Below are 144179 nucleotides of genomic sequence, written 5' to 3'. Positions count from 1 at the left end.
ATCAGCGTGACCCAGATGTGAGACATGGAGTCAAAGGAGATCATTTTGGAGCTTTAAGATTTGACGGCCCTGCTGGATTTTGTATTTGCACAAGGCCTGTAGCCCCTTTGTTTTGGCCATTTCTCCCATTTGGAGCAGTTGTATTTACCCAATGTCTGTACACCCATTGTATCTAGGAAGTAACTAACTTGCTTTTCATTTTACAGGCTCAGAGGCAGAAGGGACATACCCTGTCTCAGATAAGACTTTGGGTTGTGGACTTTTGAGTTAATGCCAAAATGAGTTAAGACTTTGGGAGACATGATTGGTTTTGAAATGTGAGGGCATGAGATTTGGGAGTGGCCAGGGGCAGAATGCTATGGTTTGGCTCTGTGTCCCCACTCTAATCTCATCTTGAGTTGTATCCCATAATTCCCATGTGTTGTAGGAGGGACACAGTGGGAGATAATTGAACCATGGGGGCAGTTTCTGCCGTACTCTTCTAGTGGTAGTAAATATTTCTCACGAGAGCTGATTGTTTTATAAGGGGTTTCTGCTTTCGGTCTCTCTCATTCTCTCTCTTGCCACCACCATCTAAGAAGTGGCTTTCGTCTTCTGCCATGATTGTGAGGCCTCCCTAGCCACTTGGAACTGTAAGTCCATTAAACCTGTTTCTTTTGTAACCCAGTCTCAGGTATGACTTTAGCAGCAGCGTGAAAATGGACCAATACACACACAAATTCAAATGTAGTTAGAAATAAAGAAAAACATTTTATAGTAATTAAAAGGACAATTTTTAACACAATGTAACAGTTTTTAAGTATATATAACTAAACACAAAACACTAGAATAAATAAAACACACTGAATACAATTGAATAAATAGAAAATAATTGGAGATTAAAATATTATTTTATTAATAGACTGAACAACTATGAAGATCAGCAAGGAAGTAAGAGACTTGAACAAATTATAAACCATCTATACCTAACAGACATCCGTAGGATACTCAATCTAACGGTAATAAGATAGAAGTTTTTTCTCAAATGCACATGAAACCCTATTAAATATAAAACAAAAAACTTTAACAAATTTAAAATAATTGAATGAAATAGCTTATTCAACAACAATGGAGCAAAATTATAAACAAAGAAGACAATTTGGAAATTCACAAATATGTGAAAATTAAAACACTACTAAATAACCAATAAGCCAACAAAAAACAAAAATTAGAGTAAATATCAAGATGAATAAAAATGAAGGTACAATAACCCCAAACTTTGGGGCTGCCATGAAAGCAGTGATAAGATATAAATTTATAGATGAAAAGGATTACATTATAAAAGAAGAAATATCTTAATCTAACTTTTATGTTAAGACACTGGGGGAAAATCACAGTAAACCAGAATTAAACAGAAAAGATAAATAATAAGAAATAGAGTGAGAATTAATCAAATGGAAAAGAGAAAAGCAATAGGAAGAATTAATTAAACCAAAAGTTGTTTATTTGAAAGATCCACAGCATTGACAAACTTTTAGCTAGACTGACCAATGTAAGAAGAGGGGATTACAAATCAGGAATGAAGTAACATTACCACGAACTTTACAGAAATAAAAAGGATTATAAGGTAATATTTTTAACAAATGTATGTTGAAAAATTGGATATCGTAGGTGAAACTGACAATTCCTAGAAAAGAACTGAAGCTGCCTTAGAAATACGAAATCTAAACAGTCCTATAACAAGTAAAGAGATTGAGGTAGTAACTACCACACACAAAAAAAGCACAGACTCAAAAGAATTTACTGGGAAAATTTACCAAACTTCTCAAAAAGTTTTTTTATAATTTTTTTTCACAGACTCTTCCAGAAAACAGAAAAAAGAAAAATTCTCATCTCATTTTATGGGTCTAGTATTATCCTAATACAATAGCCAGAAAAAAATGTAAGAAAAGAAAACCATAAATATCTTACTAGTGTAGACACATAAATCATTAACAAAATGCTAGAAAACTGAACTCAGCAATATATAAAAAGATTATGTCCCATAACGAGGTGGGTTTTATCCTCGGACTTCAAATTTGGTTTGACATCCAAAAATCAATTAATGTAGTACACCATACTTATAAAACCAAAAAGTCACTTGAATATCTCAATAGATAAAGAAAAATCGCTATACAAAATTCAACTACTACTCTTCCTGATAAATATACTCAACAAGCTAGGAATAAAACAGAGCTTCCTCAGCCTGCTAAAGAATATCTGTTAAAAATACATGGCTACATTTATGCCTAATGTTGGGTGTAAGATCAGCAACAAGTCAGGGATGTTGGCTTTCATAATTTCTACTGAAAATTGTAGTGGTGGTAGGCAACCACAGGGGGAAAAAAAAGACTTTTATATAGGAAAGGAGAAAGTAAAATTGTATCTATTCACAGATGACAAGTGCCAGACAGGATGTGGAAAAATGGAAATCTCCATACATCGCTAATCAGAATCTAAAATTGTGCATCTACTTTGGAAAACAGTTTGCGGTTCCTCAAAAAGTGAAATTTATAGATACCATAGGACATAACATTTCTGTTCCCATGTACATACCCAAAATAAATGAAAACATGCTCACACAGAAAATGTTTGATGAATGTTCATAGCAGCATTATTTATTAAAGTAAAAGAAGTAAAAACCACACAAATGTTAATGAACTGATGAAAGGATAGAAATATGGTATATCTATAGAATAGAATATTATTTGACAATTAAAATGAATAAATTTTTGACACATAGTACAACACAGTTAAACCTTGAGAACAGTATGCTAATTGAAAGAAACAAGTCAGAGAGATGAAATATTGCATGACTTCATTTATATGAAATGTTCAAAACAGGCAAATTTATGGAGATAGAAATACATTAGTGATTGTCTAGGATTAGGGGTGGGAAAGAATGGGAAGTGATTGCCAATGGCGTGGAATTCTTTTTTGGGGTAATGAAAATATTCTAAAATTGATCATGGTGATGTGTGCACAATTTTGAATGAATTTTACACATTAGATGTGTGAATTATAGGGCACATGAATTGTGTCTCCATAAAATGTGTTATTTAAAATTCTATGGAGTACAGACAGTGAAAATACATTCACTGGCATGCCTGTGTCTGGAACAAAGCAAAATGTACTAACAAGCAGAATAATAAATTGTAAGGAAATTGGAGGAGTTTATATCAAATTTTAAGGGACAAAGTAGTGTAAACACTCTAGTGTAATTGTACTCATGTGTACAATTGTATAATTTCTATTAAACCAATTGTATAATTGTGTAATTTGTACTTACAAATCATTTGTAAGTACATCAATTATACATCAAAATAAATCAATCACATAATTTGTACTTAACTAAATTGAGCAGGTGTGTAAAAAGCCACTAACATTCTCTTTATTCAGTATGCCTTATTATATTTATTTATTTCAGTAGCCAAAGATTTTGGGGTATTTATAATTTCATTTGTGGCTTCAGTTCCACAGTCAATTTACTCAATAAGTTCTTCATTTTCTTAACTATTAATCTACTTCCTCGAGAATTTTCAGTTTTACCTCTTGCAGTTTAAGAAATCATAGAAATGTAAGTGGTTTGATTGTAATCAATACAATTTTGTTTTGTCTTATGTAACCACAGGATTACACATGAATTTTATATGTGAGAATTTTTTTATACCAAAGGTAAGATACTCAAGGTCAGTTAGCTTACCTTTTTCCTCCCTGTTTTCTTAATACATGGTTCGCAGACATATTCAATGAAATTTTGAGGAATGAGCAAATAAATGGCTCCATAAACAAAAATTATAATTACAACACATGAAGGTAAACTTGGGTATGACTTTCACACATCATAAGTGGCTGTCAAAGAACGAAAAAAGTACATATGTATTGGAGAAACTACAAAAGACTGACTTAAAATAAAAACAAAATGTGGCCTGGTCTTTAAAGAATTAGTTTTACTTAGTCTAGAAAGGCAATTATTATTTTATGAAGAAATCAAACTCTGTGTCACAGAATATAGGATTAATGAAGAGTTGTTCCTCTTCTCCTTGGCCATATCTGGCCCATTCTCCTTCCAAATTCCTGTTCCTTTTGTGTGCTAGACCGGAAGATCAGAGACCATTTAGGGGAGATTAGAAAGGCAAACTCACAGAAGCAGAGTAGAGGAGTGGTTGCCAGGGGATAGGGGGGTGGGAGAAATGGGGAGATGTTAGTCACAGGGTACAAATTTTTAATTATTAGCTGAATAAATTATAGGAATCTAATATACAACATGGTGACTGTGGTTAATAATACTTTATTTACTGGAAATTTGCTATGATAGTAGATCTTAAGTGTCTTCACACACACACAATTGTAACGATGTGTGATTATTAATGTCTGAATATAATGTAATCATTACACAATGTATTCATGTACAGAATCATCACATTGCACATTTTGAATATATTCAATTTTTATATGCCAATTATGCCTCAGTGAAGCTGGATGAATGAAAAAAAAAATGAAAAAAGTGTCTAGTTTGAAATTTTGAAATCACAGCTCTTTCATTGAGTGCTCTCGTGCAAATTTCATGACCTCTTTACAATTTTCAGTAAATGGAAATGATAAAGGAACCTATTTCACAGAGTTCATTGAAGAGTTAGGTGAATTAATAAATGAAAATCACTTAGTACAAGGCCAAACACTTGGAAAGCACTCAGCATACTTAGTAGTTAGTTTTAGTGAACAAGATTATAGCGACTACATCTCTGTTATAGCACTTTCTTCTGTAACCTCAAAAGCTTGCCACTCAATTTGATATAGTGAAATGTAAAATTATGTCACTTAACAGTTTGCAGATTCCAACAAAGCTCTTGTGATAAATATGAAGCTTATAAACCTCAGCCATAAATTTGGGGAGAAATGCTGGACTCACTTCAAAATGGCTGGAAACTATAGTTTAATGCAATGACTACTAACCTTTCTCCATTATTTTTATATGAGGTTTTTACTGTCTTCAGGTATCTGTCTCCTAAGAATTATACATCTGAGCTCAAATATTCTTAGGTATCTCATAAATAACACAAAACTACATGAGCTGTTTCTTGACATATACATAACCTGAAAATTTCAGTTAACAGTGCTAATAAAAACAATAATCTCAATATCTAAGATTCGAGTTTATAGCACAATTATTAAGCAGGCCACATTTAATAAATTATAGTTAATCTTCACTACAGCAACAATAAAACTACTTTATGTTGTAGAAATTTGGATTAACTCAGAGGTCTCCAAGGGAATAAGGATTCATTACATTTGTCTGGAACTTTGTACTTAAAAGAAAAAAATTATATATCAACATAACCACTCATCAGAAAATGTTTGTATTTTTACAGTTAAAAATGATGAATCTAATATGTAAAGATAGCACTTAAGTTAATGAAAGAATAACTATACACATCTTGATGAAACTGAGAAGAGATATAGGAATTTAGTAGAAACACCGAATGAAAAAGTGTACCAATTTACCAGGCTGCATACAGCTGGTTCCATGGCAGAGATGAAATGAGGAAAAACGCTTTTGATCAAAGCCTTCTATAGTCTTTGTAAGGCCAGTGGCTGATATCATACCCAGATCTTTTTTAGGACTTCACAAACTTATTTGAATACATAAAGGCAAACATGGATCATATTATATGTGAACTTTCAGTTGGCAGACAGTGAGAAATTAGAGTCATTGTTGTCTTTGAAAAGTTTGTTGTATTCTTATGAAGTCACACTCTTTCCCCCAGACAAATGCATTTTCTACAATGAGGATTCATAAAATAAAAAATTTTTTAAATTGTCTAAATCTTCTCCAGCCTAAATTTACCACCATTTTAAGCAATTTTATTTATCCTCATCAGTGAATTTTGAATTATGGTTTACACAATAAAATGATGAGTATGTTATACAATATAAGGGGCCTACCTTAATTTAGATTAATAATTTGCTTATATCATCACGCAAAAAGGATGTAATAAGAACAAAGTCGGCCAGGCGTGGTGGCTCACGCCTGTAATCCCAGCACTTTGGGAGGCTGAGGTGGGTGTTGGCCTCCTCAGGTCAGGAGTTCGAGACCGGCCTGACCAACATGGAGAAACCCCGTGTCTACTAAAAATACTAAATTAGCCGGGCATGATGGCACATGCCTGTAATACCAGCTACTCTGGAGGCTGAGGCAGGAGAATCACTTGAACCCCGGAGGTGGAGGTTGCGGTGAGCCAAGATCGCGCCATTGCACTCCAGTCTGGGCAACAAGAGCAAAATTCTGTCTCAAAAAAAAAAATAAAAATAATAAAAAGAACAAAGTCATTAAAAACTCATTTAAGTAACCCCCATCTCTTTTATGTGGTTTGCCTTCTTTATTAATTAAATCAATAAATATTTCGTGACAATATTCTATTTTCCAGTCACATTCATAATGGGTGATAACACAGAGAACAAGACATAAAATGTACTGCTCTTAAATAAGTTATATTTAAATGAGGGAAAATGTATAGTAAAAACATGAACACATAATTAAGATAATTTGAATGATAATTAATAGTACAAAGGACAAAACACTGGGAAATGTTGTGGACAGAAACTTTAAGGATGAAGCTTGGCTGGAAAGGTGACCCAGTTGTGTGTTTCCAAGGTGATATGTGAGCTGAGACATAAATGGTAAGCAGAATACTTCAAAGAGGAACACGGCAGGCAAAAGGAAGAGCAAGTGAGGAGACTCTAAATTGGGAATAAGCTTAGGATGTTAGAAGAGCTGTATATAAAGGGCAGTGTGACTAAAACACAATGGGTGAGCAGTGAGGAGGCAATTCTAAAGGATAAGATCTGAGAGGTATACAGGAACCTGAGTACCTCAGAGTCTTCTAGGCCTGGAGTTTGCATCTTATTTTGGCATCATGTGGCAAAGCAGTTGAGAAAAATGAGTTAATGAAAAGGGAGGGGGAAGAAGATGTACAAGGCAAGGCCGACCTTGGAATGGGAGTGAGTTGTAAGATCCAGGGAAAAATAATGCTTATAGGGTTTACATAACATTTATTAGGTAAAATCTGGTCCAGTGAACTTCAGGGTGAATAGTGTGGTCAGTTGGTTGAGAACAGATTAGACCAAACTGTACAAATGGAAATATAATGATGTTGTATAAATTATTGTCCAGGGTCTGCTAATGGGACTGAGTCAAAGCCAAGCCTAAGTAGCATCCGTAAATGTCTCTATCCAATTGCAGGGGAATTATATGGGTTGGGAGGGGAGTTGGCTGAGCTAGGACAGAGTACATTTAGGGTAATCTGAGGCTATGGGTGAGGGTGAGATTGGGAGGTGGATGGGGAATGTGCATAGATAGAGAGTTTGGAGAAATCTGCAATGTAGTTTGGGAGTAGAGCCAAAGTCAAAGATGGGTGCTACAGCTCAGGTATGGAGTTCAAAGCGCAATTAAGTTAGAGTCAAAAGGCTTAAGAGGTTGAAATGAAGAACAAATAGCTCATACCTGTGGCCCTGAATGGTAAGAAGATGCTGCATGTTGCAGACTCCATGGCTTTGGGGTAATCCTGGCAATTGCAACAGACCCATGGGATTAGACAATTACAAAAATGTTCAGATAATTAAAAATTGGAAATTTTGTCTTGCCTGTTTAGTGCCTGCTAAACACATAGCTTAAAACCATTAATATAGGTGTTGCAATCCATTTGATCCAGCATCTCATTCCTGTTTTTAAGAAACGTACTTAATTGAGATAAGAGCATTAGCTCAACTTATGCCTTTAATCTTTACAGACACATTTTTTGACATGAATTTCAGTAAGAGGAGCCAGCATATGAATAGAGAGAGCATGTGGTCTTCCACCCAAGAAATAATGATCATCACTGTTTCCTGCCCAATCTAATCGGAGCATTTCAAATCTATATTTCAAAGCCAGATAGGCTTTGGGTCCTGGCCAAGGCACTCCAGACACTGTCACATTGGCTTTCTTCCCATTGGCCCACTGTAATATGCAAAGGATGGATCATGTTTAAATTTTTTAGTGCCAACTGGCTGATTTCACTCACAACACAGTATTCAACGCCAAGACCTCCTGTTCTGTGGTAACAAAGAAAGGAAAGGTCAGCCAAGATTATTGCAAATTAACCATATAAAGAGCCAATGTATCTATACTCCTTTTAAAAAATGTAATTTATTATAACTGTCTTACACTTCCATCCTAGGAAGAAATTCATTTTGTATTAGATAAGTTTCATTTATTCAAAAAATTATCGAGTGCTGGGGACGGTGCTAAATGCTGTGCATACAGTATGCATTGATACATGAACATATTGACATTAAAATCAATAATAACTTACATGAAGGAAACCATCAAGGTTCAATGATAAAAAATATTGGGGTGACAAAGTTGGAGGAACCAAGGACTTAGGCAAGCAAATCCAAAGCAACCAATTTGAAGAAAAATAATGCGTAGGTGTCTGCAGACGTATCATTGCCTATGTTTTATATGTTCAGCATATTCCTTCCCATGTTCCACCACCTTCTACTCAAATTCTTTCAGATTCTTGTTCTGGCTTAGGTATCTTGAAAAAGGAAGTCAACAGGCAGAAATAGGATGTCTTTCTTATTTCTAACACACCTTCAGTGACTGTAGTAACTGCTTTCATCACAACTGGTCTTTTACTAAGGTCACAAAATGTAAGATTTCATAAAGAGCTATTCTAATATAGACAAGTTCATCTCAATGTCAAGTATTAGCACCTGTCATATTTGACTAGAAGGAATACTGCTAGGTACTCTGCAGGATCTAATTGTGGTACTTACCATCAAATTTATGACCATTTACAAGAAAGCTTTTAAAGCAACGATAGAGGAAGCTTTTAAAAGTATATTTCTGGTATATGCTATAAAAGGTAGTGGTTTTGCTGGCTGTACACTATTTTGTCAGACAAAAGATACATGAGCTTTTGCTTCATTGATCCAATGGTCACTTGAAGCATATCTTCTTAGTGTTCCCAGCCTTGTCCACAGGCCTTACAGGAACTAAAGAACCTCCTCTATGTCTCGGTTGGCCTCAAGGCAACGTCTCCATATATAATTGCTAACATCTCCAAATGGATGTTAATGTACTATCTTCTTATTAGGCTCTGTATTTATGCCCCCAAATTGACCTCATTCTGTCAAAGTATCATTCCATGTATCTTTCTGTAAGATTTTATGTTCCTACTTCATTTTGAAAACGGTAGATACACCCATTTTTCATTTAAGCTTAGCTTTGTATCAATGTTTTGTTCCATTTTTCAGCATTTCTAAATTCTTAGCATTATGTGGGAAATAGAGCTAGCTGGAGGGTGTTTACATTTGCTTAGGATATCTTGTTGCTTAAAACAGAAATCCATGTGAGATCTTTGAATCTTGATTTTCTCCAAGGTCTTAACAATGCAGGTTTCACAAAGTTTGAAAATATAATATAAATTTGTGTATATAAAAATGCACAGGGTATTTTAATACTTATGATAATTTGAGGTTTTTCAATATCATTCACTATCACATTAGATTAGCTAATGTCATTTCATATGAGTTAGAGGAAATAAGAGATAAGAAAATAGTTTGATCAGAGACCAAAAAAAAAAATCCAGTGCAGGGAAATTGAGTGGAATACAGGTTGATTTGAGTAGTGTGAATGGGAGATATTCTGAATAAAAGAGACTGGTGCTCGTAGAAAGATCTCAGGATTCTAAGCGGAAATTTTTCCACTTCAGAGTAATGTTAAACTATCCCCTTTAATGTAAACTATTGCAGTCAAAACCTTTATATCAATACATGAGAAACAAGTAAACTATTTCCCTGCCAACTGGATGTTCCAAATTCAGAACTTCAAGGAAATTATCACACTGCAGAAACAGACTGAATATAGAATACAGTGTTACTTCCTTTAATGTATGAAATAGTTATGTTGAAAGCCAATATATTGCTATGTGGGGAGTGAGGAGGAATATGGGAAAATGGAGGCTGAAAAATAGATAATAACAAAAGCTACTTGTAAAGAACTTGGTGTCTTTTTGTTTGATTTTTTGTTTTGTTTTGTTTTGTTTTGCTTTGCTTTTTTAAAAAAATTAAAGCTCTGAAGGAGACTGTACAAGTTTTCTTGACATTATTTTTCATGATCGACATCCCTATCACATTAATCTATTTCAGACATTACTTTCATCCAGTAAAACCAGCTCTGGTGGTCCAGATGCAATGGCAAACAGCAAGGTACATGTTATTCTTGCTTAGAAGAATCAAATAAAAGTAATGTGCCTGGACAGTTTGCCCTATATATTTATCATAGTGGAACACAGAGGATTTCATGTTCATTGAAAGATTAGAAAAACTATGGAAGATAATTGTAACCCAGTTTGTAAAGTCTCCATAGTTACTTGGAGAATGCTGGAAGGCAGCTTTCGTTTTCTAGTGAACCTGCAGGCTCGCTTAGGCAGGGCTATGTAAGTGCTAAAAATTGAATTATAGAAATATTAAGAAAAAATATTTTATGGCATTTGAATATATTCTGTATACTTGAGATGAAATAATACTTTTCCCTTAGATAGTTAAATGTTGTCCTTACATGTGTACTACCTTTATTTGTTTACCTATGCCAGCGATTCTCAATCTTTCTGTGCATTAGAATCACCCTCAAATACAGAATTCTGGTATCTCCCTTTCCCCACAGATATGTTAAATTAGAATCCTTAGAGTTGTACTGTGAGCATCCATTTTTTTAAAAATTTTATTATTATTATACTTTAAGTTTTAGGGTACATGTGCACAACGTGAAGGTTTGTTACATATGTATACATGTGCCATGTTGGTGTGCTGCACCCATTACCTCGTCATTTAGCATTAGGTATATCTCCTAATGCTATCCCTCCCGCTTCCCCCCACCCCAAAACAGTCCCCGGTGTGTGATGTTCCCCTTCTTGTGTCCATGTGTTCTCATTGTTCAATTCCCACCTATGAGTGAGAATAAGAGCATCCATGTTTTAAAATAACACCCAGAATGACTTTTCATAGATAAAAGTCTGAGGACAATTGAAATAAGCAAAGCTTTCTCCCTACTCCCACCACTGTCCTATCTACAAAGGGGAATTTCAGTGCTTCTGTTGTTTGAATTATCTGAAACTTCAATTTGTAAAGTCCAAATTCAAAAATGCTTTGAATGCGTGATTACAACATAAAATACTCGTAAGAGAAATTGCTTTGATTTTCAACGATGTTTCTTAAAGATGTCTAATAAACTAACATAGAATCATTGGTATGTAAGATTGAAATGATTTGCACAGACCAATGCAAGCTCTAAATTTTAAAAAAAATAGAGTTTGGACCAGGAATATCTGAGTACTAGTGGTACACATTATTTCCAGTGTTTCTGTGTTAGAAAAACTGGGAATGAGGAGAATAATGCATATTATGGAGACATCATTTTAAAGACAAAATGTCAAACATCAGTTAAACTAAAAGCTTCTCATATTCTTCTTTAGATACGTAATGTCATCACAGTCTTGAAAAATCTTGCTCTGGGAATAAACTTTTCAAACACAAGCTGGTGCCATTTTATCTTATTACTGTTAGGTTTTGTTACCCTCTGAAAGACATTTAAAAAGTAAATGTCTTTAAACTAAATGATATTCAGAACCAGTGTTTGAAATGGAGACTCTTTTTATTTCTTCATTTCTGAAATTGTCTTTTAGTTTTTGTAAAATTGTCTTTAAAACTATGTAACTATCATCTAAGAAGTAAACTTCCACTAAAGAATAATTAGTGAACAGCTCTGAAATGTATTCCTCATCCATTCATACAACATATATTTCCTTGATTCCGGCTCATAAATCTATATACTCAATGTGTTAAGTCCTGAGATTACCATGGGAAATAAAACAGACAAAGTCTCTAACAATTTTCATCAGATTTTTTAAAAGGGAAAACAGAGAATAGTGATACAACTTTAATATGGAATTTGAAGAAAAAGAAACATGTTGGGATAGAAACATCTGTCTGGGGGCCAAAGCAATTTCATCTTGGATGCTAATCCACTATGCTGGCATGTGATCAACCCCAGTTCCGGGAAGGCCTGTAAGAATTCCAGCTTACATATTGTTCCTTGTTTCTTACCATAAATTCTGCCATTAGGTAAAACAACCTTGATGTTATGATACCTCAATTGTTCTACACATCCCTTCTGGACCACCCTCTCCCTATGGTATATAAACCCTGCGTCTAAGGGGCAATGGCACAGGGATTCACCACCTTGTCTTGCCACCACCTGAGACCCATTTGTGGCTTGCTTCAATGTTTCTTTCTGAGAAATTGGATTTGTCAGCCCCTTTCTTTGGCCTCTCATCTTCCTCGGACTTTGGGGTAGGTTTGCATGGTTCATGGTAAGAATGGCTCATGGACAGGGTAGCAAACAATGGCATAACCCTTCTTAGAGGTTATGTGTGACGTGTTCTTACTATTGATTTTGAAATAAAAAGATCATCGTTGACCTATAAGGGAACTGTTTTTAGGAGACTTATACTCTGGGATCACATTTTTGAAAGGCAAAATATTATTTGCCCAATTAACACTACCAATTCAGGAATATTTATTTACCACTTCTACAAACTGATGATAGTGTAGTGCATTTTGATGTTTGGGATTTAAAAGTTTCTGAAGATAATATATAGTTAAATATAATTGAAGATATTCAACCCTGTGTCAAGTCAAGTACATGTTTCCCACTCAATGAAACAGCTAATCTTTCCCCAAAACAGCTCCTCTGACAGTCTTCCCCATCAGTGAACAATCCATCCTTCTAGTTATTTAGGCTAAACACATTAAAGTTAGACTAGACTGTTCTCTTTTTATGTTTTGCTTATATACTTGTGTATGTTTTCTATTTTTCTTCTTTAGAATGTAAACTCTATAAAAGCAATAATTTTTGAGTGTTTAGCTCAATACTTTAATCCTGTCAATGCATAACACGGGGTAAGCATTCAGTAACTACCTAATTTCAGTGAATAAAGTTGCTTCTAAAAAGCAATTAAGAAAGCTATGAAACATCATATTAGGCCAGGCATGGTGGCTCACGTCTGTAATCCCAGCACTTTGGGATGCCCAGTAGGGCGGGTCACCTGAGGTCAGGAGTTTGAGACCAGCCTGGCCAAAATGGTGAAACCCTGCCTCTACTAAAAATACAAAAATTAGCCAGGCATGGTGGCAGGCACCTGTAATCCCAGCTACTCGGGAGCCTGAGGCAGGAGGATAGCTTGAAACCGGGAGGTGGAGGTTGCAGTGAGCTGAGATCGTGCCATTGCACTCCAGCCTGGGCACCAGAGTGAGACTCTGTTTCAAAACAAAACAAAACAAAATTATATTGATGCAGTGGCTTTCTCAGATATCAAGCTTTCTAAATAAGAGTTTAATTATGCTAATATATATGAAGATGCCAAAAAACAGGCTTTGATTAGCACTGGGAAGTAAAGTAGAATTGAGGAAAGTGGTGTCGACCACTATAAAATCACTCTTCCCAAAATTCTCTGTTCAGTTATTTTAGTACAGATGACAATGCACTCTGTTTTCTCTGAAGCCTCAATGCCTTTACATGGAAGAAAATAGAGTTGAATAACTCCTTGTTTCTGGAGAATCTGTGTAGAATGCTATCCATCTCTATTTAGACTTCGGAAGATCCTTGAAACTAGGGGTTGTGTCTTTTTGTTTTGTTTTGTTTTACTTTAATTAGGACTAGTCAAAGGTTTGCCTAAAAGTATTGGCAAATTTACCAACTCGGTAAATAATTGATAGTAAAACAATTTAATTGCACTACAAAGACAACTTTATAAAAATAATTAGGTAATCAAATTGAGAGAACTCTGAAGACAGAGATAAGTGACGGAACTTTTTTTCTTTGTCTCAGCCAGTTCAAGTTGAAGCCTCTGGTCTCTGGCCAAAAGACTGTTTTCACCAGCCCCTTGTCTACCAGGTCTGGGAGAGATTTTAGGCTGTGATGTGAAAATAAACCTGTATTTTTATTAAAAATGTAGATTCATGGGCCAAAAGCCATATCTACCGAATCAGAATCTAGGGTCCAAAAACTTACAGTTTTAATAAATATCCCAGATTATCATTTAATCCTAAAAATTGAGAACCGTGTTGCTTAGAGATTATAGCCAAGTGCTGAGATTTACCCATTTTATTTCCTTCAAACTGTATGGTATATATTTCTATTTATTGTTTCTTGCCATCAAAAGTTATAATCTAATCCTGTTAACCAAAAACCTTTTTAAATAAACAATGGGATATAATTTCATTGAAAGTTTGATCCTGGCTGCTAAATCATTTCTTTTAACCCAACCACACACTGATAGTCCTGTTACTGTCTTAATGTCCATTTTGCACCTAGCATGACTACTATAGTAGAAGACAACCCTGTGTTTTAAGGTGACAAATGTTCCTAGACCACAATAATGGTGATTCAAACTAGAGTCATGTTGTGAATTTAATCATTTCTGAAATATTAATAGCTGCACCCAAATGAACTTGGGGCAATCTGATAATATGATCAAATGGTTCTTCGGACTGCTGGCAGGGAGAAGAGGCAAAGTTAGCTTTTAGCCGAACTTATGATATAAGGAGAAGTGGGGGATCAGCTTCTGACATTTGCAGAATGTTGAGTTTGCAAGCACACTAGGAACTAGGCACATAGCAAAGAGTTGAGATTCAAAAAATCACTCAAGATACTTGGGTTCTAGGAAAATGATGAATTTGTGTTGGCTGAATAACTTCATGTTGATCTTTTCTGGTTTCCAGAGGCACATTTAATAGAACGAAGAACAAATCAGATGGATGCGTCACACTGGGCGCTACAAATATATTTAAATGATTATTTAAGCAAAAGCAAGTACATTGAAACTCTGCTCTTTAACTAGCTTTATTGATTGTTAGGTAAAACCTAACATAGAAAACAAGCAAAATGAATTTAGAAAGCAAAAGAAACAACAATAAACCCACAAAAGACAAAAATAAAACAAAGAACTTTATAGACCTGTTTTTAACTTTGTACATAGCAGTGCTACGAAACTGTTAGTGTAGTATCACTAAACAATGTAACAATAATTTGTCAAAAGTGGTTTCTAATACATTTTTAAACTTGAATCTTATAGAGGAAAAATCTTATAATATGAGAGCTTTAGGAAATAGATCTGGGCTATCTTATGCCAAAGTGCGTTTCTGAAATTTAGAACTGATGATTTTACTCTCCTTTTCGCTGGTTCCCTCCTGCTTCCTCTCTGAAAATACCGAAAACTCTGAGAATACTTAATCTGTACAACAGTGTTTTACCTTAAGCAAACTCAAACAATTTTTTCATAACACATTTTCAGTTTATGAAAAATAATGGGTGAGCACTATAGGACTTGTCATTAGTAAAATGCAATTCATGAAACTCTGAGTCAAAAAGAGGAGCAAAGTTTCAGCTTAATCCATTCAGGTAATTTTGAGTGAAGCAGCTTTACAATTCTGCGGACATGCATCCAACACAAAGTAAAACTGGTTAGATCTATCATTACTTTATTTTGTTTTATTTATTTTTTGGTGAACCTGAATACATGGGGATTTCCTAATTTCTAGGTTTGAGTGATTTACTGTTAATAAATGCATGCCATTAGTTGAAATAAAAATTAATATTTAATATTTCTCTTGGCACATCACAGAATAATGTAGGACATATTTAAATTGACTTGTTAATGAAATTTCTCATTTTTCAAAAACAATACCAGAAAAGTTCAATTGTTTATGATAAAATTCAATCAACGTAGGTCAATGTGCCCTAGGCATCTTCTTTTATATATTAGTATTAAAGTTTGCTTGGGCTTCTGTTGTGCCCATATTTTTTAATTTTTCAATACTAGCAAAAATATATATAAACTTGGGTTTTAATCCCTCTGTAGGTATTTTACAAATAATATCGGCAATAATCTGAATAGTGTAAGTGAATGAGGAAAGGCAACCGAACAAAATGTTTCTCTACATACAAGAAGGAACTGCTTAAAAAAAAAAAAAACAGCTAATATTTATTGAGTATATATCATGCACCAGGCCTTGAGTTAGATGCTTTACATCCTCTATTCCAGTTGGATAAGTGAAAAACAGAGGACCAACCAGTAAAATCACAGAGCCATTAAGCACAGAGCTAGAATCTCAACCAATGTCACTTTGTCTTCAAGTGACATTGGGGACAATGTCCCCAAGCACAATATTCCAAGGCATTATGCTACCCTGATTTGCTCAAATGCCAGTTGACTCACCCAGAACATATGAATTATGTTAGAACAAAGTTCACCAGGAATATAACCACCCAAAAAGAGGAAGAAAAGAGTAGAAGAGACAGTGATGTCATGGCGTCTAGGTCCAGGGAAATGAAAACCAGAGAGCCCAGCTTTTGCTATGAGCTCCTTAGAAGTCAGGGCAAGAAGGGAAAGAGAGTACACATAGCCTTTATCACCTGGAGGAGGGAGAAGAGCAGTTTACAGAGTAAATAGGCTCGGTCACATTTCAGAGTGAAGAGTCAAATAGAGTGATGGACTATAGAGTAGAGCATTCCCTCCACGGAAGAAAGTCCCTACTGAGGCCTCAGTAGATTCAAGGTATCAGTTCTCAGGCCTGGTTTTGAAGTTCTGCATTGAAAGTCTGAAAACCTGGTGATTTCGTGAATTGACAATGGATTTGAAGTTCATGTTCAGAGAAAGCATGACTGGTCTAATGTGGGGCAAATACACAATTTATGATATTACTGACTGTGATAATCAACTTTAGGTATCAACATGCCTGGACCATGATGCCAAGCTATTTGGTCAAACAGTATTATGGGTGTTTTTGTGATTGTTTTTTGTTTTTTGGATAAGATTAACATTTAAATTAGTGGATTTTGAGCAAAGCAAATCACCCTCCATAATGTGGGTGGGCCTCATCCAATCAGTTGCAGGCCCGAATTGAACAAAAGGGTGACCACCTCTGAGCAAGAGAAATTCTCCAGCAGATAGCCTTTGGAGCCTCATCTGTAACATGGGCTCTTCTGGTAAGGACCTGCTTTAAGTAAGATCTTTCAGCTGGTAACTCATCAGAGTTAGATAATTATAACAACAGTGATATAATATGCTTGATTGATTGAGCACAGTGACAGAATCACTTCTTTAATCGCTTGCTTTCTGTGCCTCACCTTTCTTAGTACCTTTCTCATGATGTTTTTGTGAACATTCAATAAAAATAATAATTATTCATATGTTAATTCAGAGAAAATATTTTGTTTTATTTCTATCCTAAGTGTCATTCCTATTTTAGACCGGTTTTTGAAGAGTATATTTTGAAACCTGAAAATCGTTCTAAATAAGCAATCTTCAGCCCTTGTCTGAAAAGCAACAAAATATCTTATCTTCCTCTTGAAATGTATCACTTCTCATTTTAGAAAAGTCTATTTAAAACATGCTGGTTAGATTTACTTTATTCCAGAACATTGTGTAACATAGTAATTTTTTTTTAATTTCTATGGGTTTTTAATTATCATAAGTACTTAATAAATGTTATCAAATAACTATCTCATTAAACATTTTATAGATTCTAAACTGGGAATTTCAGCACGAAGAAAAAATTTTGAACAGCATATAAAGCCATCATGGGTTAGAAATTTTGTAGCTTCTTCAGTTTATCACATGTAATTATTCAGAGATAAGCCAGAAAATGCTTAAAAATAATATTTAGGACTATCAGAGCCCCTATACAATTAACGTGATAAAAGCAGAAATGGGATAGGTGAGATCTAAAGAAACCAAATCTCATCACAAAATCAACTGAGAAAGCCATTCCAGTGAGCAGAGACCATATTATTCCCCCACCTGCAGCCAACAATCTCTTCTCATGGTTGGTCACCCTGATAAAGAATATGTGTTTTTGCAGCAGAGATCCCAATACTTGAAATGCAGTAAAAAGTATTTCAGTGCCTAATTTCGAGACATTTGTCATAGAGCTGATAATTTCTAGAGTAATTCCCTCCCTCCTTCCTTCCCTCCCTCCCTTCCTTCTTTCCTTTTTTCCTATATTTCTTCCTTCACATGTTTAATACATTACATGGAACACTCCTAGAGTCTTTCCAAAACCATAAGGCTGGTAAACAGCTTAAAGATTAGCCCAAAACCTTCTCTTCCTATGAGGCGTATGAGGGTCAATTGACTTGACTGTGGAAACACTGCCACTTTGTGGCTGAAACTGAGAATGTATTTTTTTCACTTAAACATTCCTTTCACCTCATCTGTCTAGCTGTTCTGTGTCGGCACTGGTACAGCTGCGTGAAAAAAAAAAAAAAAAAAAGTGCTGGCTAGACTTGCAAACATCAAATGACCCTCAACATTGCATAATAGTCCTATTACACTTCACTGATATTGAGACTTTCCTAATCTCTAAAATGACTAGTGCATACCTGTTCATTTTTGTCAAATTTCCACTCCAGCTACCCTATTCTATGACCACCACCGTTTCAACTGACATACTCCACTTATATTCATTATGGAAATAGAAATGATCATCTATGTACTCTTTCAAGAACGTACACAAAATTCTCCCTATTACTGCCGGTGAATTTTCTTTTCTGTAGGGTCAACCCGTGCATTCCCCAGCTTCTGATCTAGACATGATCCCTTACAATGTCATCAAGAACTTCAATCCTGAAATTATTCTGAATTACCTTAGAATATCAATCTCTCCCATTTACTGGTTTATCCCTATCACACTACAAAAATTCTCCCGCATAATATTTTAGAAATAAAAAGCTGATATGGTTGGGCCGGGTGAAGTGGCTCACGCCTGTACCCCCAGCACTTTGGGAGGCGGAGGTGGTGGATTGCTTGAGCTCAGGAGTTTGAGACCAGCCTGGGTAACATGGTGAGACCCGGTCTCTACCAAAAATACAAAAAAAAAAAAAAAAAAAAAAAAGCTGGGCATGGTGGTGCAGGCCTGTGGTCCTGGCTAATTGAGATGCTGTGCTGAGAGGATAATTTGAGCTTGGGAGATGGAGGTTGCAGTGAGCCGAGATTGCACTACCACAGTCTAGCCTGGGCCACAGAAACAGACCCCGTCTCAAAACAAACAGACAAATAAGCGAAAGAAAGAAAGACATCTAGCTAGCTGATATGGTTTGGCTGTGTCCCCAACCAAATCTCGTCTCAAAATGCAATCCAAATTGTAACCCTTACATATTGAGAGAGGGACCTGGCGGAAGGTGATTGGATCATGGGACGGTTTACTCCGTGCTGTTCTTGTGATAGTGAGTGAGTTCTCAAGAGATCTGGCTGTTTGAAAAGTGTCTCATGCTTCCCCCCACCTCCACCCCGCAGCCTTGTGAAGAAGGTACTTTCTTCTCCTTCGTATTCAGCCATGATTGTAAGCTTCCTGAGGCTCCCCAGCCACGTGGAACTGTGAGTCAATTAAACCTCTTTCCTTTATAAATTACCAAGTCTCAGGTAGTATCTTTATGGCAGTGTGAAAACAGACTAATATAAAAGAAAAATAATTTAAAATATAATTTATTTGTTCATGTCCTCTTCAAGTATCACCAACTTGTCCATTTATCTGCTTCTTTTCATAGCAATATATATACGTTTTTAAAGTTTCATTTTCCTATCTCTCCCAGCCAAATTTTGATACTCCAATCCAGCACAACTCCACAAATTATTCTTTTATTAATGTCATTAATAATTTTCATGTGGTCAAATATTAGGTTCACGTCTCTGTTCTTGTTTTTATCAACCACTCAGCAATAGAAAACACAGTTGAAACAACCCTTCTTGAGATATTTTCTTTTCTTTGTTTTGTGACATTACACATGCTCGTTTTCTTTCTACTCTGATGTTGCAAAAAGCTCAAGAGCTGCACTCTCGGATTCTTTATTCTTCCTCTTAAGTGATCCTCTTTAGTATCACAGAGATGATTATGACAGAGGAAACGATGGGCAACTGTGTTAATATTGTGGGGCAGAAAGATTTGCTCCAAGTACTTTTTCTGAAAATTGGCTTATTTCTCCATCAGAGAAGGAATAAGATCTCTTCCAGGATTCAAATCTCCTCAATGTAGAAACACATTCAGAAACTACAGCCATATGCCCACCCCCTTACATATTCAAGTTAAGATGTAAATAGTGAACACATGGCTTACTACACTTTACACGGAGAATGATAGCTTATCAAGGATTAGCGTACATTTTATCATTTTGATTAGGCCTTCATTTGCATTATTGGCAGTGCTTAGCCAGCTTCAATTGCTGCTCATTCAAACTGAGAAGAAAAAATGATACACTAATGAGTCAAAAACCATAGATATGCATTTCTTCTTTCATGTTATTTCATTCTTGCAAATATAACTGGGCTAACAGCCTAACCATTCTACATAGTCATTGTATATCATTGGGCTTGAAAAATACAAATTCAATTATGCACACACATAAACACATACACACAGATTCATCATGAACCTCTAGCAATATATACATTAAAATAATAAATTTTAAAAGCTCCCTGACATGCTGACCACCCCAAATGTAATCAATATGTCTAGTGTTTCCATTATTTTCTGTCCAAATCAACTATGGCAATCCCAGGAAGAGTTGCCAGATTTAGAAAATAAAAGTACAAAACTTCCAGTTATATTTGAATATCAGATAAATAATGAATAATTTGGGGTCATACTTATACGAAAATGTCATTCATTGTTTATCTGAATTCAAATGTAAGTAGGATTCCTGTATTTTATAAGGCAACCTTCTTCCCATGGGCTCCTAAAAGTTTAATAGTCTGTAGTGAACTTGGCTCATACTGGAAATATGACCACCTCATTACATGAAACTTAGCAATAATTGGAATACCTCCATTTACATATTCAGATTTTTACAAAGAGAGTTTTGGGGAGTTTTTGCCCAAATATACATGTAAGATCAAAGAATCCCAATGGAATTGGTCTGAAGTTTTCAGGAGGGAAAAGGCTTATTTGTAATCACCTTGGATGTGGTACTAATTTAACAGGGAAGAGAAGCAGGGCCTGAGTGGAGGTGTAAATTCTCCATTCAATTTTGAAGAGAGAGGCTTTCAGAGGGACTAAGAGAAACATGCATAGATCTTACTTTCCTTCTCATCAAAATGTTTGTATAGAGTATTACAAATATTCTCACCATAAGTAACTTCAAGGCTTTTTTTTAGTTTTATTGCAGTGTAATGAATGAACAATAAACTATGTATATGTTGTATAATTTAAGACTTTGATATATGTAAATACCTATGCTATCATCATTGTAAGTTACTAATTAATATGTTTGTCATCCTCACAATTTTCCTCATGTCTTTTATAAACTTTCTTCCCTACCCTCTTCGGTATCCTCATAGTAGCTGAACTCTTTTTTTCTTTTCTCTCACTACAGATTAGTTTATAATTTGTGAGAACTGTGTATAAATGACTGTATAGATAAATGTATTATTTTTTGTCTCCCTTTTCTTACTCAGCATTACTCATCTGAGATTCATTCATGTTCTCACACACACACACACACACACACACACACACACACACACACAGAGAGAGAGAGAGAAAGAGAGAGAGGAGAGACTGAGTGAATTTATTTGTAATGCTGAAGAGTATTCCATTGTATGTATATACCATAAATTTGTTTATCTATTCAACTGCTGATACACGTTTGAGTTATTTCTAGTTTTTAACTATTAGAAATAATGCTGCTATGAACATTCATGTACAAGCTTCTATACAGACATTAATTTTATTTCTCTTGGGTAAATATTTAGAAGCAGAATGATGGAGTCGTTGCTAAGTGTACATATAATTTTCTTAAGAAATTGTGAAAATGTCTTCCAGTGATTGCACCATTTAACATTTCTAGCATCAGTGTTTGAGATTTTTAATACTCTAGTGGATATATATGTAGGTGAAAAAAAATTATATGAGCCGAGAACCCAAGACGGTTCTACAAGTAAACACAAATACTTTTGTACATTTTAATATAAGCTGTATTTCCTAGGAGTGGGATTACTATCTGAATCAGCACTTAGTCTTGTAACTTTATCAAGAGTTTTTTTTTTTCATTTCTGAAAATCTTGTTGTTGATGGCAATGATCCTTGTTTTGTATTACCAGTACAATATGTCTATATCAGTGGCATTACTGCCATTCCTTCCATTGTATTCATATATTTCAGTGGAAGTATCTGATGGCCTCATTATGTTTCCAGTGCAGTTGTTCTCAAGCATCGACATACTAAAATACATATAATTTTATTATAAATCACTTTTATTACAGTTAGGCAACTTTTTATATTTTAAAAATTATGAGTAAAGGTAAATTTTATTTTAAACTAATTACATTTTACAATAGTTGTGGTAGGCTGAATAACAGTCCCCAAATATGCCCATGTGTTAAGCCCAGAACTTGTGGATATGTTACTGTACACAGTAAATAATACTTTGCAAATATGATTAAGTTAAGAATCTTGAAATGAGTCTATTTTTCTGAATTATCAAGTGGGCCAAATGAAACCACAGAGACCCTTATAAGAGGAAGATAGGAGTCAATATTAGGAGGAATGAAATGGGAGTGATGTGAGGAAGGGACCATGAGCCAAAGACTGCAGGTGGCCCCTAAAGGAAGCTAAAAAAGACCCTGAGACAATTTTTTTTTTCTCAGAGCCACCAGTAAGAACAAACCACACCAACACTTCAGCACAGTGCACCTGGTTTGAGACTTCTAACCTGCAGAATTTGAAGATAATAAATTTATATTGTTTGAAGATACTAGGTTTATGGAAATTTATTACAGTAGCAATAGAAATCTAACACTGTGGTAATGGGGACATTTAGAACTATGAAACATCAGGTCTTCAGAGGGATTAAGAATTATTGCTTTAGGTTGTAGAGACCTATGATGGTATATGAAGTATGTAGAAATGTGTTTTAGAATGGGATCACATTGATGATCTTGTGAATGTTCAACTAGAAGGTGAGGGTAAGTCTGGAGGAAGACACTAGTTGAGAGTGTGTTTGAATGATACAGACAGGTTATTAGAGTAACATGACAGTTGGTAGGAATAACCAGCAAGGGAGAGGTTCCTACTAGATTTGACAGGTAGAATTGTGGAGCTTAGGAAACTTTAGAGGTCAAGGTTAAGAAGTTGAGTAATGGTGGGGAAAGAAGCTAAATGGGAGCCAGGAATTTAACAATGATCTTAGAGGATAACTTTTCCATTGTGTCAATAAAATATCTGAGAGTCAGAGACATTAAATCACTTGACAGAGATTATACAAATAGTAAACGAAGCAACTGGGATTTGAATTTCAGTGTCTACAAAATGTGAGTTCTTTTCTCTATGCCTCAGTGTCTTCCTTATATTGAGTCACCTGTGACAACACTTAAGTGGTAAGGACTGAGAGAAAATCAATGGCAACAAATACGTCTGCTGTACTTCAGCTTTCAGTTGCAAATGAAGGGGCAGCTGTTAAGTAAAAATATAGAAGAGTTGCAAAGTGAGAATTTGAAACTACAATATACAAACTCTATCAACGTGTTAATCATACTTGTTATTAACTCTAGGGTCAGCCACTGACAAATATATCGAGGAAACCTCTTCTACAAATCAAGTAATGAGACTTCTTTTTACTCCCTCCCCCCTTTTTTCCCTTCTCTTTCTGCTTCTCCTCTTCCCCCTTTTCCTCTTTCTCCTCCTCCTCTTTTTCATCTTCCTCCTCCTCCTCATATTGATGTCTGTTATTAAGAGAATATTTAATGCTATAAATGGATAAAAGTAAGATTTGAAAAGGTTTGAGTTGCAGAAAAAAAAACCAATCTGGGTTAAACATAAAATATTCTGATGAGACAGGTAAATAAACAGGAAATATACTATTGAAAAGGATGTAGAGTTGTATTTCTTCTAGGTGCCATAGAGTCCCATTACAATATAAATAAACATCTTTAGGAATGAGTTGAACAATAAATAAAACACCATCTCCTACTCTTTTTTGTGTCTAATAACTCCTTATTCTGAATGGGAAAAAAAGTATATCATTTGTTTATCTTCAACAAATTGTTACTTTACATTTACATCTCTGTTTCCACAAAATAAGGAAGAAAGGTAAGGTTATCTGCGTTTCAGTAGCTCAGAGTCAAATCCAGTAGAAAAAGCACAAAATGTGTTCTTGTAGTGTGAATTCTGAAAGAGAAAAAAAAAATCAGAAACATTTGTAAGTAGAGAATTTATATTCCCGCAAAGACGGGATAATTGTCTATAGACATGGGCACTGGGGAATATTCTAGACTAAGGAGACATCTCTGTTTAAATATTTTTAATATTTTCTTCTTCATTGCCCACTAATCCTCAGCCCCACAGGGCTGTTATTCCTAAACAGGCATAGATGAATCACAGATCAAATAATCTCAGCCAGGCAAAGCCTATTAGAAGCTGATTATCAGAGAGTCTATAAGGATATAACTTTTATTCTTCAATTTTCTCTTCTCTCCCTCTCAGTTTTGTAAGTGTGTGTATATATATATAAGCATTTGTTTTAGAAGGCTGCAATGTGGGCCTCATTGGAAAAAGAGGGGCGTGAACTAAATGTCTCTTTAGCATCTTTTTATCTCTTTTCAGTTATTTACATCCACTATTCTGAAAAGATTTAATATAAAATATCCAGCCATATTTTTAGTATCATTTTTCTGCTAAGGAAAATAAAATTGCATTATGCTTATAGTTTTATTGCCATCATTTTCTCCAGGTTGTTTCTAGGCCATGATGATTTTTACCATTCCTAGTCTGATTTTGAAAATACCATTTATCCCAACAAATATGTTTTTGAAAAATCTAGAGGTATACCTTTTTTGGTAAAACTAGTAATACTCTAGGCCATTGGGAAAATAGAAAATGCTTCTTTCCCTACAATTCTTTTCATCCCCTATTCCATCCCCTTCCTCAGTTATCTATTGACCCTCAACTAGCTTTTTGAGAAGAGGGGGGTGTGCTGTACTCCAGCTCTGTGGTAGACCACAGCAGGAGACCTAGGTAGTGTAATAAAAGCAGGTGAGACAGGAGCTATTCTCTCCTGTTCAAGAAAATAGAAATGATATCCCGGTAAACATTCAGAAATGTACTCTCAAATTCAAGCTAAGTTATCAATGTGTGCAAGGTATGTTAACAAACAAATCCATGCCACTTACTCATTATTATTTACATAATAAGAAAGGAAGCCTGGGTTAAAGAGCTAGCAGCTCTAAGTATATATCTATATATACAAATATATATATAGGTATTTATTTGTTAATTCTTACACATATTTGTTATATATATATTTGTTGATTCTTATACACATTCATCTAGAATAGGAGGGGAGCAATGATTGATATTTCCACTTTTGTATAAACTCTGAACTGAATCTTGGATATATGAAAGATTGTGAATGTTACAAATATGGAATACATATAAAACCATGTTATAAGTTGACACAAATGTCTTGGCTATGAACTGCTACAGGTTTTGATGCAGCTAGTCCTTCCCCTCAGTTATTTGGAAAGGCATTTCTTTCAAAGTCATAGCCATAAGGCTTACAAATTCTAAAATATGACATGGCTTTCCAGAAACTTTTTTTGAAATGTAAATATGAGTATAAATATATAAAGCTTTGTCTCTATGTATACATTCGGAATATTTGGATCAAATATTTTTGTAGGGTAGAGGTTGTGGAGGAGGGATGTGATTCTAAATGACCAAGATGGCTCAGCTTATTCACTTATTCGTGCTTGAACTTAAATCAGAGCCATGAGACACATATATGATTTCCTTTGATCCCCAGCAGGAAAAGGCTATGCTACGATTTTTTTTCTTTCATACCACTAGCAATTAAATTCAGAAAAAATATTGATCACTGGCCATCAGTTATCTCTTTTGCTTACTAATCAGCAGCTCACATGTTATGAGGTATCAAATTCTCTTAAATCTAAAACTTCGAACTTTTGGGTAGTAAATCACCATATACATTTTTCAGAATATTAATAGTGATACTTCACAATTTGATAGAGCTTTTCATAAAAAGATTTCAATAAAGCTTAAAGGTACTAATTAAACCTATTTGTGGTTTAATTTTCTTTTAAATATCTGTAGGGTCTTTCATGATATTACAAATCATTAGATATTAGAGATACTCCAATGATTTTTTTAAATTGTTACTTGCTCTTTTACGTAATTTAGAAAATAATTGAGAGATACGTATATTACTTTTCCAATAAAGGTTTTATACATATAATTCAAACATTTTAAGACTTCATCAAAAGTAAATACCCATTGTTCTTCATAGAGTGAAAAATAACCATTTTAAGCTTCAACTTCCAGGTACATCTACCCTTTCCATCTCCATACTTACCTCCACTATAAGCCTTTTTAGAGTATTTTAATCTACCTTGGGTTATAAATTTTTATTATTTCTTACTCAGATATTACTTGCTATATATGAAGTATATGGGTAATATTTTCCATGATCATTATTTGGCAATATTCAACTTTGAGAAAGCCTACATGCTAATTTTCACAAACTTTACTAACTCTATTAAAAAAAAAATTCAGGTTCACAGGTAGATAAGCCCAAGCATTTTGGGATTAGTTAACTTTAATTTAAATCTCTTCACTGCAGTTTACTAGTGGTTTGACATCTGAGTTGACTCAGTCTCAGTCTTTAAGTTAAGCCAGTTTCTCATTTCTAAAGTAGGTGACATTGTAACTGCCCAACGGGTTCATCTTGCCCACTGCCTAGACAGAGCTGATTTATCAAGACAGGGGAATTGCAATAGAGAAAGAGTAATTCACACAAAGCTAGCTGTGTGGGAGACTGGAGTTTTATTATTACTCAAATCAGTCTCCGTGAAAAATCAGGAGTCAGAGATTTTAAGGATAATTTGGTAGGTAAGGGGCCATTGAGTTGGGAGTGCTGATTCGCTGGGTCAGAGGTGAAATCATAGGAAGTTGAAACTGTCCTCTTGTGCTGAGTCAGTTCCTGGGTCGGAACCGCAAGAACAGATGAGCCAGGTTATTGATCTGAATGATGCCAGCTCATCTACTGAGTGCAGGGTCTGCAAAATATCTCAAACACTAATCTTAGGTTTTACCATAGTAATGTTATCCCCCAGAAGCAATTTGGGGAGATTTAAGATCTTGCACCCTCCAGCTGCATGACTCCTAAACCATAAATTCTAATCTTGTGGCTAATTTGTTAGTCCTGCAAAGGCAGTCTAGGCCCCAGGCAGGAAGGAGATTTGTTTTAGAAAAGGGCGGTTATCATTTTTGTTTCAAAGCTAAATTATAAACTAATTTCCTCTTAAAGTTAGTTAGGCCTAAGCCCAGGAATAAACAAGTACAACTTGAGGGTTTAATGCAAGATAGAGCTGGTTAAGCCAGATCTTTCTAAGTCGGTTATAATTTTGCAATGGCAGTTTCAACACAATAGAAGCTTGAGAGCATCATCCTGTAAACCAAAATAATAATAATAATAATAATAATAATAATAATAATAATTCTAAGTCCTTCAACCAACTGAATGGATCCCTCTTCTTGGCCAAGGGCATTCTAAAGTAAACCTGAAACACGAGTTTAGGCAATGATGGAAATGGGTGGTCAGACATGCCTCATTAAACCTTCCTCCCATTGGAATTCAGGCACAGCTGACCAAAATTAACATTCAAACAGAGACCTTAGGACTGACAGAACAGACTCTTTAAGTCTGATAAGAAATGTTTATTATCTATTCTCTCTGAAGCTTACTGCCTGGAGACTTCATCTGTATAATGAGAACTGTGGTCTCCACATCCCTGTATCTTTAGATAAACTCTTTCAACCAATTGCCAATCAGAAAATATCATTGAATCTACCTATGACCCAAAGAGCCTCCCCTGCTTCCCCCACCCCCATCCTGCCTTTCTGGACCAAACATTTTACATATGTTGATTGATGTCATAAATCCAGGCTGTAGCCTGACCACCTTGGGCACATGTTGTCAGGACTTTCTGAGGTTGTGCCATAGGCATGTCTGTAACTTTGGCAAAATAAGCTTCTAAATTGATTGGCACTTGTCTCAGATTCTTTTTGGTTTACAAGCCCAACCAAACAATTAAGTTCATCTGCTCATTTGCTGGTAGTAATAGTATATCAGTGGAACCCATCTCTCTATTTTACACCAATATTAGGGTTGTTGACACTTCTGAGATTTAACAATGATGCTATAATACATTAAATACATTATAGTTGATGAGTTCATTTGGAACCACAAACTCTTTGAGGGAAAAATGTCTTCATTATTTTCGTGCCTTCAGTGTTTATCAGGAAACAGTACAAAATGATAAATATTTGATGAGCAAAAAAAATAAAAACTAATTAAAAAGCTAAGTGAATGAAGGAGGAAATGGTTCTACCATGGTCCACTTCTGTGTACATATAAATGACTTTATATTTTTCAATGAGTTTACCCTATCCTTAAAGGTATTCTATGAAGGGATCATATTTATTGTCATGACAGCTATGACTTTTCTTATGAAATTCATATTCTCTCATTTTACCAATGGCCACATGTATGCTGTGAATTTTAGCCCCCATCATAGTAAGTACTTAGATATTCCCTTTACAGTTAGACTTATTTTATATATGAGAAAAGTTAACTTGGAAGTACTGGCCATTTATTCTGCATTAGGACATGTGAACATATCTGCATGTTTTATATACATTTAATATAATATGTTTTATATACATATTTAATACAAAATATACAAACAAAAAACAAAACCTAAAAACAAAATGTTCTCTCATGAATAATGATACATTATTGTACTCAAGTTATCTATAACTACCCAACTAATTTTTGATCCTATACTCTTGGTCCAGACATTGACAAGGAATTTGTCTCTCTCTGTCTCTCACTTTGTTCAAGTATCTCATGGCTAAATTTACCACTGGGTATAACTTTTATACACTGAGCCATTTTCTTTCTGAATCAAACATGATAAATGTAGAATGTATATCATGATCCTCCTCCCCTCCACCTGGGGGCTTTGATACCAAAAGATCTACCTAACTGGGAGTTTCACTGTATGCCTATTTAGCCACAAGGGGCAGGATTCCTTACCTGCTTTCTCCCCATAATTTTGATCATCTGTAGTGCCAGATATGTCCTTATGTTTATAGATTAGTATTTAAGTTTATTATTAGGGGTTGGGTTCATTATTCAACATCCATTTGCTTCCCTGAGCACTTGAGAAAACTTATCTAACACATTTTTAGTCCTCTTCCCTAGGGAAAATAAAATATCCTCTCCTTTATTTTCTATCTCTCCCTGAGTTTAAAAATCAGCTGAAATAACAGTGATGCTCACTGACTTCTACTATTTCTGGATGCCTCTAATGCCGTGTTCATCCCTGCCTGATTCGATCTCCTTTCTCCCAACTTCCTCACACAGTTGCTCAAACATGCTTAAACTTGCTGCACACACTAGACACTGTAAACACTGAATCACCAGATAGCACAATTCTTTACAACTGTGATACAAGTTCTATCCACCATACCTCAGTCCTTACTTTCTTCTCAGCCTTTTTGTTCATTGTTACCAAGGCCCAGCAATGGTCCATTTAAATCCCAAATTTAATTACAACACTACTGAGAAGGTCATATATATGACACCATTTTCCTTACTTGAACCATATAGAAAATCAGACCCGCCCCAGTTTCTTCATACCTTTAATATATTATTGGTTCAATATAGAGAATACAGTTTAAATTTCAACCTTAAAATGGACTGAAATACATACATTGTTACTATTTCTTTAACTCCTAGGCTTTTCCATTTAAGACAGATTTCATGTTTTTAACATTTATTTTACAGCAACAATAATTTATGTTCCTGCTTATAAGACATAACCATTGAACATATTATAAAAGTAATATTTTTTATGGAGATTTTTACAAGATTATAGAAGTAATGCAAAAACAGATGCTATTTACTGATTTCTTAGGACCTGCCTTACAAAATGCTATCCACATGAACTTATTTCATCCTCTCAAAACCTGTATATAAGAAGCTGCAATTCTTTTATCCTCTCAAAATTTATGTATAATAAAATATCTTCATTTTCACATGATGTTATAAGAAAATATTATTTTTTCATTTCCACTCTTGTAAACTGAAGTTCATAGAAATTAAATAATTTGCAGAGATTATACAGCTGGTTAGCATTTCAAGGGAAATAAATCTCATTGACATTTATTTTAGATATAATTTTTAAAATTCCATATTTACATAGGTATATTATACTTGATTTAGGATTGTCCCTATTTCTAAATAATTTTTCATATTTTTTCTATTTGATAAAAATTGAACTAACATTATAGATACAAATAGGACCTCTGCTCCTACTAAATGAGTTTCTTGATGAAATAAACCCTGTTTGGTTCATCCATTTAGTCTTCCTGTCTTCCTAATTGATCTCTTTTAATCAATAGCATTTAATATAGTGCCTTAAACACACATTGTGAGTAATCAATAATTGTTTGCTGAATGATTACCCATTACTTTGTTGAGTTTAGGGCTTTGTCAGGCACACATTTGAAGCTGACATTAAGGGGTTTGTTAAAGTAATTTCTGAGGTTTCTTGTTGCTACCAGAGGCACAATTGTGAGCAGAGTTAGGTCTTGATCTGGTTCACGTGACATGGTGTACATTTTTAAACAACTCTTCAAGGTTTTTCATCCTGAAATTTGTTTTTCTACAATATTATTTAAAGCCTCATTGCCTTTTTGAGTATCTACAGATTCCAGCTGTGTTAACTACCATCCATGCACTACAGCAATCCATTCAACAAGGTTTCAAGAACTTTTGAGAATCCAGTGCGTTTTTCTGATGACTTGTGTATTTTTAAACATAAATGAATGAATAATGTAAAAGTAGAAATAGTTTCACAGTAGACTTAATAAGATGTATACCAAAAAAGTGAAATAAAAAACTAAGTTTTATTTTGGAGAGGCATTCACAAATTTCTCAGTCCCTCTGCTTTTTCTAATACTACCAAAGCAATTTTCTGAGCTATTATTAAAAGGAATTTGTTAGAAACATCTCTATTTGTTTACCATTTCACAATAAAGTATGATTACTCATCTTGTCATTTTTAATTGAAAAAAATTCTTCCATAATTTTTAGCTATTCCTATTTTCAGGCGATACATTTATTGAAGGTAAATATAAGGGTTTTAGAAGACAGAACTCTATTCTTCTCTGCTTAAATAATCTTTCTTTATTGCAGATCTATGTAGTTCTGTTATGTCATCCTTGGTAAATACTTGTTTTATTTTATCTCAAGAGTTATGTTTAAGGCACTGGTGTATACAGCAACATAGATTCTGCTATTATCAAACATATCAGCTTTGCTTCAACAGTAAATCACTCAAAACATTATATTTCAACTTTTCAGTTTCTCTCCCCATGTATATTAATGTTTAAGAAGAATTTGACCTCATAGATTTTTTTGAAGCCTTTTATATCACTGAGATATATCACAGAGTTCCCTCAAGTAGATAATTTTTCTTCAGTTCTTTTGCTTAATACCTTCTCAAATTATTTTCAGCCTAAGCTTTACTGCCTATGCTACATAAAATGGTAAACGAATTTAATATTTTTTGAAATAAAAACTCTGTCTTGCTTACTATTTTTGAAATAAAAAGCTTTATTTCTGGATGTACTTTTTTAAAAATTTTTTCATTCTGAAATATTATTTGTAGAGTTTGATGATAGACAGAGAAATTTTGCAAATTAGCAACAAAATGTTTAGTGGAAAAAAGAACATGTTAGACTGAAACTCAGAGCTCCCGGATTGTAGCTCCAGTTCTTCTATCAACTGACTGCCCTTTTGCAATTCACTTTCTATATCTGTGAGTCTTTATTGCTATTTGTAAAAGTTTTACAATAATAATATGAAGGTAGTGAAACAACAGTGAAAACGCTTGAAAAATATCTTACAGAGGAAGTATTGAAAGTAAGAACCATATGATATTTGATATTTGTGCCCCTGGTGAGTGGAATAGTACATGCATCTAATAAATACTTGTTAAGGTTACATATATATACAATCATGTTATATATATATATATAGAATAAATTTCATATCTCATATTGTGTGGATTTTATGTAGTATTTTTTGTATGTGTATAAAATGAAAACATTTACACAACTGCATTTAATTTAGACTGGAAAGGTAAAAGTTACCAAGAAACTCCATGCCCTTTATGAAACAGCATTGCACTGAGCTATATTTTCTCTATATTTCTTTTAAAGTAACATAAATGTAAATAAGTTAAAATTGTAACAGGAGTGTTTGAGATTAGGCACTTGGATCAATTTATCTTTAAATTTTCCATCCTCGTTATTTTGAAATATAGTCACCAGGCTGTGCAATACAGCTCAAAACTAATTCCTTCTCTCTCTCCTGAAACTGTGTACCCTTCGAGCAGCACCTCTCTCTTTCCTTCCTTCCTACCCTTGCCCCAGCCTATTGTAAGCATCATTCTACTTTCTAATTTTATGAGTTCAATTTTTTTTTACTTAAGTGAGATCATGCAGTATTTGTATTTCTGTGTCTGGCCTATTTTACTTAAGTCATCCAGGCTCATCGACATTGTGGCAAATGACAGGATTCCCTTCTTTTTCATGGCCAAATAGTATTCCATTGTGCACTTACACCTAATTTTCCTTATCCATTCATGTGTGGATGGGCACTTAGGTTGATTTCATATCTTATCTATTGTGAGTAATGCTGCAATAAACAGAGTGCAGGTATCTCTTTGGGATAGTAATTTTATTTTCTTTGGATGTATACCCGAAATGGGCTTGCTGGATCATATTTCTAGTTTTAGTTTTTTGAGGAACCTGTACACGAGTTTTCATAATGGCTGTATGAGTTTACATTCTCACCAAAAATTTACAAGTTTTTCTTTCTCCACATCTTCACCAACATTTACTATCTTTCATATTTTTGAGAACAGTCATTCTAACAGGTTTGAGGTGACATCTCTCTGTGGTTTTAATCTGTGTTCTCTAACAATTTGTGATGTTACACATTTTTTTCATATTCCTGTTTGACATATGTTTCTCTTCTTTTGAGAAATGTTAGTTCAGGTTTTTAGCCCATTTTTATATCAGATTATGTGTTTTCTTGCTATTGAGCAATAAAAATTCATTAAAGCTTGGGCAATTATAAGCCATTTTTCCTGTGGAGATGAATTGTTACAATGTTTCCTGGAGGTTCTATATAATATAATATCAATAATTTAAAAATTCACTTAAATATAAATTTTTTCCTGTTTAATTTTTGAAAACTCGCATACTTGGGATTCAGTGTTGCCAGGGGTAAAGAAAGTAGATGGTAGAGTGACCACTATTGAGAGACAGGACTAGCTGGATTTCCCAGGCCGACTAAGAATCCCTAAGCCTAGCTGGGAACGTGCCTGCATCCACCTTTAAACACGGGGCTTCCAACTTAGCTCACACCTGACCAATCGGGTAGTAAAGAGAGCTCACTAAAACGCTAATTTGGCTAAAACAGGAGGTAAAGAAATTGCCGATCATCTATCACCTGAGAGCACAGCGGTAGAGACAATGATCGGGATATAAACCCAGGCATTGGAGCCGGCAACGGCTACCCTCTTTTGGTCCCCTCTCTTTGTATGGGAGCTCTGTTTTCACTCTGTTAAATCTTGTAACTGCACTCTCTTCTGGTCCATGTTTGTTACCGCTCGAGCTGAGCTTTCGCTCGCCGTCCATCACTGCTGTTTGCCACCGTCGCAGCAGACCCGCCACTGACTTCCATCCCTCAGGATCCAGCAGGGTGTCTGCTGTGCTCCTGATCCAGCAAGGTGCCCATTGCCACTCCCGAGCAGGCTAAAGGCTTGCCATTGTTCCTGCATGGCTAAGTGCCCGGGTTTGTCCTAATTGAGCTGAACACTAGTCACTGGGTTCCACGGTTCCCTTCCGTGACCCATGGCTTCTAATAGAGCTATAACACTCACCGCATGGCCCAAGATTCCATTCCTTGGAATCCGTGAGACCAAGAACCCCAGGTCAGAGAACACGAGGCTTGCCACCATCTTGGAAGCTGACTGCCGCCATCTTGGAAGTGGCCCACCACCATCTTGGGAGCTCTGGGAACAAGGACCCCCTGGTAACACTATCATGTATTTGCTGTGTAACTTTTGACAAATTTCTTAACCTCTCTGAGCCAATATGCTTATCTTTAATTTGTGATGGCTTTAGTTGTTGTGATGTAATGTATAGCAACGTATATGATGCAGCTACATTTTCCTAGCACGTAAGAACTCTTAAATAGCAAATAATATTATAATACTCATCATTCTCCCTCGAAAACAAAACTGTTTGTGTTGATCTATATCTTTAAATTGGTAGAAATCATTTCCCCCCATTAAACCTCTTTTCCAACTTTTAAACACACTTACTTGGTCCCTCTTTGAATGCTGTTTGCAGTTGAAACTCTTTCTGCATATCAGATGTAAGATTATTAAAAAATCTTTAAAGTATTTAAAGAATTTAAAATTACAAACAATTTAGTTACAAGCCGTGGAATTAGGCGTTATTTCTCAAACTTATTCTGATGTAAACAAGGATTTATTTCACATTGAAATAATAACAAATACCTGTTGCGTAGGAATTAGTAATTCAATTTAGCAAAGGAATATTTGTCTGCAAAATACTTTTGTAGTATTAATTTCCTATTTCTAATGGTTAATATGGGCTCATTCTCTTCTTGAATACATATTATTTACATTACTTTTATCTCATAATGTATTAACACTTTTAGACACTTCTGCAATGGAGTTTGAAACACCTATGAAGGCTTATTTTATGAATTTTTCAGCTATTGTTTTAATGCTATATGAAATTTTAACAGAATTGTTTGACAATGACTGAAATTTTAAATAGTAACTCTGTGAATAATTATTTGTGAGACTCAGGTGAAACTTAAAAAGTACTCTTTAGATACCAACTTTTCTTCTCCAGTGTCTAAACGATAAAGTTGAAATTCCTCTGCCTGGAGATGAAACCGTCATCAACTTAATACAACATAGCCTTCAACTATTGAAGCTTTCTCCCTAGAGTAATACACATACTACTTTCCACGCTTCCCGACCTCCATTCTGTTACCTCTTTCCATTTGATGTCATTTAAGACTATTTGATGTCATTTAAGACTAATTGCTCTTCCTCAAGTACTCTTTTTTTTTCTCCAGGTCAAAATCCCATTCATCTTGTAAGATAGACCCAGTTTCTAGACTTCTCACGTCCTTTATCAAGTCTGTCAATACTCTTCCAAAAGGAATAAATTTCTTATTTAAACACAACTTTTCACCATTATTGTGCCCACTTTTTAAAATTGTAAAAAACTATCAATCTCATTTCAGAAATAGAAACAAAAAAATACTCTAAAAGAGTATTAACATTCTCCTCAGTTTGATTCAACTTCAAACAGACTTCTTCCTGAATATAGGATCATCACTTGTGTTTTCTTAGAGCATTAACTCTAGAAAATATTCAACTGTAAATTCTTTCTCTGCCTGCTTTGAAATGTAAATCTTTCTGTAGCTCAGGCTGGAGTGCAGTGGCTCCATCTCAGCTCACTGCAACCCCCGCCTCCCAGGTTCAAGGGATTCTTGTGCCTCAGCTTCCCAAGTAGCTGGGATTACAGGTGCATGCCACCAGCCCAGCTAATTTTTGTATTTTTAGTAGAGATGGGGTTTTGCCATGTTTGCCAGGCTGGTCTCCAGCTCCTGATCTCTGTTGATCCACCCGCCTCGGCCTTCCAAGTTTCTGGGATTACAGGTGTGAGCCACCTCGTCCGGCTTCAGCTCTGTTTTCTGTTTCAAATTTTCTTCTTTTAGCTTTATAATCACATACCTTTAACCCTCTTTTATTTTACCTTGTACTTTTTAAATAGTATACTTCAGATGCTTAGCATGTTATTTTACTCTTTTTCTTTTTTGAATATAGAAACTTTGAGGCCATGTATCTTACTCTGTAAGTTATTGTTGTAGGACTCTTTCTTTAGTTCAGCTAAAGATGGGGGTCCTTTTCACACGGATATGAAAAACTAGGCTTGCAGACAATCTGAAGGGTGAGGAGGGCAGGGTTTACTGGGTGAAAAGGAAAAAAGGGAAACAGGGACTCTCCGCAAGGTCAGAGATCTGTTCCTGCATTTGCCTCCTCACAGAATGAATCCCAGGTTCCACCCAGGAAGAGGAGGGACCAGGCTCCTCCCCACTGTAAACAGCAGGACTTCTGTGGCGCTCCTCCCAGTGCCCAGGTCGGCTGGAGTTTCTCTGGGGACCCCTTCCCACCTTGCTGTCTCATTATTAGAGATGCGGTTGGAAAATTTGAAACGTAGCATTTTCATTATAAGTTCTAAGAATTACCAAAACACTTACTTAATTTTCTCTTGGTTACATGATTTTTTTAGGTGTATTTTAATTAATTTATTTTTTAGTTGGCAAATAATTTTGTTTCATTATGGAGTATAATGTGATGTTTTGACCTATGTATACATTACAGAATACTTCAATCAAGCTAATTAACGTATTAATCATCTCACAAACATCTTTTTTTGTGGTGAGAATGTAAAACATCTGTTGGTTAAATTTAGAAGTATATGGGGGATAGTTCTATTTCTAATTTAATTTTATTTGGTTATAGAATATGAGTTTTAGAATATAAATTGTTTTTTTAAAGTTGGGTCTTCTTTTATGACCCATATTGCTAAAATTCCATGTATAGTAGAGGAGAATGTATATTACCTAATTTATGTGTAGGATTTTACATATGTTAATAAATTTAAATTTTTATTAGTGATTTATTGTCTTCAACTATTCTAAACACTTATCAATTTTTTAGCTATTTATATTTAAGAGTCAATTACTGACATTGTTCCACAAAATGCCGTATTTGTACATTTCTTTCTGCACGTCTGTCAAAGTTTAAGCACACATATGTTAGAATTTATATATCATCCTGGTAATTAGCCTTTTATCCATATATTGTAACTCTCCTGAAACAAATGTTTTATCTCAGTATATTTTATCGAATATTGATAAAGCTGTATTGGTATTCTCTGGTTAGTATTTTGTCTATATTTTCCTCTCTACTTCACGTCTTTCCTTGTATATATCTCTAAGATATATTGTTAAAATGTACTTATTCTATTCAATTAGACAAACACTGACTTTTACCTAGCATGTTTAAGTAATATATATCTGTTGTGGGTACGGACGTATTTGGACTTTTTTTTTTTTTTTGAGACAGGATATTGCTCTGTCATCTGGACTGGAGTGAAGTGCAGTAGCATGGTCACAGAAGACTGCTGCCTCTACCTCCCAGGTATACATCATCATGCCAGGCTATTAAAAAAAATCATGCCTGTAATCCCAGCTACTCGGGAGGCTGAGGCAGGAGAATTGCTTGAACCTGGGAGGTAGAGGTTACGGTGAGCCGAGATCGCGCCATTGCACTCCACTCTGGGCAACAAGAGCAAAACTCAGTCTCAAAAAAAAAAAAAAAAACATTGTACGTAGACAGGTCCCTTTTTTGCCCAGGCTGGTCTCAAATTCCTAGGCTCAAGTGATGCTCCCACTTCAGCCTCCCAAAGTGCTGAGATTACAGGTGTGAGCCACTGCGCCAGACCTAGACTTCTATCTACTTACCCCAAGTACAATGTCAGCATTGCTTCATTTTTTACCCTTTTGTTAATGAGTTGATATTTTGCGTGTTTGTTTTCTATTTCATTTTATCCTCTATTTTGTAGGGCCATTTGAACGTTTTCCATGAATATTTATAGTTTAAAAATCATAATATTTTTGTATTTCTGACATAGCACTGACTTTTTGCTAACATTGTTTTTCTACATTTTATTTCCTCCACTAGATTTGGAACAATTTGAAAAGGGCAGGATTTATGTCTAATCTAACATTTTATATCACACAGTGTTAATGTCTTATGCATAGTAAGAGCTCAATTTTTATTTTCAGGCTTGCATTTAATTGTTTGAATGGTGAAAATAAGTTTAATAAACCAGTAGGGGTCTTTTAACACTACTGAAACATGTATTTGCTTATTTTTTTCTTAGCAATAACAGGAGAATAAATTATTTGAATTTCTGCAAAGCCTTTCTTTATATTATTCTTATAAATGGCATGAAAAATAAAATGTTCTTTATCATGATCTTCTGTGACATGCATGAAGCATTTTGTGTGTGGGGAGAGGACTATAATTTGATAAATATTTTGACACACATAGGTAAAAGGAGCAGTGGCCTCCAACCTGAAATCAGGTTAATGAAAACTATGGTTGGTTATGTGACCCCATTGTGCTGATTAGGACCCAAGATTTTTGCAGGCGTAATTTGTCAGACCAAAGCCAAGGAAACTATGAGAGGATAAGTCAAGCTATGTGGGCTAATGCAACTCTGATTTTTTTTTCCTTTTTGGTATCATTGCCTAAATGGCAAACTGTCTAAAATGGTTAAAAATTCTAAGATTACATGTTCCTATTCTAGAACTACAGGGTTCTTTTCTATCACCCTGCTCAACAGTGCAAACACTTCGCTAAAAGCCAGATGGCAGTAGTTTTTTTCTGAATGCTATACGCAGACATCATGCATTTTCACTGCTAGGAGTTACTGCGAAAAGAAGTGTTATATATCTGATCATATATATCTGATCATAATTTTTCCTTGTTTTAAAGTACAAAATATTTTTAAACAGTAAAAATATATACATTTAAAAAATATTTTATATTTTAGTTAGAATATTTTAAAATACATCATGTACTCTATACCCATCTCTATTAGTCTTAAACCCTGTCTATAAATGCTACCAGTCCCAGAGTATAAATTAGGAAAGAAAAATGAACAGAGGCTAGGTAACTAGAGTAGATATTAGTTGAGCTGGCAGTTTAACACAGGTCTTACCGTTCCCAAAATTCATCCGTTTTGCACTAGACCAACCAAGCAATTTTTCTTAGAATAATGACATGTAATGTAAAATAATCTCTAGTTCACTTACAATTGATATTTAGTTCAATTCTCAATTTTTGTCTTGCTATTTTTTTTGTCAATTAAGCAAGGACAATTTTTTTCATTTTCTTTTGTTTTTCAATTTTATAATGTTTTCATGTCAAATGTCAGAGAAACATGAATAGTATTGTGCTGGATATGTGGTGGTTTCTAGGATTCTTATAGGGGTTTACCTATTTTTATTGTCCCATCTACCATGCACCCAATCACAAAATGCTGTATTTACTTCCACGTATGTGCTATTTCCTATCTTTGCTTTACACATGTTGCAACATTTTCCTTGAAGTTACCTCCAATCTCCATCTACCAGTCACTTGTCCTGCTGGCAGTCCTGCTGAACTCTCCTTCTCTGTAGCTCTGTGCATCTAAAGTGGACCAGTCTTTCCTCAGCCTATCTTTATTTTTGCAATTAATAGAAGATGCTAATATCACATCTTTCATATCTTCTGCTGATAGTAAACAGTGAACATTCAAGTCAAAGCTAAGTTGCTTATCACTTTGTGTCTAATGCTTGGTGTCATCCCTCAAACAAGGTAGACTCTTATGTCTGAATGAGTGCCTGAACAAATGGAGCAAAGTGGAAAAGACACCTCTTGAGCCTGGATCCTGTTTCACAAGATTTTGTCGGAATTAAATAAAATATTATATATAAAACACTTATCAATATTCTAGGGATATGAGAATAGCTATATTGTAGATATGTAAGTGCTATAACATATATTAATACATGGAAAATCAAGGAGACCATAATCAGAGCTGATATTCCAGCTTAGCCATCCTCATCCACCTTCATAGCTGATACTCTTCTGTGACCTAGGATTCTTGCCTTTCCTTTTCTTTTTTTTTCTTTAATGAAAATATTACTTAATAATAAAATACTTCAGAAATCATGTATTACAATAAATCATTAGACAAAATGTATGTATAAAATTTCAACTATATATAGATATATTGATATATAATTATACATCAATATATAATTTTTATATATATTGATATATACTTATACATCAATATATAATTTATATATAGATATATAATTATATCAATATAATTATATATAATATCTATATAATTATATATATTATATATATAATTGATATATAATTATATATATTATATATATAATTGATATATAATTATATATTGATATTATATATATAGCCAAGTTTTCCCAAGAAGTTAGAAAAATCCAAAATTAACAATCTAACTTTGTACCTAAAGGAGCTAGAAAAATAAAGAACAAAGGGATAGATATATATCTATATATACCAAGTTTCTTTATCCAGTCCACCACTGATAGGCACCTGAGCTGATTCCATGTCTATATTTTATATATATAGATATATAATCAGAATTATATATATAGTTGAGATATGTAATTATATATATAGTTGAGATATGTAATGTAATTATATATCTCATTATACAAAATGTGTTATTTATACATACATATATCACATTTTGTATAATATTTAATTTCATTCTGCTCCATTTTTGTCTTGCAAATTTTTTTCTCAAATAAGCGAAGACAGTATTTGTTTTCATTTTCTCTTATTTTTAAATTTTAAAATGTTTTCATGTTAAATGTCATGGAAACAGTATTGTATTGGAGGTGTGGTACATTATGCATTATGTAAATATATATATACATTTTATATAATGAGATATATAATTTTATATATATATATATATGAAATGGAAGCAAAACCACTTATATATGTGCCCTGTATACCACTGAAGTGAATGGAAAAATGGGTTAATAGAAACTATACATCCTGGAAATTCTGATTTACAGGAAACATATTATTTACTCTAGTTTCTTATGTTTATGACATGCTGATTTTTTTAAATTGAGGCCTTCAAAATGCTTATTTTGGCTTCTTCGTCATATGTAGTATATTAAGCAGTTCTTGAATTGCTGTAAAGAAATGCCTGAGACTGAGTAATTTATAAGAGGTTTAATTGGCTCATCGTTCTGCTGGCTGGACAGGCAGTATAGTGGCATCTGCTTCTGGAGAGGCCTCCGGAAGGTTACAGTCATGGTGGGAGGCAGAGCAGAAGCTTGCATGTCACATGGCAAAAGCAGGAGAGAGAGAGGTAGAGAGGGGGGTACCATACACTTTTCAGTGACCACATCTCGAGACAACTCACCATTGCAAAGATACAGCACCAGGAGGGTGGTACTAAACCATTCATGAGAACTCTGCCTCTGTGATCTGATCATCTCCTACAAGGCCTCACCTCCAACATTGAGGATGACATTTCACCATGGAATTTGGGCTGTGACAATATCTGAAATATACCATAAAGGTTTTGGCTCCGCGTTTTTTGTTTGTTTGTTTGTTTTTACCGGAAAGACAAGTGAAAGTTAAAACCAGTGTATTAGGGAACATTCCATAATGTAATCTTCAACAGTCACTGAAGTATATTTAAGAGCTAGAAAATGAGTCTCTAACATATTTCTAAATTACCATAAAGAGGAGTGAATCCTTTTTGGATACAAGCTCTCCCAGAGCAAGATAGAAATCATTAGGAAAACAATCAATTTTCAAGAAACATCTGCCATGGATATGTTGTCTATTAGGGGTCTAGTACTTTATGTTTATTTTCTTTATTCCCAACAAAAACCCTTGGATGTAAGTGTTCATGGTGTGAGCCATTTGATATAGTAGGAAATTGAAACTCTGAGAAGCGACATGAATTAAGTGGGATCCCACTATTCTCTGTTAAGCTGGGATCAGTAGTCAGGTTTTTCTGACTTCAAAGTCCAGTCACCTTCCTCAGGGTTAGGTCTCATTCTGGAATTAATTCTTCAGACTAAATAAGGTTTATTTTCAGATAATGCAAAGCTATTTTCAGAAAAAGACTATTTGGTGGTTACGTTTATAATGTTAAATACATGCAGCCCTTCAATAAATATGTTTTAAACTTTATAATTTTTTTATGCTTTATTGCTCACATCTGTTTAGTGATGTTTAATTTCTTCTTATTGTTAGAAGTAGTTCATGCAAAGACTTTCTTTTAAAATAAAATGAGGTGAGATAACTCATAATTAACATAAGCTGACAAGTTAGGAACCCCAGCTGTTTAATAGATAAGCTCTAAAAAAGTTTCAGCAAACTTCTGGAGGAGGGAAATTTTCAATGTCATTTGTTTTCTCCTGTTCTTTGTGCACCTAAATAATAAATTCAGGCCCTATTACCACCCGCCTTTCTAAGTAGCAAGAACTCATTTTACCGTTTCACACACAAAACTCTCTGAACAAAGGACCTTGTGTTATGAGTGTATCCCTTGTCTCTGACTTTCCAATAAAAAAGGGGTCATTTTCAAAATTGCATATTTTTTCATGAGAAAGTAGAATAAATATATAAGTGGGGAATGACCTAGTAATTAGATATGCCAATTATAACTATACATATTTAAAATGTATGTGTGTGTGTGTGTGTGTGTGTGTGTGATTAGCACGTATTTGTAAGTGGATCTCCTGTCCTTCTATCTTGGTGAGACTGTAGTTACTCTTTGAGCTTCCCAGCTGTGTCATTTATACCCCTGGTTGTTTCCCAGTGTCAATCGTTATCCCACCACTTGTGCTGTCTTCTCAATTTGTATTATTAGTTTCATCCATGCCTCTCTTGTTACAAGAAACAAACACTGACTTTGGCCACCTTGAAAACACAAGTAGTTTATTGGCAGAACAACAGGAGCTCACAGTAGGAAAGAGGCAATGAGAGGGAAAAAAGCCTGGCACTGGATTAGGAAAGAGCAAGCTCACAAGCCTAGAAACCATGCAGATAACACTAGTTTTATAGCAGAGAACCCAATGTGAAATGAACCCAGATGTTTGTAGTCATTCTATACTTTTTTTTAAATTTTATTATACTTTCAGTTTTAGGGTACATGTGCACAATGTGCAGGTTTGTTACATATGTATACATGTGCCATGTTGGTGTGCTGCACTCATTAACTCATCATTTAGCATTAGGTATATCTCCTAATGCTATCCCTCCCCCCTCCCACAACCCCACAACAGTCCCCAGAGTGTGATGTTCCCCTTCCTGTGTCCATGTGTTCTCATTGTTCAATTCCCACCTATAAGTGAGAACATGCAGTGTTTGGTTTTTTGTCCTTGCAATAGTTTGCTGAGAATGATGGTTTCCAGTTTCATGCATGTCCCTACAAAGGACATGGACTCATCATTTTTACGGCTGCATAGTATTCCATGGTGTATATGTGCCACGTTTTCTTAATCCAGTCTATCGTTGTTGGACCTTTGGGTTGGTTCCAAGTCTTTGCTATTGTGAATAGTGCCACAATAAACATACGTGTGTATGTGTCTTTATAGCAGCATGATTTATAATCCTTTGGGTATATACCCAGTAATGGGATGGCTGGGTCAAATGGCATTTCTAGTTCTAGATCCCTGAGGAATCACCACACTGACTTCCACAATGGTTGAACTAGTTTACAGTCCCACCAACAGTGTAAAAGTGTTCCTATTTCTCCACATCCTCACCAGCACCTGTTGTTTCCTGACTTTTTAATGATTGCCATTCTAACTGGTGTGAGATGGTATCTCATTGTGGTTTTGATTTGCATTTCTCTGATGACCAGTGATAATGAGCATTTTTTCATGTGTTTCTTGGCTGCATAAATATCTTCTTTTGAGAAGTGTCTGTTTATATCCTTCGCCCACTTTTTGATGGGTTTTTTTTTCTTGTAAATATGTTTGAGTTCATGAATGAATGTAGTCATTCTATACTTAAAGATTAAAATTCCAGGGAAGGAGACTCCAATTGACATAGCTTGGGTCACCTGTCTATAACTTGGGCAGGGCATGGGATGATGTAACTTTACAAGGTATATAGGATTCCCCAGAGGGACAAAACTAGTAGGAGATATATATATATATATATATATATATACACACACACACACACACACACACACACACATTATATATATATATGTGTATACATATATTTACAAATATGTTTTTATGTATTGTGAGACTTCACCTTGTGATTGTGTGAGACAATTCTCCTTAATAAACCCTTTTCATATATATATATGAAAAGCCTTTCATATATATATATGAAAAGCCTTTCATATATATGATAGGCCATCTGCAAGCTGAGGTTATAAATATATATATATGTATATATATGTTTGTATATATTGTGAGTCTTCACTTTGTGATCGTGTGAGTCAATTCTCGTTAATAAACCCTTTTCATATATATGAGAAAAGCCTTTCATATACATGATAGGCCATCTGCAAGCTGAGGGGGTAGGAAGCCAGTAAGGGCTCAGTCTGAATCCAAAAGCCTCAAAAGTAAGGAAGACAACAGTGCATCCTTAAGTCTGTGGCCAAAGGCCTGAGAGTCCTTAGCAAATCACTGGTGTAAGTCCAAGAGTCCAAAGGCTGAAGACCCTGGAGTCTGATGTCCAAGGGCAGAAAACATGAAGATGAAGGTTGGAAGACTCAGCAAGCCAGCTCAACCCACCTTCTTCCATCTGCTTTGTTCCAGCTGTACTGGCAGCTGACTGGATGGTGCCCACCCACATTGAGGTTTGGTTTTCCTTTCCCAGTCCACTGACTCAAATGTTAATCTCCTCTGGCAACACCCTCACAGACACACCCAGGAACAATACTTTATCAGCTATCTAGGCATTCTTCAATTCAATTAATTTGACACCTACTATTAACCATCACACATGGGATGCTTTATTCTGTATCCCCTGGGGAGGAGGCTACCCTCTAGAAAGAAATTAGTTCAAGAAGGGAGAAGGAATGGTGACAAGGAATATCCATTAACTGTTTGTGTGAGCTTCTTGAGCTCAACAATCATATTTGTGTGTTTGTTGGTTTTTGTCTTTGATCTCAGGTTCTTAGCATAATGCTGTCACAGAGTGGAGTCTTAATAAATGTTTGTTGACTCTCAGTGCTGGAATAAATAATATTAACACATTTTGACAGCATAATTATAAACATAAATGCATCAATTTCTTTAGTAATGACTTTTCATCCTCCTCTTTATTCTAAGAAGTGTATCCTAAAAATGACCAAAAGAAAAAAAAAAGCAATTCATTAAAACATTATTGGGCTCAAATATGCACTATATTTAGCAGGTACAATAATGAAAAAGGCAAAATGTCTTCCCTGTAGAAGTTTCTGGCGTACCAGAGTCATGTGTCTAGGTCAGTGATACAAGTTATCTAGAGAGGCTGGTACCAAGAGTGATCATCATTACAACATTAAGTAAAATAAACACAATTTAAAATAGACTAAACCTCCCATCACAGCTGAATGAAGTATATAAATGTTTTCAAGTGCACTCAAGAGATTGCTATTCAGACACTAAAAACACATGAATGAGAAGTCTATGTGACAACCCGAAACACATTTAAAAACAAAATATTAAATGGCATGGTTGGTTAACTATGAAAATATGAGTTTACATGAATGTGGAAAAGACTTAGGGATAAAAAAATTATTGTCAGAAAGAGTTTTATTTTTCAATTTTCTTTAATGCTATTATACTATGGTTATATAATAAATATAATTTATAGAGATAAGTTGGGAATATTTATTTAGTTTTATCATTATTCAACAACAACCAAATACTCTAAAATTGCTCACTTACCTGTTAATGGGACGTAATTTCATTCTTTAACTTACAGCTAGGGCTTCTGTTCTGAATGCCTGGGGAGACTGCATTTTTATGTTAGTTTTTATTTATTCCTCATGAATTCTTGTTGGTTTTGCTCACTGGGAGCACCTGTACTTTAGGGGCTATGAGAAAAAAATGTGTAGGTGTTCAATAGAGTTAGTTAGAATAAATGGCTGTTTATGATTCTTGCTAATGTATGTTTTATTATTTTTTTATTGCTCTACATTGATACATCTCTGTAGAAGTTCCAAGAGCTTTAAATCCTCTTTATCTAAATTGAAAACATCATCTTGAATCAATATCTTCTCTTTCTCCTGGTTACTGTGTTTCTGTGGAATTCTCCAAAGTATTCAGTATACACTTTCTCCAAATGTAAGATTAGTAACCAATTTCTGTAGATTTAAATATCACCATCATAGACAAATTAGTTTAGCCCTTGATTATCACATACCTGATTATTTTAGTAGTGCCTTACCGCTTTTCTCAGTCAGCACACCCCTGCTACATCATGCTGACAGAGGCCAAGTAGCAGCACACATCTGTTTTAAAACTTCTCAAAGGCTCTCATGCATTAGTCAGCTGAAGTACAAATGCTGTAACTCAAACACCTACCTACTTTTGTAGCATTATCATCCATGATTACCTTGCTCCTACTCTGTAAATTAACTAAACTGGCTGACTTCCTGTTCCTGCATTGCATCAATGACTCCCACTTCCCTGTCATTGTTCTTGTACTCTTTTCTTGAAATGTCCTTCCCCGTCTTTGCTGTAATCATTCAAATTTCTATCTATTCTATCCTTAAAGAAATATTCAAACAATTACACATTCTATATTTTTTGTTTTTCCAAATAGATATGATTTCCTTCCCTTCAATCCTAATATGCTCCCTTTTACAATATTTAATCTGTGTTATTCTAATGTAAATAGTGATTAGACTATGCATAGTCTGAGCACAAGTGCCTCTGAATACACATATAATAACTTTGTCACCCTGGCATCCATTTGCTGTACCCAGCGCAGAGGTTAGCTTGTTCTTTTGTTTTGATTAAAGAATGACTCCAAAATTGTTGCAGATAATTTCTAAGATGATTGAGTATACATTTCACCTCCAGTTCAATTATTTTTCTGATTCAAAGGAAAGATACAAAGAGGGAATCCAAAAGCAGGAGTCTTACAAAAGGATTGAAAGAACAGAAAGATGAATGAGACAAGGGAAAATAATAAGCACCTTCTAAGACTTGAAGACTAAGTTAAACTTGAATGAATTTAGAGAAAGAGTAATGCATTATATTGTGTGTGTGGTGGATGTGGTGTTGATATGTGTACTCCACACAAAGCAGTTTGGGTGTGTTACTTTAGGAAACATATTAGTGAGAGGTAGTGCTTTATTGTGTCTTCTGTCTCTGCACATCTTGATTAATTAATGATTTACGCATTGCAAGTGAGTTTTATGGTTAATTTTTGTGTCAACTTGACTAGGATAAAGGATAGCCAGATAGCTGGTAAAACATTACTTCCGGATGTGTCTGTAAAAGTGTTTCTGAAAGGAATTAGCATTTGAACCCGTACACTGGGAAAGAAAATTCCTGCTGCCATCCTTCTTTACATATTTCACTCTGTAGATGAGTGAGTGAACTGATGCCATAGATAAAAGCCAAATCAAAGATTATGCAGCCATAGACTAACAGATCAGGAGGAAACCTGAGGGAGGCCTATTTAACCTCTGAAATGCTTAAAAATGCCTAGAATTATCTATGAATGAAGATCCAGAGAATTGGCAGAGTTAGTGGATTGACTGAGTACACACAGTGTATTGTTTGTTGGCAGTGCCAGTTTTGTTTCTGTTGTTGTTGTTTTTTGTTTTTAATTTTTTGAGATGGAGTTTTGCTCTTGTTGCCCATGCTGGAGTGCAATGGCGTGATCTTGGCTCACTGCAACCTCTGCCTCCTGGGTTCAAGTGATTCTCCTGCCCCAGCCTCCCAACTAGCTGGGAATACAGGCATGTGTCACCACGCCTGGCTAATTTTGTATTTTTTAAGTAGAGACGGGGTTTCTCCATGTTGGTCAGGCTGGTCTGGAACTCCCGACCTCAGGTGATCCGCTCACCTCAGCCTCCCAAAGTGCTGGGATTATAGGCCTGAGCCACCATGCCCAGCAGGCAGTGCCAGTTTTAAAATCCAGGGGCTCTGAGCCTCAAACCAGTGCCTCCTGCACTTAGTGCCATGAGCTGCTCCTGAGTAAATCTCCAGCAAAGGGCAAGCTAAAAGAAAGTTTAGAAGCAGCTAGTTGAACAGAGTCCCCAGAAAAAAAGGCTGTATAGGCTAAATATTTGAGACTTGAGATTTGGTTTGGCTCTGACCTGTATGCCATTTTGTACAGATTTTTCAATCATTATTCTTTGATAATAAGAAAGGGGAGTGCAGAGAAAACAGTTTTACAGACAATAGCAGTAACATGGCTGGTCTTTCAGATTCGTCACTGTTGAGCTACAGCTTAAGTAGAAAACAAACCTTAGTATTAAAAAAAATAGTTTATTTTCTCTCTTTAGAGAGAAATAAACCTCTAGAATCAGAAATATCTAAACTCGTATCTTTTTTGTGTCCCCCATTTCACTCTTTTATTTCTTAAAGTCTTGAATTTTGAGATTAGCCATGGCTAAAAGAACGTTAGTAATTTTACAGTGTTCCATTAAAATAAATAAATAAAATTTACTGGAGAGACACGATTCCGGAATTTTCTTTTGGAATCTCTAATTTTTTGGGAGTTATTGTAAATTAGTATCTTTGTATACATTTCTGAGGGATCTTGAAGTTCTCCCCAATTATTTATGCATTTTCTTGTAGGTGCATTTGCTGGTCATCTAATACATTGTTGTGTGTATAAAATATATTAGGTTGTCCATGATCTCCCAAAGTAAAAAAGAAAAAAATATGAAAACACTAATTGAAGGAGAATATCATGTTATTAATCTAAACATGAAAATATGTTTATACACCAGAATATTCAATGTATATGCACCAGAATATTCCATGAGACTAGCACATTCGTTTGTGGAAGGAAAACCTGTATGCAGTGGTTCTTAACCTTTTTGGCACCAGGGACCGGTTTCCTGGAACACATTTTTTCCACAGACAAAGCAGGAGGAGAGATGGTTTCGGGCTGAAACTGCTGCATCCCAGATCATCAGGCATTAGATTCTCATAAGGAGTATGCAACCTAGATTCCACACGTGCATAGTTCACCATAGAGTTTGCGTTCCTATGAGAATCTAACGCCATGGCTGATCTGACAGGAGGCAAAGCTCAGGCAGTTATACTCTCCCACAGCTCACCTCGTGCTGTGAGGCCAGGCTCCTAACAGGCCATGGACCAGTACCATTTCCATGGCCTGGGGGTTGGGGGTCCCTGTTGCATTGTTTACATGTTTGGCTTCGTGAGCACGGAAGTAGAGCAAACAATGTTGAGTAATCACAATGGCTTGTTTCAAGCTGCAATCGCTTGAAACATAATATGTTTATAATAAGACCAAGAGACTGGAGATATTATTATCTGTTAATCATGATGTAGTCTTACCTAGGCAAAGCTGGAGAATTATTTCTTTGATGATGATGATGATGATGATGATTTTATAATTAGTATTCTTAAAAGATGCATTTTTAATAATATTTTGTGTTCTCTGGAGGAGATCCTTATAGGTGGTGCAAGTCTCAGGATGAAATGTACACATATAAAAGATTTCATGGCACAATGTTCAATGTCTCTGATATATATAAAATTTTACCTTCATTTCTTTATTGTTTGCAATGTAACAATTTTGTTTTATATTAACCACAAAATCTATTTGTCATATCTATTTGTATTATTTTCATTAAAATAAAATTTTTTCAACTTTTATTTTAGATGCAGGGGGTACATGTGCAGGTTTGTTACATAAGTATATTGCTCTCAGGTAGTGAGCAATGTACCCAATAGGTAGTTTTTTAACCCATTCCCCCCCAGCCTCTAGCAGTTTTCAGTATCTATTGTTCCCATGTTTATGCCTGTGGGTGCTCAATATTTAGTCCTACTTATAAGTAGAAACACATGGTGTTGGGTTTTCAGTTCCTGTGTTAATTTGCTTAGGATTATGGTCTCCAGTTTCATCCATATTGCTGCAAAAGACATGATTTCATTGTATGGCTGTATAGTATTCCATGGTGTATATATAGCAAGTTTTTTAAAGCCAGTTCACCATTGGTGGGCACCTGAGTTTATTCCATGTCTTTGCTATCATGAATAGTGCAAAGATAAACGTATGACTCTGTGTCTTTTTAGTATAATGATCTATTTTCCTTTGGGTATATACCCAGTAATGAGATAGCTGGGTCAAATGGTATATTTACTTTTACTTCTTGGAGTAATCTGCAAACTGCTTTCCACAGTGGCTGAACGAATTTACATTCCCACCAACAATGTGTAAGTGGTCCCTTTTCTCTGAAGACTCACCAGCATCTGTTCTTTTTTGACCTTTTATTAGCCACTCTGACTGGTGTGAGATTGTAACTCATTGTGGTTTGGATTTGCATTTCTCCGATGATTAGTGATGAGCATTTTTTCATGTTTGTTTGCCATTTCTATGTCTTAAGAAGAGTCTGTTCCTGTCCTTTGCCCATTTTAATGGTATTGTTTGTTTCTTGCTTGTTGATTTGCTCAATTCCTTATACATTCTGGACATTAGACCTTTGTCGGATTCATAGCAAATATTTTCTCCCATTCTGTAAGTTGTCTGTTTACTCTGTTGACAGTTTCTTTTTCTATGCAGAAGCTCTTTAGTTCAATTAGTTTCCACTTGTCAATTTTTGTTTTTGTTGAAATTACCTTTGGGCATTTCACCATCAATTCTTTCCCAAGGCTGATGTCAAGAATGGTGTTTCCTAGGTTTCTTCTGGGATTTTTATAGTTTGAGATCTTACATTTAAATATTGAATCTATCTTAAGTTAATTTTGTATATGGTGAAAGATAGAAGTCCAGTTTCATTATTTTGCATATAGCCACCCAGTTACCACAGCATCATTTATTAAATAGGGAATCCTTTCTCCGTTGCTTATTTTTGTTGTCCTTGTTGAAGATCAGATGGTTATAAGTGTGAGGATTCATTGCTGTGTTTTATATTCTGTTCCATTGGTCTATGTATCTGTTTTTGTATCAGTACCATGCTGTTTTGGTTACTATAGCCTTATAGTTTAGTTTGAAGTTGGGTAGTGTGATGCCTCTGACTTTGTTCTTTTTGCTTAGAATTGCTTTGGCTCTTCAGGCTCTTTTTTGTTCACACATGAATTTCAGAATAGTTTTTTCTAGTTCTGTGAGGAATGGCATTGGTGGTTTGATAGGAATAGCATTGAATCTGTAAATTGTTTTGGGCAGTATGACCATTTTAATGATATTGATTCTTCTAATCCACGAGCATGAGATGTTTTTCCATTTGTTTGTATCATCTCTGATTACTCTTAGCAGTGTTTTGTAGTTCTCCTTGTGGAGATCTTTCACCTCCTTGGTTAACTCTATTCCCAGATATTTTCTTTCCTTTGTGGCTATTGTAAATGGGATTGTGATCTTGATTTGACTCTCAGCCTCGTTGTTATTGATGTATAGAAATGCCATTTATTTTTGTACATTGATTTTGTATCCTGAAAATTTACTAAAAATGTTAATCAGTTCTAGTAGCCCTTTGGCGGAGTCTTTAGACTTTTCTAGGTGTAGAATCACATTGCCAGTGAAGAGAGAGTTTGACTTCTTTTTTCCATTTGAATGCCTTTCATTTCTTTCTCTTGCCTGATTGCTCTGGCTAGGACTTCCAGTAATATGTTGAACAGGAGCGGTGAGAGCAGAAATCATTGTCTTGTTCCAGTTCTCAACAGGAATAATTCCAGCTTTTTCTCATTCAGTATGAAGTTGGCTGTGGGTTTGTCATACATCACTCTTCCTCCTTTGAGTTATAGTCCTTCGATGCCCAGGTCATTGAGGGTTTTTGTAATTATGGCTGTTGGATTTTATTAAAAGCTTTTTCTATATTGAGTGAGATAATTATAAGTTTTTATATTTAATTGTTCATGTGCTCAAGGACATTTATTGATTTGCATATATTAAACCAGTTTTGCATCCGATGAATAAAGCCTACTGGGTCATGGTGTACTAACTTTTACATGTGCTGCTGGATTCAGTTTGCTACTATTTTGTTGAGGATTTTTGTGTCTATCTTCATCAAAGGTATTGGCCTGGAGTTTTTTTGTGTGTGTGTCTTTGTCAGATTTTGGTATCAGGATGATGCCAGCATCCAACAATGAATTAGGGAGGTGCCCCTCCACCTCCATTTTTTGGAATAACTTCAGTAGGATTAGTACCAGTTCTTATTTCTATGCCTGGTAGAATTGAGCTGTGAATGCCCCTGGTCCAGGGCTTTCTTTTGGTTAGCAGGTTTTTGTTTGTTTGTTTGTTTTCTGTTTTGTTCTTGTGTTTGTTTTTATTACTGATTAAATTTCAGAGCTTGATATTGGTCTGTCCAGGGTTTCAATCTCTTCCTGATTCAATCTTGAGAGATTGTGTTTTTTCAAGAATTTATCTGTTTCCTCTAGACTTTCTAATTTCTGTGCATAAGATTGTTTATGGTATTCTCTGAGGATCTTTTGTATTTCTGTGGGATCAATTGTAATGTTATCTTTAACATTTCTGTTTGTACTTATTTGGATCTTCACTTTTTTCTTCTTTGTTAATCTAGCTAATGATCTGTCAATCTTGTTTGTTTGTTCAAAGAACCAACACTTGGTTTCATTGATATTTTGTATGGATTGATACATCTCAATTTTATTAGGTTCTCTAATTTTAGTTATTTCCTTTCTTCTGGTGGCTTGAGAAATGCTTTGTTATTGATTATTCTAGTTCCTTTAGGTGTAATTTTATATGGTTAATTTGAAATTTTTCTAATTTCTTGAGAAAGGCATTTAGCACTATAACCTTTCCTCATAACACTGCTTTGAGATTTTGGTGGGTTGTTTCTCTATTTTCATTAATTTCAAAGAATATTTTTAATTTTTGTCCTAATTTCAGTTATCACTCCTGAGTTGCTCAGAAGAAAGTTGTTTAATTTTCATGAATTTGTGTAGTTTTGAGAGATCTTCTTGATATTGATTTCTATTTTTATTTTACTGTGATCTGAGTGTGTTTGTAGTATGATTTTATTTTTTTAATTTATTAAGATTTGCATTATGACCAAGCATGTGGTTGATCTTACAATATGTTCCATATGTAGATGAGAAGAATGTATATCCTATGGTTACTCAGTAGACTGTTCTGTATATGTCTATTTGGTTCAATTAGTCAAGTCTCGAGTTTACGTTCAGAATTTTTTTGTTAGTTTCATGCCTTGATAATCTGTATAACAATGTCAGTGTGGTGTTGAAGTCTCTCACTATTATTGTGTGGTTCTCTAAGTCTTTTCATAGGCCAAGAACTTATTTTATGAATCTAGGTACTCAAATGTTGGGCATATATGTATTTAGGATTCATAAGTTCTCTTGTTGGATTGAACCCTTTATCATTATGTAATGTCTTTCTTCGTCCTTCTTAATTTTTATTGGTTTAAAATTTGTTTCATTGATATAAGAATGGCAACTCCTGCTCTTTTATGTTTTCCATTTGCATGGTAGCTCTTACTCCATCCCTTTACTTTGAGCCTGTTTGTTTTGTTACATGTGAGAAGGCTCTCTTAAAGACAGCATGTGGTTAGGTTTTGTCAGCTTGCCACTTTGTCTCTTAAGTGGGATGTTTAGCCCATTTGCATTCTGAGTTAGTAGTGATACATAAGATTTTGATCCTATTATCATGTTACTAGGTGGTTCTTCTATAAACTTCATTTTGTGACTTCTTTTTGGTGTCTGTGAGCTGTGTGCTTAAGTATATTTTTGGTAGCAGGTGTCATTCTTTTGGTTCCATGTTTAGCACTCCCTTAAGGACCTCTTGTAAGGTAGTCTACTTAACATGCATTCCCTTAGTGTTTGCTTGTCTGAGATGGATTTTACTTCTCCTTCACTTATAAAGCTTAGTTTCTCAGAATATGAAATTCTTATTTGGAATGTCTTTTATTTGACAATGCTGAAAATATGCCCTCAATATTTTCTGATTTGTAAGATTTCTGCTGAGAGGTCTCCTGCTAGCCTGATGAAATTCCCTCTGTATGAGACTTGACCCTTCTCTCTAGATGCCTTTAAGAGTTTTTTTGGGTGGGTGCAGTGGCTCATGCCTGTAATCCCAGCATTTTGGGAGGCTGAGGCGGGTGGATCATGAGTTTGAGATCGAGATCATCCTGGCCAGCATGGTGAAACCCCATCTGTACTAAAAATACAAAAATTAGTCAGGGGTGGTGGCATGCACCTGTAGTCCCAGCTACTTGGGAGCCTGAGGCAGGAGAATTGCTTGAATCCAGGAGGCAGAGGCTGCAGTGAGCCAAGATCATTGCCACTGCACTCCAGCCTGCCAACAGAGTGAGACTCCGTCTCAAAAGAAAAAAAAAGAGATTTTTTTTGTTGTTGTTGTTTGTGTATGTGTGTGTGTGTGTGTGCACGCACGTGCGGGCGGACATACCTTGGGGATGGTTGTCTTGTATAGTATTTCACTGGGGTTTTCTGTATTTTTTGGATTTGTATCTCAAGCTCTTTGGCAAGATTTGAGAAATTTTCATGAGCTATATTCTCAAATATATTCCAAGCTGTTTATTTTCTCTCCTTCTCTCTCAGGTAACGCTACTGAGGCACAGATTTGTTCTTTTTATATAATCCTATATCTCTTGGAAATTTTGTTCATTTTTTAAAACTCTTTTATTTTTGTTTGACTGAGTTGATTTGAAGAACCAGCATTCAAGCTCAGAGATTCTTCCCTCAGCTTGATATATTCTGCTGTTAATAGTTCTCATTTTAGTAGGAAATTCCTGTAGTAGATTTTTAGCTCTAGAAGATAAGTTTTGTTGTTTCTTAAAATGGCTATCTTGTGGGCAGCAATGGCAGGTACTGCTGCAGTGGCAGTGGCTGAGGGGTCCTCAGTTGCCTCTGAGAGCGCCACGCCAGAGAAACAGAGCTGCTGCAATCAGGATGATCAGCTCTGGGTGGTGGCAGCTGTACTGGTGAAGCCCAAGCCAGAGGGCCCTGCCTGGTGAAAAGCAGAGGAGGTTCAGGGATGGAGAAGGGGCAGCACAGTGAAGACAGTCTGGCGTCCTTTCCTTAGGGAGGCTGTGGTGTTTTTCAAGAGGTGCAAGAAAAGCAGTCAAGGTCTTTGTTCCTTCCCTAGCCTGTGGAAGGCAGGGATAGGTACTGCTGAGGTGGCAATGCCGGAGGGCCTATTGATTGTCTCTGGGAGCTCCACCCCAGATAAATGCAAAGCAGCCATCAACTGAAGTGATCAGGCAGGGGTAGGGCAGCTGTGCTGGGGGTCCAGGCTGGGAGTCCCTGCCCATTAAGGAGTAGTAGGGCCAAGAACCCATGTGGAAAACAGTCTGGCTGCCTTTCCATACAGCACCTGTGACGTGCTGGAGGCCTACAACAGTTCTTGGGTTCTTGTCTCCCTCCCTTGCCTCGGGGCAGCAGGGGCAAGGGCCACAGCAGTGGGAAATGCTGCAAGCCTGTTACTTCTGGGAGCTCTGCCTCAGAGAAATGTAGAGTTGTGACCAGCTAGAGTGCTCAGACCCAGGATAAGTGGCTGCCCTGGAGTCCTAGACCTGTTGACTTTGTCTGGCCTGGTGCAGCAGAGATGAGTCCTGCAGTCCATCCACTCCTTAGCACTGTGGATGCGGTCCCTATCCTGGAGGCATGTGAGAAAGCGTGGCCTCACACACCCCCAGGATAGGATGGGGCTACAGCTGCTGGTGCCAAGGTGCTCAGGGATCCAAGGTCCATGAGGCTCTGCATAGGCCTGAGTGGGTGCTCTGACCAGAATCCATGCCACTCTATGTTTCAGTCTGGAAGCTCTGGGGTGGGGTGTGGGGGGTGGGGGTGTAGGGAAAATCTCCTGTGCCCAGAATTGCAGAGGTCCATGTCAATGATGGCAGTGGCTGCTGCTATCATTCCGGCTGCAGCAGGGAAGCATGGCTGGGACTGCACACTCCATGGAGCCAGTGGGAGCCCTGCTCCTTCTCAGTTGGGTAGGGAGCTCTCCCTGCTGCTGCAGCCCTGCCCAAACCACAGCTGCTGACACACACCTGCTCCTCAGAGCAGGCAGGACTCCTGCCCTCCTGGGCGGGACTACAGCTGCCCAAACTGCAGCAGTGGACCCGAGCCTCCCTGTAGGAGCCGGGAACAGGCAGGATCTACCGTCCTGGTGCAGCTGCAGCTGGAGGGCGGGGTCCTGCCTTCTCTGTAGAGCAGGTCTGTGTCTGCAGCTGTGGCAGCGTCTGCAGACCTGGGCCTCCCGCTCCAGGAAGCAGGCAGGAGTGGTGACAAACAGGAGCCCTGCCTCTTCTGAGTTGGCAAGGCGGGAGCTCTGGGGTGCAACTGCCGCTGCCCTCCCAGGCACAGGACTGGGTCGTCTCTGCAGCCTGTACCCTCGGTTTCCCCAGAAAGTACCCTGGTCCCTGCAGGCTCAAGTGTGTCTGCTCCCACTGCTTGGCCTTTCTCTACTCCCGGGGCCCACTCTGAAGTCTGAGCATGGTGGGGGCAAGCTCTGGGGCTATGAATGGCGGCAGGAGGCAGGCAGAGTCCTGGACGGAAGTGGGCGGGGTCCCCAGAAGGCCCCACCCTCAGGCCAGGAAGGGCCTGAAGGCTGGGGGTGGGCCTGTCAGTCCTGCAGACTGGAGTGGGGACTCCTGGTGCCTCTTTCAGCCTGCCCATGGCTGCCCATGGACCAGTGGGCATGCGCTTCCTCCCCTCTGAGGTCCATAAAAGCCCTGGGCTCAGCTAGATCAGGGCAGAGGACAGCCAGAAGAGGAAGATGGCAGAGAGACACTGGGAATGGAAGACCAGCTGCAGCTCTCTGCTTAGAGCTGCAGAGACAACCAGTGAGAAGAAAGGAGCTATCTTCTCTACTGAGAGCTTCAGAGACCTGCAGAACTGTCCCCACAACCTCCCTGCAGAGAGGAGCTCTCCTCTCCGGGGTCTCCTCTTTGCAGAGAGCTGAAAACTCCACAGGATGACCTGCCTACAGAGGGGAGCTACCCACTCCTCTGAGCTGTTCTAACACTAAATAAAACTATTGTGTATTCAAGGGCCAATAAGTGTCTCTCAAGAGGGAAGGCACATTTATAAAGGACTGAATAACACAATGTAAAAACAGATGTAAGTATTTTAAAAATGTTAATGCCACTATGAGACTTACTATTTGTATGAAATATCCATTATCTGAACATTCCACCTTCCAAGTGTGCAAAAGCAAATATTCTTTGGTTATGACTAAGTAGATTCCACTGAAGAGCACTAACCACTTTTTCAGAGCTTTGCAAAGGTGAGCTCTTAGAGAGATAAGTAGGTGACCAGCAGGCTCAGCAACCTGCCCATTATCACAGCTATGGCATAGAAAGCTGTTAAAATATGAAAAAGCGTGGACGGGATTCTATATTATTCTCTCTAGTAATAAAACCAGCAATATAGAGATGTTATACTAAAAAAAGAGAAAGTTATGCTTTGAAATGAAAAAAGAATTTTTTATAATATGAAACTTTGCTCTGTGTTTTTGAACCATATTTCTTTTTCTTTTGTTGAGAAGAAGTCTCACTCTATTGCCCAGGCTGGAGTGCAGTGGTGCGATTTTGGCTCACTGCAACCTCGGCCTCCTGGGTTAAAGCTGTTCTCCTGCCTCAGCCTCTGGAGTAGGTGGGATTACAGCGCCCGTCACCATGCCTGGCTAATTTTTGTATTTTTAGTAGAGACGAGTTTTCGCCATGTTGGCCAGGCTGGTTTCAAACTTCTGACCTCAGGTGATCTGCCCTCCTCGGCCTCACAAAGTGCTGGGATTACAGGCATGAGCCACCGTGCCAAGCCAGTGTTTTTGAAGAATTGAAGACATGAATTTTAAATTCAAGGACTTTGTCAGAATATTTTGGATCTTTCCTGCCTAGCTATGAGAAAGAACACTGGATAAATTCAAAACCAAGTCTTTAATGCAGGTGACAAATTTGGAAGAGTACTAAGAAAGTTGCTGTTTGAAAAGAAATCAGGCTGCAGCTAAAAGATATATGACAGGATATAAAAACAATTTAATTATTTCAGACTGTTTCTTGTTCTAATTGCCAAAGGGGATGGGGGAAAATAGAATTACCAAGAAATACTGCCTTTATTTTATTAGATATTTAAACATGTGCACAGATAATGCAAGGTAGAACATAATACAGTTAAAAATAAATCGAAATAAGTGCTCCACAGTTTCAGAGGTTGGTAGATTTCTTTCCAAGAGTAGAGAAATACAAAGTCATCAAGTCACCAAGTAGGATTTCACGTTTGATTTGTATTTTGAAAAATAAGCACATCATTGTCAGTGTGAGCAAATGTGCAGAGCCAGGAAATTTAAGACGTAGAAAGAATGAACTCAATATAGCTTAGAATATTGGATACATCAGGGAGCATGATGGGATGGGATTCTGGGAAAAGAGATTGATGCTATGTTGTGGAGGCATTGGATGGCAAGCTATAAGGAGTCTATATTTAGGACGACAATGTGAGGTTGTTCATGTTTGACTTCAGGGAGAATATGTTGGCTTTAAGGCCTGTCTTTCTGGAATTTTTAGAAAGAAATATCGCCAACTATGTTTCCTAACAGGAAATACTTGAAAAGTTTTGTTTTCTGCCATTGATTGAAGTGACTTAAAGTGTTTGCTTTTCTTGTAGAAAGTAAGACTCACTATAAATCATGAAGTTGTTTATGTATTTATATTTATAGTTTCAAGTCATTCAATTTTCTCTTTTGTCTGGTGTCCTTTCCCCTCTCTGGTATTTTACTCATCAGTAATTTCCACAAAAGTAGTCTGGATCATTTTAGTAACCTTCACTAATTGGAAGCTTGCTCTCTGACTACTCCCTTCTGGTCAAAGCTTATAGTGTCTGTGTCTCTACTTTCAACATGCTGTACTCTTCAGCACAGGTCGTGTTCTAAGTTGAGAGGGTACAATGTCAAATATATTCCAGGACCAAGTGTGTAATGCAAATGATCAAAATGAGTCAGGTTGCAAGGTCTACATTAGTAGTTTTTATTTGTGGCTGAAGAGTTATGTTACCTGAGGAGCTTTTAAAGTCATTGAGATGTTCATATGCAGATAAGATTAAATACCAGTGTAAATCAATGTTCTCAAATGTATGTAAGCAGAAGGATGTTTTTTTTCCCTAATGAATTTTCTCAAACCTTGACAGAATTATAAATGAATATAAGAATTATGTGGATCCCAGAAATTTTTATTTTTAACAAAGAATATCCCCTACAAACACACACATGATGATTAAGAGTCAGGATGTTTGTGGACCACAATTTGAGACCTATAAAGGAGCAAATATATTTTAGTATAATAATCATTAGGAAGTGCTTTCTTTTTTCCAAGATATTTTACATTTTAAAGGGGGAAAAGCCTTAATTACACTCCTTAACTGAGGGTTTTCTGGTGAAGATTATAGACTTTGTTAAACATTTTGATTATGGGTGGGTGGGAGTCATCCCTGAAACCGTTGTCTAGTATGTTACTACCACATGCATGGCCATTTATGTAATAAGGTTGTAAATTTTTTCAAAATGTATATATGAAGGCTGGGTGTGATGGCTCATGCCTGTAACCCAGCACTTTGGGAGGCCGAGGCAGGCGGATCATTTGAGGTCAGGAGTTCAAAACCAGTCCGGGCAACATGGTGAAACCCTATCTCTACTAAAAATACAAATACCCAGGAATGGTGGCGAGTGCCTGTAGTCCTAGCTATTCAGGAGGCTGAGGCAGGAGAATTGCTTGAGCCTGGGAGGTGGAGATTGCAGTGAGCAGAGATCACACTACTGCACCCCAGCCTAGGAGGCAGAGCAACACTCCAGCTCAAATAAATACATAAATAAATAAATAAGTATACATGAAGAAAATACTGTTTTTATGCTTTACCATAAGAGACATTATTTTTCAATGGACTTGTTATGTGAGAAACAAAATCAAATTGTTAATGAGGGTGGTACTTCCAATGTAAGAGTCTCAGCTATCCTTGTTTTGTATAATGCCCAGCACAGCACCATATTCATATGGGTCTTTAATTCATAACAAGTATATTTAAAAAGAATAAGCCACATGACATTTGAGATGGGGGAAAATATCTAGCATGTGTTAAATGTCTCTATATTCCCAAGCACTTCACTGGATAAGTCACACAGTGCTCTTTATTATTAGGAGAATTCTAAAAATGTTATGTTAATTTTACATGCAAGGAAACTCACATTCAACAAGATTGAGCAATGTGCTTCAAGGTCAAATGTCTGATATTATCTATTTATATGTAACAATTCTCTTTAAAATTAGAGGCTTAAAACAATACACATTTATTATCTCTAAGCTTTTATGGGTGAAGAATCTGGGAACAGATGTAGCTTATGTGTGTCATTTTGGCTCTGAGTATTGCCTATAGCTTCAAATAGGGTGTCCACTGATGTGCAATAATTTTCAGCTTGACTATGTCTGGAGAACCCACTTTCAGGCTCACTTCATGGCTAATAGCAGGAGATTTGATTTCTTTGGCACATGGGTCTGATAGTATGTCTTGTCCTGGAGTGAGAGGTCCACGGGAGAAAGAGAACAACCAAGATCGTATTCATAGTCTTTTTATAGCCTAATCTTGGAAGGAACATACATTCTATTCTACTGTATTCTATTCCTTAAAAGAGAGCTCAGTTCATATTCAAGAGAGGGGATTTAAAGATCCACTTCTTAAAAGGAAGAGTATCAAAGAATGTGTGGATATATGTCAAAAAGATGAAATTATTAACATAAAGAAACAATATAACTTAATATCATTTTATGCACTGGGCATGCATTGTAAAATAAATGGCCCACTGTTCCTTCAAAAATAACACAAGAATGATAAAAATCTAACAATTTTCTTATTAGCTGGAAAATAGAAGCATTTCGTGGGTTACTAATTAGCAGTGGACACAATTTGTTCAACATAATTGGTTGGAATTAAGTATCATTAATAGTGCTGAGTTTTGGGATACAGTGTAGCAGAGGAGATGAATGTAAAAAGAGTTCAGTGCAATAGCAATACTATGACAGGAATGGTCAGAGCACACAGGGAAGTACAGGAGAATTGCTCAGTGTTATAGGTTGGGGAAATGTGGAGGATGGAAAGTCATCCTATTAGAGCTAATACTCAAAACAAGTATTAAAATATGAGAAATTGTATGCAGAATGCACTTTAGTGCAAATGCCTCCCAAAGGAGACAGAAGGGGAGAGAGAGAGAAGAAAGTTCCAAACAATGAGCCGGCATTCCAAAGGACTCAGCTTACACAAAAGCCTCAGATAAATGAGAAAGAAATAAATGGTCTGGCAGGTTCAGGAAACTCCTAGAGGTATGTTAAGCTTGTAGAATGCAGGGGACAGGGAATGGGGTCCTAAAAAATGTAATGCCAGAAGGATAGTGAACTGGATGGAAAATCTTCTCCACTGAGGAGTTTGGACTTTATTCTAGAACAATGTTTTTCTATTTTAGTCAGGTACCTCCCACCATCACAATTTTTGCCAAGTCTTGTACTGTCTGTACTGTAATTTATGCAACATTTTAAAACAGTCTCATTTTTACATAAATTTATTTTAAAATAGAACATAAGATTGAGTTGAATATATTTTATTTTTTATACTACGCATTAAATATAAAACCTGCATTGACTATTAAGAGGAATGGAAGAGTGATATTGAAGGATTTTAAGCAAATGAACAGTATGACAAGATTTGTGTTTCATAGTAGCCACCTGGAGGGCTGTGTGGAGGGTACATAGGAGGGGCACAAACAGGACACAACTTTCCAATTGCATGCGCCTTGAACAGTGCTGACCTGTGACTAAGTGTTTTCTGGATGCAGAGTCCTGCTTGCTTAACCAAATTTCCATCTACTTCATAAGGACCATCATTATCCCAAGCTCTGCTGCCCAGGGTACGGATAATCTTAAGCAGAGAAAACCCTCCTGTTCTCTTCCCAATAGAAAGAGACAAATTCTGCTTTCTTCATCTGGCCCATAGAAAGAAAATGAAAAAAACTGTTTGGAATTATGGAAACTGTTCCTTCTTGATTTGTCTAAATTTGCCCAGATTACTCTAATTTTTGATAAATTAGAATGTAACAAGTATGTTAACTTATTCAATACATTATGGTCATTATTAGTTATTAGCTTCATTTCAAAACAAATGTGCTTGGCATGAGCCATGTGAAGGTTTCTGGGTTGGTATTAGCAACAAGTTTAGTCTTAGTTACATTCATGAATTCCACATAATATGTGTATATGGAATTGGAAGCCTGGCAGGGCCATTTAGAATATGTTCTTAACTATGATTCTCTTTAATAGTTGGAGAAAACTTTAAATGCCTCAACAAAGACTTAAAGGAATGTTCAATTTTTCACTTTCAGATATGTTCAAATTACTTAAAATGGGTGGATAGATGTGGCAATATTGTTTAAATGATAACATTGAAGTTACATAGAGAAAAATAAAAGAATGTGCCTGCTCCAACCCATTTTCGCTCTGCTCATAAATGCATTTCATATTGTTTAATAGTGTAGCAAGAATTAAACGAAGGGATTGAAACTTAATGTTCAATTTAAATGGGTTTTTGCAATGTTTCCAACACTTAGAGGTAAAAACATTTAGTTTTTTTAATGTACTGAGGAAAATGAAAAGCAACAATAGCATTTAATTAGCACTGGGACTTCATGCTCAGTTTCCTGTGTTATACTTGCTTACACATTTCTTACCAGAGGGAATTAATTTAACAGTCTGGCATTGTCTAGGGACAGTAAGAGGAGAGAATGAGTAGGAAAATATGTCCAAAGGCAGACAAAATAAACTTTTGCTAAGCTTTTTTTTCACATTACAATTGGATTTGGCAATAATTTATGAAATACTTGTCTGCTATTATTCCATCTTCGTTGTGTGGCGTTTTCAGGCTCAGATGAATTGTTGGCAAATATTTGATTTTTCAGAAATATGCTAAGACATTTATTTTCTGCTATATTTGTCACAGGGACCACATAGCATCATGACTCTGGGCTAAAATATATCAATGGCCTCAGACAATCTGAAAATATTGGCTTCCTATACAACACTTTAGCTTCTGTGGTTTGTTTTAAGAAGAGGCAATATCACCTCCACATGTTACAGACTTGATAGTTTCTGAGGTCTTTAGACCAAGTGACTGTTTTTCTCATCAAGTACTAATCCTCACGTTTACCATCCTGTAATATATAAAGATCAATGATTTGATTGTGTTTATGATCTTAGTAGAAATCTTATGCATATCTTAAGAATAGTTTTCTTATTTAGAGAAATAAAAGTGGAGCAAAAAGTAGGCAGTATTTAAGGTAATTTTGAAATGCACAAATGTGTAAATACATAGATTAATCTGATTCACAAGACATATATTGGCTCCTTCCCCTCTGACCCCATGGTATGTGATTTATTCAACTATTAGAGCTGGTATCATCATCTACTTTGTTCATTTCTGTGAGGATTTATTTACTCAACTGCTTGTATGAGATTTCTCTACTTGAAGTAGATTAAAGAAATTTGAGAACATGGCTACAAGAATCTGCTTATTCACTTCAGCACCTACCAATAAATGCCCTTACCTTAGCATTCAGTGATATTTATTGGATAAAATTACATCATTTTCAAGCTATAAAGACCTGAGATTTCAACAAACTGATCTCACTTTACAAATAAGAGAATTCAGGGAGAGACTGTCAGTTTCCTGGAGTCACATGGTCAGTCAATGAAGAATTTTTATCAGAACCCATATGTACTACCCCCTGGTCTAATACTCATACTTTGGCTCCATTAACTGGCATCAGCATTATTGCTATAGTTCAGCATCTTATATTTCATATTGTAACTTCTTTCTTTCTCAGTATTATCTTTTATTTATGACTTTTTCTTAATAGTTATATAGTAATAAAGCAGTGATTTTGTATTAGCTCATTTTCACACTGCTATAAAGATACTACCTGAGATTGAGTAATTTATAAAGGAAAGAGGTTTAATTGAGTTATAGTTCTGCAGGGCTGGGGAGGCCTTAGAAAACTTACAATCATGGCTGAAGGCAAAGGGGAAGCAAGGCATGTCTTCACAAGGTGGCGAGAGAGAGAGAGAATAAAGAGGAAACTGCAACTTTTAAACCATCAGATCATGTGAGAACGCCTTCACTATCATGAGAACAGCATAGGGGAAACAGCCGCCATGATCCCATCGCCTCCCACCAGGCTCCTCCCTTGACATGAAGGGGTTGCAATTTGAGATGAGATTTGGGTAGGGACACAAAGTCAAACCGTAGCAACTTTTAAAGAAATGTGTAAATGTTAGCATTGTTAAAATACCAGTTCAACATGCAAATGTGCTTATAAGGAATATGGTTCTTAACTCCACTTCAATTTTTTCCCTTCGAAATAAATTGTGCTTATTTTTTTTTCACTTTCACCCCCTATTCCATCTCTCAAATGAGCAAGGTGAACTGGAGAGTTTTTGCTTTGCTTTTTTCTTTTTTTGTTTTTTAATGGGTTACAGATAGTTCTTACTGTTAACATTTCTGGCTTTCTGATTATGCGTCTGATTTAAGTATGCAGAATTTTCAAAACTGGTTTTTCTTGCCATGTAGAACACAATGATTAATACCACTAATGTGGTTAGGGCAAAAGGCTGAGAGCAAAGACTCAAAGTCCAACAGAAGGTGGCAATGAATAACTATTAAACCACTCCATCTACTTTGTTTTTAAAAGTTACTAATTCGGTAACAGGGCCTTTGATACAGGTCCTTTTAATTACAAATTGTATTTTGATAAAATGATTTCTGTTAAAGACAAAAATGTACTACACCTTTTAGTTGATTTTATTCAAGCTATCACAGTATGGAGGGCACCTCAGGTCTGCAGATGGCTGTGTCTCAGCAGAATGGTATGCCTTAGACTTTTACAGAGATGGTTAAGTAAGTTACAGGCAGGGTGATTTTATAGGTGTGATTGTTTTACTACCAGAGGACATCTCATTCAGTTAAGTAAATGGGCAATGTTTATCTCTGTGTAAACTACTTTCAAGAGGACAATGTTTTCACTTCAGATAATTGCTCATGAGACAAAGAATGGAAAGTTGGCAAGTGGTGAAAAGGAAAGGGTCTGTGTGCAATCTTTTCATTTCTTAATGTTTGTGTTGAAGACAAAGATATGCATGAATCATGAAAATTTTTAAGCCTTCTTGTGTAAAGTTTCCTTTAAGAAAGATTTATTATCCTTTTACATTTCCACCCACTTCTTAAGACACAAACATCAGAACAGCCCACACAATCACCTTAAGAAAGTTGTATTAGTTTTCTGTGGCTGCTGTTACAAATTTATGCAAATTAGATGACTTCAAACAATGGAATTTTATTTTTGCGTAGCTTTGGAGGCCAGAAGTCTGAAATCAGTATCACTAGGCCAAACTCAAGGTGTAGACAGGGTTCCCTTTCCTTGGGAGGCTGCAGGTGAGAACGTGTCCCTTATATGTTCAACTCTGGCAGTTTCCAGCATTTCTTAGTTTGTAGCCACTTCCTTCCAGTCTTCAAGGTGAGCATCTTCAAATGTCTCTCTGTGTCATCTTCACATTGTCTTTTCTGTGTGTATGTCAAAGATCCCTCTAACACTTGAAAACATTTGTAATTGTATTTACAGCCCACCTGGATAATCCAAAATAATCTCCACATAGCAAGATTCTTGACCAAATCACATCTTCAAAGACCCAATCTCATCTTCAATGACCATTTTTTCCATTAGAGATGGCATTTATAGGTTTCAGGTATTAGGGCCTTATATCTTTGGAGGTCATTATTTAGTCTATTACAGACTTATGCATTTATTTCCCCAAATTTATACAGCATAAAAGTGGTAAAGGAATTCTATCCTGGGATATGCTCTTTGCTTTTTCCCATAATTGTGTTAATTCAAGAAAGGGGATAAGAGATTAATTCACATTTTTGAGCACCTGCTATATTCTTTCTAGAGTGTGTTACATTCATTATCTCATTTCATCTCAGTGTCAATATTGAGAGAGCAACTGGCAGTATTTCTATTTTACCAGTGAAGGGTGAAAAAAAAAAGCAATTTTGTCTGTGCTATACAAACATTGATTTACAGGTAACAGATTCACCAGTAGGTAAATGCTGCTTGTGGTCAAGTTTTCAACAGTACAGAGATGTAGAAAAATAACACAGAAAAATAAAATAATTCCATGTTAGTGCCATTGCTAAGAATCAATTTATTTCATCCCATCTCTTCCTCTCTTTGAAGAATGCTCATTTATTATTAAATTGGATCTTTCCAATATTTTGTATGTTAAAATGCCCTTTCCAAAAATAGTGTAAACATATAGTAGTTGTTCTGTTTGTTGGTTTTAACATCAAAATTTAATGTTTACAGTCAAGATTTATGTAATTTACTGCCTAATTTACTATTTTATAAAATAGCACAGTCCAGGAAACTTGATGGGCCTTAATTTACTACACTATCGCAGCTAGTATGTGGTGGCATTGTGATTTAAGTTAATCATGACTCCAAAGCCTGTTTTCTCTCCACTAAAAAGGAGTCCTACTGATTATTGGAGAGAAGATAGTATGATTTCCACTTGCTTCTCTGCCACCTGTTGTCATGTGTTGTTTTAATGCAGAGATAAGTAATTAACAGCATGTAACTAATCTGCAATTGTGTTGTTTCCTTGCATGTGTTATGTAATATTATCATATTTTGGCAGATGGCCATTTATTGTCAAAAGAACAGAAATACACTGATTATTCCAGTGGTGTTGGTGGAGATTTGCATGTAAGGGAGAGGATGTGTAATCATTTCAATAAAGATGCATTTGTGGTTCATCTCATTTCATAATTTACAGACATGCTGAGCTCCTCTTTAGGTCTTTTGTATAATTGAATGGATGATCTGCATATTAAAGTGGCTGAATTTGTGTATGCTTTCCTGATCAAACCACATATTTCATTATTTGAATTTTCAGAGACTGGTAGTTTGCTCATGAAGTTGAATTTTTAAGTAAATGAGATGATGGAAATGGTTTGAAAAACTGTGCCTACTACTTACTAATTGCACTGTTTTGCACAATTCTCAAGCTTAAGTATTTTAACTGTTTGCTTCTTTTATGACAGAATGCAGTTTCTCTGTATAATCATTCAGTATACCTCATTATATTTATATTCATGCTTTGCAAAGTAAAATTACATTGTTTATCTTATATGAATGAGGAAAAGTGGGTTCTGAAAGTTTTCTTTAGTACATTGAATTTGGGTTTCAATTTGGCAAAGGATATAGAAGGAGCCTATATTTCTAGGTATTGTTTCAGATGAAACATTACATTTAGGAATACGTAAGAATTTGTGCATCCTTCTATAGGCCAACTCTGTAATGATAAGTTGTTACTTTAGAGCTAGACATTTCTTTTGGGGAAGTGATAGACCAGTCCTATTCCCACTAAAAATTGAAAGAAATAGATGGAGAGGGTACTTGTTTATGTTATTTCAAATATAGTTGAAATGTCAAAAAAAAAAAAGAAGAAAGAAGGGGGAATAGAGAGGGAAGGGAAGAAAAGCGGGAGAAAATGGGCTGAACTGTTATGCTATTAAATGTCTAACACTTCGTTCTGCTTTATATAATTGTATAAAAATAATAAAAGCTAAATAATGTTATTGTGATTTTTATTGGTCATAAAACTGAAATCCAAAGCAGTTAAGTAGTTTCTCTAAGGTCATACATAAAGTAAGGAGTGGGCCAGAAATTTTAACCCATGGCTGTCTGGTGGTGTATTAGTCCATTTTCATGCTGCTGATAAAGACATACCCAAGACTGTGCAATTTACAAAAGAAAGAAGTTTAATGGACTTACAGTTCCATGTGGCTCACAGTGGTGGTGGGAGGTGAAAGGCATGTCTTACATGGCGGTGGCAGGAGAGAGAACTTGTGCAGGGAAACTCCGGTTTTTAAAACCATCAGATCTCATGAGACTTATTCACTATCACGAGAACAGTACAGGAAAGACCTGGCCCATGATTCAGTTATCTCCCACTTGGTCCCTCCCACAACATGTGGAAATTATGAAAGCTACAAGATGAGATTTGGGTGGGGACACAGAGCCAAATCATATCAGGTATGAAGCCCATATTTCACTTCCAGATCTACTCCTCATGGGCTGACTTTTTTCTAAGAAGTATGATGCTGTAAAAACAAGCATTTTTCAGGATGGAAATAATATACTCTTTGGAGTGAGATAATATTCAAATCATTATTGGGTATTGATATGGTACAATCATTTTACACATTCTGAAACATTTGCTCCATTTAAGCATTCTAATCCTCCTCTGTTCAGTGGGGAAAAGGGATGGAAGAGAGCAAAGTTAGACAGCATAAGGACAAGATGAATATGAGGTCTACTAACTGGAGAACAAATAACTATAATGGTGTTAATGGGCCACATGTAGGGGAACACCCCCCCAAATTTAAATGTTGCAGTCCTAACCCCCAGTACCTCAGAAAGTGACTATAGTTGGAGATACTGTTTTTAAAGAGAGAATTAAGGTTAAATGAGGTCATATGTGTGGGTCCTAGGCCAATATGACTGGTGTCCTCATAAGAAGAGGAGCTTAGGACACAGACAGGCACAGAGGGAAGATCATGTGATGATAAAGAGGAGAAGATGACCATCTACAAGCCAAGGAGAGAAGCTAAAGAAGAAACAAACCTGCTGACATCTTGATGTGGGATTTCCAGTCTTTGCAACTGTGAAAAAATAAATTTTGGTTGTTTAAGCCACCCAGTCTGTGGTATTTTGTTTTGGTAACCCTAACAAACTAATACCAATAGTTTACTATTATTAAACTATTTGCTGAATTTGTGATCATAATGAATATATATGGATTGCTGCAAATTTAGAAAATACTAAAAGCAAGAAAATAAGCTACCACCCAGAGATACCTGTTATTACATCATTAACAGATTGATGCATTTTCTTCTAGTCCCTGTCTCTTGTGTCTTTCTCGCCTTCTCAATTCCCTACATTATATACATCAAGAAGATTTATTTTCTGTGATTTTTGGTGTTTAATGAGTGATCAAAAAGCAAATGTTGAGAGTAGATATTGTCTGAAAAGGGTAATTCCTGTGCCTTTTGATGAGTTCATGCTAAGCAGAGCTCCCACATGACTTCCATGGCATCTATACATGTGTCTCGTCCCTGGGTGTTCATAAACCTGATATTTAGTACTTAAAGGATGCATAATTGTGAACTTATAATCATAGCTATCAGAATTGATGCCTGATAATCTCAGGAATTGCCATAAAAAATGAAAAGCAGGGCTTTCTGCCTACTATTATCTGTAATCCCACTTCTTAAACAATCATATTAATAGCTTTAGATGTTTATTTTCATATTTATGTGAATAGATATATAAACATATATTCCATGTTTATAATAATATAATTTTTTTTTGTATTATATACTTTTAGAATGAGCATTTTCATATCATTAAATGTTAATAGTCATTACATTTTTGACTACAAAATATTTCATCCTACTATTGTATCATTATAACTAGTCAAAATATTTTTTGTTTCACCATTAATTTCTTTAAATTTTTTGCTTTGGTTATATAAATCACTATAATAAACACTTTTGAGTGCAAAGTTATTTTTTATTGAAGATTACTTCAGAGAGAAAATATCTCAATAAAATTATTAGATCATAAACATATTTATGAAACTTTATCTCTTTTTAAAAATTAGTTTCTAATGTTTGCGTATGAGTTTATTTTCACACCAGCATCAGAATAGAGAGAGAGAGGGAAAGAGAAAGAGCATGCACATTTGTGTTTTACTGTAGCCAGGGGTAAGCATTTTAATTGTTTTTGTTTGCTTGCTTAACAGGAAAAACATGTTTAGTCCTTGTTTTAATGATAATTACTATATTTTTCCTAGAATTAGATTAAGAGAGGATGGCATTGACCTAAAACTGTGGTTTGCCAGAACTATGTTTGTTTGCTTCTGAATCTTAGGTCTTACTTTTGTCTTACGCTTCAGATACGTTTTCTTTAGATGGTCTTTTCCTCTCCCCTCTGTCACTTCAGGATTCTGCTATTACTTGTTATTTAAAGTTGTTATCTTGATAGTAAGTAGTAATTGAAGGAGGTTAAGGCTTTGCTATTTGAGCAAGTTTCAGCCTCAATCATAAACCATGCCCCTGTTCTTGGGATTATAGCCTTTGAGGATTTCCTGGCTTTACTCCGGCTGCAGTTGTTTTCTCAGTACTTACTTTTGCCTCTCCCTCAGGAGTAAGGTTTCTCTATAAGATGGTGCAAATTCTCCCAATGACTGTGGCCCTAAGGGCTTTTAAACTGTCCTGACAGCCCATACTCACCCTTCACAAATTGTCAGCAATTGTAAGGAGCTCTAGTTGTAGCTGCCGCTTCAGGTCTACCCCAGGTGATACCTGTTTATGTTTTCTCTTTCGCTCAAGGCACTGTTGATCTTTGGCTTTTCAGGCAGTTGTTTGCTCTGACCTCAACTCTCTAAAGAATGTTTAAAGAGTCCTGCATTTATGGTCCTCTTTTTCATTGCAAAGGTGAGAGTGACTCTCCTCCTTCCTTTCTACATCCCCGACAAATGGCAACATTTTCCATAGTGGATTTTTATAAAGTGTTTTACAAAACTCTGGAAGAGAGAAGGTGGGGAGAGAGGAGAGTCCCTGAGATTTTATTAAGTGAAGATTAATAATGTTATTGAGTGAGTCACATTCAAAATGTGTTTCTATTCTGTGCTGGGAATTCTTCACATCAAAAGAGAAATTCCCTCAAGGTCTAGTGAGAAGTTTTTTATTTTCACACTTTTCCAGCTCATACTTGTTCTTGCTTCTTACTCAACTACTGTGAGTATTAGTGATTATAATCATTAACATTTGTTGTATGAATTGTACTATTGCAAAGTAAAACTCTAAAGGAAAATGACATTTTCTTCACACTGTTTATGTTTATGGAAAATCCAGAATCCTGGGTGGTAAGGGATTAATGAGAGTAATGACTATCACAATTATAACCTGATTACTGCCAAATAACTTCAAATAAACTAAGCAGGCAAAAGTATTAGTCTTTCATATGGATCTTGCTTTTAGTGGGAAAGTAGACCACACTGGAAAGAAGGAGTGTATATATGCGTCTGTTAATTTAATGGGAGTTGATGCTGGGAGATTAATCTAGGGTAATACGGGATACAAAAGTAAAACTTTGCTTTCTTCTGTAAAGAAGACAGGAATCTTTTTTCTTAAAAGGCTTCATCTCCTTAGCACCCTAGAGACTTCCATTACTGATATTGGGGATGGATAAAGGGTTGTGATATTTGAAGGTATTTGTGAGAGGAACCTGGACTGCTGGTTTAAGCATCACTTGTGTCTTCCAAAGCCTTGGCAAACTTAACACTGTACAAATTATATGGCTTAGAGAAGCTTGTAAATAGCCTGTAATTCACTTTTGTCCCTATAGATTTGTGGGTGGGTATATTGGTCTAAAAAATTGTAAGGCCATATAATTTGAAGGTATACTAGTTGGAATATAGAAATTATTCACAATTCCCACTCAGGCATTTCAAATGGTTTGTAGAATGTACATTTTTTTGCATATACATTTTCAATTTACACAATTAGCATAAAATACTCTATTGTAGTCTTTGGTACATCAGAATAAGATTGCTCCTCTGCTTTTTGCTATTTTTCATGTTTTTTCCCAATAATTCAGTTAATATATTCTCATTTCATAAGTGTTTTTATTTAAATTTGAAAATAACTACTCTTTTTCGTAGCACAGGTAAATAGGAGATTCTTGATTCTTGAAATGGCTACTTAAAGTTAATTCATACGTTCAAACATTTACTTTTCTTTCTAGAAATTTTGAAGAAAATGTGTTTATTTTTCCCAGTATATTTTTTTAATAAAAAAGTAAAATGAGTACTTTTATGAATTTTTATGCCCAGTGGGAAGGATAAGAATAGCAAAGGGATTACAAACTGTTTTTTCTTATATCTGGGAGAAGGTCAGAAAAGAAAAGTAACCCGGTCAGATCTCCTTATAAACGTGCTAATAATAGATATGACAAAACACTAAGGATGTTTACTACTGGGAGAGTTCTTTATTTGGAATGCTTTTAGCAGGCTATTCACGATCTGTCCAGGATTGCTTATGGTAAATAAATCTGGACTCTATGAACTCACAGCCATTGCTTACTTTTGTTGAAAATATACTTTTATTAGAGACTGAACATTTCTAATATGGACAATATACTTTGTAATGTTAAAAAAAAAACGAAGACAGGGAGCTATCATTAGAGGACTAGACTTTTCCCTATTTTAATTGTTGCTTTCATCTTTTAGTTACAGTAAAATTTAATACTAAGTAAAAATATTTGATTCTTGTGAATCTTATTTGACAATCTGATTTTACTTTCACAAAGGTATAAATAAGTGATTCTTAACAGCAATGATCACACAAGCTAAGAAACCTTAAGTTGTCTTTGATATCTTCTCTTGCGTCCCCATATCTAATCAAATATATTCTGCCAGTTTTAGTTCTACACGTCTTGAATGTGTTTTTCTTTCACATTGCTATCACTGCAGGCAGGCTAAGCCACTATCATCTCGTCTGTGGTTTTTGCAATAGCCTCCTTACATGTTTCCTGTCCCTGTTGGTATTCTCCTCCAATACATTTTCTACACCACTGATTCTCTCTTTAGAGGCTTTCAGGAATTTCCTGTGGCTTTTCTTCTAAAGGCCAAAACCTTTAACACTGCTTCACAGGCCCCCACCCACCCTGAATTCTCTATTAATCCAATCACAACAGTATTATTTCTGCTTCCAAGCTTCTTCCCACCTCAAGGTCTTAACACATGTTTTTTTCCCTGCCTGAAGCACTCTTCCTCAGCTAATGGGCTTGTCATAGATTAATAAATTTCATGTCCTCTTTGAAGACCCCTTGATCTTCAATGCTAGAAGGAGAATTTATTGTATAATCTTGCTGCTGCTTCTACTTCTTTATAGGATTTATCCTAGTTGGAACTAACTAATTGGCACTTTTAAATTTATCTGTCTGATTTCTGTAGTCCCATCTTCTCTTCAAGCTTTGTAAGTCTCTTTTGTTTACGGCGCTATCACAATGGAAAAACAGCATCTAGCAAGTAGAAAGCATTCCAAAAAATAAGCAAATTAACATAGTAAGGAATTTCCAGGTGATAAAAGAACAATGAGTGGGTGCTGTGTATTGTTCGATGTTTAAGGTGGAATTAGCCCTGGCTCTTTCCTCCTGAATCTGTGCTTTGATAAATGTTGTATAGATACAATTCTCCTTTATAACAAAACACTTACTGCAGAGAAATAAGCAGGGTGATCTGTCAAGATTAGCATATTGCTTTATTACACACAGGCAACTTCTTTGAAGTGCTTAGTGTTTAGTGAAGGCATTGCTTGAGAATGAAGCAGGTAAAATATCTTCTCTAATGAAAAGAATATCAAGTGTTCATAAAGAATAATGGGGAAATATCTCCCATAAAGTTACAAGCTTATGAATAAATAATAGGACAGACATTCTAGATTTCAGATTTTTATGGAAGCTAAACTTGTCAAGCAAAATATATGCATTCAGAAGAAAGTTCACACATCTCTTCAATTTGCTTTCAGTATAGTTGTTTTTTCGCTCTCATTCTGTTTCTGTTCTGTACACAGGTAGAGTTTAGGTTTTTATGTCAAAGCTTCAGACTCTCATTTATCAGCATGCCAATGGGGGAGAACTGTGAAGAAATTGACACAATGGTCATTAAATTTCTGTAGAAGAGGTGAACATCTGATTGTTCTCAGAGATGCTTCTGGCTTTTAACAAATAAGGCAGAACATAAACAGCCCCAGGCAAGACAGAAAACATCAGTCATCTGATTCCAGCATCTGTGTTATTGCCAGTAAGGATGAGTGGGTTTTAATTTTTATATATCACCTATATCACTACTGGAACCATCTCAGTGGTTTGGCAGATCGCCTTACTAAATACTAAATCTCTTAGAAATTCTTTGGTCCAGTGGTTGAATATAGTCACATCAATTACATATGTCACTGAGTACTGGTTTTTTCCTTCAACAGATTGGTATATTGTTGTATATAGGTGATATAATGAGAGGTCTTGAACTCTATAGAAAATTTATGGTAATAAGATTGCAACCATAGTTTTTTTGTTATAGGTTCTCCATTATGAAGAATGATCTGAGAAGAGTCTTAGTCCATTTAAGTGGCTAAAACATAATGCCATAGACTTGAGGGCTTATAAACAACAGAAATTTATTTCTCACAGTTCTAAATGTTAAGAAGTCCAACATTAAGGTGCTTATATTTGGCGTCTGGTGAAACCCTGCCTCTTAATTAATAGATGGCATCATCCTTCTGTGTCCTCAAATGGAGAAAAGGAACAGAGGAGCTTTCTTTTTTATGAGGGCACTTATTGCATTCATAGGGACTCCATCCTCATAACCTAATCATCTCCCAAAGTCTCCACTCCCTAATACTCTCACATGGAGGATTAGATTTCAACATATGGATTTTGGGGAAACATAAAGATCCAATGTCTATAGCAAGAAGTTTATATTTTCATAGAACAAAGGAAATAAATTATTATTTTTATGGAATGATCTAGTGTAATGTCTCCTAATCTGCCAATTTCACACAATGTGTTTAATGTTTTATATACTTTTTGTGTGTGTGTGTACTTCTAGGAAATGATAAGCTAATCTGTATTACACAACTGTTTATGAGGTATTACAGACCTGAACAGAATCAGAGTGTATAAATACTATATGGAGAGAAGACTTTGGTTTTATACAGGGGTTTACAACATAAAAGAGCAATAAGGACAGAGTTCTGTTATGCAAATTTTGCCCGTAATAACCATGTGTACAGGTAGATATGCATTTGTACCTTCTCCATATACTTAATTTTACAGTGAGTTAAAAATGCCAAAGATGAATTTTCTTTTTTCCTTGTTTATTTCAAGAGGTGGAACATTTCCTCTATAGTTATCCTTGAGATGTTGCTGATAATTTAGGTTAGATTAGCAGGAATTTAACTAGAAAACAGGGAAGGTCTAGCTAAGAAGGTTTTCAAAAAGACATGGACCATTTAAAGGAATAAATGCTGTGTATATAGTTTTGAATAATGTTTTGCTCAATACTCATAAATAATGATATTTCACAAGTATGAGTTGGAGGAAGTATGAGTTTAATTAAAAAGGAGTGAAAAGAGAGTCTCTTGGCTACAGAGAGCATGACTTCAATGTAGCAAAATATGTCAATCCTTCTTTTAAAGTTGCTGTGTTTAAAATATCCTATATTTTAGTAGTACATGATTGCAATTGCTTTATTATGGTTACAAATTATGTAAATTTAGAAATTAGGGTATACAGAATAGGAGTGGCATTTTAGAACTTTACCATATCTGGTACCTCAGTTGAGATCTCTTAAACAGCTGGAGATACCTCTAGAAGCCGGGGGCTGGGACAACTAAGACTGGAGAAAACATTTCCAATATAAACTCTACCCACAGTCTGCTTTTCGGGGTGTGGTGGCTCAAGGACAGTCTCAACTGGGACTCTAGTACTTTGAACCTACACGGGCCCTCTCTGTGAGGCTTGGAATTCTCGCAGCATGGTGGCTAGATTCTGGGAGGGAATGTACAAGAATGAAAGCTCTAGGAAGGAGAATTATGCAAAAATGATTTTTGTGTAATTTAAAAAAATTATGCAAAATCTGCAAGACCTTTTATAATCTAGATTTAGAAGTCACATAACATCATTTGAAACTTGCAATATTGATTGAAGAAGTCAAAAGCCCACTCAAATTCAAAGGGAAACTCATAGACCTTACTTCTTAATGAGAGGAGTGCAAAGGATTCTGAGGCCACATTTTAAAAGTCACATTTTTTATTCCATGGATTATTTACATTCTTCCCCATGAAAAATACATACTCAACCTCCCAATACCCCACATAAGATTGTATCATGTTACTGAATCAGGCCAGAAACTTGTCATGTAAATCAGGTCCAAGTGCAGGTGAGACCTCTTGAGTTCAGTACCTCATGTTCTGCTCCTCTCAATCTGAAGACCTGTGAATTAAAGAAATACATTTAATTCAGGAACCAAAAGTCAAATACTGAACGTTCTCACTTATAAGAAGGAGCTAGGCCAGGCGCAGTGGCTCACGCCTGTAATCCCAGCGCTTTGGGAGGCCGAGATGGGTGGATCACTTGAGGTCAGGAGTTCAAGACCACCCTGACCAACATGGTGAAACCCTGTCTCTACTAAAAATACAAAAATTAGCCAGGCGTGATAGTGCATGCCTGTAATCCTAGCTACTTGGGAGGCTGAGGCAGGAGAACCAATTTATCCCAGGAGGTGGAGGTTGCAGTCAGCCGAGATCACACCACTGCACTCCAGCCTGGGTGACAGAGTGAGAGACTCCCTCTTAAAAAAAAAAAAAAAAAAAAAAGGAAAAAAAAGAGGGAGCTAAACATTGAGCACACATGGCCATAAAGATGAGACCAATAGACAAAGCAGACTACCAGAGGGGGAAGGGAGGGAGGGGTGTGTGGGTTGAAGAACAACCTATTGGATACTATGCTCACTACCTGGGTGATGGGATCCGAACCCCACACCTCAGCATCATGGAATATCTCCGTGATGTTATCCATGATAACAAACCCACACATGTACTCCCTGTATCTAAAAGTTGAAATTGTTTAAAAAAAGAAACACTTTATATGCCCGCACATTCAGCCAACAGTAATTAGACAGGTATTCAATAAACTTAAATGCACCTTGGCTTATTTAAGATGAGGAAAAAAATGACACATAAAATTGTTACTGGTCCAGAACATTTCTGATCCAGCTAGCATGTGTAGTCACTTCTGTGACTCAAGCTCATATTGTTGCCTGGAGATAATTCTTCATATCTCTTGTCTTTGTCCTTTGACTTATCTTACTATCCTCCATAGGAGATAGAACATGAAGATAGATAATTATTTTTTTGTTTGTGTAAATGGAAGTTCAGTGATACGAAGTCTTGTTTTATATTGCTCTACTTCTGCCCTTTTCCATTTGAGTGGTATTACTTCTCCCAGTATATTTTGTTCTCAAAAAGATTGTGGATATTTAAAAAATATCATTGAGATTTATTCAATTAGATTCAGACTGATATGGTTTGGCTATGTCCCAACCCAAATCTCATCTTGAATTCCCATGTGATTTGGGAGGGATCCAGTGGGAGGTAATTGAATCATGGGGGCAAGTCTTTCCCATGCTTTTCTTGTGATAGTGAATAAGTCTCATGAGATCTGATAGTTTTAAAAGGAGGAGTTCCCCTGAACAAGCTCTCTCTCTTTGCCTGCTGCTATCCAGGTAAGACCTGACTTGCTCTTTCTTGCCTTCTGCCATGAATGTGAGGCTTCCCTAGCCATATGGAACTGTAAGTCCAATTAAACCTCTTTCTTTTGTAAATTGCCCCTTCTTGGGCATATCTTTATCAGCAGTGTAAAAATGGACTAATACAGTCAATTGGTACCAGTAGAGTGGCATGTTGCAGAAAAGATACCCAAAAATGTGGAAGCGACTTTGGAACTAGGTAACAGGCAGAGGATGGAACAGTTTGGGGGGCTAAGAAGAAGACAGGAAAATGTGGGAAAGTTTGGAACTTCATAGAGACTTGTTGAATGGCTTTGACAAAAATGCTGGTAGTGATATAAACAATAAGGTCCAGGTTGAGGTGGTCTCAGGTAGAGATGAGAAACTTGTTGGGAATTGGAAGAAAGGTGACTCTTGTCATGTTTTAGCAAAGAGACTGGTGGTATTTTGCCCCTGCCCTAGAGATTTGTGGAACTTTGAACTTGAGAGAGATGATTTAAGGTATCTAGCGGAATAAATTTCTAAGCAGCAAAGCATTCAAGAGGTGACTTGGTTGCTGTTATAAGGGAATCAAGTCCCTTATATAAGGGAAGCAGAGCATAGAATTTCAGAAAATTTGCAGCCTGACAATGTGATGGAAAAGAAATCCCATTTTCTGAGGAAAAATTCAAGCTGGCTGCAGAAATTTGCATAAGTAATGAGGAGCCAAATATTAATCCCCAAGACAACAGAGGAAATGTCTCCAGGACATGTCAGAGGTCTTTACGGCAGCCCCTCCCATCATAGGCCCAGAGGCCTAGGAGGAAAATGTGGTTTTGTGGGTTGGGCCCGGGATCTCTGTGCTTTGTGCAGCCTAGGGACTCGGTGGCCTGCGTCCCAGCCACTCTAGCCATGGTTGTAAGGGGCCAACATAGAGCTTGGGCTGTGGCTGAAAGAGGCCTATGTAGAGCTCAGGCCATGGCTTCAGAGGGTGCAAGCCTGAAGCTTCCACATGGTGTTGAGCCTGCAAGTACACAGAAGTCAAGAACTGAGGTTTTAGAACCTCTGCCTAGATTTCAGAAGATGTATGGAAATGTCTGGATGTCCAGGCAGAAGTTTGCTGCAGGGGTGGGGCTCTCATGGAGAACCTCTGCTAGGGCAGTGTTGAAAGGCAATGTGGGGTCAGAGCACCCACACAGAGTCCCCGCTGGGGCACTGCCTAGTGGAACTTTGAGAAGAGAGCCACCATCCTCCAGACCTCAGAATGGTAGATCCACCAACAGCTTACACTCTGCATCTGGAAAAGCTGCAGACACTCAACGCCAGCCCATGAAAGTAGCTGGAAGGGAGGCTGTACCCTGCAAAACCACAGGGGCAGAGCTGCCCGAGACCATAGGAACCCAACTCTTTGTATCAGCATGACCTAGGTATGAGACATGGAGTCAAAAGACATTATTTTGGAGCTTTAAGATTTTACTGCCTCGCTGGAGCTCAGACTTGCATGGGGGCTGTATCCCCTTTTTTTGGCCAATTTCTCCCATTTGGAATGGCTGTATTTACCTGTTGCCTGTACACCCATTGTATCTAGGAAGTAACTAATCCGCTTTTGATTTTACAGGATCATAGGTGGAAGAGACTTGCCTTGTCTCAGATGAGACTTTGGACTGTGGACTTTTGAATTAATGCTGAAATGAGTTAAGACTTTGAGGGACTGTTGAGAAGGCATGATTGGGAGAGCATGAGAAATTTGGGAGGGGTCAGGGTGGAATTATATGGTTTAGCTCTGTGTCTACCCCAATCTCATCTTGAATTCCCATGTGTTGTGGGAGGCACCCAGTGGGAGGTAATTGAATCATGGGGGCAAGTCTTTCCCGTGCTGTTCTTGTGATAGTGAATAAGTCTCAAGAGATCTGATGGTTTTTAAAAAGAGGAGTTCCCCTTCACAAGCTCTCTCTGTTTGCCTGCTGCCATCCAGGTAAGACGTGAGTTGCTCTTTTTTGCCTTTCGCCATTAATGTGAGGCTTTCCCAGCCACATGGAACTGTAAGTCCAATTAAACCTCTTTCTGTTGTAAATTGCCCAGTCTCAGGCATGTCTTTATCAGCAGCACGAAAACGGACTAATACATACTCACATCTTTTTGAGATAAACCCTTGTCTGTACTGGGCCCCCTATGAGTCTGTTTTGAGAGTTTTAGAAGCCCTATTGTTTAATAGAGAGGATTTGCTAAACAAGACCCTAAGACCCTTAGAAGGGCTTTTGTCTGTCTGCATGGGTCTATGAGGCACCAACTTATCTCTTTCTGAGGTCTTATTAAAGGGTTTTTAAGTCATACCCTTAGCATTATCTTCAACTCCAGTCCACATTTTCCTATTAACACACTAGCTTTGACATTACCCTATGGTCCTTTCTTACTCTGAGAAGCCCCAGCTGGCGGGCATTACTGGCCTAAGCTCTTTATATTTCTTCCCAATTCTACTCAAAGTTAAACAATGTACTTTAAGTTAATTTGACTTTATCTCTCTGCTCCCTCATAGATATATAGAAGAAGCCAGAAAATATATTTAACAATTCTCCTTAGCATGATTATCAAATTTATTAGTTACTTTATTTTCCCTTTACTGCAGCTTGCACTATTATTGTCCTCATGTTCTGTTGGGCTCTGAAAAACAGCCTTCATGAGGCTTATCAGGATTCTGCTCACCAACTCCTCCATTAACCAATATTGCATATTTTTAGGTTTTTGTTCCACCAGTATTAACTCCCAGTTACCAAAATCTGTTTCAGTAATTTTTGCACCATAAAAAGAAAACTCCAAAATATAGTAATTTTAAACAATAAAAACAGATTATTATGCTCCAAGTTTCTATCCATCAGAAATCTGAATATGGGACAGAGGAGATGACTCTGTAATTTCTATGGCTTCTTCTGGGTTGAACCAAGGGCTACTGGAGTGAGACAAGATTTAAATGGCAGGGAGCTAGAATGCTGGGGATGGAGGATGTGATCTCAGATGACTCCTTCACTCATCTGTTTTCACCAAGGCTGGATAGGCTGAAGTTCAAGCTCAACTAGGCCTTCCCAGTCTACTAGTTATACATGGCATCTCCATATGGTTTAAGCTTATGATAGCATAGTGGTTGGGTTCCAAAAGGTGGATGTAGCAAGAGAGAGTTCTAAGATTTAGCATCCTAGGAGAACCACATAGATGCTACCTTTAACTAACATTTTATGATGTAGGCAGAGGTCACACAGAGTCACCTATATTGTACTTTTTTGGCCAAGTATTCATATGCCTTGCTACATTCTAGGAGAAAAATTATAGATTCCACATCTCAATGAGGAGGCTGTTAAAATTTTTGAAGTGATTTTTTAAACTACCAAAGACACTAATATTCACTTTAGATTTAATGATCCTTTCATGATTAACACTTTTTATTGGTTCTACAATAAAAATAATCATGCACTGTATACCAAGTACTATATTGGCTAATGAACTTGGTCTTTATCTCCAGATAACAGAACTGAGTCATAAAAATAAATTCTGATACAAATAAATAATTATTTAAAAAGTGGTAGTTTTAGTAAAAGGATTGTATATAAAGTGATACGGAGGCATATTGGGAAAAGTAAACATACCTGAGGAAAGTATACAAATGAAAGTGGCTTCTTGCACTGAGCTTGATTTATCCAAACAAAGAATAATAATAAACTATTTTAGGAAAGGAAAACAAGTACATGCATAAGCATAGAGGCATGTTTATAAGCTCCCATAAAATAATAGAAGTTCCCAATATATGGCAGATAATATTAGGGCCAGTTCAAGAAGGATTATGATTATTATTTTTTGTCATCTTTAGAAACTCATGTCAATCCACCGGTAATGGCAATATTGAACATCATAGGTAGGTAAGCTATTTAGCTCTGTTGTCAGTTACCTTTTGAACAGTGGAGCTGCAACTAAATGTATAAAGGGATGCAGATTATAGGATACAATTGTAGGAGACGTTGAGAAAGTGAAAGAAAGAGCTGGAGTATATGAGAATCCTGAAAGAACTGCAGGCATGTACAATTTGATGTACAGGGAAATCTGAGATCTCCAACATGTCTATCTGGCAAAGTGGGATCCTCAGGAGAAGCCCATAGATAGATCTGGGGGAATTTGTTTTCTCTGTATAGCTACTACTCTATGGATCTGCAGCCAAGCATCTGGTGTTGGGATGAGGGCTCCTGCTTTTGATCAGGGCTGGCAGTTAGGAAGACAAGCTGGATGTGGAGCTGAGGAGAGTGATGACAAGCTCAGACCCACTGAGTACCTCTGTATTTGACCATTTTTCATCTGGCCTTAAAGACTTCCTGAGAAGAATGGCTGCTGCTGCCATATGCCTTCCAAACCTCATTAAGCATTTATCTTTGGCCAATTCTGATTAAAGCCCAGAGAGAAAAGGATTCTGACAAAGGCAGTCGTCAGACTAAATAATCTGACAATGGTATACTTGCCCATATATGCTTCTTAGACTTAGCAGTGTGTATCCCAAATAATATCTGCCTCAGAGTATTAGTCATTAATAGTTAGTTGATAAGATTTGAAGAGAAATAGCCAAATTGTTAAAACATTGAACTATATTTATTATTTAATATTATTGATATTTGCTTTCAAGCACAAGATTTGGCTCAGTCCCATCTTCCTTGACATTTAATATTCTTTGCATTCTGGAAGGACACCTGGTAATGTGACTCCCGACCCAATAATAACCATGTCTCTGCAAAATATATTCTCAATTCCTAATCCACTAAGTATCTTCTTCTGCAGTTATATTTTTCCTTCATGAAATTGTTCTGGTCAGAGTTAGTTGGATCAGGTATATGTCTTGACCAAAAATGGGCCAGTCATATTCCCCCATCTAAAATATTGGAATGAAGACTAAAATCAAGACGAATATCACTTAGAACTACGTAAAGCTACTATTACTGTGATCTGTTAAAACAGGGTCTGTGAGGTGCCATGGTTTTTCCCTTCTTCCAGAGAGCCAAAGAGAATCTATCCAATTTGCAACTGATAAAGAGAAATAAAGGACTGATTTTTTAAGAAATGCAAAGACTAGAGGAAATAACAGCATCAATTGTTGGTTTATTTGTATTTCTAAAACATTCTCTTGAGTTCAGTTTCTTCCCCAGCTTCCACAGAAAATGATCTTTATAAGATATTTCCCCGATTTGACTCAGCTGGCCCGATTTGGTTTCTACTATAAATATTCTAAATAATATATGTCAAAATAAGTGTCTATATATAAGTAATTTAACATATATATAACATATAAATAGTATATATAATATTTATTTTTATGAGGTTTTTTTAATGAGATGGGGTCTCACTCCATCGCCCATGCTGGAATGCAGTGGCACGATCTTGGCTCACTGCAACCTCCGCCTCCCAAGTTCAAGTGATTCTCCTGTCTCAGCCTCCTTAGTAGCTGGGATTACAGTTGCCCACCACCTTGCCTGGCTAATTTTTGTATTTTTAGTAGAGACAGGGTTTCACCATTTTGGCCAGTCTGGCTGGTCTTGAACACCTGACCTCAACTGATCTACCCGCCTCGGCCTCCCAAAGTGCTGGGATTACAGGTGTGAGCCACCATGCCCTGACGTAATCTTTTTATATTTTAAATTCTTCAAGTCAGCAATACAACATAGGCAGCAATTGGGAAGTCATTTATCAAGATCTTTCCACTGTAGTAGATAGCAAAGCAGTGTCAACTTCACAAACTACATGTCTATAACACTTTCTTGAAGATGCTAAAGACATTTTATATTTTATTATTATATTTCCAAAGAAAGACTCAAATACTTATGATTTTTTTATGATCTTGGAAAACTTATTCTACATATTTGCTCCTTATCTTCCTGTCTTATGTGATCGTTACAAGAATTATGTGTGTTAATACACACAGTATACTTAGAATGTTGTACCATATACAAGTGAACTTATTATAAGCATTAAATGTATTTATTAATTTTAGAGGCTACATCCCTCAATATATGACAGTATAATTTATCTATTTTACAATAAAAATGTAACCAATTTTTCAGGTTAAGGATATTAAACAAAGGAAATATCAGTATATGTATATATGTATATACATATGTGTAAACATATACTTTTTGAAAAAATTATGAGGCAACTTATATATAAACATTGTGTTTTAGACATTATTTTGCAGAAAAGGAGACAAATTAACAGAAACTACCTTCTAAATCCCTTGTATTCAATGTTAGTTATTTCACAGCAGATGTATAATTGCAATTTATAATCACAAATGATTATAAACTTCATCTGTGATTTCAAGTCTCAGTCATGCTGGCACCAATGCCTATGAGAATAAAAGTACCCTAATGATGATTTTCTGTTGGTTCATTAAGGACAACCATTGTTTCTAAAGATTTAATCAAACACTAATGCTCTGCTGGTTATTAGTACTGTGACCAAGGAAATTACAGGCTATGAAACTATATAAGAATCAGTAGCTATTAAGAAAAATAATAAGAAATGAAGTGAGACAGGAAGGGAAGGGGGGAGAAAAAGGAAGGAAAGATTAAAAATGTATAATCTATAGTATTTTTAAGTATTTAAATTATTTTAAAAATAATATTTCAGTTACAACTCAGGTCATTTGATAACCCTTATTTTATTTCCACATTCTATCCTCCAATCAAAACCTGTAATATTTATGAAATCAATGACATGGAAAATTTGTCTACTTCTGTGAGTTTTTCATAAACTCATATGACTGTAAATAACACAAAGTTTTGTTGAATCACTTAAACAGTTGTTTTTAATATGCATCTATTAAACCTAATTTTTCACTGTGTCTTTCCTAGTATCATCATTTAAGAAACATCTGATGTGTGAGCCTCTATTCTGCTGCTATGATAAAGCTTGTGCCATTATAACAAGATAATAGGTCACGACCTAGACAACCATAAATCCACTGCCTATCTCTATAGATTTGCCTATTCTGAATATATCATATAAATGAAATCATATAATATGTTGTCTTTTCCTGACTGGTCTTTTTCCCTTAGCACAAAGTTTGCAAGTTTCATCAATATGGGCCATGTATTAGTACTTTTAATTGTTAAAAAATATTTCATTGCAGGAATATACTATATTTTGTTTACTTTTTCATCAGTTGATTTGAATTTTGGGTTCTTTCTATTTTTTTAATATGTTTGCTATGAACATTTATGTATAAGTTTTATTGTGGTTATATGTTTTCTTTTCAATTCAGCATATACCTAAGGGCAGAGTTATTGGAGATACACTAACTATATGCTTAATGTTTGATGAACTGTCAAACTGTTTTCCAAAGTAGTTGCACCACTTCATATTTCCATCAACTTGCCAGCATGTCAGCATACAAACAATAAATTAGGATCAAATATCTGCCCATTCTCTCCAATAATAATAATAATAATAATTGTCTTTTATAATGTAGCAGTCCTCCTGGCTATGAAGTAGTATCTCATTGCGTTTATAATTTTCATTTCCTTATTAATGATATGTTCAACATCTTTTCACGTACTTAATGCTCATTTGAATATCTGATTTGAACAAATGTCTATTGAAATTTTTTTAAATTAAAATTAAAATTAAAATTAAAAAATTAAATTTTTAAAAAATTTCTTATTTGAACTTTTAGTTTCAGTTATACATGTGCAGGCTTGTTCTATAAATAAATTGTGTGTCATGGGGGTTTGGTGTACAGATTATTTCATCACCCAGGTAAAAAGTATTCTCCCTGACTAGTTTTTTGATCCTCACTCCCCTCCCATCCACCACCCCCAAGTAGGCCCTGGAGTCTACTGTTCCCTTCTTTTATATCCACACGTACTCAGTGTTGAGCTCTCACTTATAAATGAGAACATGTGGTGTTCAGTTTTCTGTTCCTGCATTAGTTTGCTTAGGATAATGGCCTCCAGCTTCATCCTTGTTGCTGCAAAAGACATGATCTCATTTTTTATGGCTGCATAGTATTCCATGGCATATATATGTACCACATTTTAATTGTCCAGTCTACTGTTGATGGGTATTTAGGCTTATTCCATGTCTTTGCCATTGTGAAGAGTGCTATGATGAACATACACATACATGTGTCTTTATGATAGAATAATTTATAATCCTTTGAGTATATACCCAATAATGAGATTGCTGGGTCAAATGGTAGTTCTATTTTAAGTTGCTTGAGAAATTACCAAATTGCTTTCCACATTGGCTAAACTAGTTTACAATCTCACCAACAGTGTATAAGCATTCCCTTTTCTCCACAGCCTCACCAGCATCTGTTATTTTTTGACTTCTTGATAATAGCCACTCTAACTGTTGTCAGATGGTATCTCATTGTGGTTTTAATTTGTATTTCCCCAAAGATTAATGATGTTGAGCATTCTTTCATATGTTTCTTGGCCATGTATGTATCTTCTTTTGAAACATATCCTTTGCCAACTTTTCAATGAGGTTGTTTTTGGCTTGTTAATATTAGTTTATTGTAGATTCTGAATATTTAACCTTTATCAGATGCATAGATTGTAAATATTTTCTTTCATTCTGTGGGTTATATAGTTACTCAGTTGATAGTTTCTTTTGCAGTAAGCTCTTTAGTTTAATTAGATCTCATTCTTCAATTTTGTTTTTCTCACAAGTGCTTTTGACATTTTTGCCAAAAAATCTTTCTGAGGGCTTATGTCTAGAATGGTATTTCCTCAGTTTTCTTCAAGAGTTTTAATAGCTTTATGTTTTATATCTTTAATCCATCTTGAGTTGATTTTTGTGTATAGAGAAAAGGAAGTTCTCAATTCTTGTTGTAGAGATCTTCAGGAATCTCTTCAACAGAAGAGGTAAGATGGGATCAATGATGCCCACTGTCACCACTTGTATTCAAGGTCGTACTGGAAGTCCTAGTCAGAGCAGTCAGGCAAGAGAAAGAAATAAAAGACATCTAAATAGTAAGAGAGGAAGTCAAACTCTCTGTGTTTGCAAATGATATAATTTTATATCTAGAAAACCCCATTGTCTCTGCCCAAAAGCTCTTAGATCTGTTAAGCAACTTCAGCAAACTTTCTGGATACAAAATCAATGTACAAAAATCAGTAGAATTTCTGTACACCAATAACATCCAAGCTGAGTGCCAAATCAAAAATGTAATCCAATTCACAATACACACACACACCTAGGAATATAGCTAACTAGGGAGATGAAAGATCCCTGCAACAAGAATTTAGACAAAACACTGCTGAAAGAAATCAGAGTTGACAGAAACAATGGAAAAACATTCCATGCTCATGGATAGGAGGAATCAATATTGTTAACATGGAGGTACTGCCCAAAGCAATTTAAAGATTCAATGCTATTCCTATCAAACGACCAACATCACTTTTCATTGTATTAGAAATCTATTCTAAAATGGATATGAAAACAAAAAAGGGCCCAAACAGCCAAAGCAATCCTCGGCAAAAGGAACACATCTAGTGGCATCATATTACCCAAACTTCAAAGTATACTACAAGGGTACAGTGACCTGAATGGCATGACACTGGTATGAAAGTAGATACATAGACCAATGGACCTAAGGTGTCCAGAAACAAAGCAGCACACCTGCAACCATTGGTTCTTTGACAAAGTAGACAAAAAGATACACTGGGGAAAGGACACTCTATTCAATAAATGGTAGTGAAATAACTGGCTACCCTTATGCTGGAGATTAATTTTTTTATTTCAATAGCTTTAGGGGTACAAGTGGTTTTTGGTTATTACATGGATGAATTGTATATAGTGGTGAATTCTGAGATTTTACTGTACCAATTACCTGAATAGTGTACATTTTACCCAATAGATAACTTGTCATCCCTCACCCTCTTCCATCCTTCCCACTTTTGAGTCTCCAGTGTCCATTAAACCACTCTGTATGACTTTGTGTACACATAGCTTAGCTCCTACTTAGAAGTGAGAACATGTGGTATTTGGATTTCTATTCCTGAGTTACTTCACTTAGGATAATGGCCTCCAGTTCCACTGAGTTACTGCAAAATATAGTATTTCATTATTTTTTGTGACTGAGTAGTATTCCATAGTATGGATACACACACACGCATACACACACACACACACCCATACACAATATTTTCTTTATCCACACATCAATTGATGTACACCTAAGATTGATTCCATATTTTGCAATTGTGAATTGTGCTGCAAAAAAGATACACATGTTGGTGCCTTTTTAATATAAGAACTTATTAGGTGCATAGATGTTTATGATTGTTGTCATAATAAATTGACACTTTGCCATCATAAAATTTTCTCCTTTACCTCATTACAATATTGTTTTGATACTTCATCTGATATTAATATGGTCACTGTGACTTTTTAAAATTAGTGATTTTTTAGTATTCTTTATACATCTATGTATTTAGTTATTTTCACACACTGTTTTCCCATTTAAAGATTGCCTCTTGTAAGCAGTTTAGAGTTGAGTCCTATTTTCATTTTGCTTTCTTTTGTTCTGTCTGATTTAGTCTTAGTCTGACAGTATTGCCTTAAGTTGTGTTATTATTAAATTTATATTTAATGTGATATTTTGGGGTTTGGGGGTAATATTTTATACGTATTTTATTGCCTTCTGGTTTTGTTTTTTTTCTATATTTTGTGTTATTTGTCAATTTTCAAAGTTTAATTTTAATTTTGTCATTGCCTTTAGCTAAACGTATTTTCATGTTTTTCATTGATTGCTCTGAGAACAATTATATATGCCCTTAACGCTTTACATTTAATTATAATTAATTTTTTATTACTTTATATAGAAGGCAGAAACATCATTATTTGCCTACCACACATCCTTTAAATGTTTGGTGTTGTAGGCATTAAATTTATCTGTTTTAATTTCCAAAACATAATGTTATAATTATCTTGACTTAAATATATATGTATATATAATAAATTAGGAGGAATAAATAAGCATATATTGTATTTAATCTTAGAGTTTTAGTTCCAGTGTTCTTTACTCATTTTTTGACTTTCCATTAGATATTCTTTTTAGCTTGAAGAACATTTTAAAAGTGTTTCTGTAGCAATTCTGTACAAACAACATGAAAACAACTCTATTCCATAACAAAAGTTCCTTGAAAGTACTAACTACTAAAACTGATTCAAGGAAAAATAAATAACTAAATAGTTTTTAGATCTATTGAAATTTGTTACTTTATACTTAAAACCCCAGGCAAAGATACTTTCATTGGTAAATTATATACAATATTTATGGAATACAATCAGCTCTTCATAATTTTTTCCAGAAATTAGAAGATGAGAGCAAATGTCTCAAGTGATTTTGTATGGTCAACATTAACCTAATACTCAATCAGACAAAGGCATTAAACGAAACATTTCTGCAGACTCATATTCTTCATTAACAGAGATACAAATATTTTCAAAGTACTAGTAAATCTAATCCAATAATTTTTTATATGTAAAATTAATAGTATAACCTAAGCAGTGGAGTTTACGTCAGGAATTCAAGGCCAGTTCAACATTCAAAAACCAATCAATGCAACTCACTTTATTAAGAGACTAAAAAAAAAAAGAATCATATGATTATTACAGAAAAGCATTCATCTAAAGTTAATATCCATTCCTAATAAAAATTCTTTGCAAACCAAGAATAGAGGCAAACTTCTTAACCTGATGGAGGGCACCTACAAAATCCCTATAACATTCACAGTGTAAAACACTGAGTTTTCCCTCCAAAATCAGGGAAAACGGTAGGGTGTACTCTTTTGTCACTCTACTTTGACTTTGTATTGAGACCCTAAGTACTGTTATAAGACAAGAAAGAAATAAAACGTTTTACAGGTTGAAAAAAGGTAAAACTGTCCTTGTTCACAGTGTTGTGATTGTCGAGACAGAAAACTCAAAGGAATTTACAAAAAATTCCTAGAACTAAAAATGAATTTAGTGAATTCACAGGATATGACATTACCATTTCCAATTCAATTGTGTTTCTACATAATGCCAAAGAGCAATTGAAATTTAAAATTAAAAAAATATATTAGTGGCACTTCACTAGTCTTAGTAAAAACTTTCTCATGCTAAGAAAGACCATTAGATATTTTGACATTATTTAAAAATTGAAGCTTCTGAATACAAATTATTTGATTAGATTTATCTTTCTACAATTCCTAGACCCAGTATACTTGATAGACCTTTAATATACACTTTGCTGTGCAGCCTCTTTGCTTGTGAGCATCTAATGACTGAGTATTTTTGTAAAGCCTGGATGACCATGTGCTATGGATGGCAGAATAATTTAGCGTTTAAGTAAGGGAAGACTACTTAATATATAAGATACTCCTCTGTCATGAAATTTTTCAGTTCAAAGAGTTGTTGAAATTCATGACCCTGGATTTTAAGGGCTATGATCTTTCTTTCGTCTCTTTACATTAAGATGATCATTTTTTTCCCATGATGATTGTTATTAGTTTACTAAAGAGTATTTACCCTCTCTATATGTAACCAAGCTCTTGCCTAGATTGATGAATACTAGTGATTAACTGATCTTCAAATGAGCAAACATGAAGGGTGTTAATGTTATGGGGAAGTATGACTGTATCTAAATTGCTTTTGGCATTTATCCCAGAAACCAAGAGATTTACATAAGGTATAGTTTAAAGCCTTATAACACTGTTGATATGAGCTTTTTTGAAGGCATGATGTTCTACTAAAAGTGTGAGACTGTTTAATTTTATTTTCTACATTATTTTGCTACCATACACATAAGGAAAATTTGCAATCACAGAAGAAATAAACGTTAAAAGTCATTTAATTAATCTTAATATTCTCATGTGAAAATCATGTTCTTGTAGGTGGTAATGAAATGATGCCTGGAAATTGCCTATTGGAGATGTGCCTTCTCTAAATTTAGGTTCCTGAATCTAATAATAAAGTGCATTCTAAAACTACAGAAGCAGATTCTCCTGGATATATATATATAACCCTACAAGTATAGTGTTTGGATAAAAGCCCTGTGGTCTTTCAGGGGTGTCACAGACAAAATTCCAACATTTCAAATTTGGGGAAAAGTGATTAATCTGAATGATCTCCAAGGGAGCTCCAAGAGTGAAAAATTTCTAATCCACAAATTGTTTACATTTTAATGTTTCTTTTTTGAAAATATATTCTAAACTGATGGGCCTGCAGATTATTTCTTCCTTTAGGTGATTTTTAAATTTATTTATATTACTTTGCTTTGTAAGAACATTGTCATCAGTTCACTAATAAGTATTTATTAATTGGCTTTTATGTGTAAAATAATCTTACCTAGATTTATAATGATTACCACTGATTAACAATTACCAAAGTTGTGAGATCTTCTCTCTGGAAGCAAAGTTGTTTGGGACTTTTCCCAGACCAAAGAGTTTATATATGACAACGTTTAAAGTCGGTTATATTCCTTTGGTTTGCACATTTTGAGACCTAAAAAAATTTACAACCTCCTGCAAGTGAACTTTTTCAGCTTTTAATAGTTGTGTTTATTTGCATGTGTGTTTTACCTTGCAATTAAACACAAGAGGACATTTTTCATTTTATAATAATGAAATAAGTTTCTATATGGGTCAAGTACTATTCTAGGTACTTGGGATACATTAAAAGATAAATCAACATTCTAATAAATTTCCAATCTGAAAGTCGCCTAATCATTTGTCTCTCTCTCTCAAAATAATCTGCCAAAATTAAACTTTTTGTTGGTTTAGCAAGTATTTTTATCCAGCTGTTTTTGATATCTTACATAAAAAATAATCTCTTATTTACAAAGACAACTGAGCATCGTTTGAGGGCACTATCTCAATTTAGTAGCTAATGTATAATTAGCTGACAATTGATATAGATTGCACAGAGAACACTCTGGGAAAACAGACCTTGGTACTGCCAATTGTGTTCTATGATGGTCATTTTTGTCTGTGTATGTTCAAGTTACTTCATTTAAAGCAGACGAAAATATGTTTTAAAGCAAAATAGAGCAACAATCTCTCAAGAGCTAAAGAATGGACTCTCTGAACTTACAGTTCATTCCTATCTTGAATATGCATGGATGTGTGTTTTTGTTTTGAGCTTAAACGAGTTTTGCTAATGGAGTTGCTGCAAACCTTATTTTAAGTCAGTTTGGAAGAATTTTGGGAAAGCTTTTCAAACTTTTTACCCTATTAACCCAGGAAATTAAATTTTAGTTCATTGCTCTTCAAACCCAAACCTGTGTGTGCATGTGTGTATGTGCGTGTGTGTGTGGTGTGTGTATAGGTCTTTCATAAAATATTGAAGACAAATTATAATCCAGTAACATAATCTAAAATAAAAGGAAAGCTTACGACTTCTCAAAGAGTTACAGAAACATTTAAAATGAATCCCATAAAAAATTCTCCCTTCAATGTCCCGTTTTTATTAAGCTTTTGGATTTATTCTAACTGATCTTCCTATTGTAGGTAAGGGAGTTTGGGATATACTGGCATATTTTTTTGAAAATTTTAAAGGAAAGGCAGTCCCAAAATATTGAACAAGTTGAGAATTTAAAAAATTAAATTCATAGAGTTATAATTTTAAGCACTAATTGAGAGGAAAATGTATTTAAAAAGCTTTGTACAAATTATGATATGTAAATATATGGTACAGTCATTGGAAGTTAAAAGACAAGGTTTCTATTTGCTTCTGATACTAGCTCAATGTGTGAGCTTGAGGAAATGATTTAGGGCCCCTGGTTTCATTGTCAATATTTTTCTAATTTCAAAATATTACTAACAAGCTGTTATAATAACCCCCAAAATGAACATATTATTTCTCTCTCTTTTTCACACAATTTTAAAATTAGTTTCCAGTACAGGATCTAAGTTTACAAAAAAAAAATTAGAATGAAAAGTAGTAACTGTTTGATCTAATAGAAACCCAGATTAAATAATATTAGTGATATTTTATTGAGTACTTATTAAGACTAGTCATTTAAAATATATCCCTTTCAATCTTCCATGCAGTAGGCATTGTTGGTCTTAATCATAGACACAAAAACTAGGGTCTTTGTGTAGATATTTTGAGAATGTTCAAGGCATAAAATTGTATTGGAAAATGACACAAGAGGAATAAAGAGGCAAAAGAAGAAGTTTGCTCTATGGATTACAGAAATGACAATGAACAAATGAACAAACAAGAACATTTTCAAAACAATCATTTTGTCCTATGAATAGTACAATTTTTTTAAAAAATTTTATTTTAAGTCCAGGGATACAAGTGTAGGTTTATTTCATAGGTAAACTTGTGTCATGGGGGTTTGTTGTACAGATTATTTCATCACCCAGGTATTAAGCCTAGGCCCGTTAGTTGTTTTTCCTGATCCTCTCCCTCCTCCAACCCTCCAGCCTCTGAAAGGGGCCAGTGTGTGTTGTTACCCTCTGTGTGTCCATATGTTCTCATTATTTAGCTCCTATTTATAATTGAGAACATGTGGTATTTGGCTTTCTGTTCCTGTGTTAGTTTGCTAAGGATAAAGGCCTCTCTTTATCCCTCATGGATAAAGACCATGTCCCTGAAAAGGACAAGGTCTCATTCTCGTTTACGGATGCATAGTATTCCATGGTGTATATGTACCACATCTTCTTCATCCAGTCAATGATTGATGGGCATGTAGGTTGGTTCCATGTCATTGCTATTGTGAATAGTGCTGCAATGAACATACATGTGCATGTGTCTTCCACAATGGCTGAACTAATTTATACTCCCACCAAGAGTGTATTAACGTTCCCTTTTTCCACAACCTCACCAGCATCTGTTATTTTTTGACTTTTTAGTAATAGCCATTCTGACTGGTGTGAGATGATATCTCATTGTGGTTTGGATTTGCCTATTATAATGATCAGTGATGTTGAGCTTTTTTTCATATGATTCTTGGCCACATGTATGCCTTCTTTTGAAAAGTGTCTGTTTATGTCCTTTGCCCACTTTTTAATGGGCTTATTTTTTTTATTGTAAGTGTTTTTGAGTTCTGTATAGATGTTGGATATTAGACCATTGTCAACTGCATAATTTGCAAAAATTTTCTTCTTTTCTGTAGGCTCTCTGTTTACAAATAGTTTCGAGGTAGTTTCTTTTTCTGTGCAGAAGTTCTTTAAGCTCTTTAGCTTAATTAGCTACCATTTGTCAATTTTTGCTTTTGTTGCAATTGCCTTTGGCATCTTCTTCATACAATCTTTGCCCATGCCTATGTCCTAAATGCTGTTGCCTAGAGTCTTCTAGGGTTTTTATAGTTTTGGATTTTACATGTAAGTCTTTAAACCATCTTGAGTTAATTTTTGTATATGATGTATGGAAGGGGGTCCAGTTTCAGCCTTCTGCCTATGGCTAGCCACTTATCCCAGCACCACTTATTGAATAGGGAATCCTTTCCCTGTTGCTTGTTTTTTTTTTTTTTCAGGTTTGTAAAAGATCAGATAGTTTTAGATGTGTGGTCTTCTTCTGGGTTCTCTGTTCTGTTCCATTGCTCTATGTATCTGTTCTTGTACCACTACCATGCTGTTTTGGTTGCTATAGCCCTGTAGTATTGTTTGAAGTCAGGTAGCACAATGCCTCCAGCTTTGTTAATTTTGCTTAGTATTGCCTTGGGTATTCAGGCTCTTTTTGGGTTTCAGATTAATTTTAAAATAGTTTTTCTAGTTCCGTAAAAAATGTCAGTGGTAGTTTAATGAGAGTATCATTGAATCTATAAATTGTTTTGGGCAGTGTGGTCATTTTAATGATACTGATTCTTCCTATCTGTGAACATGGAATGTTTTTCCATTTGTTTGTGTCATCTCTGATTTCTTTCAGCAGTGGTTTATAGTTCCTTGTAGAGATCTTTCCCCTCCCTACTTATCTGTATTTCTATGTATTTTATTTTATTTTAATTTTTGGCAATTGTGAATGGGAGTTTATTCCTGATTTGGCTCCTGGCTTGACTGCTGTTGGTATATGAGATGTTAATAATTTTTGCACATTTATTTTGTATGCTGAGAGTTGGCTGAAGTTGTTTATCAGCTTAAGAAGCTTTAGGGCTGACTATGGGATTGTCTAGGTATAGGATCATGTCATCTGAAAACAGGGATAGTTTGACTTTCTTGCTTCCTACCCGAATGCCCTGTAAAGCAAGTTCTTGGAGACCTTCAAAGTGATCTAGAGTCCCACACAATAACAGTGGGAGACTTTAACACCCCACTAATAATATTAGATCATTGAGACAGAAAATTAACAAAAATATTCAGGAACTGAACTCAGCACTGGATCAAATGGAACTCATGGATATCTACAGAACTGTTCACTCAAAAACAATAAAATACACATTCTTCTCATAGGAACATGGCACTTACTCTAAAATTAATCACATAATTGGAAGTAAAACACACCTCAGCAAATGCAAAATAACTGAAATCATAACAAACAGCCTCTTAGACAGCAGCACAATCAAATTCGAAATCAAGACTAAGAAATTATCTCAAAACCATACAGTTACATGGAAATTGAATAAACTGTTCCTGAATGACTTTTAGGTAAATAATGAAATTAAGGCAGAAATCAAGAAGATATTTGAAACTAATGAGAACAAAGATGCAATATACCAGAATCTCTGGGACACAGCTAAGGCAGTACTAAAGCAAAAATTATAGCACTGAATGCCCAAATCAAAAAGTAGAAAGATGTCAAGTTAGCAACCGTACATCACAACTAAAACAACTAGAGAACCAAGATCAAACAAATCCCAAAGCTAGCAAAAGTCAAGAAATAACCAAAATCAGAGCTGAACTGAAGGAGATAGACACACACACACACACACACACACACACACACACACACACACACACAAATTCAAAATGTCAATGAATCCAGGAGCTGACTTTTTGAAAAAAAATTAATAAAATAGACTGCTAGCTAGACTAATAAGAGAAGAAGATTCATATAAACACAATCAGAAACAATAAGATATCACCATTGATCCCACAGAAATACCAACACCCATCAGAGAATATTATGAACACCTCTATGCACATAAACTAGAAAATCTAGAAGAAATGGATAAATTCCTGGATATATACACCCTTCCAAGACTGAACCAGGAAGAAATTCAATCCCTGAACAGACCAATAATGAGTTCAAAAATTAAGGCCATAATAAATAGCCTACCAACCAAAAAAAAAAAAAAAAAAGCCCAGGACCAGATGGATTTACAGCTGAATTCTACCAGATGTACAGACAGGAGCTGATACATTTCCTACTAAAATTATTCCAAGAAATTGAGGAGGAGGAACTCCTTCCTAACTAATTATATGGAGCCAGCATCACCTTGATACCAAACCTGGCAGAGATACCACTAAAATAGAAAACTTCAGACTAATATTCTTGATGAACATCAATAGAAAAATTGTCAACAAAATACTGGCAAACTGTATCCAGAAGCACATCAAAAAGCTTATCCACCATATTCAAGTAAGCTTCATCCCTGGGATGCAAGGTGAATTAAACATACGCAACTCAATAAATATGATTCATCTAACTAAAGACAAAAACCACATGATTATCTCAATAGGTGCAGAAAAGGCTTTCTATAAAATTCAACATTCCTTCATGTCACACAGTCTCAGTAAACTAGGTATTGAAGGGATATACCTGAAAAATTAAGAGGCACATATGGCAAACCCACAGCCAACATTATACGGAATGGTAAAAGCGGGAAGCATTCCCCTTGAAAACCAGCACAAGACAAGGATGCCCTACAAGGATGCCTTGTCTCACCACTCCTATTCAACATAGTATTGGAAGTTCTGGCCAGGGAAATCAGGCAAGAATAATACTGTTTAGACCAGACAGATCACTGTTCCCAGGAGCTCTTATTAATGTATGTTACCATTTTCATTCTAAGGGGACAGCTTAAAATAAAGTGACAACACTAAGCTCTTACCTAATGCACTTTAAGCCAAATCTGGAATGTAATGCCATTTAGCTTCTCAGGCAGTTTTCAATTTCTAGTCCATATTTCTCCTTGCCATGATCACTTATATAGTCTCCAAGATTGAGACTTTCCCTACCACTCATCTCTTATTCCGAACCCTCATAGGAATTGCCCTGGATGGTCTGTTTTTAGCAATCTAAGCTTTTCTAGCATGCACTTCAAAATTGTTCCAGTCTCTACCCATTATCCAGTTCCAAAGCCTTTTCCACATCTTGATGTACTTGTTATAACAACACTGCACTTCTCAGTACCAATTTCTCCTTTAGTCCATTTTTTCTACTATAACCACAGACTGGGTAATTTATAAGCCACATAAATTTATTCCTTACAATCCTGGAGGCTGAGATGTCCAAGATCAAGGTACCGGCAGGTTGTGTGCCTGGTGAGGGCCTTTTCGCTGTGTTACATGGTAGATGATCAGAAGACCTCCAATCCAATCCTTTAAACCCCTTTAGAAAGATGTAAGGCTTTCTAAAGATGAGGCTGTGCCCTCATGATTTAATCATCTCTTAAAGTCTCCACCTCTTAATTCTATCACATTGGTGATAAAGTTTCAATACACGAATTTTGGGGAAAACATTTAGACCACAGCAGCCATCTAACATGGATGAAGTTTGAGGACATTATGCCAAATAAAATAAGCCAGACACTAAAGGGCAAACAGACACTGAAAGGCAAACACTAAATGATGTCCCTTACATGAGGTATCTAAAGTAAACAAACTCATAGAAGTAAAAAGTAGAATGATGGCTGCCGGGGCTGGGAGGAGGAAGCAATGGGGAGTTGCTGCTCAATCTGTATGAAGTTTCAGTTATGCAAGATGAGAAAGTTCTAGAGTTCTACTGAACAACACTGTTTATAGTTATAAATACTGTATTATACGCTAAAACATTTAAGAGTATAAATTTCATCTTATATGTATTTTATCACACACACACAGAAGGACATTAAAGAAAAAGAGAATTACAAAGAAGGAAACTGAGTCCATGTAGAGGATCAGATTGTCAAATCAGATTCACATGAACCAGAGATATTACCCAGTTTCAAGTTTTACTAAGGCTTCATGGATACAGGCTCAGACAAGTCAGAGTGAGATCTGGGACTCATGGGGTGCTTCCCAGGTTCTTCTTTCACTCATGACACACACACCTCTGGTGTAGAGTACTAGTTCTAAGTGAGGTTTGCTGAGCTACCTTACATAGCAATGAACTCTCAAACTATGAAACATCTGCATTATATGTTACCCTAAGGGAGTTGTGTATCTTACAAGATATTTTCCTGAGAGTAATGCTTCATAGATTCAGGCTTATTAACTTTAAGTAATCCTTAACCAAAGTCTATTTACTTTGGTATTCAGTTGAAAAGGAGAACAGAGAAGATTTTATATATATATATATTATATATATAAATATATATATAATATATGTATACACACACATACCCACACACATATGTGTATATATTGACACACATATATAAGTATATACATATATACATGTCTATATGCATACATATATGTATATATGTATATGCATATACGTACATGTCTATAGACATATACGTACATGTATGTATATGTATATATACATATACATATATATGTATACGTATATCTACGTATACATATATACGTATATCTACGTATACATATATATGTATACGTATATATATACACATATACATATATATGTATACATATATATATATACACATATACATATATATGTATACATATATATATATATTTTACTTTCTCCCCTAGAAGTCTATCTAATCTACCCTTTGGTAAAGGGAGTAAATGTACCTTGAGTCACCTGTATTAACTACTTTATTTCAAGAGAATTCTATATCAAGCGTATGAAAAAAGATAAAAGCAAGTAAAATATATATGTACTTAGCTGAGTGAGTTATATCATATGCTTGTCAGATATTTTTGAGTGTTGCCCTCAGGGGAAAAATACACACACACACACACACTCACAAACACACACACACACACACACAATGGGTAGTTTGGCTGGTATGTGGTCATAGATTGCAGAACAAATTTTTTTGCAAGTTTTTTATGTCATGCTATGGCAGTGCTTTTACAGAAATGTTAGTAACAAATTCCATTTCTTGACTAAGAATTGTTGGAGATTCTTCAATTCTAACATTTTCCCATAACACTAACAATTGAGTAGGCAATGAGTACATAGACATTTTTTTGAAGACGAGAATGACATCACCCAAACTATGCTTTAGGAATCCTTTGGCCATATTTAGAACAGTCTAGAAGGGGAGAAATAAGAAACAGGATGGCCATTTAAAATATCAGGTGTATAGTTAAGGCATAGATGATATTGACCTGAAGTAGAACAGCTATAATGGAAATAGTAGTGCACTGGTACTATATGGTTTGATAATTGAATTAGTGCAATAATAAAAGATAAAACAAGAATAGTCAATAAAACAAAAGATTTAATTTTTTAAATGCTTGAGTTGTTTTCTTGATTCTAAGCTTTCCTAGGTATGTGACCATTGATATGGTTTGGCTGTGTCCCCATCCAAATCTCATCTTGAACTGTAGCTCCCATAATCCTCATGTGTCTTGGGAGGGACCCAGTAGGAGGTAAATGAATAATAGGGGCGGTTTTTTTCTCATGGTGTTCTTGTGATAGTGAATAAGTCCCACAAGACCTGATAGTTTTATAAAGGGCACTTCCCCTGCATACACTCTCTTGCCTGCCACCATGTAAGAAGTGCCTTTGCTTTTTCTTCACCTTTTGCCATGATCGTGAGGCCTTCCCAGCCATGTGGAACTGTGAGTCCATTAAACTTCTTTTCTTTATAAATTACCCAGACTTGGGTATATCTTTATTAGTAGCATGGAGATGAACTAACACTACTATAAATAAGTTATATGCTTTGTTAGACTTCATTTCCTCATCAATAATAAAGAGATGAGATTCTAGGTTTATTATGAAGTTTAAATGCATCACAAGTAAGTCCTAGTAAATGCTTGTGCATGGGTTATGTGTGTGTGCTGTGCTATATTATGTAACTATCAATATTTCAATGGGATTACTAATTGCAGGACAGTGCACTCCCCTTTCCCACTAGTAGTTCTCAAGAATAACTATAAAATGTGTTAAGAATGAAATATCCTGAGCTAGGGATAAAGTGTCAGAAACAGCCCAGATCATCCCCCCATCCCTTCTAGAGGATATAACATCTTAGGTTAGAAAATAACTGCTCTGATCAATGCAGGCTTTGTTTCTCTCTGGCGTGAAGCAGGACGTCCTTTGAAGCTTTAGCCCATTGATTCACATGGCCTCTAAGGTTTATAACCAGGGTGATCTGCTTTACAGAGTCCCTCCAGCTTTGGTGCAATAGGGCTACACACAGCTGAGACTTCTGCCTCAGGCAGCTTTCTTGAGCCCTGAGGGACCAGTTCACAGTGGACCCTAGGCCTTTTTTTTGGTCTCTGCTGCCTGTGTATAAATAATAAGTACACCCAGTGTAATTTATTGCCTATGAGTAGTTCTGTCTCACCAGACTATGACAAGTGGGTAACCAATGCACAGTTAACCTGCTTTACACTAATCATATTTATTTTAAAAGTGTGATTAGTTCCAGAATCCTGAGTTTCTGCACAATGCAAAAACAACCGTAAAACAGTGGATCATGAGAGGAGGTCTGCAACTCATGAAATTCCATGCATTGTACATTCTGTTTCAAATCACAAATACTGAGATTTAGATTTTCAGGCTGTTGACAAGCTAGATTACACTTGTTAACTTATTAGCACATAATTCTTGGCATTTAAGTATATACTTTGTGCTTACAAAAGCATTCTGGCAAATTGAGACCTCGATTCTTCAATACTTGGCTTATTGAAGATGAAAATAGCCAATTACAGATGAAGATCTAAAAGTGCAGACGCATTCAAAATAAACATTGGACATTGCATGTACCAAAAAATGGCATTTGAAATTATTTTGCCCATTAACATGTCCTTGTATTAAGAAAATTGGTCTTTACAGAGGCCATGGATATTTTATTAATCAGCAGCCCTGTGGGAGATCCAATTATGTAAGTTAATAATAAATAACCATGGTGTATAAATAAATGTGACATTAATGTTCACATGAGCACTACTGAGAATATAATATCTTCAAAATATGATTTTTACTGAGAGAGCCCTGCCTTCTTGGTAAAAATGCTATCCTACATGGGTAGCAAAGCGCAATCGACATCAACAAGGTTGCTGACGTTCCCTAGTCTTCAGTTTCTGCATTCAGTGTCACAGGTATAATTTAAATATAATCTTAAACCTTTATTCATACTACTGCATAAATTACTGATAATAACTCCATATTCCTCTTGTTAGTTTACAATTGTGATTATATAATAGTTGATTTTGAGGATGAGGAGTGGATAAAGACACAGATGAAACAGGAATGGCATGAGGCTGATAACTATTGAAGGTGATGGATATTGTATTGACTTTGATATATAGTGATTATATATATACTGTGTGTGTGTATGTGTGTGTGTATTCCTCACAGACAGCAAGAGGGTGTCTTGAGAGAGGAGGGAACCTTTTATAAGTCATACAGTAACACCATATTGGAGAATGGTGGTTCTTAACTATGCTTAGATAGTGAAATACGTTATCCATTTTGTCTTTATAGCAGTGCTTTATAAAGGAATATTATCTTAATTTCATAGACACAGAAATTGAGAGTTATACAGATTGAAATGTGTCCAAGATCACAAGCTAGTCACTGACAAGTCAAGGAAGTAGTATTCATTCTACCTCCTTCTAGGGCCAATATTTTTTTTTAACTTTTTTCCCAGGAATTTTATATATATACAGTCAATACAATATCCATCACCTTCAATAGTTATCAACCTCATGACATTCTTCTTTCATCTGTATCTTTATTCCATTCCTCATCTTCAAAATCAACTATTCTATAATCACAATCCTAAACTAACAGGAATCACAATTCTAAACTAACAAGTGTAGTCACTATATATATATATATGCACACACATATATGTGTGTATATATATATATACATTATATATGTATTACATGACTAAAAGATGAATAGTGCCCCTAGTGTTGTGCAGTACACACCCACAAAATTATGTGTACTGGCACTAAGTTTTTAAAAACACTAAACATTAAATAGTCAGTTGTTACACTTCCCCACTAAAGCCATAGAATAATGATAGGAAGTTATCAGCTTGGAATTCCAGATGACCCAGTATATGGGATAGAAGATTGAATCTCATCAGGGCTCAATCTCCATCCCTACACTGACCTGATTATTTTTTTACATTTTGATGAATTATATGTCTTTAGTCAAGCCATTTTTAAGGAGATTGGACAGTATACTGAAGTTTTACCTGTTTTATCTTAAACTGCCAGGAAATGGTGAGGTAGATTCTCAGTGCTGAATATGTGATCATAGCCTGTCCCAAGGAAGGGGTTGGGCAGCATCGCTTTCCATTAGATTTTTGTTCCTAACAGTCATTCCTATCTTGCATTATTTCTGCTTTGTAAGCTGCTTCAAATGGTTTTGACTTACAGAAATGGGGTATAAATTCAAAATAAGTACATTCATAAATATTTATTCTATTTGAAAGGGAAAACAGGCAAGCCTTCACATTTTCTGGAATTGTTGAGTAAGACTCTATGAGTTATGGGACTGTGTTAAGAGGAATGCTAATGAGGAATGAAGACTCAAGAAGTTTTAGTCTGTGTTACTTGTGTACCTTCTGCAGTGGAATTCAATGAGAATAGATGTGTTTTCCACTTAATTTTATGAAATAAATGAAATTATCCTTTATATGCTCGTATATGTGCTTTGCAACTGCACCAACTAAAGGAAACACTGTTAACAACAAAAAATTCAGAGCCAAGAAGAGAAGTTTTCTGTGTCCTTTTTGTTGAATTTTAGATACATTTAGAAAGTTGATTATTAAATTATTTTCTTAGCAAAAATTTAGATATAGTAATTAATCTCCATGCATACATTATTGATTTTATTAATATTTTTATGTTTGATGCTCCTTACTAAAATTAATTTTGATTAATTAAACTGATTCATTGTTTCACATTTTACTACCAAGTGTTTAATATTAACATGGAATTTCTGCGTGCTCTGTAATCAATATGAGCTGAAATCATTAATCAGTCTGGCTTTAATGTCACTGACAGCTGTAATTAGATACAGCAATTATGTTACTAAATAACCTATAAGTTTATTTTTGTAACACCATTTAGTACCAAAAAATATATTTTACTACACACATGTTTAATAATATAGAAGTATTAGAACTGTTATGTATAAAAAACGAACACTATGTGATGAGCAATTTCCATGCGTTTTTCTCATTTAAGCCTAATAACATCATTATGAGGTAGGGATTGTTATCTCAATTTACAGTCTAGATAACCAAGGTAAAAAATAGAAAAGTAGATCCTCCAATGGCCCCACGCTAGCAAGTGTGAGACAGGATTCTGAACCTAGTCTCTGGCTCATAATACCACACTGTGTCACTCAATTGGTAATATCCATTAACATTAAGAAAAGAAACCAACCACAGGCTTATTTAAAAGAAGCAAGAACCTCTGAGACATTAAGGTTTTTCTATCTTACATGGCAGAGTACTCTTTAACTTTAATAATAATAATATTCTTTTCCTATAAATGAGAGAAAGAGAAAATGTTTTCAGGAAAAAAAAATATAACCCAAATCTTTTCTCCATAACTAAATTATTGAATTTAGTCTCATATTAGAATAATAATGGATGAGCATGGGAGTAAGACTTAGAGGCTTGTTTAATCTACAGTTCTTCACATAGACAACTCAGATTTTTACAATACTTCCATCTAGCCTGTACCCCCTGGGGGTGAGGTCAGGTGTCTGAACCTCGGGGAGGAGGAGTGGAGAAGAGAAGGCATGTACAGATTAGAAGTCTCAGAGGTGTCTGAGATGCACTTTTTTAACAAGCCAAGTGTCACTGTTCTTACCCTTATTTGTTGAGTTTTGTAATAAAAGGCAAAGCCAAAGTGGAAAAAAAGTAAATATCACAACATTCTTCAAGGAGTGCAAGTGTTGTCTGGTCACTGTGGGCACCAGAATGCTGACACATGGGTGGACAGCAATTTAGATCTGTATATCTTTCAAATACAGAAGACATTGTTTAACATTATGTTACTTAAAATTACTATGTAAGGATAACTGAATCACACTGTAAAACTACAGTCAGTGCAAATACTTATTTTACGTATGCTCTTCAGGAGGGAATTGGAACAACCTGCCTTCTCACTCGTCAATTGCTGAAACTGATATAAGACTACGGGCAAAGGCAAATAGCTAAGAAATGTTATCGTGGTTTCTTTCTTCTAAAACTTGTCCTAATTCCCTGCCACCTGTTAATCTTCTGATTCTTATTTCACTTTTCTTTGAAGTGGCTATTTTATGTATTGGAGCTTTAACTCACTATGAATACATGTTAATCTCTTTGTTTACAAGAGCTCATCAGGTATATATATTGTTTTACTTATTTTGGGTCATATCAGAGGGTGTACAGCTTTATGTGGAGCTGAAATTTGGGAGTTCTCTCCAAAAATTCCTACAGAAGCGGTCTGGAGTGCCTTTTCTGAAATTCCTCAGAGTTAGAGTCATAAAAATGAAAAACTTTTAGCAGGAATTTATCAGGACCTTAAACTGTGCAGAAATAATTTATTCTATTACTTTATATAAGTGCAATTCCTCTTGCTGCAACAGCCAAGGATTCAGTTACATGATACTTTCTTGTACACTCATGTGCAGAATAGTAACTGTAACTTAAAATGATGTTATTGGTTGTTACACTTTCTCCAATTTGTTTTAAAACATTTTTGTATAAGGAGTGTAATATATACATGTATGTTACTTCCAGTCTGCTCTTTGGGCAGCGAGTTAATATTTGAAGCTACCTAATGAGTTACACTTTCTCCAGGATGGCATAGTAAAAGGGCTTTGGATAGAAATACTTGGTCATTACTTCACTATTTTTAACTGCTCAGTGATGTTAGAAGTAAGTTTTCCTCAGGGAAGTATCTGATAATCAAGGTTTGTGGACTGTTTCCTTTGTTTTAATACATATCTGGAGGCCTTAGCAGACTGTAGCCCCTAATACACAATTATATACTAGTATATTAATACATACTTATATATTAGTATATTACATGTGGATATACACTTATATGACTTGTTAATACTCTTAATTGGTGGACAGTTAACCCCAGTGATATGCTAGTCAGCTAGAATTTAATACAGCCAAGCCTAGTCTAGGAACAAACATTAAAATCAGAGGGCAATTTCCTTATTAGACAATATTAAATAAAAGTAAATTCCTTCTTTTCTCTGAATACATTGAATAAAAATCTTCATTTCCCCTTGACATTTCCTCAGTTTAAAATATTAGAAATAACACGATTCTCTGATATTTGCCAATCTAAAATATCTATTTACTGCAAATAACACAGTAAACAGAACCAAAACTTTCACAAATCTCTATTTGGAATCTATTAAGTCTCTAGTTTTGAATGATGCTACAAAGTTTAACAGGGTTTCAAAACAAACAAACAAACAAAAAAACAGGGCATAGTCTCTGTTGATTAACACCATAATAAATACAGTAAATATATATAATGAAGGTCAAGGTGGTTCAGCTTACTAGGGAGTGATTTGGAGCCAGAAACTAGTCATTTATACTCTTAACTTTAAACATTTTTTTGTGATATAATCAGATGATAGCTCAGAGATAATATCAGGAAAGAAACATAAGCTTTCCAATGTTCTTATATTGGAAGGCTCTTGTGAATAAATTTAGTATTTTGGCTTTTATTTTTTAGGAAATGATATATGATTATCTAAGAATATAAATTCAAATCTAATCAATATAATCATTAAAGACAAATGAACAGCAATATTTTGGTATGTTCAAGTATTGCCTTCTGATATCTTCATGAAACAAAGAAAATTGTGTTAAATTTTTGTATGTGTTATGCACACGCATACACTTAGTATTCACTAACATATTGAAAGAAGGAAAAACACATCAATGTGTATACATGCACTTATACACACAAGCATCTGTATCTATATATATATGTGTATATGTGTATTATACCTATTTACTTGTATGTACAAATATATAGAAAGTCATGAATCTTCCCTGTCACTTGTTCTAAAAGTCACCAAATTGTCACATATATGTTAAGATTCTCTGGTTGCAATCTATGAGATAATAATAAAAATAATTGAAAACCATGCACATAATTTTCACAGATTGCAGTATTATAATATATTCATACAGTTTTCTGTAAGAAAATTTCTCTCTTTATATCTTTTTGTGTGCACAATTGCCTTCTGAAAATCTACTTCATTACAGAAGTTGTATATCAATAGATTCTTTTGTTACTTATTGAATTGTTTCACATTTCACAGTTGAAAAAGCACATTTACAGAATGTGACTTAACTGTCTGTCTAAAATATTGCATTATGTTTAAGTTAGTCAAATTTCTTTTTACTCAAACAACTTAATATCAAGAAAACAACCCAATTAAAAAGTAACAAAGGTCCTGAATAGACATTTCTCTCAAAAGAATACATACAAATGGCAAATAGGTAAATGAAAAGGTGCTCAACATCATTAATCATCAGAGAAATGCAAATTAAAACCACAGTGAGACACCACCTCACATCTGTTAGAATGGTTATTATCAAAAAGTCAAAAAGACAAAAATGTAACAAATGTTGAAGAGGATATTGAGAAAAGGAAACCTTTTTTCATTGTCAGTGGGCATGTAGATTAGTACAGCCATTATGGGGAACAGATTGGAGGTTCTTCAAAAAATTAAAAATAGAACCACCATATGTTCCAGCAATCCCACATCTGAGTATATATCCAAAGGAAATGAAATCAGCATGTAGAAGAGTTATCTACTCTCTCATGTTTGTTGCAGCATTTCTCATGTTCATTGAAGTAAAGATATGAAATCAACTTATATGTCCATCAGTGGATGAGTATATAAGGAAAATGTGGTATGTATACATAATGGAATACAATTCAGCCTTTAAAAAGAAGGAAATTCTGTCATTTGTAACTACACGGAGGAACATGGAGGATATTAGGCTAAGTGAAATAAACCTAGCATAGAAAGACAAATACTGCATGATCTCATTTATATGTGGCATCTAACAAAGTCAAACTCACAATGATCATTGCCTAGGGCTGGGGGAAAAGGGATAGATGAGGAGATGTTTGCCAAAGGCTACAAAATCTTAGCATGGATAATTTGTGGTGATCTATTGTATAGCATGGTGACTAGATAATAATAACATATTGTGTGCTTGAAAATTGCTGAGAGAATAGACCTTAATTGTTCTCACCACAGAAATATGCTAAGTATTTGAGGTGATGCATATGTTTACTAGTTTGATTTAATCATTCATTCTACAATGTGTACATATATTAAAACATGTTGTACTTGTAAAAATATATAATTTTTTAAATTAAAATAAAATACATTAAAAATAGGGCCCAGTGGCTCACGCCTGTAATCCCAGCACTTTGGGAGGCCAAGGTGGGCAGATCACCTGAGGTCAGGAGATCGAGACCAGCCTGGCCAACATGGTGAAACCCCATCTCTACTAAAAATACACAAAATTAGCTGGGTTTGGTGGTGGGCACCTGTAGTCCCAGCTACTCGGGAGGCTGAGGCAGGAGAATGGCGTGAACCTGGGAGGCGGAGCTTGCAGTGAGCAGAGATGGTGCCACTGCACTTCAGCCTGGACAACAGAGCAAGACTCTGTCTCAAAAATAAAAAAAATTACCCGGGCATGGGGGTGCGTACCTGTGGTCCCAGCTACTCAGGAGGCTGAGGCAGGAGAATCGCTTGAACCTGGGAGGTGGAGGTTGCACTGAGCCTAGATCGCACCACTGCACTCCAGCCTGGGCAACAAGAGCGAGACTCTGTCTCAAATAATAATAATAAAATGTTAAGGAACAAAGAGTAGAAAAAATAAATTAGAACAGAGGCAGACACAGAGTAAAGACCATGTGAAGACATGGGGGAAAGACAGCCATCTGCAAGCCAAGGAGAGAGGCCTCAGAAGAAACCTTACCTGCTGACACATTGCTCATGAATTTCTAGCCTCCAAAATTGTGAGAAAAATAACTTCTGTTGTTTACCTTCTTCCCTCCACCTCAAAATTTAATTTTAACTCTGTGTGTTTTATATCTAAAATAGGAAAGAAATACTAACATACACATTAATCACAGTTATGCTAATATTTATTTTGTAAAATTTTATTATACTTTCAGTCTTTGCACTGTTTTTTTCCTAATTAATCTATAAATTATTTTATCTTACATGCAGATATATCACAACAGTTAGAAATAATTTTCCTACAACTAATTTATGTATAACATTTAAAGCAATCAAATTTATTGCAGACCATTTATCGCAGATACCATTAAATTATTTTTTTTCTTTTCCTATTAAACTTTAAAGTATGTGAGGAATTAAATCTATATATCTCTGTTGTATTTTTAATTTTTGCATTATTTTATATTTTTATACTTTCTAATATTTTATATGCAATATATATGCATTAGGTGATGCCCAATCCTATCAACAATAAATGGATATTTTTAAATTTTCACCATGAAAAATGTAAAGTGATATTTCATTTTCTAATAATTTGTGTTTACTCTCTATTGTTTAATTTCAGCATCATTTATTAAGCATATTGGCTGTTTCTATTTCTCTCTATAATCAGGTTATATCCTTTGTTTATTTTTCCATAAACATACATATTGTTTTCTTTTCACAATTTGAAGTGTTCTTTGATGTTATTGCAATAAGCCACTTTCTCTCTAATAAAATTTGAGACATCTGTATCTATCAAAGTCACCAACAATCCTTTTGTGTGTAGATCTTCATTCTTCACAGGGAAAATAATTTAATTCATTTTACATTTGCAGAAGATTTACAATATATGTACCCTATTATTTTATACTACAAAGATTACTAAGGTAATTTCTGCACCCCACTTTCAAAACTCAAGATGGGAAGAATATGTCTGCATGAAGAAGATAAGTCCAAGCATCAAACTTTCTCACTAATGAAAGACATGGAAGAAGAAAAGAAACAAACAAAAAACAGAAATATCAGAAAAATAAGACACTGGGCTTAATTTTTCTGGATTTTCTGCTTTGTTTGCTCTTACATGACACTTAAAAATGTATTTTGAATGAATGAAAAATTCATTATGAATGTATTCATTAATAAATGGATGAATTAATACCATCTAGGACCAAAGGCATGTGTTTCAAAGTGAAAATACACATCTTGTCAAGCTCAATTACTGTAAAATGGTGTACAATAAGCCACACAATTATAAACTTGCAGGAAATTAGTAATAAACAGAAGTACCTAAGATGACTGATTTACATACAAAAATTGGGAATTTGAATGGCACTGAATTTTTCAACAGCAATATTGAAGCCTGGACTACAATAAAGAAATGTCTTGAACATTTTAGAAAAAAATATTTTGAACCTATAGGCTTATTCTCACCTAAGAAGGATAAATGTAAAATTTTAAAAAGTACTTTTAGACATGAAAAGTTTTATTATTCACTTTCTTGTAGATATTATTTAAAATATATTTTATGAAAAATAGGGACCTACCAGAGGAAAAATGACAGGAAATATTTCCAATTTAGCTAACAGCTGGTCTAGTGAGCAGCGAATTACATGGGTGAAGAATTCTGGAAGAATTTCTCTATAGGCTTGAGTAATTAATGACATCATCGTGAAGAAAATGATGAATCATTTTATTTGAGAAAAGTACAATTTTTTTAAAAAAGGAAGTTTAATTGTAGCACACCACGTGCCTCAGCTGTGAATATAATTTAAGAAATCACAGGCTGGGTGCAGTGGCTTACGCCTGTAATCCTAGCACTTCAGGAGGCCAAGGTGGGTGGATCACCTGAGGTCAGGAGTTCAAGACTGGCTTGGCCAACATGATGAAACCCTGTCTCTACTAAAAATACAAAAATTAGCCTAGCCAGGCGTGGTGGCGGAGGCCTATAGTCCCAGCTACTCAGGAGGCTGAGGCAGGAGAATCACTTGAACCCGTGAGGCGGAGGTTGCAGTGAGCTATTGCACCACTGCATGCCAGCCTGGGCAACAGAGTGAGACTCTATCTAAAAAAAAAAAAAAAAAAAAAAAAAGAAAGAAATCACAATAGCATAAATACTAAATAATGATTTACCCCAAATAAGCTGAGCAAAAAGGGGTAGCAAATGGTGTGTGAAGTAAAATTAGAAGAGAACTAAAATTGTGACCTTTATATAAACAATTTAATAGACACTATCAAAATTTAAAAACCAAAACATGTCATTAAATCATTTCACTCAGAAATTTAAAATTATTTACCAGGATGAAACGGGAAGAGTTGAAAGTGATTGCTTCTGCCAAATGGAGCAGGAAGAAGATTGATAATTATAGTGATAAGCCATGATCTTTTCATATGCATATACTTACTTAGTTAAAACAACAGCAACAACAAAACCTCTAAAAAATCCTTTGGTTTATTTAGTTATTACCTCAGAAGAGGGTGGTTGACTAGACAGAAGGGGTTTGGGATTCTGGCATTTGTAAATTCTTAAGCTGGAAGTTAGTTTTACAGGAGTTTATTTCATAGTTATTTATTAAACCAAAATTGTCTTATAAATTTTTCTGTATGATTATGTTTTGCAATAAACTGTTTTAGGAGTAAAAGAAATTATTTAGTTGGCCAACACTCAGAAGAAGATGAGTTCCAATTATAGGCCACGTTGGCGTCTGTGTTAAACAGTAATCACATTCCTTCCTCTCCACATCATGTTTCCTGCTTCTCCCTTATTTCTTCCCTGTTCCCATTGTGTCTGGGTTATAATCTCAAGTAATAACAAACCCAAGCTTTTTAAAATTATTATCTCTTAGCGAATTCTTCTTTTTTTCTCCTAATTTTGCTTGAACCTATTTTAACTCTCTGACATCTTACCTTTAGTGATCACCTTCGAGATAGAAATCATCTTTTGTCTGTGGGTCATCTTTTATTTCAAGTTTTCTAGTCTTCCAGAGTTTCACACTCCTGTTTTATTAAACAATAATGATTAACTTGACTTGGGAAATCACCACTGTAGTCCTTAACTATATAAATTGCCTGATCCTATGCGTCTTGTCTTTTTCTTTTTCTTGTTCTTTTTTCATGAAAGGATTGTGGATGTGGAAATGCTATGACCACTTTATCCAATACAGTATTATAAATTGCTAGACATTTTCCAGGTTTGTAATTTGTATAGCAAAGGCTAGGAAATGGGAGTTTAGTAGGGAGATTATATCAGGCATTGATTAAATCAAGGTTTGCATATTTTAGTGATGATTCCCCAGTTGGAATATTTTTTTATTGGTGAACTGAGAAGAGTAGAAAAATACCTGGAAATTCTGGAACTTTTTGACTCGTATAATAACTTAAAAAAATTCATGTAATTGTGAAATAACAAAAATAAAGATGGAGAGTTTCATCTATAACTATTCAGTTTCTTACAATATATTTACTCAATAGGTTCATTCTGTAAACTGTATTCTAAAGAATGTCTTCAGTAAGATTACTTGCAGTCATCACATGAATTGAGGCTGGAAATTTTATTCCTGGGGAGCATTTTAAATATTACGAAGATTCTACTTCCTTTTCAGTTAACTATAAAAGAGATCAAGCCTTTGCAGATGTGAATTAAATACGCCCTTTTCTTTGCTTGTCACACCTCTAACAGTGTCTTTTTTATCTTATCTGCTCAGTGTATTAAGGATTCATAATATTTAGTCTGTAAGATTATTTTTAAGACGCTTAAAATACAAATACCACCTATGGAATGTTTCAATTTTAAACAAGGTGAATTCAGTTTTTTTCATATTTATAATTTCTATTTCCATTTTGTTCAAAGAAAGGTATGAATAAGGCAAAACATCACTAAAGTCAGTATTTCCAGGTAATCATAAGTTGTATAATGGATCTTAGTATGAGTATTATAAGAGGGAACATAATCATAGGAAATATGTATAAATAGGTCAATTGAAGAAAGATTATAAAAACAGTATGCTGTCTCCTTTAAACAATAGAAATACATGAAGATACATATTTTTAAGAAAGATTATTCTTGTATACTATATTAAATAGCATATTATTTAGAATTTTATTGAAGTGAGATATAATTTAAAAAATAATTACTAACTTCAGATATGTTCTGTTGAATTCCTTTTCTCTGTTCCTTAAAATATATCAAGTAGAGTCTACAGATCTTCTTCACTCTAGTGTGTTAAAATCCAAAACTTCAATCACATAGCAAATTTAAGTTTCCTCTTTCTAACACTACTCTATAGTCTCAGGGACTTCAAAAGGTGGATGTCCTTTTATTTTTTCTCTCATTCCTACACCTTGGATTGGAACAATAGACATGTGTAGAGTCTGGATCTGAGGTAATGTTTCTCTCCTTTTTGAACCGATTCTCCATGGTTGGTGAAGAAAGAAGAAATAGGAACAAGAGAATGTTTTATGCAATTTATCACATGGTTGTGGTGGGGCTCCAAGACAGGGTCTCCTCTTTTGCTCTACGCTGTGCTGGTGAGATGGCTGGTCTCTGTGTAGATTGTGGGTATGCTTTTTAGTTTTTAATTAAGTTTTTGGGAAGAGGATGGCACTCGAACTTACCCTGCCTTCTGCCATCACTTATGACTCATTTCAGGAAGAGTAGCTGCATTGTACCTTTAGCCCTTCCAGAAATGCAACCTTCCTATCACTTCCAAATGAGATGGTAACACTCTGATTTTCCTCTAAACTTTTTGCTTCCTAATAGGTAGCCATAGAAATTTGAGAATTGTAGAAAATAGCTGAGGCATAAAAGAACATCCTTCTCTGTGATACGCCACATTCTTCTTATCATTTTTTTGTTGCAATTTATTACCATTCATCTTCCACTTTCAGAGATCGCTAATGGAAGAGTAAGTCCCAGTCTTTATGTACAATTATAATAATATAACTTGCACACACATCAGGTTCTCCTGAGACCTTTGTCACCATGATCCACACTGCTTCTGATGTCATTACTAGTATGATTCTGCAGGTTAATAACCTCACCAAACAACCAACTAGGGAGTAATCTGACAGCCTCTCCTTCTTGCAGACTTTATTAGCTAGTGTGGTTGTAACAAAAGACCACATAATCTGGGGTCATACTCAGTCTGGGTTATAACAAAGGGCAACGCTCAGTCGGAGTGAGTGATTTAAACAAGAGACATTTATTTTCTCACAGTTATGGAGGCTAAAAGAATGAGACCAAGGTGTGAACATGCAGGGTTAGTTTTTCTGAGGCCTCTCTCCGTGACTTGGAAATGACAACCTTCCCCCTGAATCTTCACATTGTCTTCCCTCTGTAGGTGTCTATGTCCAAATGTTTTCTTCTGATAAGGATACCTGTCATATTTTATTAGGGGTCACCTAAATGACCTCATGTTTACTTAATTATCACTTTAAAGACGTTATCTCCAAATACAGTTGCATTCTGAGGTACTAAGATTTAGGACTTCAAAATATAAATTTTGATGGGGTACAGTTCAGCCCAAAACACAAATGCTTAATCTCTATGACTAGTTCTTTTTGAGTACATCCTTACCCAAAGGCTTGTGGAGTTGAGGGAACCACAGGGAAAGATGTCTCTGACAGACATTGATCTCTGCACGGACCAAAGACATTGTAAAGTTTCGTTGTTCTTTCATCTCCAGCTTTCTGAAAAAGTCCTGTAAGGCATAAGTGCTGAAATTGAATTGAACATAGGATCACTCATCTATTATGTAAACCTAAAAGGAGATGTGTAACGCCAAATGTTGGCATTAAAATAATTTGGGATTCTTATGAACTCTTTCTCTTCAGATTTTTGTCTTGGTTGTCAATGCCAGGGTAACAAAAAAATCTCCCCTCATTGTCTTAGCACACTAGATGGAAACAAACTCTTGGCAAAACAACTTGTGCAAAAATGGCTTTACTAGAAGAATTTTGAGGTCCAAATATATCAGCAGAAACACTGGACAAATGAGCATAAGAAAAATCAGTTTCAGAAACCTAAGAAGCAGAAATTACAAAAATGGTTTCACAGAAGAAATTGTTTGGCTATGTGGCAGAAGCCTGTAATCCCAGCTACTCAGGGAGCTGAGGCAGGAGAATCGCTTGAACCTAGGAGGCAGAGGTTGCAGTGAGCTGAGATCATGCCACTGCACTCCAGCCTGGGCAACAGAGTGAGACTGTCTCAAAAAAAAAAAAAAAAGAAAGAAAAAAGAAAAAGAAAAATGTATTCCAAATATTTATTTTATCTTTGCTTGGTTCTGCTGCAAGACTTAAATTTCAGGAAAGAAGTACATGATTGTGCATGATTAGGCAGGAGTGAATCCCTTTTCTCTATCAAGATAATAAAATGAAGAAATTGGATCCTTGGCTTATGCAGTGAGTAGCATACCTGCCACCCATCCACCCAAAAAACTATAGAACATGGGTGGGGAGGCAACAATTTCTCCAAATAAAGATAGTAGCAAATGGTTGCGTCAAAAATAGAGGGTATTAAGTACCTACTAGAGATGGATTGGATGAGGGAAAAGCATTTTATGTATTGTTCATATTGAAATCATCCTTCAAATAATGTGTCTTATAGAAACCCATAGTGACACAATTGCCTGGGACAGCAATCCCCAACATGTTGAAATTTCCTTTAGATGGTGTGCTTCTATTTACTTCTATTGCTTTTAGTCTTCCAGTTTCTGAAGTAGTTATTATAGAAATCACAGGCCTCATTAAAAAGATATGATCATCATTAATATGCCAGCAAGTCAAGATAAAGCAATTTAAAACATCCATCAAAACGTGGAAATGCATTTTCCATTTGAATCACCAAAATATACATTCAAATAAAAAATACCTTTTTAAATAATACATGCCTATTTTACTATTATAAAACTATTTTTATTGGTAAAGATGATAGTCATAGAATTAGATTTTTAAGAAGTTGGACTGGGCCAGGTGCAGTGGCTCATGCCTATAATCCCAGCACTTTGGGAGGCCGAGGCAGGCAGATCACCTAAAGTCAGGAGTTCGAGACCAGCCTGGCCAACATGTTGAAACCCCATCTCTACAAACATACAAAAATTAGCTGGGCATGGTGGTGGGCTTCTGTAATCCCAGCTACTTGAGAGGCTGAGGCTGGAGAATTGTTTGAACCTGGGAGACGGAGGTTGCAGTGAGCTGAGATCACGCCACTTCACTCCAGCCTAGGTGACAGAGCAAGACTCTGTCTCAAAAAAAAAAAAAAAAAAAAAAGAAAGAAAGAAAAAAAAATTGGACTAAGGGATTGGGGAAGAACAAAGACATGCTTAAACTATTAAATTGCAAAAAGAAAGAATAAAATACCTTGAGGTCTGGGATCATGTGAACTACACTGGCAGTATCTGTTACATAATTTCGCTCTGCTTTAGAGGATATTTCAACATTGCTACAGAGTTTTATTTCAAATAAAATGCAAAAGTTTATTTTGTATTGTTTTAAGGTTTTTTTGCATATTTTGTTATTGTGATGGTGAAGACTTAAATAATCGGTCACTCTCACTACCATATGTATGGGTTCCCAGCAGCTGTTGCCATATATAAATCGTGATTATTCTCACTGGGTTGGCATGGCCAACTGCTACAGACTTTTGTGGACATGATAAATTATAGTGCTAATAAAACCATGAGTTGGGATTAGTTTCATGAAGAAAATAATTTCTCAAATCATCCTCAAATTTTGGAAGTTATTTCCTACCAGCTTTAGACTGAGAATGTAAAGTGTTCTTTCAACAAAATACTAAATAATTATGCCAGGAAAATATTAAATTGAAACATTTCTGAAGAAAAAAAAGCTGCTCTGCTCATTAGCATCTCCACAATGAATTGCCTCACTTCAACTTGGAGGGGACATCACAATGCTTTTGCAGCGTGAAATATAAAGGTCAGAGTTAAAATATATCTGTGATTTGTGGGAGAACTAATTGGTTGTCATTCAAAGAGTGATCACTCCTGAACATTTCATTCAGTTCTCTCCTCTCCTCCAACATATACTAGAACACTGCCACCATTTTAGATTATAGGGGTTGAATTGTGTAATTATTAGTGTCCAGTCCTAATTGGCTTGTTAATGGATTTTTCAGTAAACATATGTTTGGCTGATAAAGGAGTAATTTTGTAAACTTATAATGACCTTGATTTTTAAGTGTATAAACTGCAGAAGCATTGAGAACAGATAGACATCAGCAAACAATTACTTACTTTCTAACTAATATGACAGAAAAAGGAACTAATTGAGAACATATCGTGATTGATGATGTCTGCTGCTTAATACACTACTGATGCGACAGAGTGAGACTCCATCTCACAAAAAATAAATAAATAATAAGAGAAATCCATCTGTGCAGTTCATGCTATGGAACTATACCATAACAATCTGGAAATGGAGAGAATAGCTATAATTGATATAAAGTGAAGGGGATGATAGTATCACTTTTAAACTGAAAAGAAAAAAATCAGCATAATTAGCACCTCTCTTTTATAATAATTAAATTGTCACATGATATAAAACATGCCAAATATTGTAATGATTGAATTGTAAAACCAGTTGTCTTTTTTTTTTTTTTACTTTTATTTTAGGTACATATGCAGGTTTTTTACGTAGGTACATGTGCAGGTTTGTTATAGAGGTAAACTCACGATACTGGGGTTTATGGTACAGATTATTTGTCACCTAGGTACTAAGTAAGTCTGGTATCCGGTAGGTAGTTTTTCTGCTCCTCTCAATCCTCCTACCCTCTACCCTGAAGTAAGCCCCAGGGTCTGTTGCTACCTTCTTTATGTCCAAGAGTTCTCGTCATTTAGCTCCCAATTTTAAGTGAGAATATGCAGTATTTGTTTTTCCTTTCCTGCAGTAGTTTGCTAAGGATAATGGCCTTCAGCTCCATCCATGTTCCCACAAAAGACATGATCTGGTTCTTTTTTATGGCTGCATAGTATTCCATGGTGTATATGTAACACATTTTAAAAAATATAATCTATCATTGATGGGCATTTAGGTTGATTCTATATCTTCATTATTATGAATAGCACTGCAATGAACATTCACATACATGTGTCTTTATGGTAGAATTATTTATATTTCTCTAGGTATATACCCAGTAATAGGGTTGCTGGGTCAAATGATAGTTCTGTTTTTAGCTCTTTGATGAATCACCACACTGCTTTCCATAGTGGTTGAACTAATTTACACTGTCACCTACAGTGTATAATTGCTCCCTTTTCCCTACAACCTCGGCAGCATCTGTTAGTTTTTGACTTTTTAATCATAGTCTTCTTACTGGTGTCAGATGATATCTCATTGTGGTTTTGATTTGCAATTTTCTGTTGATCAGTGATAATCAACTTTTGCTCATATGATTGTTGGCCACATGTATGTCTTTTGTTGAAAAGTACCTGTTCATGTCTTTTGTCTGCTTTTTAATGTTTTTGTTGTTGTTGCTGTTGTTTCTTGTAAATTTGTTTAAGTTACAGGAGGTCTACTTATTGATATATTTTGATGTAGTTGCTAAACCAGTTGCCTTTGCTTGGGGACTCATATTGATGGGATTCATACATTTGACTGTTATGATTCTTTATGCATGAAGACTTTAAATGATGCTATTCATTGCTTAGAACGTGATTCATGACTCATTTTAGAATCCTCATCAGGTTCATGACATGACTTTGATAAATAGTTCATGAACTGAGATATGTTATTTTCAAAAGGCCAAGGAATTAACAGGCAAAAGAGGTACAAGTTTACTGGAGTGAGCCAGAATAAAATAAAAAGTATCAACTTGCTTGGTTAACTCTTATCTCCAGTGGCTATTTCTCAGTGGACAACATAAGGTAATTTTTTTTCAGCAGGTGCTGTAAATCTTCAATTAGTCTAGTTTAATGAGATCTGTTAACATCAAATAAGGTCTTCTATTCAAATGAATGTTTTCTTTTTACTGGCAGAATCTTTGGCTTTGATGTGTTTCTTAATATTTTAAACTTAGAAATTTCAGGAATAAGATAAAATTCTCATTTTTCTATAACAGAGAACCTTTCATTCCCATGTTTTCAATATTCTACTTAAATTGAGTTTTGATGTATTGTTTCCTAAAATGCCTGATTTCATTGGTTTGTGGACATGGTATGTGGAGGTTAAAGTGCTATATAAAGGGATTGTATCCAAAATTGAACTAGAAACCTAAATGCCATTTTATTTATTTATAAAAAAATAACCAATTTTATTTCTTTGCCAGGATATTTGTGCTTGCTCAGTTAGCTTTTGCTTTTTTTAAAGAACAGATCATTAACAATAATAGGTACCTCTTTTGGGTGCTCTTGAACCACTGTATTATAATAACCAGTCTACATAGATTATTACTCACAAGTTTAGAGAATATATTACTATTATCCTCATTACACAGATAAACACAGGAGCAAGGAGAGCAATTTTCTTAAGTTTAGGTTGCAAGTGTAAAATAGATGGCACCAGGTTTGTCAGGACGAGTTAATGGGTGCAGCACACCAACATGGCACATGTATACATATGTAACAAACCTGCACATTGTGCACATGTACCCTAAAACTTAAAGTATAATAATAATAAAATTTAAAAAAAGATCTATTACTAGGCAACACTGCATAAAATCAGTCATCACTAATGGTATCAGGAAATCTCAAGTCAATTAGCTATGTATATACTTTTTATTTTTTCCTATCCAGAGTAGATATTTCCCTAGGACATGAAATCTGGTGCATTGTGCAAAGCCAAGAGATAGGCAATTGGATGCTCAGAAATGCCATATTTTACATTTTTAAATGACAATTTGACAATTTTTAAGTTCAGTAATTATAATGTGAGAATTATCATGGGTAATGTATTTGGGTAAGGAGTGGTGTTTCAAGTCTACTTACTGATATATTTTGATTTGGAAAGTATTTATTATTTTTATTGCTAAATTTTATGCCCAAATCATTATTAAAAGGTGTACAGCAAAGAAAAATCGTTTGTGGTCCTGGGGTGAACATTAGTTACATTTTCTTCAGTGATTTATATTTTCTACCTTTCCAGGCATGAGCCAAACTTCCTCATGATTGCATAATGTTTTATTTGTCATATTTATATATTCAAATATAATAGATAACAAAAGGGTACTACTGTTCTGTTAGACACCCTCCTCATTCAAATGACATTAGATGCCAAAACTCTAACTCCTTATATGTTGATTTTTAAGCAATCCGTTACTTTGTCTCTTACAAGCATTTCAATCTGACAATATCCTGAGAAAAATTCCAACATTTGACAACAGAAACAGAAGGATCTTCACTTTAAGTGTCTGACTCTCCTCCCAACTATAGTGCCCTAGATATTTCTAGAAATATAGACAGATAATACACATACACACATACATGTATATGAATATATATGTGTATATATGTATGTGTGTACACATGACTAATCTCAGTATATATTTGCATCTTATCCATTTTAGAAAATCAATTTAAGAAATCATAACTTCCTCTGAACTCTCAGATATCAAGTCTTATGAAGTCTTCATAAGTTAAGATGAAAGAGAAATTTGATAACTTTAAAATAAAATGAATAAATCATGAAAATGAATAAAGTGAGAAATATACTCACTTATATTCATAAAAGCTGAGTTTCCTGGAATATTTTAATCACATTTTGGGCATAAAATTTGGCAGTGGAAAATGAAAAATAAAGACTTTCATACCACAACATATTAAATAGATATGAAATACTACTCTTTGCTTACAATCCCATCTGAACATCCTCACTTTATAAATAGATGAACTTTAAAATTATCAAATTGTTATTTAAAGGTCTAAAATATGGCATATCTGAGCATTCAGTGCCTTATCTCTTAGCTTTGCACAATGCATCAGCTTTGTCCTGGGCTATGAACCGAATGTATTTCGCACATGCATATTCATTACTTCCCCCCAAATCCCATATGTAAGATGAAATCCTATAGAGAACTTTCTTCTAAAATCCTGACACTTGTATGCATATGTTGAACTTAATTGTTTTTTTCACGTTTTGTAGGAATATTTAAATGCTTAATATTTGTTACTAAACCTCAGATATGAAGAAACAAGATAACTGTCTCAGTTTCTTCTCTGCTGTTAGAACACCACAGACTGGATAATTTATAAAGAAAAGAGACTTATTTGGCTCATGGTTCTGGAGAGTGAGAAGTCTAAAAGCATGGTGCTGGCATCTGGTAAGGCCCTTCTTGCTATGTCCTAACATGGTGAAAGGCAACAGTGCACATGAGAGAGAGAGGCACCAGGGGCTGGACTTACTTTTTAACAACGCACTCTCATGCTAACCTACTCCCATCATAATGGCATTAGTCCATTTATGAAGTTTCTGTCCTATTGACCCAATGAGCTCTTATTAGTCCTCATCTTCCAACACTGTTACATTGGAGATTAAGTTTCCAAAACACGAAATTTCGGGAAACACATTTAAACAATAGCAATAACATACTTTTTCCTGGAGACCCACTTTTATTTAATAACACAAGAAAAAAATAAATAATCTCACATACATAGTTGTTAAATAATAAAGAATCTAATAAACTTAGATTCTTTAGGTATAAAAGAAAGAAATTTCTAACCAGTTCAGTCATGTTGGAGTAAATTCTCAGTAAATTCAGATTCTGAACTCCTTTTCAGGGTTCTTTTCTATTATCTTAAGAGTTTCTTTGCTCCCTTTTCTTTACCAAAGGTTTAATATAAGCACAGTGGATTATGTACCTTCATAGATGAAGATGTATAGACCTTTAATTGGGCTGCTTTTCCCTGGGCCTTAACATTTTCATAGTAAAGAGCTTGGCATGGCCTGATTCCATGGTCCTGTGCTAGACTCTGCCAAGTTTTGTTTTATCCCATGTATCATTTGGAGCCTTGTGCTAGTTGCAATAAGATGGAGATTATGTTCCTGTCATTAGGTCCTGAAATGCTTGAGTCCTGTGGCCTCTTTCACTACACAGCTGTACCAAGTCAAGTCTTTTCAGCACCTCCATATCTCTTCATCTGTAAGTCATCACAATTTTTTTTTTGCATACCGTGAATAGATTATACTTTCATTTTTCAAGACACGGTCTTCTAAATTTGCAGATCTATGAACACTGAACACAGTGGGTAATTGTGTCTAATTGACACAATTTAAAATTCCCTAATTTAAAATTCTCGTCTAATTGACGTCCCCTTTCATAAAACCATAAAGATGGTAGAAAAGTTTCTCTTCAGTGTTCCCCAGAAACACCTTGTATCATTCTCTACTTTCACTGCTCCACTGATCATTAAATTCCTTGTACATATCCTCTGTTTCCATACAATGACTTAACAAGCTGTCCACTCTGCTTTTTTCATCTCCTCTCCATCATTCACAACTCATTGAGCCTTGCATTAGATACTCTCTTAGCACATTGTATTTCTTCTCTATACCAATTATCATATTTTGAATTATATATTTACACAGCTATTCAATAATATATATGTATATATATGAATATATACAGTGTATATTCAATACATTGTAAGTTTATAGGGTCAAAGAGTGATGTTTACCTTTTTTTTTTTTAACTGCAGAACCTATCAGTGCTTGGCATAGAGAAGCCATAGCAAATGTTCAATAAGTGTCTTTTGAAAAGAGTAAGACTTAAATGAATATTCCTGTATTCATTTGCAGTTTAAAAAATAGTTGTGAAGTTCCCAAAATGTTATTGTGCCATGGACACTAGAAATATGAACATGTTTCTTATAAGCAAGACTCTGATTTAGAAATACTAATATATAAATATGAACAGTATCTTTCTAGGCTCTTTCAATTTTGGGGCAGTACAATTGGAGTACATGATAATTCCTAGCCAGTTACTTCAAGGCTCAGTAACTCAAAGCATTTTGAAAGCGTACATGCTTGATGAGGATGGCATTGAATCTATAAATTACCTTGGGTAGTATGGCCATTTTCATGATATTGACTCTTCCCATCCATGAGCATGGAATGTTCTTCCATTTGTTTGTGTCCTCTTTTATTTCGTTGAGCAGTGGTTTGTAGTTCTCCTTGAAGACGTCCTTCACATCCCTTGTAAGTTGGATTCCTAGGTATTTTATTCTCTTTGAAGCAATTGTGAATGGGAGTTCACTCATGATTTGGCTCTCTGTTTGTCTGTTATTGGTGTATAGGAATGCTTGTGATTATTGCACATTGATTTTGTATCCTGAGACTTTGCTGAAGTTGCTTATCAGCTTCAGGAGACTTGGGGCTGAGATGATGGGGTTTTCTAAATATACAATCATGTCATCTGCAAACAGGGACAATTTAATTCCTCTTTTATCAGGGAACCTGCCCTGATAGTCACGTAGGTTCTTTTCTATTTTCCCTAAGCGTCGGCCGGCTTGAGAAATAAAGGGACAGAGTACAAAAGACAGCAATTTCAAAGCTGGGGGTCCGGGGGCGACACCACATGTTGGTAGGTTCTGTGATGCCCATTCAGGATGATATTGGCTGTGGGTTTGTCATAAACAGCTCTTATTATTTTGAGATATGTCCCATCAATACCTGATTTATTGAGAGTTTTTAGCATGAAGTGCTGTTGAATTTGGTCAAAGGCCTTTTCTGCATCTATTGAGATAATCATGTGGTATGGTGTCTTTGGTTCTGTTTATATGCTAGATTATGTTTATTGATTTGCATATGTTGAACCAGCCTTGCATCCCAGGGATGAATCCCACTTGATCATGGTAGATAAGCTTTTTGATGTGCTGCTGGATTTGGTTTGCCAGTATTTTATTGAAGATTTTTGTATCAATGTTCATCAGGGATATTGGTCTAAAATTCTCTTTTTTGGTTGTGTCTCTGCCAGGCTTTGGTATCAGGATAATGCTGGCCTTACAAAATGAGTTAGAGAGGATTCCCTCTTTTTCTATTGATTGGAATAGTTTCAGAAGGAATGGTACCAGCTCCTCCTTGTACCTCTGGTAAAATTCAGATGTGAATCCGTCTGGTCCTGGACTTTTTTTGGTTGGTAGGCTATTGATTATTGCCTCAATTTCAGAGCCTGTTATTGGTCTATTCAGGGATTTAACTACTTCGTGGTTTAGTCTTGGGCGGGTGTATGTGTCCAGGAATTTATCAAGATACCAATGACTTTCTTCACATAATTGGAAAAAACAACTTTAAAGTTCATATGGAACCAAAAAAGGGCCCACATTGCCAAGACAATCCTAAGCCAAAAGAACAAAGCTGGAGGCATCATGCTACCTGACTTCAAACTGTACTACAAGGCTATAGTAACCAAAACAGCATGGTACTGGTACCAAAACAGAGATATAGATCAGTGGAACAGAACAGAGCCTGCAGAAATAATACCACACATCTACAACCCTCTGATCTTTGACAAACCTAACAAAAACAAGAGATAGGGAAAGGAGTCCCTATTTAATAAATGGTGTTGGGAAAACTGGCTAGCCATATGTAGAAAGCTGAAACTGGATCCCTTCCTTACACCTTATACAAAAATTAATTCAAGATGGATTAAAGACTTAAATGTTAGACCTAAAGCCATAAACACCCTAGAAGAAAACCCAGGTAATACCATTCAGGACATAGTCATGGGCAAGGACTTCATGTCTAAAACACAAAAAGCAATGGCAACAAAAGCCAGAATTGACAAATGGGATCTAGTTAAACTAAAGAGCTTCTGCACAGCAAAAGAAACTACCATCAGAGTGAACAAGCAACCTACAGAATGGGAGAAAATTTTTGCAATCTACTCATCTGATAAAGGGCTAATATCCAGAATCTACAATGAACTCAAACAAATTTATAAGAAAAGAAAAACCCCATCAAAAAGTGGGCGAAGGATATGAACGGACTTCTCAAAAGAAGACATTTATGCAGCCAAGAGACAGAGGAAAAAATGCTCATCATCACTGGCCATCAGAGAGATGCAAATCAAAACCACAATGAGATACCATCTCACACTAGTTAGAATGGCAATCATTAAAAAGTCAGGAAACAGGTGCTGGAGAGGATGTGGAGAAATAGGAACACTTTTACACTGTTGGTGGGACTGTAAACTAGTTCAACCATGTGGAAGACAGTGTGGTGATTCCTCAAGGATCTAGAACTAGAAATACCATTTGACCCAGCCATCCCATTACTTGGTATATACCAAAAGGATTATAAATCGTGCTGCTATAAAGACACATGCACACGTATGTTTATTGAGGTGCTATTCACAATAGCAAAGACTTGGAACCAACGTAAATGTCCATCAATGATAGACTGGATTAAGAAAATGTGGCACATATACATGCTGGAATACTATGCAGCCATAAAAAAGGATGAGTTCATGTCCTTTGTAGGGATATGGATGAAGCTGGAAACCATCATTCTCAGCAAACTATCTCAAGGACAAAAAAACAAACACCGCGTGTTCTCACTGATAGGTGGGAATTGAACAATGAGAACACTTGGACCCAGGGAGGGGAACATCACACACCGGGGCCTGTCATGGGGTGGGGGGAGGAGGGAGGGATAGCATTAGGAGATATACTTAATGTAAATGATGAGTTAATGGGTGCAGCACACCAACATGGCGCATGTATACATATGTAACAAACCTGCACATTGTGCACATGTACCCTAGAACTTAAAGTATAATAATAAATAAATAAAAATGTACATGCTGGATATAGTATGGTAAATTCAGAGAAACAGGCAGAGATGGGAATGTAGTTTGGAAGGAAGAAGTTTATTATATGCAAGAGTCCCAGAGAGGGGTTCACTGCGTGCTCTGCAGGGTGACAAGGAAAAACACCAAACGTTCAGAAAGCAGAAAACAGGAGCTATGTGGGGAGTATAGGCCACTGCCTTTATTAGGGTTTCCAAGGGAAGGCAAGACAGGGCAGAGTAAACAGTTCAGAATTGGCTAGCTTGAATAACCTGGCAAGCTTTGGGCTGTAAGGATGGTATCTAGTTGTCTGGCACCTGGCCTTGAGAAGGGGAAATATTAGCTTGGAGTGAGTTAGATAAGGAGGTAGTTGGGAGGTATAAACTTGGGATTAGTAGATTTGCATATGAAAAGCATGCTCCTAGGCAAGTTCTTACTTTCTTTAGGAGTTCCCTAACCCTGGGAGGGATAGCGTCTCTTGGTGTCTGTGAGATCCCAAGTGCCAGAGCATCAAGAATACAGAAAATAAGAAAATAATGTTAATAGGATTGGCTCTTTGACAAATATAGCCAAATAGGCAAATACAAAATCCAAGAAAATACAGAACACAAAGCCTTTGTTTTTTCACATTTTCAGAGCTCTGAAAGTCTGACTAAATATTTTCTTTTACTTTTCTCCTCTCCAAGATATCTATTCATTCACAATTAATTAGCTATAATGGACTTATAACAACAGCATAGGCACCATCAAAAGATAAATAGAAATGATATAAACACGTATGACCTATATATTAATTTTTAAAGCACTGATATGTCCCTAATCTTACTTCATTCTCACCAAAATCACTAACGTAGTATTATCTTCTTTATTATAGACTGAAGAAAAATAATGTTCAGGAAAATTAAGTAATTAAATGAAGATAACACAACTAATAAGCGATGGCTCTGGATTTCAAATTCATATCTTTTGCATTCAAATTACCTGATTTTCCACAATGATAATGTACACATGAGTATCCACTCAGAAATATGCCTTTAGTCCAAAACTGAATTGGGAATAATCCTCCTTGAAGCATTCAAGGACCATTCCCCGTCTCGCCAACCCAACATACCTCGCCACAAATATATAATATGGCCTCAGTCTACTTAAGCAACCTTAAAAGTGCCCACTTTTAAACTTTATTAGGACTAGATTTCTTATCATCTCCTTGAAATATGCCCTAATTGTTTTATCTTGTATGTAATCCTTTTGTCAAAGAGGAATAGCTCAATTCAATTCTAATCTTGTATACACTGCCAACCTCTCCCTCTCTCTCGTATGTACACTTTTACACACATACACTTGCAAATTTCTTCTGAGCAAAGATAAACTTATAGATTAATTGGAGGACTCCCCTTCCAGTGACTTCTCAGACTTCTAATTGTCTGCATTTTTTTTGTATTGAAGCCATGAAACAATGTAAGTATTCAGTTTCTTACATCAGTCAGAATGGTGATTATTAAAAAGTCAAGAAACAACAGATGCTGGAAAGCCTGTGGAGAAATAGGAATAGTTTTACACTGTTGGTGGGAATGGAAATTAGTTCAACCATTGTGGAAGACAGTGTGGCGATTCTTCAAAGAAATAGAACCAGGAATACCATTTGACCCAGCAATCCCATTATTGAGTATACACCCAAATGAATAGAAATCATTATATTATAAAGATACCTGCACGTGTATGTTCATTGCAGCACTAGTCACAATAGCAAAGACATGGAATCAACCCAAATGCCCATCAATGATAGATTGGATAAAGAAATTTCAATCCAGATCTAACTGGCTTATGAGGGTGATTGAATGAATTAGAATAGTGGGAACACAGAATCAATTTTAAAATTATATTGTTTCTGCTGGAAGCTATTCTAAAGGAGGTAAAACCTGAGATGATCCTGAAAGTCATTTAAAATTTATATTGATGGAGAGAAGGAGGGACAGGAGGAACAAACAACACCAGTCTAGCCCAGCTTTGGAAAAGTAAATGGATTTCTTCTGCACTTTAGCAGTGATCCGTCTTCCCGTGGCCAATGATTTCAAAGACTGGTGAATAATGTCAGATGAATGTTTCACTTAATATTCATTGTTGCTAATCATGTTTTGGAAGGAGAGCAGAATGGATTTGAAAGATATTAAGCTCTCCAGGTTGAACCTGAACAAATCTGAGAAAGCCACAGGATAAACGAAAGAATCTGGGAGACATTTCTTTCTGTATTCTTAATGAATAAATGCAAAAAGAAAAAATAATTTTTCTATTCCAGTGAAATGCAGGGAGCCTCAATTGAAGGACACTAATATTCATCATTCTGTCAGGGCAGCTGCATTTCCACACCTTGCAGCTCATCTCACCCAATTGCAAACAGAAATGTTTGTGGTAAATACTAGAAACAACTCACATTACTGAACAATAAAGTGCCTTGTTCACAAAACACAATTGCAGTAAGTGTCAAGAGATGGGTAATACAATGGCTGTGAAAGACTAGAAGTGATAAAAGTTTGGAGTCCAAACCTTGGCATTCAGTGCATCAGTTATTTGTTTCCATTAGTAATAAAATGAAGGAAGCGGCCCACATGGATCTTTCAAGAGGAAAGAAAGCCAGCAACCATCAGGATCTGCCTCAGGTCTGTTTTGTAGCGGTGGATAAATCACTTATGTTTCTATCTCAGAAAATAAACCTGTTTTCAAGGTGGCTACTTGGCATTACCCATGATAGACATCTTACCAAAAAGAACAAAAAGATATTTTGACAAAGACAAATGCTGTATTTTCGGTTGTTGGTTTTATTTTGTACAGAAAATAAAAATGTTAAATTGTTCTCTAAACTAAGTCATAAGGTGTAATTCCCTGTGGATGAACACACATACCTTCACATCTTGAGTTCCTCCATAGTGGTGACTCTCCTAATAATTTTCGTAGGATGGTACAATGGTGCTCCACACTGGTAAATATATTTTAAGCACTCACTAAAAATAAGACAAATTAAACTTTTTTCCCAGTGAAGAATGACCTTTGGCATGTTATTTATTTCTCACTTTCTATTTTCTTATCCATAAAATGCAGATAATGAAAATCTAGCAAATAGAGATATGAGGAGGATTAAAGGAATTAATATTTGTAAAGTATTTTGTACATATCAGAGGAATCTGAGATCTTCTAGTTTCTTTTCTATTTCACATACTGTTTGTGCTATACGATAAATACAGTATTGCATAAATGAATCATATCACTGTTTTCCTACCTGTATTTTATTCATGCATAGTTTTTATTTCTGTTTTTTTCTTTTTTAATTTGTTTACTTGTTGCCATCAAGGAAGGTCCTTCTCCCCTTTTCATTAAATGGCTCACTCATCTTTGTTCTTTAACGATAAGCTCAAGAAATTCCTTTCTTTAGAAAAATATCCCATTATGCTTAGGCTTATTTATAGCTTCCTTCTTTGCATCCCCACAGAACTTTGGGGTTACTTCTCCTGAGACCCTCATCACAATGCATATTAATCTGTTGTATGTGTCTTCTGTTTCACCAATCAAAGTGAACATATTGATTTCCAAATAATTAATGATCTTGGGGGGGTCTTCAAATTACTAGCTACTGATTTAAACATAAGAATTTCTTTCTAGTATATTTGGACATAGAAAGTAGAAGAGATTCTGTGGAATGTATATTTAGCTCAAAGCATATATCTATCCATTATTATTAAAGAAAAAATCTTTGTATTACTATTATTTTAGTAATAATTATTTAGTATTTATATTTATTATTATTGTATTTGATTTTTAAAAAGAAATTTTATTTTGAGATACAAAAACTGAAAAGTTTACTGTTGAAATGATTTTAGAGATTGAATTTATTTAAAAATAAATTGTTACTTTATTCACTCCACTTGTGCATATGTCTAGAATTTTCTATAATAAAAATATATAAATAATTATAACATCTCTCTTAATTTGATTTTTTATATGTCAATTTGTCTCAATTTTGAGTGTGTCCTAAAAGATTAATTGCTTTCAAAGTGAATGGATTTCAATTGTTCCTGTAAGGCTATATGTAGGTTTAAATGTTACTTTAAAAATCACCATTTTTCTAAAAAATATTCTATAAAATCTATAAATAAAAAAGATACTCTATAAATGATGTTTGTGTTACTTTACCTAAAAAAGTACATAGGCATAGATTTCTATCTACTACCATATACAAAAATAAATTCATTGTGAATAAAATCAATAAATACAAATAACAAAAACGTGAAGGTATAAGTTTTTTAAAAATCTGAATTTTATATAACTTTTTTAAGAAGCTCAGTTTAGAATTCATAAACTACATCATTAATTTGAGCCACATGAATTAAAAACAAAACAAATTCTCAAACTCATTCGGAGATGAAATGACATCATAAACAAGTTTAAAAGAACATTGGCAAACAAGGAAAAGTATTTGAAAAGGGCATCCAAATAGGAAGAGAGGAAGTTAAACTATCCCTGTTTGCACATGACATGCTCTTATATCTAGCAAACCTCATCGTCTCAGCCTAAAAGTTTCTTAAGCTGATTAACAACTTCAGCAAACTCTCAGGATACAGAATCAGTGTGCAAAAATTATTAGCATTCCTATACACCAACAACAGTCAAGCTGAGAGACAAATCATGGACAAAGTTCCATTCACAATTGCAAAAAAATGAATAAAATATATAGGAATATACCTAAATAGGGTGACAAAATATATTTACAAGGAGAACTATCAGCCACTGCTTAAAGAAATCAGAGATAACACAAACAAATGGAAAAACATTCCATGCTCATGAATAGAAATAATCAATATTGTTAAAATGCCCAGACTGCCCAAGGCAACTTATAGATTCAATGCTATTCCTATTAAACTACCATAGACATTCTTCACAGAACTAGAAAAAAAACTATTTTAAAATTCACATGGAACCAAAACAGAGCCCAAATAGCCAAGGCAATCCTAAGCAAAAGAACAAAGCTGTAGACATCATGCAACCAACTTCAAACTATACTACAGGACTACAGTAACCAAAACATCATGGCACTGGTATGGAAACAATGATTTCCTATTCAATAAGTGGTGCTGGGTGAACTGGCTAGCCATATGCAGAAGATTAAAACTGGACCCCTTCCTAACACCATATACAAAAATTAACTCAAGATGGATTAAAGACTTAAATGTAAAACTCAAAACTATAAAAACTCTGAAGACAACCTAGGCAATATCATTCAGGACATAGACATGGGTAAAGATTTCCTGATGAAGACACCAAAAGCAATAACAACAAAGCAAAAATTGACAAATGGGATCTAAAAGAGCTTCTGCACAGCAAAAGAAGCTGTCAACAGAGTAAACAGACAACCTATAGAATGAAAAAAAAAATTTCAATCTACCTATCTCACAAAGGTCAAATATCCAGCATCTATAAGGAACTTAAACATGTTTGCAAGATAAAAACAACCCCATTAAAAAGTGGGCAAAGGACACAAACAGAAACTTTTCAAAAGTAGACATGCACACAGCCAACAATCAAACAAAGAAAAGCTCAACATCAATGATCATTAGAAAATGCAAATCAAAACCACAACGAGATACCATCTCACACCAGTCAGAATGGCTATTATTTAAAAGTCAAAAAATAACAGATGCTGGCGAGGTTGTAGAGAAAAAAAATTGCTTATACACTGTTGATGAGAGTGTAAATTAGTTCAGCCATTGTGGAAGACAGGGTGATGATTGCTCAGAGAACTAAAGACAGAAATACCATTCAACCCAGCAATCCCATTACTGGATACATACCTTAAAAAATATAAATCATTCTATTTTAAAGGTACATGCATGCATATGTTCATTGCAGCACTATTAACAATAGCAAAGACATGAAATCAGCCTAAATGCTCATCAATGATAGACTAGATAAAGAAAACATGGTGCATATGTACCATGGAATACTATGCAACCATAAAGAAAAAGCGAGATCATGTCGGTTGCAGGAACATGTATGGACCTGGAGGCCATTATCCTTAGTAAACTAGAGCAAGAACAGAAAACTAAATACCACATGTTCTCACTTATATGTGGAAGCTAAATGATGAGACTATATAGACACATAGAGGAGAACAACACACTCTGAGGCTTGTAGGAGGGTGGAGGGTGCGAGGAGTGAGAAGATTAGGAAAAATAACCAATGGGTACTAGGCTTAATACTATATATTTGAGACAGGGTCTAGCTCTGTGGCTCAAGCTGGAGTTCAGTGGCATGATCATAGCTCACTGCAGCCTTGATCTCCTGTGCTCAAGTGATTCTCTCACCTCAGGCTCCCAAGTAGTGGGAACTACAAGTGTGCGCCACCATGGGTAGCTAATTTTTTAATTGTTGATAGAGATGGGGTTTTGCCATGTTGCCTAGGCTAGTCTCAAACTCATAGCCTCAAGTGATTCTCTCACCTCTGCCTCTCAACATGTTGGGATTATGGGCCTGAGCCACGGCACCAAGCCAAAATTATATTTTTATATCTGAGCCATTATATGTTTTGATATTTATTTTTTATAACAGCATTTACAATACTCTTGAGAAAGTTGTAGGTGGAGAAGAGGTAATACTCAAGCAATAGCTCAAATCATAAAAGTATAATTTATATAAATAATATGTATGTAATATATAAATTGCAATTTATTTCTAGGTGGATATTGGCAAATTTACACATGGTAATAGAACTTTCCTTGTGTGTCACTGAAACAGCCATGTAAACATATTTAAACTAATGTGTTGGTAGTCTGCCATTGTAGAAGGAGGCACAGAATGTTCTGACACAAGATCTCACACAACAACAAAATGTTGAGGTAGTAAAACAATAAATGTGAAAAGAATAATTATAAGTAGCATAGGGCAACATTTCTTGAAAAACTAGATGTCATTTTATATTGAGTTTTTTAATGTAAATCTTTTCAATGTTTGGAACATGTGGACAACACAGGATCCCAGCGGACTCTTGTTGGAATGTGAGAAAGTTTGAATCTCTCTCCATCTTCCATCAACTTCTACATAAATAAGTAAAAGAGAATGTGAAAGAGTAGATATGTGTGGAAATCTCAAAGAGAGTTTTATTTTCTCAAAGAGGACAAAATCCTTGTGATAAAGAAGGCAGGCTAATATTTAAGCAATTCAATTGAATTCTATATAACCTGACAGTCAGGGATCACCACAAGTGAAATTAGGTAGAGGGAAGAGAGTAGAATTAGATCAAGTGGGCAAAGTCTAAAATAGAAAGTTTTCTGATTTAAAGTGATAATCAATGACAATATTTTACAAATGCATTTCTGTTCATGCTGGGGCTTTGAGTAGAAGGCGATTTCTATCTGTAAAGGGAATTGTGTTATTTGTGAATCTAAGCCTTGCTGTTGGAAACTTTCATTTCATTATCCATCCTAAGGGAACAAAAGTCTAGGGCATTTGCATCGTTTTAATGATGCTTACATCTTTACTGGAGAAGCCTATGACTTCCAGGGGAAGAGATGAGGATTAAGGCTAAACCGCATCTGTATTCATTGTCAAGTAGATCTAGGGAAACCATAAGCATTGTGTTTACCACAAGGGACTATCTGCAGCGGAAGTGCAGTTTAGCAGGCGGTTTTTACTTAGGAAATCATGTTACAACGATCTCTGACTGTATTATGTTTGAGGAAAAAAACAGTAACCTGAAATAGTATAGAAGTGTGTAGTAAGAGGAGATATATCGCATACTTATAACTTATGACTTTAGAAAGTTTAGTTTTATGCATGTATAAAGCGGAGACAGTATCTGCCATATTAGAAATCTCATCTCTCTCCACTGAATTAACATCTTCCCACAATTTAGTCATGATAACTAACAATTGATCTTTATAGAGTGCTTATACTGTGTTAAGAAGCATTTTTTTGGTGTTTTAGATGTATTAGGTTTTTAAATCCTTATAACAATTTTATGAGGCTAATACGATAATCCAGATTTTACAGATTAAGAAATCAAGACACAGAGAATTCGTAGCTTGCTCAAATTTATACAACTAAGTGTCAAAAGCTGTTCCATGAACCCAGACCATCTGTTTCCAGATTAGTACTCGTAACTCTCATGATATCCTGATTCGTGGGATATTTCTGATTCCTATAGCTAAGCCTGTCTTCTTAAATTTGTATAGCTTTGCGCTTGGACCTAGGTCTGCCTGGAATATCTTTAGTCGCATCTCAAGGTTCTCCACAGAAAAGAGTATTTCCCTGATTTCTCCCACCCCAAGTTTCTCTGTGCGGCTATAGAAATCAGTGTTAACCTAAATTATTCTATAACTCAATTCCTTTTTCCTACTTTCTTATTTTTCCAGCAAATTTGAAAATCTCAAGGGCAGAGACAACTTTAATTCCTCATTAAATATTTTCTGCCAAGATCGCACCATTACACTCCAGCCTGGGCAACAAGAGTGAAACTCTGACACACACACACACACACACACACACACACACACAAAGAAAGGAAAACAAATATTTTCTGCATCTGAACAGTAATATGCAGGGATAAAATGAGATAATCTGCTAAAACTGTTTTGTGAACCACAAAGTACCACGCAAATGTTCCATATTATGACTATGCATCAATAAGGCACTGAGAATGTTCTCTATATGGAAAAGGAAATAGTAAAAGCATGCAAAGAAAGTGGTATAACAGTGCAAGTACTGCCAATTTATACATGCCTGATAAAATAGAAACATTAATTTTACTGAATGACATATTAAGTGGAGGAGTCTTCTGTTAGTGAATATCATGATGTGGCATCAGAGGGTGACAAAGAAGAGTGATCATACATCCCATATTCATTTGGCAAAATTCTGCTTCCAAGGACAGGTGAATTAATCACTAACATCTTTGTTTAAAATGACAATAAGGTAGAAAGACTCTGAAAGTCAGCTTAGAAGAGAGTGTAATTGGTTCACGGAATTAGAGACCCTCTTTGCACTATTTGTTTCCCCTTTGAGAAGGTTATGACAGCCTTTCAATATGGATAGTAATATTTACCTCATTGAATTCTTGTGTAGATCCAAAGGTAACTATGCATGTTAAGTTGCACATCAACACCTGTGTTACAGGTACTTAATAAATTTAAATTTTATCTAACCTCTAACCCCCATTTTCTTTATATCTGTAGTTATCTGTACTAGTAGATCCTTTTTAACATTTTGGTTTTAAGTGACTACAAATTGTAGACCTAGTTTAAAATAGAATTTCCTTTAAAAGTCTTCTTAATCCTATTTCTATAGATATACTAAATGTAATACATTATGATAGTTACCTAAGTTAAGATTACAGTTACTCTCAGTAAGTGTTTAAATCTATGGTGGTTTAATTTGTTAGTAATCGATGTACCATAGCATTGTCCAAGAACAATAGAAATTAACTATTCATTGTTAGATACAATTACTGATTTTCCATGACTGCAAATCAGACAAAAGAGAGTAGTGAAAAAATAAAATAGACTGAGGTAGGCAGAGATTATTTTAGAACAACTTTCACTTCCAATTTTAATAGGATATTTGAATTGTTATATAGTATAAACACTATACTTAAACATAATTTAGCACTTATGTTGAATACAGTCCAGGTTGCTCATTGAAATGTGGGTTAGATAACATGCCTGGAGTGATTCATATTATGGTTTCATCAAGGCTCAGAGACTAGGAGTGGAGAGAGAGAAAATGTTGAGAATATAAAGCAGGACTTCTAATATTTATTCACCTTCATATGCATCTTCACAGGTATCAGGGTATATATTAATTTTTCCCATTTTTGTACATGAGGAAATAGGTTTAAAGAAGAATTAACACCTTGGGCCAAGTCACATAGAAATAAGGAAAGTTTAAGAAAACTTTCGAGACAGTGAAATGTTCATAATGATAACACTTAGCATCTATTAAATATCAGAACTGACCTAGAAACTCAGAATATAAAAGTTAGGCAAATAAAGTTCTTAATTTCATAGAATTCAAATTCATCCAGGGATGAGGGGCAATAAAGAAGTCAGCAAATAATGACTCCTGTACCTTTCAGAATAATGAGTAGGGGCATAAATAAAACTGGAAAAGGTATAGATCATGATGAGAAAAGCACTTATATTTTAGAGAGTTGTTAGAAAAAGCCTTTCTGAGATGTGAGATTTGAATATTATCCAATGGCTGTGCAAGGAGAAAGTTATGAGAAGCCCCAGGTATAGGTGTTTTAGGTTGAGGCCCTTGGCAGAAATGAGCTTGGCAATTTCCATAATTTGCAAGACTTGTTTAGTGGGACCAGAATGAGCAAGTAGAGGAATGGTAAAACCTGAGCTCATAGAAAAAGGCAACAGTGAAATCATACTGGCAGGGGATGGAAAATTTGCAGGGACTATGTGCAGTTTGCACCAGGAATTGAAATAATCTCATTTTTGTTTTTAAAAATGAAAGAAGTATCAGATATCACAATCATTTGATATACCTTAGATTTCAGTAATTTTTTGATTGGTCATTATCTAATTTCTGGTCCTATAAGAAAGGGATGACACACCCTTAAACAGATATTCAATGAATGGAATGATTACAGGAGTGTGAATAGGGTTAGGAGAAAAAAGGTGTGACAAATCTTCATTTTTTTTCTTAATATTAGTACTTGGTGGGTCTGTCTTTATTTGTGTTACCACAGATTTCTGTTAACTATTGCTGTTGACATGAAAATATGAAAAATCCCCCCAGTGTTTTGAATAGGGTTCAGATATTTATTTGCTCTCACATTTCAGTTTCTGTTATGCAATTAGTAGCAAGCATTTGGACCAATACAGTAACCCTGTTCTCTGTCTCTTAGTTTAATGGCATGAGGAGCCCCACATGAACATGATAATGTCCCATGGCCATATTCTCAGATTGAGGTATTTTTCCATTTGTGTGCAAGGTTTCTAAATGTACTGAAACAAATGATGAAGGGACAGGGAGCAAAATTTTCTCAACAGCATTATTAGGTGGAATAATGCCAAGAGTCACTTCCATTTCCACATTTTAACTCCTGGACACATATATTCTAGCTGCAGTGGAGACTTCACCTTATGTTATTCACTTGACTAGGGCATATAGTATATCATATAATTAAAAACCACACGTTTGCAGAATTTTTTCTTCCAGCCATTGCTCTTAAGTTTTCAGCAGGTGATTGCACGGTTCTATCAAAAGAGCGCTTCAATGGTGATGGGGTTGAGATGGGAAAAATAAGCCAATACTTCAAATCTCAAGTGAGTGCATCAATGTTGACAATTAAAAAAATACAATTTCATCCATAGGCTCATGATTTTTCTGAGGCAAATTGGCATAATCATATAATTTTTGTTGTTGTCGTTATACAGCTTAACTCCTATAAACCAGGCCTTTTTACTGTGCCTGCTTTGCTAGCATCTAGCTTTCTATATGAGCTCAGAGGTCATAAAGGGAGAGAGCAGTATGTTTTCTTTAGCAGGGAAGTTCAACTAAATTTAGATATTTAAAGTCCTTTTTCTTGTCTGTATTGGCTCAAATATCCCCATTTGTATATTTCAGAGTCTGAGTCCTTCCCTTACCCTACAAGAAAGCTGGAGGGATTGAAGATTTAATTGATTCTGCAGTTCTATAACCCTTCTATTCAGACCCAGACAATGATCCACAACCATTAAAACTGGCTAATACCTTTCCTTCCTATCCTAAATTGAGCATTAAAAGTTTTCACTTTGTCTATTACTCTATATAGCCTCTAATTTTGTCAGAAGCATCAGACCAAACCACAATTTCTCCTTCATCACCACTGTCACCATACTAAGTTGCCAAAGGTACTCTAACTCCTACAACTTCTCCATTTACTTTACTTTCCATACTGCTATCACTGCTATCACATTTTATAAGCATGATGTTCTAAGTCATATATTACCAGGGTCCCATTTGCTCTGACCGGAAGGGTATCTATGCATTTTTGAAATATATGAACAATCCAGTTCCATATTTAAATTATAAAAATATATTTCTTGGGTCTACTCCTGGTATCAATGTATCAGAACTCTGGCAAGAAAATATGTGCAAGCTCAAAAGGGGTGATTAAATCTAGTTTAATAAAAGGACAATTACGAGAATGTTGGCAAAGTGAAAGAAAACCAGTAAGGGTTGGTGAAGCACCCTGGGGTGAGTAGCAGAGTTAAGCAACTATGTACCTTCGCTTTTAATGGGACAGAGGAGAGAGCAGTCACTAGAACCTGACAGGAAGCTTATGCTATAAATAAGAATCACCAGTCAAGAGAGAAGATCTTTAATAGAAAAACTCATTGACTGTACTCTTACAGCCCAGAAGGGTGGGAACCTCTCATTTTATCCCACTCTCCAGTTTCCTGCTGGTGCTTACCATTTATCAAAATCAAACAGCAATCAGAGAACAAGGAAACCATGAAAGTAACACTTCTTGGACAATCTTGGGATGCAGAGGAAGGTGGAGAGTATGATAAATACATCTAGGAGAACTAACAAAATATACAGAGTACAATCATGAAGAACTAACAAAATATACCGAGTACAATCATTTTCCCCTTCTGTGCGTAATACTTGGCAATGTCCGTGAAAAGCATATGATGCTATAGTAGGTGAAGCTTCAGTTAGTGAGAACCAGGGTAAATAATTCTTATTTGCTCTCAAACTCTGAAACTTAACGTTTAGGTGTTTCTTTCTAGGAACCAGGTAGCACCAGCCCCAGTTTCACATGCATCCTGTGAGAGCTGTTCTGCAGTAAGATAAGGAGGATTTAGAGACATTTGTCAGGGACAGCATTGTGTTACTGATTTCTCAGAAAACAATCAGGGAAGATGGGTATTAAAATTACATCATTTCACTGAAATTGCTCTGGCTTTGGTAACTCTTATATAGGCTGCAATTTGAAATGAACTGTTTGAGACAAAGCTCCATAGAATTCCTTATTATCCCAGTCTCTTTTCTTTGCTATCTATAATATAACAGAGTAAAGATAAAAAAAAAAAAAACAGGCTTGGGTGTAATTCACTTTAGGAAACACATTTTTTATCTATTATTGATCATTATTGCCTGGTTAGAAAATTAAGCATGATTCTCAAAGACATTCTCAAGCAACTTTCTATAATATACTAAGGGAATAAAAAAATCTAAAATCATTTATTCTATATCTATCATATGGCTAGTACTGTTGAGGCTGACTTAAAAAAAAACAACAACAGAACTATTATGTATTTCCCTTTCAATGATAATTAACTGATACCATCACGCACAGAATGTAGATATAGCAGCTCTAATTGCTGATGTGGGACATTGGACATCAAAATTGAACCAATGTTGTTGTTGTTGCTTTTTTTTTTTTAACAAAAAACTCTATCTCTCCCAATTTGATATTGTTTCAAAGGTGTGGCATTTATATTTCTGTGTGTTGATATACAGAGAGTAACTATAAGTCATATGTGTATCTTAAATACATATTAAGGAATCATATTTAGATAAGTTATACATTTGAACCAATTTAGAGAAAAATATCAAATAGTAGCACAGCTAGTATGCAGATAACTTTATGGATGAGTCATGTAAATGACTAAACTTTGGAAAATATTACCTGTGAAAAGCTGCTTTCTAGGGAAAACGTGGATTACAATTCTATATATATGGTGGGACCAATTAGAAAAAATTGGTTTCTGTCTGAGTTTTAGCATCTAACTTTGTTAGGCACAAATGTGATGTCAATAATAACTTACTAAATGATGCACAATTATTAGATGTTAAGTCTACTTTTCAGTGGAATGGAATTATAATTTCATAACCATATGCAAATAAAATATAATATATCATTATTCTAGGTTGTGGAGAACAATATTCTTTGAATTACCAAAGAGGTTACCTCTTCCTAATTCTATTAAATTACACACTAGCATTCAGACGTGACAGACAGTAAAAATAGAAAATAATATGAAATAGATGTGAGCAAAAGCAACAAAACTGGGCATTGACTGATCAGCCAGTTTATTATTTAGAAGTTACTTGGTTTGATTGTGGTGGAAACCCAAACTAAACATAGATTGTATAAAAAAGTGAATATTTTCAATTACATGTGAAAATTCCAGGGCAGCATGATCCAGGGTACTAAACAATGGCATTCCCAGACCTAGGCACTGTGTTGTCTTTACTTTCAGGACCCATAAAAGTGACTTCCAGCATCTTCAGTTTATGTTATCCTTACTGTCATTAGTTTCACAGGAAAAGAAAATCTTTATTCATGATAACTCCTTTTTAAATCTTGGAGTTCACTTTGATCAAATCAACTTGGGTAAAGGAACGTATCTGAAACAATTTCTGTGGCTAGGGATTTGGGATTATGCTGGATATCCACAAGTTGGTCACATTGTTTCCCCTTCCCTCCATGCTCACTGTAATTTGTGGATAGACTCTCACTGAACCAGATGAAATTAAAGTTAGGAGCAGGGTTGCACCCTGTAAGAAGGTCAGTATACTATTGCTTTGACAAAGTGGGATGGATTATAGTTTACAAAACAAAAGAAAAGTAAAAAGTCTCTCACAACCATAGGTATGACCAGCAACATATACCTGAGTTACTTCCCAGTGGTACCTTCTGTGAGATGGTTTTTATGCATATTTTAAAGTACTGACTAAGGAATTTACATTTTCTATTCAATGAGTTTATTTTAAGATTGCATATAATTTTTTCCCCAAAAAGACTGTAAACTGCATGCTTCCATCACCTTGCTGGCAGAACTCTATGATTTTAGATAATAGCTGGCAAGGAGAATGCCAAAACAGAGATTGCTGACCCAGAGCAAAGATGGTGCACAGTATTTCAAAAAGAAGAATTGGCTTTCAAAACAATCAAAGAATAATGACTCAGGAAGTAAACAATTTACTTTGAACAAGGGCAGAAGCATTGTACAATACTTGGTTATCAGACCTAAGCAAAAACCAAGGTATTCAATGAAAACAGCAGAGAAATAAAAAAAACATAAAAACAACATGAGGCAGAAACAGGAAGATCCAATCTAGCTCATAACTATCCTCAGCTACCCAGGTTCAGGGTCATTGCCTTTTCTAAAGGGAGGAGAAAAAAGAGTAATATTAAAATTCATTGCAAAGCTTGTATTTATTATATTAAATTGTACATAATGAGGTAGGTGAATGTAATTAGTTTGTGTTAATACAGTATGGGCTCAATAGGCCCAGAAAACAATGAAAAAGTGTGGTCCTTATTCAAAAATGCTTATAGATTTCAAAAACATTAAAGCCAGTATGGTGTCCTATAAGTACAGAACCTTGTGCAACTGTATATGAAGCTGTATCTGAGGCTCAATCATTATTAAAATTTATTTGCCATTCTCATGCAGTCCAAAGTGACAGAATCTAAACAGTTACCTGCATTTGATGCCCAGAGCCTAATCACTTAAGTAACATTTCTTTTTCTGGACAAATTATCCTATATAGGACCACCAGTATTATGTTGAATAAAAGTGTCAACAATGGGCATTTTTGCCTTGTTTCTGAATATAGAGAAAAATCTTTCAGTCTTTCTCCATTGACTATAATGTCAGCTGCGGACTTTTCATATGTGACAATTATTGTGTTGTGTGGTATACTGTTGGTGAGAATGTAAATTGGTGCAGCCACTATGGAAAACAGTATGAAGTTTCCTTAAAAAACTAAAAATAGAACCACCACATGATCCAACAAACCCACTTCTGGGCATATAGCCAAAGGAATTGAAATCAGGGTTGTAAAGCAATCTGCACTCCTATGTTTATTGCAGCATTATTCACAATAGCTAAGATGTGGAGCAAGCTAAATGTTAATTGACACATGAATGAAAAAAGAAAATGTGGCATATACATACAATAGTATATTTTTCAGCCTTAAAAATAGGAGGAAATCCTGTCATTTGTGACAATGTGGATGAACTTGGAGGGTATTTTGCTAAATGAAATAAATAAAACATAGAAGAACAAGTAATAATTCCACTTACGTGAGGATTTTAAGGCAGTCAAATTCATAGAAGCAGAGAGTAGCAAGGGCTGGGAGGAGGGAGAAACCTGGAGATGTTTGTCAAAAGGCATAAAGTTGCAGTTATGCAAGATGAGTAGGTCTTAAAGATCTGCAGTAAAGTGTAGTGCCTGTACTTAACAATGTTACATTGTATACTTAAAAATGTACTAATAGGGAGACCTTATGTTACATGTTCTTATCACAAAGCTAAAATAAATAGGGCGGGAGGAAACTTTTGTAGGTGATGTATATGATCATGACATTGATTTTAATGATGGTTTTGCAAGTGTATACTTATCTCCAAATTGTACACATAAAATATATACAGTGTTTTGTCTGTCAATCACACTTCAATACAGTGGTTTAAAAAAAAAGAGAAAGTTTATTGAACAACTGGAACTTTGTCTTATAGTCATAGTCTATAAGATTAGAACACCAAATTATTCAAAGTTAACATTTACATAAGAAGCAATTGAACATTAAACATTCACAACAGGAGATACTACTATCCTTTGGCATTTCAATTATTTTATAGCTACCATTTATTGAAGCCATATATAGCTTCATAATCTTTTTCTTTTTCTTTTTTGAGACAGAGTTTCACTCTGTTGCCCAGGCTGGAGTGCAATGGTGTGATCATGGCTCACTGGGGCCTCAACCTCCTGGGCTCAAGCGATCCTCCCACCTCAGCCTCCTGAGTAGCTGGGACTACAGGCTTGCACCACCACTTCTGGCTAATTTTAAAAAATATTTTGTAGAGACAGGGTCTCCCTATGTTAGCCAGTCTGGTCTCACACTCCTGGGCTCAGGCAATCCTCCTGCCTCAGCCTCCCAAAGTGCTAAGATTACAGGTGTGAGCCACTGTGTCCAGCCTAAATTTTAAAATATGGATTCACATGTCAGAAATAAATTTTATTTTCCTGATTATATGGTGAGGAACGTGAAACAATGATAGCTTCGGTAATTCACTTTTGGCCACGTAGATAGTACATTAGACTTTATAACCAGGACTACGTATCTCTAAAACCCTTGCTCTTATTTCATTATTCCTGTTGCCTGCTTGACTCTTTCCTTTCAAGACAGGAAAAAAGAAAGCTGTGTTAGTTACAAAAAGTTGATGAGGTCTGCCATGTTTGAGAACAGAACTGGATGGGGTACAGAGATGAGAGAGAACACGTCGATTTTTCACAGATCGGTCATTCTTTGTGCACTATTTGAGTGGAGCATTTTTCCTTTTACAGAGCAGCCACTTTCTCAAAACCATTCAGATTCTGGTTGGTAATTGATTCCTATCACAATACCATGGAATGGCTCAGGGATTAATGGAATAAAATCAGATTTGAAAAAACAAAACCTAAGAATAATAGCTAACATTAATTGGGCTCTTAAAAAATGGTCCCAGAACTTTACAAGTAGTGTCAAAACAGCCTTATAAATTGGTTCTATTATTATCTGCATATTATATATAAAGGAGAAAACAGTGACAGAGAGAGGAAACATGATTTTCCAATCTCATTTACTGAAGCTATGAGTCAACTTAGGTTTTACAGATTACGTATACTTAAATGATACTCTATTAAAAAAATATATATAATGTTTCTCCCTTTATCACATAAATATCATTGTATTTCAGATATTTAATATTCCTCTTCTCAAAAGGCTCCTGTCCAAAAATCTGTGTGTGATTTTTCAAGCCCAGCTTTAGATAATTTGAAAGGCTTTTCCCAGCAGGCAAAATGGGGAAAAGTTGCTGCACCCACACCAGATTTTGTGCAGAGGTCTAAGGAAAGTCATAGGCAAGTACTCAGGCCCCCTCTGTCTCATTCAGCTTTTAGGCATATTTGCATTCCTACCCCAGGTGCCTTCCTTCCTAAGTCCTTTTACTTGGAGTGTTTAGCTGAAATGTCCTTCGGCTATCTCTTCCAAAGCCTCCTTATGTGGGGAAGGGGAGAGAAAAACCTTGAAGATATATTTTCCACTCTTTCTCAGTACCTAGTACTTCTGCAGTCCTAGCCCTTCCCCCTTGCCCCTCTCCCCTGGCCCTCAGGATCCATAAAATTGAAGACCCCTTTGTTTGGAGATCCCTTGTCAGTGGGATGAGCCCCACATCTATGCCAGTCCACCTGACTCTTGAAATGCACGGGTTCCATGGAAAGAAATGACACAGAGTGGGGTTGGCACTTTCTCCAAGTTTCTCTTGTTTATATTATCACAGTAAGTGATGAGAGATTTCACTGTTATTTTTATTTTGGCGTATTGTTCCTCTGATACCTAACAACTCACTCTTGTTCCACCTCAGCTGAGTTCCTAACAAGAGTGATTTGTTTGTATTTTCTAACTTTTTGAAATATATTAAAAAATTGGATGAAACAGGCTTTCCCTTCTGATTTGGATTTAGAAACTCACTAGTGACTTTTATTCTTGTTCTTATGATCAAAACAAGGCATAAAAGCTAAAAACATTTCATAGTTAAAACAAGTCAGAAAGCTGAAGTGGTTAGACCCTCCCCTGAGTGCAAACTTAGCCACCCTCCAAAGTCAGAAAGCAAAGCAGGGGAGATGACTCCAACAGAGGTCCCTGGGATTTCAGAGACCATAAGTGTTTACAGAAACTTTCCTCCTCTAATTTCATTTATACAAATATACAATTAAGAAAATAAATGGGCAAAGATACAAAGGACAAAAACCTGTTTTCATAACATATGTCTGTCAAGGAACGTATGTTAAAAATATTTAAAAAACTCTTAAAAATGAGCAAGAAAGAGACAATCCACCAAAAGAAAAAAGAAAGCAGGGAAAAGACTTGAATAATAGATATTTCATAAATGAAGACATACCTGTCGCATTTATGCACATATAAAAGGTACTCAACCGGCTGGACGTGGTGGCTCACGCCTGTAATCCCAGCACTTTTGGAGGCCAAGGTGGGTGCATCATGTGGGGTCACGAATCCAAGACCAGCCTGGCCAATATGGCGAAACCCCATCTGTACTAAAAATACAAATAATAATAATAATAATAATAATAATAAGCCGGGTATGGTGGCATGCACCTGTAATCCCAGCTACTCAGGAGGCTGAGGTAAGACAATTGCTTGAACCTGGGAGGTGGAGGCTGCAGTGAGCCGAGATCATGCCACTGTACTCCAGCCTGGGTGACAAAGCAAGACTCCATCTCAAAATGTAAATAAATAAATAAATAAATAAATAAAATAAAAGTTCTTCACCTAAACAAGTCACCAGGGAAATCCAAGTTAAAACAACAAAAGTATATCACTTTAAAATTAATACACTAGCTAAAAAGATAAAATACTGATACTGCCAAGCATCAATGTGATGTAGAATGACTGGAAGTTTCATTGGTCAGGTGAAGTGATAAAACTAAACTGTGGAACTGCTTGGCAGTTTCTTATAAAGTTAGTCGTAAATCTACCTGAAGCCAACACTGTAGTAAAAAGAATTCTTGATAAGACAGAAAATGTGGATATCTTCCTCAAGTTGATTATGATTTGTATTGTGGAAAAATTATTTACTCTTTTT

The sequence above is a fragment of the Pan paniscus genome, chromosome 9 (assembly GCF_029289425.2).
Source record: "Pan paniscus chromosome 9, NHGRI_mPanPan1-v2.0_pri, whole genome shotgun sequence".
Classification (NCBI taxonomy): Eukaryota; Metazoa; Chordata; class Mammalia; order Primates; family Hominidae; genus Pan; species Pan paniscus.
This window is presented reverse-complemented; position numbering follows the sequence as displayed.